We start from the raw sequence: 144,179 nt of genomic DNA, 5'->3' as shown, positions 1-144,179 counted from the left end.
GCCCTGGCTCCTGGTATGGTTTCTAGCTATGCAAGTGGAGTGAGCCATTGCTCATGACTGGCCCAAGAGAACAGGAAGTCTGGGGGCAGCGCTGCACTGCGGGAGCCTGACCCACAGCCTCAGAAGAAGGGCTGCCTATATGTCCCTCCTGTTCCAGATAGTGACTCAGCCAGTCCCCTATGAGGTCACTTGGTAGAGAGTAGCACTGATATAAGGCCAGAAACCTCACAGACATCTGAGAGGAAGCCGGAGGGATGTCCTTCGGGAGGAAGCTCTCACTTTGCATGAGTGAAGGTATGCCTTCAGGTTCTGTCCTTCTGGTACTGGGAATTGAACCTGGGGACTCAGGAATAATAGGCAGGTAACTGCATCACTTAGCCGTGCCCCTAGCCCAGATTCTCCTTGCTAACAGTCAGTGGAATAGCCTTGATTTGGGGAGAACTCTCAATACTGAATTCACCCTACAACCTTTGCAAAGTTGCCTAATTCTGAGTGGATTCACTTTACTAATGACATAAGAGTGTGCCACAGCCGTGGTGTCTTTACTAATGACATAGGAGTGTGCGACGGCCGTGATAACTCTAGTAATGACGTGGGAGTGTGCCACACGACCGTGGTGACTCTAGTAATGACATAGGAGTATACCACAGCCATGGTGACTTTACTTATGACATGAGAGTGTGCCACAGCCGTGGCAACTTTACTAATGACATAGGCATGTACCACGACCATGGTGACTCTAGTAATGACTTAGGAGTATACCACAGCCATGGTGACTTTACTACCTAGCACAGAAGTCTTTGACATAGCAAGCTCCATATAAAAATGTTCTATTTTTTATAAACCCAGCTATAAATATTTGATTAATAAAATATATCCACAGACTCCAAAAGGTTTATTAAATTGGTACTGGATTGGCACTAGAGAGTTTCTTTTGTTTTGATTTAATTACAAATTAGCTGTCTCCTCATAATTAAAGTCAGAAGTAGAAGAGGAGACTCTTACATTTGGTCCTTTTATTCTAAGGCTTCGACAGAATAAAAGCTGCTAGGATGAAAAGGAGGAAGCAAACTCACAGTGTGTCCCTGCTAAAAGTCTGTGGCAGCCCTGGGTGAGACCTGCCCATAGATTCTGTCGGTCTGTTTCCCAGTCACAGTACAGAAGCTGGGATGGATGGATGGTCTACCTCTGAGTCAGGAGTGAGCTACCTGCATTCCTTCCATTCCTGAGAACTTTATACAAGGTCCTCAGGCCTTGAGATCCTCAATTGCAAACTTCTTAAGCCTGAAGAACCAACCCAGCCTCAAGGAAGTTCCAAGGCAGGCCTTGCATGTGGACAGACAAAATCTTTAATTCCAAATGAAATCCCTCAACAGTGGTTGGGCAGAGCAGACAGGTTTTCCTGAGGCATCAGATAATTTGAAATGAACCAGAAGTGTCTTTAGCATGGGCATCTTGTTAAGGGTCCATCAAACCAGGGCTGATGGTTCTACCCAGTAATCCCAACACTTGGGAGGCTGAGGCTGGAGGATTGCTGTGAGTGCCTAAATATCAATAGCAAACAGAACCACCAATAATACTAAATCAACTGTGCTAAAACTACAGTGTCTTTTCTATCAGGAACAATGATCTTGAAGGTCTGGGGCATCTTTCTTTCTACAAAATAGAAGTTTCTTCAAACCACCCTTCTTCAAGACTTTTACTCCCTGTTGGAACGAGTCCTAGAAGTCACTGTATCAAAATGGACAGTGGGGAGAGTACTAACGGCATTAGAGCAAAGAAACCATCACAGGTTTTAAAAAGTCAACAGAAGATTTAGTGATGATTCTGCAGTATGCCTTGGATTCTTCATTTAGGGAGGGTCATTGGTGGGGGGTAGGGGGACTTTCTCACAGCACAGATGAACATAGTTGCTCTTCATTGTGCCCAGAACATTTAACTCAGCCAACTCTATCAATTAGAAATTTTTTTACTTATCCCAAGTGACAAATTGAATTTGGGTCCTGTTCCCTCTTGTGCATGATGCCATGTGCCTCCTGGTCATCTCATGGCCCATTTTCCACAATCCATTGAGTGATTTGTTTGTGTAGTCATCTAGGATCAAAGTCACAAAGCCATGTTTAGGAAGGTTATTGATGCCTCTGAAGTCTCCAAACGAAACTGAAGTCCTTGGTTGGTGATGTGTACAATGAGGGCAGGAGAATCATTTCATATTTAAAGTCTGCTCCAAGGCAGAACTTAGAGTCTATTGGCATCTCTCCCCTTGTCTCCAAAACACAAACACCAATGAAAAGCATACGATAAAAAACACTGCCATGTCCCTGTTGTTGGAAAAACTACAAACAAAAGGCTCACTGGGTCTCTTGGGGGGAATTTAGGGGTAGCCTGAGCATGGGTAGGGGTGGGGGTGATGTCACTGAGCATCCTGGAGGAATTTAGGGATAGCTTGGGCATGGGTGTGGGGTGGGGGTGATGTCACTGAGCATCCTGGAGGAATTTAGGGGTAGCCTGGGCAGGGTTGGGGGTGATGATGTCACTGAGCATCCTGGGGAAATCTGGGGTAGCCTGAGTGGGAGTGGGGGTGATGATGTCACTGAGCATCCTCGGGAAATTTAGGGGTAGCATGGACATGGGTGTGGGGTGGGGGTGATGATGTCACTGAGCATCCTGGGGAAATTTAGAGGTAGCCTGGGTGGGAGTGGGGGTGATGATGTCAGTGAGTATCCTAGGGAAATTTAGGGGTAGCCTAAGCAGGGTTGGGGTGATGAGGTCACTGAGCATCCTGGGGGAATTTAGAGGTAGCATGGGCATGGGTGTGGGGTAGGGGTGATATCACTAAGCATCCTGGGGAAATTTAGGGGTAGCCTGGGAAAGGTTGGGGGTGATGATGTCCCTGGGCATCCAACACAATAAACCATTCATTCAACATTGTGTTTGAAGCTGTCCCAAGGGTTGATGTTAGGTGTTACAAAAATAAAAATTTCAATTTTCGTCATGAGCGTAGCAATCTGAGTTCAATAATCACCGACCAAATCAAAGAAATATAAACACTGACTACCACTAGAGGACTTTTTGTTTGCAAATCCACACCCCCGAATGCCTTGCTGTCCCTAGCACAGAAAGTATTTCAGAACCAGTAAGTACAGAGTGTTAGGAAACAGACGGCTGCTAACTACACCACTGTGTTGTTCAGAAACAGCTCTGAGCATCACTTCACTGAGTTATCTAAGAATTGCTGATAAATAACCGTAAAGCTTCCTGAACAGTGTTAATCCGTTCAGTGGACCAATTCTCGTCCACTGGGAGAAGAGGATAAAAATGGTATTTGCATGGTCTTGCTGTTGTTTGTGTGTGTGCAGTTCTGGGGATTGAGCCAGGACCTCATATGTGCCTAGCAAGCATGTTGCCTCTGAGACACATCCTGAACCCGTGGGTAAAATTTTAATGGGCACTATATTGTCTCTTCCAGCTAATGTTATCCAAGATTAACAGACTAGCAAGCCAGACATAAAGAGTAAATTAAACCATGAGACCAGTAGGCTCTGAACTAGAGAAGTGGGGCTGAGTTAACTGTCCTTAATTACTGCTTGTCTCCAAAGGGAAACAAACAATGGGAATTATGAGCAGAGTCCAAGGCCAACCTCCACTGAGGGAGAACATTCTGGCCAGCTATGTATCTGATAAGGTTAGCTCCCTGTGCCTGAAGAACTCCTACAACCCCTATGATCAACTCAAAGAAACTAAAGAAACGATCAACTCAAAAAAGTCTAAGTCACCTGCAGCTAAGGTCGCCATTCAGAAGAGGTAGCTCTCCTACCATGCCCCCTCCGTTTGATCCCAGCATCACGAGAAGAAAGTGTTTTTAAAAAATATAAACGACCTTATTAAATCCCAGCAAAAGATGTAACAAACATTCCCCCCCACCCCAGAAGTTGTATGAAGACCAAAAGGAAGATGAACAGTACTCAGAACCATTATCGGGATTCAAACATTTCAGATCAGTCCCACAGGGACGTACAACCATGTGCCTGCCAGGAGGGACTGACCGGCTTTGTGTTTTAAGATTATGGATGTCAGTGAAGATGTGAAGAAACAGGAACTCTTTGTCTGTGGGACTGTCAACTGGTACAGCAGTTTTAGGAAACAATAGGAAATCTCTTCAGAAAATCAAACTGCTGCCACATGACTCAGCCATCCTACCACTGGAGACATCATGACTCAGCCATTCTCCACCACTGGAGACATCATGACTCAGCCATCCCACCACTGGAGACATCATGACTCAGCCATTCCCCACCATTGGAGACATCATGACTCAGCCATCCCACCACTGGAGACATCATGACTCAGCCATCCCACCACTGGAGACATCATGACTCAGCAATCCCACCACTGGAGACACCATGACTCAGCCATCCTACCACTGGCGACATCATGACTCAGCAATCTCACCACTGGAGACACCATGACTCAGCAATCTCACCAGTGGAGACATTCAGCCATCCCACCAGTGGAGACATCATGACTCAGCATTCCCACCACTGGAGATCATGACTCAGTAATCCCACCACTGGAGACATCATGACTCAGCAATCCCACCACTGGAGATATCATGACTCAGCAATCTCACCAGTGGAGACATAACCAAAAGAATTAGATTCAGTATCTTTTTTGGTGGGGGAGGGGTGTCTAGAGACAGGGTTTCTCTGTGTAGCCCTGGCTGTCCTGGCACTCACTCTGTGAGCCAGACTGGCCTCGAACTCACAGAGATCCATCTGCCTCTGCCTCCCTCATGCTGGGATGAAAGGCATGGGCTACCACTGCCTGGCCAAATCAGTATCTTAAAGAGATCTTGTGTTTATTGCAGCATTATTCCTGATGCTAAAAAGATAGCACCAACCAACCGTCTGTCAACAGATGAACTGATAATAAGTGTAGTCTGTAAAACAAATACTATTCTGCTTTATTTAAAAAAAGGCAAAAAGGAAATCTACCATTTGCTACATAGATAAAACTGGAGACATTACGCTTAGTGAAATAAGCTGGACACAGAAAGATAAATGTTTTGTGGTTCTACTCTCATGAGGCATCTCTGATAACCAAGCCCACAGAAGCGAAGTTGATACAGTAGTGTTTGCCAGAAGCTGGAATGCTGCCGGTGCTGAAGGTGGGTGGGGAGAGGACAGCTGTGCTTCAGTGGGTGTAAGGTTTCAGTTGTGTAAGATGGGTAAGTCGAGATCTGCAGAATAGCATAGCGCTTACATTAACAATATGATGTTGTGCTCTTCAAAAACCTGAGAGGGCAGATCTAAGGTCGAGTGTTCCCACCGCAGAAGCAAAACTACAAAGCCCAAGGAGCTTGGCAGGGACTTTGGGGGAGAAGATGCTAGAGGCATGCATTACCAGGTCGCAATGATGCTACATGGGCATTTATTTGTGGCTACACCTACCAAACTGCATGCTGCGTATGTACAGTTCTTTGTGTATTAGCTGTACCTTGGTAAACTTGGAAGGAAGAGGAAAAGGAGGAGGAGGTACTAGACCATGAACAAAAATGCTTACTCTTTTATCATTTAATGAAGGTGCACAATGAGACAGCTGAATTATTGAAATATGTTATATCAAAAATATTATTAGAGATACGGCAAAAGAAGAAAACAACAAATATGAAGCAACCAATATTTTTCTGACTTTGATATTAACTTCATACTACTAAGAAACAAGTTTGAGTAGGGGCTTGGTGCTAGGGAAACATATACTCCATCATTGGGCCACCTCCGAGAAAGTTGAGAGTTTTGTTATTTTTCAGGTCTTTGAGACAGGGTCTTACTATGAAGCCCCTTGAGTGGCCTAATGCTCACGTTTGTTATGGTTTAAGTAAAATGTCCCCCATAGACTTGCACGTTTGAACACTTGCTCCCCAGCTGGTGGTGCTGATCTAAAAAAAATTATTTATTTTACATATCAACCACAGTTCCCCCTCTGCACCCCCACACTGCCCATCCCCCAACTTACCACCATCCATTCCTATGAAAGGGTAAGGCCTCCCATGGGGATTCAACAAAGCCTGGCACATCAAGTTGAGGCAGGACCAAGCCCTTCCCCCCTGCATCAAGGCTGAACAAGGCATCCCACTATAGGGAATGGGCTCCAAAAAGCCAGCTAATGCACCAGGGATGGATCCTGGACCCACTGCCAGGGACCCTTCAGACATACCAAGTTACACAACTGTTGCCCATATGCAGAGAGCCTAGTTTGGTCCCATGCAGGATCCACAACTGACTGTCTAGAGTTTGTGAGTTCCCCACGAGCTTGGTTCATCTGTCTGTAGATTTCTCTGTCATGATCCTGACTACCCCCACATACACACACCTCATTCACATATTCCCTCCTCCCTCTCTTCAGCTGGATTCCCAGAGCTCAGCCTGGTGCTTGGCTGTGGATCTCAACCTCGGCGTCCCTCAGTTACTGGATGAAGGTTCTATGACGACAGCTAGGGTACTTGGTGGTGCTGTTTTTTAGGTTGTAAAACCTTTAGCAGGTTAAACCTTGTTTGAGGCAGGGAATTCATTGCTCTGAGGTAGGTTTTGAACTTTGATACCCTGGCTCTGTTGTTTTTCTCTCTGCTTCCTGTGTGTGTTTGCAATGTGATCTGCCAGTTTCCTGCTCCTGCTGTCATCTCCCTGTGGAACTGTAAAACAGAATAAACCCTCTGATCACAGCAACAGGAAAGAAACCGGAACACTCATAAAGCAGCTGGTTTTGAACTCATGGCAGGCCTCCTGCTTTAGCCTCCCAGGCTGTGGGGTTACAGCCCTATGCCACCATGTCTAGCTGTTTAAAGCATTGAGTTTCAATTTTATTTCACCTTCTAAAGTGATTCAGAATGGCCAACTCAGAAGAACATTCTTTGTTGCCCTTCTTATCCATTCATTTAGCCCTATAAAGTGGTCCGAACCAATGTGCAAAAGAGGGAGAGTCTGAGGGCACAGCCCTGCCACTGCAGCCCAATGGATGGGGTCCGCGTGTGCAGTGGCCAGAGCAGACAAGCACACACTACTCAGAACACTCGGGTGTCGTTTGAAACCACTGACAGTGATACATTGGTCATGAATATAGCCTTAGAATACAAACCTAAGGGAAGGAGTCCCTCTGAATGTGGCTGACAGCTGTATGGCTGGGGCAGACTGAGGGGCCACTGGCAGTGGCACTGGAATTTATGTCTACTGCATGTACTGGCTTTTTGGGATCCTATTCTCTTTGGATGGATACCTTGCTCAGCCTGGATGTAGTGGGGAGGACCCTGGGCTTTCCACAAAGCCAAGTGCCTTACCTTCTCTTAGGATTAGAAGGGGTTGGGGTGGGAGGGTGTGTGGAAGGAATGGGAGGAGAGGAGGGAGTGGGAATTTGGATTGGTAATTTTTTTTTTTAAAATCTAAGCCGGGTGGTGGCGGCGCACACCTTTAATCCCAGCACTCGGGAGGCAGAGGCAGGCAGATCTCTGTGAGTTCGAGGCCAGCCTGGTCTACAAGAGCTAGTTCCAGGACGGGCTCCAAAGCTACATAGAAACCCTGTCTCGAAAAAAAAAATCTAATAAAAAAAAGAATGCAGGCCTAAGAAAATTTTTTAAAAGGAGGCAGGTGGGGAGTGGGGCTCTCAAAGCTCTGGGAGACTCCAGGAATGCGCCTCAAGGAACTGCAGGGACAGGATGAGGGAGGAGTGGGGCTTGGTGTTGCCAGCAGCCAGCAGGTCAGACAAACTGAGGCTGTGGAGGGCTATTCTCAGCTGCCAGTCCTCCCTGGGTGTTTCTTGACCACTGGAATGGTGTCCTGTTCTAACCACTTGCCTGTGAATCAGCCTGACGGGACCTAGAAGAGGCATGGGCATGAAGGAAAGAACGGGTCACATCTTAAGGTCACCCCTAGTGCCTGTGACCCTGCCAGCCATGGGGCCTTAGACTGGGTCCTCCCTACAGGCCTGAACTCCCACTGCACTCCTTGAGGTCAGCGCCTCTCTCCCCCACGCCAGCTTCCTGTTGGTGAGGGTAATGGCTGCATTGCATAAGCAAGCATGGGGCAGATGTATATACAAGGGAAGTCGTTTTTCATGTCAGCTGTTTACACACTTGATTGGAAATTATACAGAGCTGAATTGTAGGAGCACCTTGGAGAGAAAGCTTCCAGAGACTTCCTTAATTTCCTTCTGTAGTCTTCTATTCTGAGGACACATTGTTGTTCTAAAATAAGGATCTGTCAGAATGGTCTGGCTTCTAAATGTGAAAGAGTTGTTTGGGAATATTTCACCTTCTCCCCAGGCCTCCCTTCATCCTGGGTGTGGGGAAAAGGGCAGAGGCTAGCCACGGGCTACAGTTTAGATGGTACTCGTCTCGTCTCTGTGAGTGGGCTTTTAAAAAATGGACCTTCACTTTTTGTTTGTTTGTTTTTTGTTTAGTTTTTTTTTCAAGACAAGGTTTCTCTGTAGCTTTGGTGCCTGTCATGGAACTAGTTCTTGTAGGCCAGGCTGACCTCGAACTCACAGAGATCCGTCTGCCTCTGCCTCCCGAGTGCTGGGGCTTTACTTTTAAGGTAAACACTTACATTTAAGTTTTTAAAGAGATTTTATTTTTGACTTCAAGTATGCAGCTATGGAGAGGGGTGTAAGCAACTGAGTGCAGGGGCCCTTGGAGACCACAAACATCAGAATCCCTGGAGTTGAAGTTATAGGAGCCACCTAACAGATGCTAAAGAGCACTAAGTGCTCTTAATCAAGGAGCCGTCCCTCCAGCACTTGCACTTTTAAGAGAAGGGAAAAAGAGTGAGGGGAGGGCCAGGAAGATGGCAGAGCCAGTAAGGGATGCCCGGGACATGAATGGCGCCAGGAGAGAACTAACTTATTCCTGTAGCTTGTTCTCCTACCTCCACGTGAATGCTGGGACGTACATGTGCTCCCTGAGACACTCATACATATGCAGGCATGCATACAATATATAAATGTAAGTTTTAAAACTTTTAAAAGCTGACATTCCAGCTACCCAGGAAACTGAAGCAGGAGGATCATTTAAACATAGTTTGAAGCCAGCTACAGCAACATAATTAAGACCCCATCTCAACTCATTAGCAAAAAAAAAAAGTCAGTGTATTTGTTTCTTAAACAAATCATCTTCCAGATCCAGATTCGGTTCCCAGTACCTACACAGTGGCTCACAGTGCCTATAACTCAAGTTCCAGGCAATCCAAAGCCCTCTTCTGACTATTTTGGCCACCAGACAGACACACATGTGATATATAGGCATATTTGCCGGCAAAGCACTCATACAATAAAATAAATAACTCTGAAAAACATGTCTCCTGTGAGCCAGGAGGGCAGACAGACTCATCTTTCATTATATGGGACAGCACTGTCCTTGGATCCTTCTGGGCTTCTCAGTGTGGCCGCTGTTAGCCACTTTGAGTATGAGTCATTTGAAATGTGGGGTTCATGTATCTTGACATAGAGAATTTTGACTGAATAGCTATTTCGGGTTCTTGGAGATGCCATCTCGCAGGGAAAATGATGACACTCTCCTTCTAATATTAGAAAGAGAACCGAATCACAAACTGGACACGGGGGAGAATTCGTGGACTTGAACATGGCATCTCCAGAGCAGTTAGTTAGCAGGGCTCGCCCAGCTGACTAGCTGCAGGAATTCAGACTGCAGAAAGGAAACCCAGAGAGCTGGCTGTAGTCCGTGGCAGTAGCCCACTGGTAAATGTCTTGCCTAGCATCCATTAGCTCAGGCTTGATCCCCCAGCACCCGACAACCAAACATGCCAATAGGCTCTTGGACTTTGGCTAGAAAGTCAACCAAAGGCTTGCTGTTCCCCTAATCTGTGGGTGCTCATCAGGGCTGCACTGAAGTATTTTGCTGGGACTCCCTGTGAGTGACCAGACTTGAATTTAGCAATCCTTACAGGAACTGCTGGGTGACTCATGGCTATGGGCCTGCACTTAAGATAAGACTGGGCCTACATTTAAGATTTAAAAAAAAATCCTCTCTAATAGGTTTCACCCGTTCATCAACCAGCTTTTTGCTTACTCCATGTTACTTTCCAAGGAGAATGGAAACCTAACACCTTTAAAAGATCATGTTAATTGGTATTATTGTTTCTTCTCTTAGCTCTATATTTACCCCAGTGACTTTGCTTTATGTATGTAAATTTATGTATGTAAATTTTTATTCAGTTTTAATTACCAACCTTTACATTGTGACATTTGTCAATCTTCACTGGAAGCATCAATGATTTCAATAGATGATGCAGTCTTACATCTGGAGAGATGGTTCAGCAGTTCAGAACATTGGCTACCGTCTCTGAGAGGAACTGGGTTCGCTTTCCAGCACACACCTGGTAGCTCACAACTGTCTGGGACTCCAGGCCTGCAAGCAAAACACCCATATATATACAGTTTTTAAAATTAAAAAGAAATAAATAAAGTAAGACTGATACAGCTATGCATTAAGTTTTGCTTAAAAGCCATTTTCTGTTTTGTGGAGAAATTAGATGTTTTTGTCTCAAAAGTTCACAGTAAAGCTTAGAGGCAGAAGTTAAACATTCTACCTTTATTTAACACCAGGTTTTGGTTCCTCACTTTTGCCCAGAAGTTTATCCGAATGGATTTGGATGGACTAAGCCTCTCTTTTCATTGCGGTGTGGGGGGGGGAGGCATTTTGTCAGCTCACAGAAGGTCAGAACCCAAACAACTTGCTGAGGTTTCTCCTGGTTCACAATGGGTGACTTCCTTTTTCAACCCAGGGCATTGTCTCTGACTCCTGCACGCAGAGGCTGGTCACGTGGTGGATGATGCCAGTCTCAATCACATCCTGGAACAGCAATCTGCTAATGTGCTGCTTTTGCCATCCCCTCTCCCTGCTGTGGGGACAGGCTCCTGTAATCCTGGTGACCGGCTCTGACAGTTCACAACAGGGACTCCCTCACTGTCACCCCATGGGGGCCTACTCTTCCCCAATACCTCCTCCTTAGAGAGAAAGGAAGCCATGACTCAGCTCCCCCTTTGCCCTGGATTAGACCCTGCCTTATTAGTGTGACCACGTGTCCTTTAGCATTGCCACCCCTATTGTGCCGATGACAGTTACCACCACTCAAAGGTCACAGGGTACTCATTGTCTTATCCTAAAAACCAAGTTGCGCAACAGAAGAACGGCCTGTACGTGGCATGTGTGGGGAGACAAGAAGAGATGGAGGAGAAGGGAATGGCTTTCCTATCCCCGTGTTTTAATTTAGATTTTTCAACCCCGTTGGGCAGGAGCTACATCTACTGTATCTGGTGCAGCATCTCACACACCTTGTCTCTTTGCAAAATGTTAACAAAAAAATGGTCTGTGGAGCTCATGGCAGAAGACTGTCTGGATTTGTGGGTAGGGAAATGCCTGTCTCTGCCTGTTTGTGTTGAAATGGTGAGAGGAGAGGCTGTACCTCAGACTCCACGGCTTGTTTGTGTCTTGCCTCTTCAGGCAGTTTCTGCATCTCCCACACAGAGGAGAGGAGATTGTGCCTCACAGCAACCAGATGAGAATATTCAAGCAGGAGACCCCAAAAGACTATTAAGCATATTGAAGTTTCCCTTGACTATAAGGCAAGAGTCCTCCATGCTTGCTTGCTTGCTCCCTGCCTTCCACCCCGAGACAGGGTTTCTGTGTGTAGTCCTAGCTGTCTTGGAACTCACTCTGTAGACCAGGCTGGAGGGAACTCAGAGATCCACCTGCCTCCCAAGTACTGGCACCAAAGGCGTGCACCACCACTGCCTGACTCCGGGTTAGCCTGGGCTACACAGTAAGTCCTTATCTCAAAAATCTGAAAAGGAAGTCCAAAGAAAGAATGCAGTTGACCGAGTGGTGGTGCCTACCTTTCATCCCAGTGCTCAGGAAACAGAGGCAGGGGGATCTCTGTGAGTTTGAAGTCAGCTGATTTTTAGTACAGCCAGGGATACAGAGTGAGACCTTATCTCAGAAATCCAAGGAGGCCAAAAAAAGAATGCAGTAGAAGGAAGGGAAGAAAGGAGAAAAGGGGAAGAGGAAAGATCAAGAGGGAGGGACAGAAAAGATCTCAAGATCCTGGGTCTCAGAGAGGGTAAAATGTCCCCAGTGTCCTTGGGTGTGTTAGAGAAGGGTCACCTGTGGAAGAACCAGGTTGAGACACCTGTGGGGACCGAGACAGAGCACCAGCTGTCTCCAGTATCTGAAGTATGTTTTCCTTGTGCTATCTTTGAACTGCGTTTTTGTTTGTTTTTCATTTTCTGTTCTAGTCTGGGCTTTCATCTTTGCTTTATATTTTGAAGTCTGAATTTGAGGCTCAAGGCTGAAATGAAATAAGTCTTAACTCTTAGGGGAGAGTTAAGTATCAAAGGAGTCTCCACATAATCTAGGATCTCACAATTCAATCTGTATTTATGCTCACGGTAAAAATACTTCTCTGACCCAAGAACATTCTAGACTTTGGAGGAAACAATAACAAACAACAGAGCTTTGGCCGGGAATGGTGTTTTGGATAGGAAAGGCAGTGTCACCATGGCTTCAGCCAGCTGACAGACACCTGGGGCCTGCCTATGGTTGCCATCCTGTGCTCTCGTGCCTACAAGGCTTCTCCCATGGCTAACCCCACCTGGCCCGCCTTCCTACAGCTGTGAGCTGTACACTCAAACCGCTCTCCTATGAAACCCTATAGAGAAGCAGTTCCACAGCCTTCCTCTCAAAGAAGGGTGCAAAGACCTCCTTGATAGCATCTCGACGTTTCTGGTGTACCTGCCAAGAGTCACATAGCAAGAAACCTGTCAGAACGCTCTCTCACAGTCTGACCAGCCAACCCTTCTGAATTGTATTCTGTTATTAGAAAGTTGATAGCTTATTTCTATTCTCTTTCTTGGTCCTGTGAGCAGATGGTGCCCAGTCAGGGTGTCTTGTGGGGTTGTGACTTGATGGTATGGGGACTGGACCCAAACGCATGCTCAGTGGGCATTCTAAGGTAGCTGCTTTGCGTCTGTGTGGAGGCTTCAGCTAGGGTGGCTGGGCCACCTAGGGCCTGTCTCTCCTGTGACCAGCACATACTGGCTCTCAAGAAGGCCTCCCAGGACAGTAGATTTATTCTCCTGCAAGTGTACCAAAGATGATCTGAACAAAGCTGCCAGGCATCATAGGGGAGAATAGCGAAGTCTACAGCTTCTTTTTCAGTACATCCAAGGGAAAGGGTGAGCAGAGGAGGTTTTGTCCACTGGAGCACATGGGGAAGATGAGAGGGGAGTGCTGTGGAGATGCACTGCCCAGCTAGAAAACCATATGCCCCACATAGTTGAGAATTCCATCTACATTTTTAGAATGTTCTAGTTCAACCATTGCTTTTGTGTTTGAGTTCTCTCTCTTGGCTCTTATTTCCTGTTGTGTGTACCTTTTTTTTAGAACCATTTGGGAAATATCCCAAAAGTTGGGTAAGTGAGCCTGGAGTGCTGACGGAGATTTCTGTTAGTGGCTCTAAATGAATGTCCTGTGTCCTTTTTAGAAGGGTATCTTTCCTTTATCCAGTAAAAATATGTAGGCACATCCAGGGCTTGCCTCTGAAAAATGAGCCCTCCTGCTACACAGCCAGCCCTGCGGAGGTGGCAGGAGACACGGTGGGACCGCAGCAGTTAGTTCCCGTCTGACCTTGGGCCAGTTAGCACACATTGGGACAGGGCTTCCGCTCTTTGTCTGAGCGCAAGTCAATCATCTTGTTAGTTGTATTAACTTCCCTATCCTTCTCTTTGCATTCTCCTTCACTGAAACTCTTTAGTCTTTGGTGGTGGAGCCATGGGCTCTGCTCTCCAGCGGGCTCTGGTCCACGGGGCGCTGGGCTCAGGCAGAAGCACTCCCGGCGGCTGCCAGCCCTGTGGGGAAAGCTTCTCCTGACAGGAATTGATAAGGGCACATTATGTAAAATCTGGAGGGCAGAGCTTTCCCTTTTAGGTCAGTTCTCAGCCTGCAGCTAAAAAGGCTAATCAACAGAAGCATTTCTGTGCTCATTCCAGAGACTTTCCCAGGGGCACAATAAATCTCGCAGGCTTGTTTACAGGAGCATTGTTATTTAACAAGCCAGGCTTCTGAGCTTAAGAGGGTTTGGTTTCATTAAATCTAACCCAACCTGCCACATTCACGATTCATTACCTGCTGCTCATACTGCGCTCTGTAACGTAATGGAATTTTGCATGCTTGAAAATAATCTTCATGCCCAAGCTGAACTGTCTGTGCATTAGAAGACTATATAGAAGCTGGGCATCTTTGTCCTCTTTTAGACCCTCACCTATTGTGAAAATGTCAGTCCCGGCTCTAATCTACCCACCAGCACCCCAACTAAGAGAGCTTCACACGTGCATTCCTTCAACATAGGCAGTTTAGTCCCATTTGCCCACCATTCATTCACTTGTTTTTTTCATTCAACAAATAACTCAAGCCTGGCTCTAGAAGATGCAAGCATCACATCCCACCCTAAGATGCTGTGGGTTCACATCATAGCGACCTGGGGTCCATAGGGCAAGGGTGGTCATTTGATCTGGGTGTGAGGGAATCTTCAGACCTCATAAAGAACAGTACCAGTTGCAGGGAAGGGGTGGGGGTGGGGGCACAGACCTGATTGAGTGTGAATGACAGGCAGGGCTTCTTCTTCAGCCTTGACCCTTGAGTGGAGCCTCGGGTCCTGGGAGTGTGGGGTAAGTCTCTGTGGCTGTGGTTGCAGAGATACATGGTTTCTACATTTTAATAAGCATTGCTAAATCCACCAGAAATGTTATAGCTCGTGGACAGTCCCCAGAACAGGGTCTTGTGAGCGTTTCCCAGGCCCTTTCCAGAATGTTCCCACAGAGGATAAAACACACAGCTTCTCTCTAGGGAAGGCAGCTCTTGGAATCTATTGCAAATATGTCTCATTTGTGGCTGGAGTCTGGTATTGTTTCCTGCATTCTTCAGGTATTTACTCTTTTTGTTGTTGTTTTTTGTTTGTCTGTCCTGGAACTAGCTCTGTAGACCAGGCTGGCCTCAAACTCACAGAGATCTGCCTACCTCTGCCTCCCCAGTGCTGGGATTAAAGGTGTGCACCACTACCACCACTGCCTGGCTTGCTCCTTATTCTTATGACTTCACTTTACATATAAAAAATCAAGATCCACTTGAAACTAATTTTGGTAAAAACAAGGAGCTAGGAATCCAACTTTCCTCATCTTTCCTAGAGTTACTGAGTTAACCACATTTAAGTAATCTTTTATTTTTGAAAGACTTGGCTGTATAGTTATGTATGTTTACTGTATGTCTTTGTAATAAACTACTGCCCCTTCCATATTTTCAAGTCTTTCTTTTGATCCATTGATAAATCTTGTTGATTTCTTCTCTGGCTTTATATTGTTTTTATACTGATGTATTATACCATGAAGGAAGCCATAAACTTTGCTAGCAAAATCTTTCATGTCCCCAGAACCAGCCTTTGAAGAAACCTTGAAGAAATTTAATCTTGACTTGGTTTGCTGAAAGGCTACATTGTCTTAAATATTAAGAACCTGGTGGGCACCAGAGTCGTGGCCTAGGCAGTTCCTTTATTGGCTTATTTTTTTCCCTTCTTTTTCTCTAAATCCATAAATGTTTATTGCATGTTGTCTGTGCTTGTGATTGCTTCTGGGGCCTGAGGGAGTAGTGACATCTTCATGACCCTCAGAGCTCACCTGTGGACTTTACACAAAGCTGCAGTGCCCAGAGGGGAAAAAAGTCTTCTCAGCCCCTATTTCTTTTGTTTTACACTAAGCCTTTGGCCAACCGACCAGAATGAGCCAACTCCCACCTAAACGGATGGTATTTCAGCAGAGAGATAACAAGGAACTGTGGTTGCAGTCCTCGGCTAATATTTCTAAGTGTTTGTAGAACAAAATTTTTATATCCTGAGACAGTTTTCAAGAGAATGTGCACACCCAACAAACCCGCGGAAAGAGAATGGAAAGCTACAAAAACTCCCACGAAGAGGCAAGGGGAAGAAATATTTTTCCACTGACCTGAGCCCACATGAGCCATGTGGGAGCTGAGGAGGCTAATTGAAAGCAGGGGATGTTTCCAGCCTCGACAGACGTGTAGCTTGGGCCTTTCCGATAAGGTCATAATCATAAAGTGTATGATTATGATGATGAATGTGACCTTATCAGAAGCATGAACAGTTTGTTTCTTTGATTTTTTTTTTTTTTTTTTTTTTTTTGCTCATCAGTTTTGTAGTTAAAGTGACTAGTTCTCCCATTGACCACAAACAGCAGGTGAGTTAAGGGTCTTGATCAGCTTTGATGGGTTGAACTTCCTGAGTCATTCCAACAGCTGTTAGCAGCTCTCCCTTCCTTCATTTTATATTGCACATAGTCCGTCTTATTTGTCTTAAATGAATGTCTCAAATCAACACGATGGAGATGGATTCAAAGAACTTGGAAGCAACTAGAAGCATGGCACCATATAGATGGGAAGATACCACCAGGAAAGATGTCCCCCCCCCCCATTTCCCTGAGTGCCCAGGGTCACTGCTGGTGACTCTCTGGGGTAGTGCAGTGACCTCCTCATCCCTCTGTCTTCCATTCCTGGTTGTCCCCATTGGGGCCCTGTCTCATGTGCCAGTGGCTCCTTCCACCGGCCTAGCAGCTTGGTCTCCAGCCGGAAGTCTGCGTTAATATCACATACACCTTGCCCTTGTTAACTTGTTGTGAGAAGCAAATTGTATTTTTCAGGGGATCCAGAAACCATGGAACGCTTTCCAGACATTCCAGAGTAATAGTTTCTGAAGCGACATTTGACTTACATAAAAGAGGCCTGTTTTCCCTCCTGCGTAAATACACACGAAGGACAGCTTTTGTAATATAGTAAATAAGATCCCACACAAATTCCACATGACAGACTGTGTGGGGAGCTCACATAATAAAATGAGGAATGCTGCCTGCTTACTTTCTGACCAGTGTAGAGTTTTCATAGTCCCCCGAATCTGTCAAAGCCACATCCACACACACAGGAGATGTATTTAAACGTACCCATCAAAAATGAACACTTTGTCTTCCTCAACGAAACACGCCCATTACTGCAGCTGTCCTTTATACTGGAGAAAGGATGAAGGAACTCTCTAAATATAGGTAGTGACTTAAGCTAATGCTAAATTTGTGAGGGGAAAATGTGTTGAAATTTGGGTGGGTGTTACCAGGAGGAACAGGAATGTGGGGGGCAGGACCAGGTGACACGGAGATAAAGTCACGCCAGACATAAACGCACATTTCAAGAGAAGGTTTAGCAGAGAATTAATACGCTGCTATTTCTGTCAAGGAGAAGGTGTCAGATCACTAAAAGAAGGAGGGGAAAGAAAAAAAAAAAAACAGTAAAAGCTGTATTTACATCAAAGTTCATGTCAGCCCCGTTTCCTTTCTCCTAAGTGCCCATGATGAAAGTATGCCTTTGAGATTGTTAATTGCAGATTTATTTCTGTCTTGTCGCCAATCAGGGACAGAAGGCTGCTCCTAAGCGGCTTGTGGCCATCAGTTTTCTAGCACAGTGCCTGCTGACGGGGACTGCTCGGAATCAGACTGGATGCCTGTTTCTCTCATTTCTCTCCGGGTCCTATCCTGTCTCTTTGGCACCTCTGCTTGCAACATCCACTCCTCCATAGAAGCTGCTTTCTCAGATGCTCTTAAGGCTCCTCAAGGGTCAGGGCCACTTACTGCTTGACGGTGGACTCAGAGCTTGCCTGCTGAGGCTTTGTGCCTATCTTTGCTCACCCTCCTGCTGCCTGGTGCCTCAGTAGATTAGCTCACACACCACAAGAAGACACAGGTGAACTGGGTACAAAGAAAAGAGAAGTTGTCTTAGAACTAGAGGCAACCTTTTTTTTTTTCATTCTGAAAATTACAAGTCTTTTGAGAACTTCACATCTAAGACAAATAAAGGTGATTTGGTACTATTGGCCGGTCCCAGAATCCTCCGGGGAACATGGAAGACTAATGTTAAAGCCTCCACTTTCTGGAGAACTGGACCATCTACTGGCACAGCATCATCAAGAAGGAAAACATGGTTCTGGAAGTATTTGCAGAGATGGTATACTTTTGTTATTTCATGAGAAGCCATAAGCCAGGAGAGCAAGACCGTGTGAACTAGCATGATCAACAGACAGGTCTTCATCCTGGGCCAGACACAATGAAGTCTAGAGGTTAATTCTAGTCTGCATTTTTCCACCTCTGAAGACCAGTGCATGCCCACAGTCTCTGAAGACCAGCCCCTGACCACAGTCTCTGAAGACCAGCGCATGCCCACGGTCTCAGAAGACCAGCTCCTGCCCACAGTCTCTGAAGACCAGCCCCTGACCATAATCTATGAAGACCAGCCCCTGCCCACGCTCTCTCCTATTTGTCCGGGGTGTACATGTTCTGTTTTCTCTCTCTATGTGCTTACTTTAGCATAGGGACAGCCCATAAACTGGAATAAGTGATTTCCAGGACCAGGTGGGGAACATGAATGGGTACTTCTGCCAGGGCAAGGCTGATGGCTGTGCTGGGGCTGGGGCACTCTAGGGAGAGCTTGTCTCAGCCTTCTCATCTGGTATTCTAGAGGAAGATTTAAAAAAAAAAAAAACAAAAACATAACAAACAACAACAACAAAAATAAGACACTCTTCTAGTTCAGAACATATCTACCAGTCAAGATCGAGAGTTCTAAGAACCGGTTGTGAACTGATTCTACTTTGTAGGCCCTTGTCATGAGATGTCGCAAGAATCTCCTAAGAACTTCTGGGCTCCTCCTCCTGTGACCCATCATCCATAAGCAGCTGACCACATTTCTAAAGCACAGATCTGCTGGTTGCCTCCCCAGGACCAGCACCCGAGCCTGATCTACAAGGAGTCTTTGCCTTGGCTGCAGCTCTGCCATGGCCGCCCCTCCTGTTCCCACTTGCGGTTTTCCCGCTCCCGGTAGCTCCTGCAGCTGCCCACGGCATTCCTGTTTAGAGGCATCTGTGACAGAGTCTCATTTCCTCAGGCATCCCGCTCTGCCCAGTGAGGCTCTGTGGTGAATCCTGGTTTGGATCACCCTATGTGACGTAGTCAGTCGCTTCTTGGTAATTACACTCTATACTTTTCTGTTCTTAGTCCTCGACAGTCTAATCTTTGAAATCCAAATAAGAGCAAAATTACCTTCTTTCAATCACTCTTTAAATACCAGATAGATTGCTTTTAAGATAATATTTCTCAGCATAATTTTTTTAATTCAGGAAGTGAATGCATTGGACGAGAATTTATTGGATTCCTAAATTAGGGGTGTGTTTTAAACACCTGGGAAGCCAGCTAGATTTCTTTAGTAAAAGCACTTAGGCCAAGCCCAGGAACTCTAGTTCCTGGGACCCACAAGCTAAAGGGAAAGAACCTAGTGTTTCCTCTGACCTCTCCTCCGACTCTCCACACAAATAAATATATAATTGTAAAATAACAATAATAATAATAATAGCGTTATTATTATTTTGAGACAAGGTCTCGCTCTGTAGCTCTGACTGTCCTGAAACTTGCACTGTAGACCAAGCTGACCTCGAACTCAGAGATCTGCCTGGCCCTACTTCCCAAGTGCTGGGATTAAAGGAGTGTGCTACCACCGCCCAGCTGGAATATCATTTATAAACCAGTTGAAATTCAACAGATTTTTGCTGCTGTTTAGCCACGTACAAAGGAATGAAGTTAGACCCTTACCTCATACCGAATATTATTAAATACTAACTCCAAATGGGTCATAGGCCCAAATTAAGAGCTAAAGCTATATGACTCTTAGGGAAAAACAGGAATAAATCTTCATGCCCTTGGGTTAAAGAATACCTTCTTAGTATGTGATACTAAGCATTAATGATAGAAGAAATAAATTATACTAAGGCCTGCTTCAAATGGTAGTAAAGTGAGATGGACTCACAGTGTTGAGGGAAACATTAGCAGATCTTGTATTTCATAAGGACTTAGCATCCGCAGTAGAGAATGTGTAAGGACCAGCAATAAGAGAACAGCCTAATTCAGACATCAAAGGCTCTTTCCAGAGAACACATACAAATGGCCTAGACACAGAAGAGATGCTCCCTGTCCCAGGCATCAGAGCGAAAGTGAAACACCACTTCCTAGCCATTAGGGCGGCTCTGACCGAAGAGACAGGCATCACAGGTGCTGGCAAGAGTGTGGAACAATCGCCAGTCTTCTGGGTGCTGGTGGGAGTGGAGACAAGATAGGGAAGCGGCCTTAGAAAGCAGCGTGCAGGCTTTTAGAAAAATGAAGTTGTCATGTGGCCTCGCAATATCTATGTTCCCGGGGTGGGGCATGCCAAAGATAACTGGAAGCGTGTGAATTTAAATTCTTAGTTGAATATTCATAGTAAAATCTTTCATAAGAATAAAGAAACGGAAACAAGCCAAATGTTGACCCACTGAAAACCGACAGACAAAATTTGGCATATCTATATGACAAAATAATGTTTAGAATAAGAACGGCCCCCATAGGTTCGTGTATTTGAATGCTTAGTCAGCAGGGAGTCGCGCTGTTTGAGAAAGATTGGGAGGTGTAGCGTGTTGGAGTGGATGTGGTTCTTGTTGGAAGAAGTGTGTCCCTGGGGGCGGACTCCATGCCACGCCCCTTTTTCTCTCTCTGCCTATGAACCCAGATGTAGCTCCAAACTACCCCTCCAGGACCATGCCCGCTGCCTGCCACCATGCTCCATACCATGGCGTCAATGGACTAAGCCTCTAAAACTGTAAGCAAGTCCCAGTTAAATGTTTTCTTTCCTAAGAGTTGCCTCGGTCATGGCGTCTCTTCACAGCAGTAGCACAGCAGCTAAGCCAGAATGAAAGGAGAGAGTCCTAATACGTGTGACACTGGGGACAATGCTGCATGAAAGGCGCCAGTCACCAAAGGCTACACATGTATCGCTCCATTTAAATGAAATGCTCAGAATCGGCAAATTCCTAGTACAGAAAATGGATTTGTGGTTTTCAGGGTCTGGGGAGTTGCTGGTGGCCGGTAGTGGTGACTGAATTTCTTTTTCTCCTTTCTTTCTTTTCCTTCCTCCCTCCTTCCCTCCCTCCCTCCCTCCCTCCCTCCCTCCCTCCCTTCCTTCTTTTCTTTTCTTTTTTTTTTTTTTTGGTTTTGTAGTTTGTTGTTTTTTTTTGTTTTGTTTTGTTTTTTTCCAGACCAAATGCAGGGTTTTTCTACATTAGCCCCGGCTGTCCTAGAACTAGTCTGTAGACCAGACTAGCGTCAAAGTCAAAGATCTCCCCACTTGGTTCTGCCTCCTGAGTGCTAGAATTAAAGGCACTTGCCACCACCGTTGTCCAGCATGAATTTCTTTCTTTCCATATTTCTTTCCTTTATTTGTTGTTTGTTTGTTTGTTTATTGTTTTTCTAAACAGTATATCTTTCTATCCTGTCTTGGCACTGTAGACCAGGCTTGCCTTGAGCTCATAGATTCACCTGCCTCTGCCTCCCAACTGCTAGAATTAAAGGCATGCACCGCTACTGCCCAATATCAGCATGAATTTCTTTATAGGGTCATAAAATGTAGAATTAAGTCATGGTAGCTGTACAGTTTTTATGACTATATGGAAAAATAAACTGTATACTTTAAATGGGTAACTATTTGATATGAACTTTAACTTAATAAAACCATTTTTTTAAAAAAAAATCCTTTTGAGAATCTCCCAAAAATGTGCCTGTGACACGGATGAGAGCCAGGAGGAGCAGCAGTTGTCTCGGGCTCTATGACTCTGAACTCGGCTCTGGCCTACAGCATTGTGGAATGGCTTTTCAAGGGTGGCTGCGCATATCCGAGGGTGCCTCTGGATAGGGGTGTCATAATTGCATCCTGGGATCCTCTGGGCAGTGGTTCCAGGCACAGTGTGTGAAAGCAGAGAAACTTGATAGAGACTAAGAAATGGGAGCCCTCTGCCGAGTCAGTGTTGAGGAGGTGGTAGGTCTGGGGCTGGCTTCACAGCAAGGATGCCAGCCCAGGTCTACAGCTGTCATGCCTTCATGTCTGGACTCTGGGAAGAGTTGAGACAGAGAACCGGCCTGCTGCCTGCAATCCCATGTCCCTGTGGCTCCATTCAGTTAGTGGCCAAAATATCTTTGGAGAAGTCCTGAATTGTTTTGTTCCCCTAAGTGGTTTTCTCATGGATCCATAAAAATTATTGAGCATAAACACAAGGATAAAAGCCAACAGTAAGAAGCCATTTGTTTCCCAACATGGGGAGAAATAAAAGTTTATTTTCTGGTTCAGACAGCCAACATAGAACAGGAGCAAATTCAGCAATCGCATATTCGCTTGGATGTGATTTTAGTAACAGGACTTCAGATAAATAGCAACTTTTTCCATTCTTAAAATTCTAACAGCTTGCCGGGTGACAGTGGTGGTGGTGGTGCATGCCTTTAATCCCAAAACTCAGTAAACAGAGGCAGGCAGATCTATGAGTTCGAGGCTAGCCTGGTCTACAAATTGAGTTCTTGGACAGCCAGGACTACACAGAGAAACCTTGCCTCAAGAAACAAAACTAAAACAAAACAAAACAAAAAATCTAACAGCCCATTCCATAGCCACTTAGGCTCCTTTCCCCATCCCAGGTACACTGGAATACATCTGATATACATTAACCTAAAACTTCAAGGGACATTCCAGATACACTGGAATACATCTGATATACATAAACCTAAAACTTCAAGGGACATTCAAGATACACTGGAATACATCTGATATACATAAACCTAAAACTTCAAGGGACATTCAAGATACACTGGAATACATCTGATATACATAAACCTAAAACTTCAAGTGTGGGAACTGAAAAGTCATGTCTGGGAAACCATTTGAATTTTATTTTATTTTATTTATGTATATGAGTGTTCCGTCTGTGTGTGTGTCTGTGCACTATGTGCATGCTTGGTATCTACAGGGGCCAGAAGAGGGTGTCAGGTCGCCTGGTACCGGAGTTGCAGATGGTTGTTCGCTGCCATGCGGATGCTGGGGATTAAACCCAGGTCCTCTGGAAGAACAGCTGTAGTGATATTTTATTTATGTTTTAACAAATAAAGCTTGCCTTCAGGAAGATCAGAGTGCAAAGCTAAGCCACTAGAAGTCAGGGAGTGGTGGCACACACCTTTAACCCCAGGATTTGGCAGACAGATCTCTCTTAGTTCAAGGTCACCCTCGGCTACACAAGATTGAATCTGTCTCAAAGAGAAGCAGAGCTCACACCTTTGATCCCAGCACTTGGAATCCCTTGTACCTTTAATCCCAGCCCTAGGGAGGTGGAGACAGGAGCGATATGGCTGGGCAGAGAGAGGAATGTAAGGCGGGAGGAGATGGGAACTCATTGCATTCTGAGGTTTGGTGAAGACAGTTGCAGTCTGAGGATGAAGGCCGAGGAGACAGTCTGAGGACAGGATCTCTCCCTGGGTCTGAGCATTGGTAGAGGTAAGAACTCTCTACTGACTGGCCACTTTGCTTCTCTGATCTTCTGCATTAACCTCTATATCTGACTGTGGGCTTTTATTATTAATACTAGTTAGAATTTGTGCTACACACAGCCAGTGCTCTTAACTCTCTGGCATCTCTCCAGCCCTATCATTTGAATTTTTATTGACTACCTTTTTGTCACTGCATAAACTGTCAGGGTGTCTCAGCCTTGAGGTTTGACCTTTTATACCTTTGTTATCAAACTTATGGGTCATAACCTATGCCTCAAGCCAATTCCAACCACCTGTCCTCAATAAGCCAATTAGAAGAGCCAAATTAAAAGCAGAAAACAGACAAAGGACATTTATTTTATTTTATTTTATTTTATTTGAGACAGGGTTTCTCTGTAGCTTTGGAGCCTGTCCTGGAACTAGCTCTTGTAGACCAGGCTGGTCTCGAACTCACAGAGATCCGCCTGCCTCTGCCTCCCGAGTGCTGGGATTAAAGGCGTGCGACACCACCACCCGGCTTAAAGGACATTTATAAATTGGGGACAGGTACCCCAACATTACTTGGCCTGGGTTATGAGCCCAGGTTCCCTAACATTTCCACGCTATTTTCTGCAGGCCTGGGGAGTCTTCCCAGAGGTCCTTATGGCGGTAAGGTGCATTGCTATTTGTGTATATTTATTTCCACCTGAAATGTTAGAATCGGGCTTTTCATATAAAAACACTGACAAAATCAAAATGAGCAGAACAACCAGAGACACAGACATGGGAAGTCGGAAGATGAAAACGGAACAGAACCATTGTGGTTAACAGAACACTCTAATCATAATAATAACCTCAGAAATGAAGGGATATTTGGTAAGAGCCAAATGAGAATACAGCCTGCTAGTGTGGGGCTTCGTTATTTATCCCTTGTTTCTGTTCTGTTTGGTTTTTTTGTTTGCTTTGGGCTGTACCAGAGGATTGATCCTAAAGCCTTTCATATATTCTAAACTAGCCCTCTACCAATGAGCTGTATGGTAGGTTTTCCCATTCTTAAATCTTACCAGGCCACTTAATATCCATCCAGACTCTCCTTAACCCCTTCACTTTGTTTGCTTTTTATTTCGAGACAGAGTGTCACTAAACTGCTGACCTTGGCCTTCCCTCTCCCTCTCAATTTTCAAGACAGGGTTTCTCTGTAATAGCTCTGGCTGTCTTGGAACTAGCTCTATAGACCAAGGTGGTCTCGAACTTACAGAGATGTGCCTGCCTTTGCTTCCCAAGTGGTAGGGTTAAAGGTATGTGCCACCACGACCAGTCAACTGGCCTTGAACTTTTGATCTTCCTGCTTCAACCTCCCAGGTCACTTGAGATTGAAGGCTGGTACCATCAGGCTGGACTTGTTTAGCTTGTAGTAGTGGACAAAGAATATCCATTATTTTATTTAATTTCCATCTTGGTATGAGCTTGCTACAGATCTTTAAATGATGATGTAACACAAAATAGTCCCGTACATTGTAGTTAGAAAACCCCATCTAGCCCAGTGGTGGTGATGCTTGTGGAGGCAGTGGTGGCGGTGCACACGTTAATCCCGGCACTTGGGAGGCAGAAGCAGGTGGATCTCTTAAGTTTGAGGTCATCCTGGTCTACAGAGTTAGTTTCAGGACAGTCAGGGCTACACAGAGAAACTGTCTTGAAAAGCAAAAAACAAACAAACAAACAAAAATACGCCATCTATAAAATGAGTGCAATATGTTTCTCTACTGTTGACTTGAATTTTTATCACATTAGATAGTTTAAGTAATACATACCTTATTGTAGTACAATAAAGTAGAAAATGTGTAATAGGTTATAGCCACATTGAACACATAGATGGCACCTGAGAAAACACCATTTTAGAATAGGATGCATGTTTTAATGATTAGGATGAGTCAAAATGACCTATCTCAGGTGAAAAATACATAAAATTAGAAATGATATTTGGGCGCATGGAATGGCATTGCAGTAGCATTATATTTTGATACCCACTACCACAAACCCTTGCCCATGTGTCAAGATCTGTACAGGGAAGTCAATCTAATTCGTTTGCTTTCCTTATTACTTGATTTTTCCTTATTTTTTTTGTGTGTGTTCGTCTGTCTGTCTGTCTGTCTGAGATTTGAATTCAAGACCTTGTGAATACTAAGCTTGCCTACTCCCCTCCCAGCCTAAGACGGAAGAACCAGATCCTTCAGATAACCTCAAATGCCTGAGTAGTTGGGGCACCATTTGCCAGTGGGGAACTGAGGCTGGCATTTGACTCCGTGTCTGCTGGGATCCGGGCCCTACACTGTTAGAACCAGACCCTGGCAGAAGGCAGAGCACTCTGGTTTCTAGTCTTGCCTTTCCCACTGGGACCTTGTATGCCTCTCATGACCTCTGGCTCCGCTTACTTGTAAAACAAAGGATGTGGATTTTCTGACGTCTGAATTCTTCTCCAGGCTCAGAAGCCTCTGCAGACAAAGGTATTTTGCAGGGAACTGCAACATCTTTTGCATCGTTTGTCTTTGTTGTTGTTGTTTTGTTTTGAGACAAAATTTCTCTTTGTTTCCTAGGCTGGCCTTGAACTCATGGTGTTCCTCCTTGGCCTGCCACGTATTAACATTATGGATTATTTGCACATCAGATCTGTGTCAAGGTTATTAGGAGATGACTATCAGTAGTCCTATTAATTGAAAAACTTATTGAACATTGTGACACTTTTAATTCATCAATTCCCATTCTTACTCGGTGTGTACCCAGTTCTCATGGTAAAGACTACATTTAATTTGTGTTTTCTCCAATATGTTGAGGTCTTGTCTCCAAGGTGATGGTAATTTGAAGTGTTGCCCCTGATTGGTGGACTATTGCTCTTAGGAAAAAGAGCCCCACTCTGCTCTCAGCTGTGAGATGACAGAGCAGGAAGAGAGCCAGAACTACATAGTTAAGATCTTGTCTCAAAAAAACAAAATAACACACACATACACACAGACAAACACACACACACACACACACACACACGTGATATCTACTCATACTCATTAAGGCAGCATCTTGACCTCTCTGGGCAGTGTGTTCTTTTGTGACATAGGATGTGGAAAGACATGGGGAGCATCCTGAACGCTATGATGGCTGGAGGTGCAGAGGCAGATGGGGAGACCATCTACCAATCAGCGGTGTGGTAGGTTTTCCCATTCTTAAATCTAACGGGCCACCCAAGATCCACTCAGGCTCTCCCTTCACTTTATTTGCCCCTAGGCATGGACTTTCTCCCATCATTATTTGCCCCACGCACCTTCCTTTAACGTAGAATAAAAACTGAGCACAAACATGTGGCTTTATATAAACCACATTGAAAGTGAGAGCTTCTTCCTGGGTGTTTCTTGCCCTTTAGAGAATTGTTTCTTGATGCTGTTAGTAGCACTTGACTGAAAGGCACCCTTTAGAACATCATTTCCAATTCCTGAATCACCTCCGTGAATTTCAGATACTATAGTAACAAGGACATTTTGCTCAGATGAAATGTCTTCTGTGTGCTCAGAATAAAAGGTGGAAGGATAAGAAGAAAAAACAAAGCTTACACTGCTGGGGATGGGAGGGCCAAGATGGGAAGATGGGAGAAGCTGAGCCCCTATTTACCTCCTGTACCAGCTCTGTTTGTCGCCTTTCCATTTCTGCGAGGAAATAAAATACCTGAAGACCAACTTTAAAGGAGGAAGCATTCATATGCTGGCTAGTTCTGTGTCAAATTGACACAAGCTAGAATCATCAGAGAGGAGGGAGTCTCAGTTAAGAAAATGCCTCCATGAGATCTGGCTGCCTACAAGCTTGTAGGGGCTTTCTTCATTAGTGATCAGTGGAGGAAGACTCATCCTATTGTAGATGTGCCATCCCTGGGCTGGTAGTCCTGAGTTCTAGAAGAAAAGCTGCTGAGTAAACCAGGAAGAGCAAGCCAGTAAGCAGCACTCCTCCATGATCTCTGCATTGGCTCCTGCCTCCAGGTTCCTGCCCTGCCTGAGTTCCTATCCTGGCTTCTTTAATGGTAGACTATGGTATGGAAGTGTAAGCCAAATAAACCCTTTCCTCTCCATGTTGTTTTGGTCATGGGGTTTATCACAGCAATGGAAACTCTAGTACAGTTCACTTGGTCTCATAGTTTCGGGGGTTGCAGCCCATGGGTGCTTGGTCTCGTTGCTTTTGGGCCAGCAGCAAGGCAGACATTAAAGTAGAAGTATGTGGTAGCAGGTACCTCTTACCTCTTTGAGTCTGGGAAACAGAAGACCGAAGAGAAAGATCTTGGGTCACAATGTTCCCTTCAAGGGCACACCCCTGATAACCTAACTTCCTCTAATTAGGCCCTACCTCCTGAAGGGCCACAGTCTTCCTTCCCATAGTGCCATGGGGTAGAGACCAAGACTTCAGCACATGAACCTTTGGCAGACATTTAAGATCCAAATCACAGCACACCCAAGAGAACATCAGTGTTGTTGAAGCACACAGTTGCAAAGCTTCAAGGAATGTAGGAATGAGGTGGAGCCTCCACACGATTGGGCTGTTTGTACTTGTAAAGCAGAAAGCACCATTCCTGCTTCTATGCCCCCTCTCCCTCACCCTCTCATCCTTCTCCCCTTCCCCCTCCCTCCCTCTCCTTTTCATCTTCTTCTTGAGAGAACTGCAGGCTGTTTTAGTTCATTGGTTGCTGTATCTCAGCCTTCTGAGCTAGGGCTGCTCTGCATTATCTGATGAGATTTCTCCACTTCTCTCTTTTGAGTCTACCTTTATCCCAAACTGCCTTATTGCCTCCCACTCCACTTTTGTTTCTACAGTTCTAAGTTCCCGAGTCTGCTTCTTTCTTTTTTTTTTATAGTTTCAAATGATGGTTTATATCTATGTATGCACACATATGCAGATAATTTTGAAGGTCAGAGAAGTTGAATCCAAACATTGGAGTCTTGTGGGCACTACAAATTATACTGGCTATCAAACCAGCGATTAAACCTGAATTGACAGCATCTGGAAGGTCACCTTAACATTGTGCCAGGGGAGGGGCAAGAATTTCCACTGTGAATAAAATCTTCGGTAGTGGTGTGAATGAGAATGGGCCCATAGACTCGTTTGCTTGAATTTTTGGTCCCCAGTTAGTGGAACTGTTTGGGAAGAATTAGGAGGTGTGGCCTTGTTGGAGGAGGTGTGTCACTGAGGGTTAGCTCTGAGGTTCCAAAAGCTCAGGCTAGGCCCTGTCTGTCTCTGTCTGTCTATCTGTCTCTCTCTCTCTCTCTCTCTCTCTCTCTCTCTCTCTCTCTCTCTCTCTCTCTCTCTCTCTCTCTCTCTCTCTCTCTCTCCCTGCTGTCTGTGGATCAGAATGTAAGCATTCAGCTACTGCTGCAGTACCATGCCTGTCTGTTTCTTGCCATAATGATCATGGGCTAACCCTCTAAATCTGTAAGTAAGCTCCAGTTAAATGCTTTCTTTAATGAGAGTTGCTTTGGTCATTGTGTGTCATCATAGCAATAGAGCAGGGACTAAGACATCCTCACATGTTGTATATCATAGCATAGTAGTGGCAAAACAAAAACACTTCTGGATTAAAGAAAATAAGATTGAGATAGGGGCATGATGGGAAAGAAATCTCTAGAATTCTGAGTCCAGTCCAGGTTTTACTGATCGTTACTACTGGTGGTAATTTCAGGGTCACCTGCCTCAGTTTGGTAGAGAAAAAATGACATACTGGAGCAGCCTTGCTGAACTTGGGAGTTTGCAAGCCTTGAAATGAGCTTCAGGTTAGTTCTTGGGATCCTTTCAGAAGGCCATGGTATCACAGCTGACCACTATCCTGTTCAGATACACTGTCATGGGGGTTAATAACTGTGTTCAGTTGAAATGTGTATCGGGGTCTAGTCTGCCCCTTACCTGCTGCTAGACTACAGAATATCACTTTCCCCACATCTAAGTCCGGGCAAGAACCTGCTTCTAAAACACGGAAGAAGGACAACTTTGGAGGACAAGACTTGAAGGCCGCCATCTTCCTCCTCAAGTGCCTCCCCTCGTCTATTTGCCCTCAACCCAGTCTTCCTCTGCCATTTTTCTTCCTTTTAGGGAACACTCCCTATTCAGGAAGTTTCTCATCTATAAATTTAGGTGATTTTTATATACTAAATCTACTCATTGCTTCAAACTTCTTCATTCCCTGTCATTTTTACAGTGACTGTCGTCTCTACTTCAAAATTATACAAGTATTCCCTATTATTAGTTTTAGATTTATTAAGAAGTGTTTAAGTCTGCAGAGGTGCAAATCTGGCATGGTTGCCTTGACCTTGGAGCCCCGATGGAGGATGTGTTCCCTGTCTGAGCTTCCCATGTGTTTCTCCATGGGTATCCTCTTCAGTTTTTCTATCTGTCCTATGTCAGCTTCTTTCTCTGACAGACCGCCATTTCACCCTGAAAAGAGCATTTGTCATCGGATTTAGGTCCCATCTCAAGAATCCAGGATGAGTCCACCACTCCTAGGTCCTAAATACATATACAAGCACACATTCTAATGGTTAGGACCTATCTTATTACAGAAGCCATCCTGCAGCATGTGGACCATCTCTCTTGTGAGATGGTCTTAGTTTTGTAATATATATATAAATAAAAGCATTACCTTTTACACATAAACCTTGAATTTGGCGAAATATATATTTTTACAAGTAGAAAATAACATGGCAAGAAAATGGCTTGGTTGCAAGAGAATGTTGCAATGCAAGTCAACAGTGGAAGCACAGTGACATATATGTCCTAGTGGTTCTCTCTCTCTCTCTCTCTCTCTCTCTCTCTCTCTTTCTCCTTTCCTCCCTCCCTTCCTTCCTTCCTTCTTTCCTTTCTTTCTTTTTTTTTTGTTTTTTTGAGACAGGGTTTCTCTGTAGCTTTGGAGCCTGTCCTTGTAGACGAGGCTGGCCTCGAACTCACAAAGATTACCCCTGCTTCCTGAGTGCTGGGATTAAAGGCATGCATCACCACCACCCGGCTTGGTTTTCTTTTTCTTGCTCTCTCCTTTTATTTTGTTTTCCAAGACAGGGTTTCTCAAGGGTGGGGGTTGGCTGGAGAGGTGACTCAGTAGTTAAGAGCACTAACTGTTCTTCCAGATGACCTGAGTTCAATTCCCAGTACCCACATGGCAGCTCCCAACTGCCTGTAACTGCACTTCCAAGGGGATCCAACACTCTCACATAGACATATGTGTAGGCAAAGCACAAATGCACATAAAATAAAAATAAATCATTTTTAAAAATTAAAATAAAGGCAAGGTTTCTATGTATAGCTGTAGTTGTCCTGGAACTCAGAGATCCTCCCCTGTCTGCTAGGATTAAAGGTGTGTCACCACTCCCGGCTTACATATTGGTTTTCTTTAAGCAAGCTTCGTGGAAGTCTGTGTGATGTTATGCAGTGCAGATTCATTGTTTCTACTTAAATGTAATCTCCCTTAAAGAGACACCAGTGACATTTCATCAGCATGGAATGCAGAATAGCACTGCAGAAGCCATTCCTAGCAAAGACGTTTTCCTATCAGAAAGTCTGAGTTTTGAGTGAGGAAATTGCTTTCAAGCTCCTGAAGACAAGCACATTTACAAGCCTTGTGAGACTGTGTTACAGAGCTTTGGCTTTTTTTTTTAATGTGCTTTCTTCCAGTACTCGGGAGGCAGAGGCAGGTGGATCTCTGTGAGTTCGAGACCAGCCTGGTCTACAAGAGCTAGTTCCAGGACAGGCTCCAAAGCCACAGAGAAACCCTGTCTCGAAAAACCAAAAAAAAAAAAAATGTGCTTTCTTTTACTCTTGATATGTTGATAAGCAACCACAGGACCTAAACTACTCTTACTCAGTTTTTTTTTTTTTTTTTTTTTTTTTTTTTTTTTTTTTTTGGTTTTTCGAGACAGGGTTTCTCACTCAGTTTTTATAGTAAGGCTAGTATGTTAAGAATGATGTCTAAGGAGGAGAAACAAAGCCACCTCCAAGAGTGTATCACTCTTAACGAGGGTGGTAGGGTACACCACCCAGAACTTGGGAGGTAGAGGCTGGTAGTTCTCTGACTTAGAGGCCAGCATGATCTACAGAGTGAGTTCCAAGACAGCCCGGGCTAAAAAGAGAAACCCTGTCTTTAAAACAAAACAAACAACCAAAAGAACCCAAACCAAAACAACAACAAAAACAAAAAAGGCACTCAGTATGCCACTCTTTATGCAGATTGTGTGTGTGTGTTTAAATTTATATGTCTGAGTGTATGTGGTATGTACCTGTGCACATGTATGTGAAGAGATCAGAGGTCAGCACTGGCGTCTTCCTCTGTTACTCCTCCCTTGGTTTTTGAGGCAAGGTCTATCACTGAACCTGGAGCTTAGTTCCAGAGAGCCTTTGTTGTGTAGCAGTTGTAATGGATTAATAAAAAAAAATGCTGCAGGATCCCTGCTGGCTGCAGGGGTAGAAACACTGCAGGTCCCCAAGTGGCTGCAGGCAACGGGCCATCTGGTGGCAGGCAAGGGGCAGCCAGTCCCAGTCTGGGACGGAGCACAAGACCACACCGCAGGCCCCTAAAAATGGCTGGTCAGGGGCAACGAGCCACAGGGCAGTGGCAGGCGAGAGACAGAGGGATAGGCACACATTGCAGAGTGGGGTTGGATATTTATTTAGTGGGTTATGGAAGGGAAGGGGGAGAAGGAGAAGAGCAGAGAGAGAGAAGATAGACAGAAAGAAAGAGGGAGAAGGGAGAGACAAAAGCTGCCTCTTGGGGAGGGAGATTGAAAAGGAAGAGACTCAGGCTGCAGGCAGGAAGGAAGATCTGCCTGCCTCAGCAGGCAGGGGAGGGAGTGGGTGTGGCTTGTCTCTTAAAGAGACAGAATAGATCATTACAGCAGTTTTCTCCAAGATTGAAACTGTCCCTAGAACACAAACACGGGAAGTAAACAACTCAAAGTAGCTTCAAGAAGTCAATGAAGCTAACGAGGTTGTTTTAGCTCCTCAAGATTCTATAAACAGTAAAGACCCTTGAATACCACTCTTGTTGTGGGGTATTGGAAGACTGCTTGGACATGAGTTTAATACAATAAAAAGTGTTGGCTGCAACTACACTGTGCTTTCAAGGTCCCGTGTGTAGCCCTGGGCCTTTTTCAGGGAGATCTTTTAAACATAAAAACCAAGTTCTGAGTTGACATACTTCAGTTAACAAGAACAGTTAGCTAGAAGCAGCACTACAGAAGCCCAAAAGCAAGATTAGTACATTCAGAGACTTTCCTAGAGCCGTGGACTTTGATGGATTTTGTTTTCATCTTTGGAAGGTGGTGCCATCTACATGCTGAGCTTTATAGCCTGAATGTCACTTCCATCTCAAAGTCAGTTGTGCTAATGTTGGGGGCGGGGCCTACTAAGACCTGCCGCCCTGTTACAACTCCCAGACAAGCCCATTATCCTGAAATAGAGAGCAGCTGAAGTGCTGGAAAAGCTGAGCTACATAGCCAGTTCTGGACCCACCAAGGCTGTCAAGCAAGGTCTCAAAGAACATTTCTTCAAAAAGAGGGTGATGGCTTTTACTCCTAGTATTTGGGAGGGAGACGTAGGTGGAGATATATGAGTTTGAGGCCAGCTTGGTATACATATTCAGTTCTAGGCTTACATATCTCAAAAAAATTGGAGAGAGACTATCACCACATTGGTATCCTGATGGTGGTGAAATATATATATATATATATATATATATATATATGATGTATATATATATGTATGTGTATATATATATGACACACTTCAGTTAATAAGAACAGTTAGCTAGAAGCTATATATATGTAGACATACACACACACACACACACACACACACCCCGTTACCACTGGGTGACACTGGACAAAATGAGTAAGACATTTCTTTATATTCAGCTCTTTCTCTCCCTCCCTTCCCCAATACTAAGTTATGTTCAACTGTATCCCCGTGTAGGTTCTTGGATCTACCATCTACCTCCATAGTAGAGATATTGCATATTTCTTATGGGATCCTTTTTCAACTCGTTCTTCCTTCCTTCCCCTTTCCTTTCTTCCTCCCTTCCTTCTTTTCTTTTTCTTTTTTTGGGGGGTGGGGTGGGGTGGGGTGGGCGGGGTTGGTGTTTTGAGACAAGGTTTCCCTGTGTAGCCCTGGCTGTTCTGGAATCTATCAGTAGACCTTAAACTTAAGAGAGCCACCAGGCAGTGGTGGCGCATGCCTTTAATCCCAGCACTAGGGAGGTAGAGGCAGGCAGATCTCTGTGAGTTCAAGACCAGCCTGGTCTACAAGAGTTAGTTTCAGGATATGCTCCAAAGCTACAGAGAAACCCTGTCTCGAAACAGCAACAACAACAACAAATAAGAAACTTAGAAGAGCCATCTGCCACTGCATTCTGAGTGCTGGGATTAAAGGCCTGGATGGGCCACCATGCCTGGCTGCTCCTCTCACCTTTTTACAACTGTGTTTGCTTATCTCTAGCTTCCCTCCTCCCGGCCAGCAAACCCCTACTCACTGGCCTTGGCAGATTCATCTTTCAGTCCTAAAAAACGCTATCATTTCAAAATGCTGTATAAGCAGAATCAAGCTCTCTCAGCAGGATGGAACTTTGGGGACTGGCATCCTTCAACATACTTTTCTGGTGACTGATCTACGTTACTGCAGACCTTAACTATCAGGAACACAGATGGTTAAAGAAACACCAGGTTAGTTCCACAGTGAAACCACCAGTTTTGAACCGCAGCGAAAGCTGCTGAGAACGTTTTGTGTGCGTATCTTTGTACAAACCTCAGTCTTCATTTCCCTAAGATAAATGCCCAATGGTGCAATTGCTGGGTCTGGTAATTGCATGTTTGGTTTATGAGACACGGCCAAACTATTTTCCTGAGTGGCTGTGGCACATTATGCCCCTCTTTACCCCCACCCCCTAGCAGTCTTTAGGTGATCTTTTTTTATATATATATCCTATATATTTGATGTCACCAAATAGGTATATTGCTTCTGGATACATTGTTTTAACTAGAGTTGCTCTGAGGGTTAGTGGTGGCTGGTGATACTGATCATTTTCCAAGAGCTGGCTAGATCTGACTGCCCCCTTCAATGAAATGCCTTTTACTGTTTCTTATTCGGATTGTTTTTCTACTCTTGAGTTTTAAGGATTCATTTTGTATTCTAGTCTTGTTAGATATGTGATTTACAAATATTCTCTCGTGGTTTGTAGATTGTATTTTCTTCCTCATGACCTTTAGCAGAGCAAAGAATTTTATATTTTGATGTTGTCCAGTTGTCTAGCTTTTTTTCTTATTTCCTTTTGTGTGCTTTCCTATTTGGTGTCTAATTTTTGTCGAGCTTTAGAGACCAAAGGTTTTCTCTTTTTTTCCACCCCCTAATGGCTTTTTGGTTTTGCTCTGAACCCTCTAGCCCATTTTCTGTAAGGTACAGAGTTCTTGTCCTGACTTAGGTTTTGTCTGGGTGTTCAGTTGCGCCAGCACCGGTTCTTCGCAGGACTTTCCTTCACCCACAGAACTGGCTTCGTACCTCTGTCAGACACGGAACTATTTCTGCAGGTTCATTCTGGAGTCCACTGATTTTTTTTTTCTATGTATTCTCTGTAGGGATGGTTGCAGCCTTGACTAGTATAGCTAAATGGTATGCCTTGAAGTTAGCTAGATTGATCCTTAATTTTTTCAAAATCATTTTAGCTATTCTAATTCCTTTGCATTTCGACTGACATTCTTGTTTAAATATTTGATAGAGAAGGGTTGGTCGTGGCACACACCCTTAATCCTAACACAGAGACAGGCGGTCTCTGAGTTCAAGGTCAGCCTGATTAGAGAGCTAACTCCAGGCCAGTAAGGGCTACAAGGAAACCCTCTCTCGAAAAACCATTATATATAATGTTTGATAGACTCTGTAATAATGCTTGGCTTGTGATGATTGTTTTGTTTCCCCATTTTATTTGTGTTAGTCTTGCGAAATAAATGTATAGGTTTTATCAGCACCCAGACCCAAGAAACAACCTTTCTTATTTCTCTTTGCCCTCTCTACTCTATCCTTTAGTGTCTAGTCCTAGCTTTTTTACTCTCTTTCTTTTTCTTGAATTTGGTTACTCATTTTCCTGCTTTTGTTTGTTTGCTTGGTTTTTTTTTTTTTTTTTTGGCTTATTTATTTATTTATTTATTTATTTATTTATTAATAAGGTTTCTCTGTGTAGCTCTGGCTATCCTGAAAATTGTTCTGTAGACCAGGCTGGCCTTGAACTCATTTTCTTGCTTTCTTGAGGTGTGGAATTAGATTATTAATCTGAGACCTCTGTGCTTCTTTTCCTTCTTTTTACAATGCTGGAGAAAGAACCCAAGGTCTGATACCCGCTGCACAAGCAGCCACTGCTAAACCACATCCCAGTTCCCTTCTGTTTTGACATGAGCTTTTTACAGTTAGAAACTCCCTTCTCAGCCGTTACTCTGATTGATTGTATCCCAGTGCTTTACACACACTCACACACACACACATGCACACGCGCGTAAGCGCCCACGTGCCCCCCCCCCCCACACACAGTTTTCCAAGGTAAGGTTTCTCTGTGTAACCCTGGCTCTACTGAAACTTGCTCTGTAGACCAGGCTGGCCTCAAATTCAGAGATCCTCCTGCCTCTGCCTCCTGAATGCTGGGATTAAAGGTACACACCACGACACCTGGCATTCAGTGTTTCATATTTTTTAAAAGATGTATTCATTTATTAGTATTAGTGTGCGTGTGTATGTGTGTGTGTGTGTGTGTGTGTGTGTGTACACACACACACACACCTTTGGGAGCATGATCTCTTGGAGATGAAGTTCCTGGAAGTTGTGGACTGGCAGTTACAGGCCTCCTGATGTGGATGCTGAGAACCACATGTGAGTCCTTAGGAAGAGCAGCAAGTGTGCCTAACTGCAGAGCCATAACTCCAGCTCCATTACAGATATTTTTAAAAATACATTTCCACTTTTAATAAATTATGTATGTTTTTGTGATTTCATTTGAAAATTCTTATTCAACCTATTTGTTATGTCCTTGTTGTGTTTGGGGTTTTGACACAGTGTTTCCTGAATTACAAGCTGGCCGCAGCCAAGGCTGGCCTTGGATTCTTGATCTTCCTGCATCTACCTCCAGTATACTGGGATTACAAATGCACACCCCACCTTTAGCTGACCCCTTGCCCCCCCCCAGCCCCGTGTTTGCTGTTGTGGTAGAGGATGCCACATGCATGATTATACTTATTTTAACTCTTTGAGGCATGTTTTATGGCCCCAAATATGACTTTTCTTGGTGACACTTCCACTGAGCACTTGAGAAAGTTGCCTTTGGTCAGGGTTGGGGTGGCAGTCTGTGCTGGCTTCTGCTAGGCAGTGCTGTCAGATCTCCTCTCTTCTTACTGAGTGTCTGAGAGAGGACTGGAGTCCCAGCCAGGACAGTAGACTGCGTCTATGCTTCTCTTCAACTTTATCAACTTGTGCTTCCTGCATTTCGAGGCTCTGGTATCTGGTGTACTTGTTTATTTTTTAAATTCATGTTGTATTTATTATTATTATCATCATTATTATTGGTTTTTTGAGACAGGGTTTCTCTGTGGCTTTGAGGCCTGTCCTGGAACTAGCTCGTGTAGACCAGACTGGCCTTGAACTCACAGAGATCCTCCTGCCTCTGCCTCCTAAGTGCTGGGATGAAAGGCGTGCGCCACCACCGCCCAGCAAGTTCATGTTGTATTAAGCATACCTTAAGATGTTGAAAATTCTAGTTCTAGGTATTACTAATTGTCTATATTGTTTGATACATTTTATAATAGTTGCTGGAGATAGATAGAAAGAAAAAATTTAACAAATTTAGCATTAGTAATATAAAGCTACTAAGCATTCCAGCTGAAGATTTTCCTCATATATGATGAGCCAATGGTGCTTTATTTTGCCTTTTTATTTTTGTGGGTTATAACTTTTTTAAAAAAATTATTATGTATAAAGTATTCTGAGATGTATGCCTACAAGCCAGAACAGGGCACCAAATCTTGTTATAAATGGTTGTGGACATCATGTGGTTGCTGGGAATTGAACTCTGAACCTCTGGAAGAGCAGCCAGTGATCTTAACCTCTGAGCCATCTCTCCAGCCCCTCAAACTTTTTTTATGCGCGTTGGTGTTTTGCCTCTGTGTATGTCTGTGTGAGCATGTCAGATCGTGGGGCTACAGACAGTTGTGAGCTGCCATGTGTTTGCTGGGAATTCAACCTAGTCCTCTACAAGAACAGTCAGTGCTCTTAACTGCTGAGCCATCTCTCCAGCCCTGGGTTCAAATTTTTTAAATTTAATTTTCTAATTAGTCTACAAAGCAGCTGGGTGGGTCTTTTGGGAAGGAATTAGTTTACCCCACTCCTGGGTTTTGACACCAGATAAATAAAGGAGAGGAAAAGAAAGGAAGGAGGGAGGGAAGACACAATGGCTCCTAAGGAGCTAAGGTTTTTATTATAGATGTAAGTGTGAGCATAGGCGGAGGGACATCTGGAGGAGTAGAGTGAGCATGGCCCACAGACTTACTGGGCCATGGGAGGAGACAAGGGAGGGGAGAGAACAGAGTCAGAAGCCAAGAGAGCAGGAGTTCAGGAACCAAGAGGCAAGAGGCCACCATAGCCAAAGAGACTGGGTTATATAGGGATCAGAGAAGCTAGGGGAAGGGAAACCCAGCCCTGTCTGGAGAATTTGGTATAGGGGACTGGGTATGCTAGCCAGGATGTCTCCGTAGCAGGTCCTGGGGGTGCTAAAGAGAGGCTGTTGGACAGTGCCTGCTTTGATATGTTAATAGGCACCTCGGCTAGCCATTTGTCCCAGCTTTCCTAGAGCTCTAACAGTGTTGAGCTTTCCTTTATTTATCTAGTTATTTATTGACTTCCCTCACCCAGATCTTCACGCCCTCCCCATATCTACAACTGGCGTAGTCATCCCTTCAGGGAGTGGAGCCCAGTTCTCTGCCCTGAATGGAAGATGGGTTTAGTGACTCACTTCTAACTGAATAAGGCAGAAGCGGTGGATTATGATATGGGCTGGCTATACGTAGAGTTGTGGTTTTCCCCTCTTGGATCAGTCTTGGGGCATTCACGTAGCTCCCAAAGTGGTCTGAGTGGTGAAGAACCGAGCCAACAGCTGTGCTCTAGAGCTATCTGGAAAGCCAAGCTAGCCCTCAGCTGATATGGCCCTGGTGCCTGTCACTACTGCAACCTTGTCAGAGCTCCAGGGCCACAACTCCATCCAACTAAACTGCTCCCAGGTTCATGTTTTCCTTACCTGTTTCCTGCTCAGTTGCAGGATTCTGAAGCCTAGGTTTATCATACAGGAAGAAATTTGTTTCTCTGAGCTTCTGAGGGCTGGAAGTCTGAGATCAAGACCTCGCGAGGGCCTTGCTGCTGCATAGTAACATGGCAGAAAGATCACATGGTGGGAGAGAGTGGGCTGCTTGCTCCAGCCTCCCTTCCTCTTCTCATGAAGCCTTCCATCCCATCATGGGCCCCACCCTTGTGACTCATGTGACCCTAATTGAATCTCAATGTTTCGACCTTCAAATACCAGGATTACATTTATCCCATGAACTCTAGGAAACCGTAGCAGCAACCTTTAGAAACTACATGAAATACTGTTGGTTTTTGTAAATCTAATCTTTCTATTTATTTTCCAAGTCCACATATATTTGCATATGTGTGTTCATTTATGTAAATGTACATGTGTGTAGGCGTGTGCAGTCATGACACATATGTGAGAGTCACAGGACAACTTGTAGACCTTCTGACCTTGTAGATTCCAGGGATGGGGCTTAGGTTGTAAGGCTTGGTGACAGGCACTTTTGTTTGCTGAGTCATTGAACAGGTCCTATTGTTTAAGCCACCAATTGGTTTTGGTGTTGTTGTATGCATGTGTGCATGCATGAATAGATAATCTTTCATAGTGTGTTACTTTGCAGGAAATGTCTGAGTTACTATTTCTTCCGGTTTTTCAAGACAGGGTTTCTCTGTGTAGCTTTGGAGCCTGTCCTGGTATTCGCCTTGTAGCCTAGGCTAGCCTCGAACTCACAGAGATCCTCCTGCCTCTGCCTCCTGTATGCTGAGATTAAAGTGTGCACCACTACTGCCTGGCTTCCTCCAGGCTTAGTTATATGTTCTCAGATGACAATCAGCCCTTTAAGATCCTGAGACTCCCAGTTCCCCTTCTCCTTAGCTATCTGGAATGAGTAAAAGAATAGGCCCTTTTACATGATCTGCTGCTGTTTCCCCTTTGTCCAGCTAGCTCTGTGTTTAGCTCCCTCACAGTTCCGATATCAGATCATTTGATGAGTAGAGGCGTTACTGACTGTTCTGACTGGGCCGTGCCCTGTCAAGCACTAGAGGAGGACCTGGCAAAGAAAGCGGCGGTGTTTGTGTGGGACTGAGTCTGGAAGCAGCAAGGAGGACCCTCCATGCCGAGTGGACTGGATGGGAAACCCAAGTCTAGCATGCCCAAGGCCCAGTTTCAGCCTTATGAAGACCACAATAAAAAAGAAGACAGAAGGGGTTTTGGCTAGGTGGTCATTAAACATCAGTAGAAGGTAATGTGGACACTGGATATCGGTGGAGGGTGATGTGGACACTGGATATCAGTGGGAGGTGATGTGGACGCTGGATATCAGTGGAGGGTGATGGAGACACTGGATATCAGTGGAGGGTGATGGAGACACTGGATATTAGTAGGAGGTGATGTGGACACTGGATATCAGTGGAGGGTGATGGAGACACTGGATATCAGTGGAGGGTGATGGAGACACTGGATATCAGTGGAGGGTGATGGAGACACTGGATATCAGTGGAGGGTGATGGAGACACTGGATATCAGTGGGAGGTGATGTGGACACTGGATATCAGTGGGAGGTGATGTGGACGCTGGATATCAGTGGAGGGTGATGGAGACACTGGATATCAGTGGGAGGTGATGTGGACACTGGATATCAGTGGAGGGTGATGGAGACACTGGATATCAGTGGGAGGTGATGTGGACACTGGATATCAGTGGAGGGTGATGGAGACACTGGATTGAAGATTGTGGGAGGCAAAGAAAGAAAGATGCCGAGATTGGAAAGAAGCTGCTGAGGTGCTGCGTTTCAAGGTGGTTGGCCTTTTGTGGTGACAAAAGCACCTTCTGTGTTCCAGGATGTGTGTGAAGTTGAGAGGGAGAGGACACAGGAAGGTTGGGGCACAGACAAGCTCTATATGGACGAGATGCTGCAGGCACATGGTGGCCAGTGATGTAACCCGCGTCTTCTGCTGCCTAACAGCAATAGAAGCATCTGAGAGACAGTAGTACTTTTCATTTTGTTTGTTTGTTTGTTCAAGACAAGGTTTCTCTGTACAACAACCCTAGCTGTCCTGGAACTAGCTCTGTAGACCAGGCTGGCCTCGAACTCAGCGATCCATCTACCTCTGCCTCCCAGGTGCTGGGATTAAAGGTTCGCGCCACCACCGCCTGGCTAGTATTTTTAAATCTTGATGTTTGCTGTTTAAATTTGGTCTTTGTCTCTGTTTCACTTAGAGTTTTTAACTTTTTAAGTTCATTTACTAGTTTGCTTTTGCGGCGATGGGGGTGGAGCCCAGACCTCACCCATGCTAGGCTAGCACTCAGCGGCTGAGCCCTATCCCCAGCCCTCTCAGGGCTTTTACAGTGCCTCTGGGGTGAAATCACTTTTCCAATCTCCTGGGAGATTTCTGTCTCTGGGGCTTTTGTTTGGACTTCCTGGGGCAACCAATTAACTGTGAACTCTGGCTTTGACCTCAGGATCTGCTGGGAGTTCAGGAGAGGGGGGGGAGGAGTCGTGGCCTTGCTTCTTGGTCCTTGTGCATTAGAACATCTCTGTGCATTAGTGACCTCTCTGGAGTCACTTCAGTGAGTTAACAGTGGATATACTCTCAGATATACACACACACATATATACATATATGTATATATATAGAGAGAGAGATCTGAGATTTATATATAAATCTCAGATTTATCATCAAATCATTAAATAGAGGTTTATCTTGCCCTCATAGGAGGTTCGCAAGTGTTTGCTTTGGCTCTGGCCAGTTTCCTGTTTTCTTTTTGAGCCCAGAGATGGTATGTGACATAGGTCTCAGATAATTGGTCTTCTCTGTCAAACATTTTCTGCACTTGGCTTTCAAAGCACAGTACTCCGTCTTCCTGGCTTATTCTTAGTCACCTTTGCCGTCTCTCCTGGACGTCTCACCACTGGCTCACCCAGAGCCTGGGCTTGGATCCTTTCTCCATGTCTGTGCTCAGAGCATTGTGAGCTCACTCCCTGACAACTTTAAATTATATGTTTACTTGACGGTTAGCTGTTTCTCCAACAGAGACCTCTTCCCTAAAGTCCGGCTTCATCTAGCCTGCAGGCAACCCACTAGGCAGCTGCAGCTGTCCAACACATGCCGTTCCCAGGTCCCATAACATCTGTGCAACTCGCTCCCGCAGCCTCCTGCACTCACCTTCCTTCCCCGCAGTCTTCCCCTCTTCGTGACAATGCTCTTCTTCCAGGTGCTAGTATCAAAACTGTCTTCCCAAGCTCCTGGCTCCTTCCTGTACACCGCAGCCACCTCTCACACCTGTGCATCTTACCTTGCGTCTGCAGTCCACAGGTGTGGACTTCCCAAAGGTCACCTAAAGTGCCTCATGGCTGACCCCTCTGTGGGTTCTCACTCTTGCGCTTCCTTCTCTGTTCAGTACCCGAGGCGTATTTTAGCAGACCTGTGTTCCTCGGACACTGAGAAGAGCATGGTGTGCACAGCCCAGCCCAGTTAGCTGGCTTCTTCCTTTCCTCCCTCTCCGCGTTCACTGGCCTGCTTGCCCTTCTCGGACTGCCCATACCCTCTTCTACCTTTGAGGACTGGTGGTAGTCGCTGCTCCTTCTGCCAGCTCATTTTTAGCTGTGCACAGATGTCTCCTTAGTAAGACTTTCCTGAATCTACAGAACGGGCTACCCCTCCCCCATTCCCTGTCATCTTCACCTTATTTTTCTCTCTAGAACTTTCTTCCAATCCAAAATCGCATATATTGTTCTTATTCATTTGGTCTCTGTCTTCCTCCACAACAGTGGAAAGTGGAGAGTTCTTTCTTTCTTTTTTTTTTTTGGTCTGCTCTTCACCCCTGAGGCCCAGCATGCAGCCTGCATTAGCTGCTCAGTCATGGAATTTAGGCGGGACAGGAACTTCTGTCCTCCTGGTAGCGGTTAACTTCTCTGACCTTATATTGATTGAATAATTGCAGCTAAGAGCACCAATAAAGAGCAGCCCTCAGCTAAACTGACAAGGGAGCAAAGGACAGTTTGCAAAGAGATGACCTATTTTGCTCATGCTTTTTGAACATTTCTGTGTCCTTTCTCCTCCACAAACCCACAGAATCCTCACAATGCCAGGGTTTGCACAGAGCAATAGTTTCCCTGAAAAGGCCCAGTTCTGAGAAGTCCGGGTTTGCTCACACACAGGGAGTAAAAAGCTGGCAGAGCCAAGGCTATTGTGGGATATTTCAGCACCCAGAGGCTCTTGTTTTCCTCTTACAGAATGGGTGACTTGGGCTGATGAAATGGGTCAGTGTGTGAAGTCAGTTCCTGCCAGGGCTGGCGACCTGAGCTTGATACCCAAGTCGCGCGTGGTACACAAGTTGTCCTCTGGCCTTATTACATGGTCAGTAACACACGAAGGGACACACACACACACTAAACAAACAAATAAATAAATATAATAAGAAGTCTAAAAACCAAAAAACACTTTTAGGGCTAGAGAGATGGCTGTCAGTCCTCATGAAGACTGCTGCTCCTCCAGAGGATGAAGGTTCAATTCCCAGCTCCCGCGTGGCAGTTCACAACCATCTGTAATGCTAGTTTCAGAGAGTTTGACATCCACTCTTGGCCTCGGCCCGGACCAGGCTCATATCTGGTACACAGACATACATACAGGCAAAATGCCCATGCATATAAAAAATAAGATGGTATGGTCGCACACATTTTCAATCCCAGCACTTAAGAGGCAGAGGCAGGACAATCTCTTAGTTCAAGGCCAGCCTGGGCTACAGAGTAAGCTCCAGGATAGACAGGGCTGTACAGAGAAACTTTGTATCAAAATAATATAATGATAATAATAATAATAATAACAACAACAGTTTTAAAAAACTGCAAAGAAATGGGCAACTTAAGTGGATTCTTACTGCCTGGTTAGGTGTGAGTATTCAGGCAATGGGAAGTGGTTCCTTCTGAGTTTGTCCTCAGAGATTTACATACCTGATGAGGAGTAGCTTCTCTGCTCTTGCTTGTTGGAGCAGCCCTGGCTCATATTTTCATCCCTGTCTTCAGAAAAGGCTAACTTAGAGGCTCCCAGTTAAGTGTATTCCAGATCAGAAAGCCTCACTTAGGAATTAAGGGAATCATTTTTTTTTTTTTTTAAAGACAAGGTTTCTCTGTAGATTTTTGGAGCCTGTCATGAAACTCGCTCTGTAGACCAGGCTGGCTTCAAACTCACAGAGATCTACCTGCCTCTGCCTACTGAATACTGGGATTAAAGGCTTGTGCCACCACAAGCACTAGGGAATTCTTAAGAAGTTTCTGGGGTTAGAAGCCCCAGGGATACCACTGGATCAGTTTATGATCTAGTTTAGTATCAATAAAATAAATATATAGTTATATTCTGGTGGTGGTGGGTGACACACGCCTTTAATCCCAGCACTCAGGAGGCAGAGGCAGGTGGATCTCTGTGAGTTCGAGACCAGCCTGATCTACAGAGCAAGTTCCAGTTCAGCTGGAACACAGAGAAACCCTGTCTCAAAACACTAGCCCAAAACAAACAAACAAAGATTTAATTATATTCTATTAGACACAGGTCACAGACTGTAATTTGATTCTCAACAGCATCTAAATTAGAGTTAAGAAGGATATTATTATTACTTTCTTATTGGATTTATTTATTTTAGGTGTGAATGTTTGCCTGCATGTTTATATGTGCACCACATGCATGCTTGTGCTCTCAGAGGTCAGCAGCAGGGTATGAGGGTATTGGATCCCCTGGAGCTGAAGTTACAGATGTGACCCGCTGTGTGGGTGCTGGAAATTGAACCCAGGTCCTCTGGAAGAGCATCACGCACTCTTAGCTTCAGAGTTGTCTCTTCAGCTCATATAAATTATATATATAATATATAAAAATAAATATATAAATAATATACAATATATATAATATATGTAAATAAATAAGGATTTATTTATTTATTATATATACAGTGTTCTGTCTGCATATATGTCTGCAGGCCAGAAGAGAGAACAGATGGCTGTGAGCCACCATGTGGTTGCTGGGAATTGAACTCAGGACCTCTGGAAAAGCAGGCCATGCTCTTAACCTCTGAGCCATCTCCCCAGCCCTATAAATTATATTTTTGAAGTTGCTGTTACTTTCTTCAAAAGAAAGGTTACAATCGCCACCTGCTTCAAATCCTGAGAGTCTATTAGTTTTGCTACCTCTGGGTAGCAATATAAAGAAAGCACCGAGTTAGGACGTCATGGCCGACGTGTGACAAAGCATCACTGAGTCAAGCTAATTGAGGACAGGGAAAGTTGAAATCAGTAGAAAAGTAAAATTACAGAGTGTAAAGAGACGCAACCTTTCTGTGTTGTACTTTGTACTTAACCCCAATTAAAGGGCAACTGAATCATGCAAAGTACAGGTCCTGGAGGGTGGGCCTCTTTTAATGAGTAGTCAGGAATCCTTAGTTAGCTGTTTGTTTGTAAATATCAATACGTATCAATTATTTTCAGCACGTTAAATATTTTTGCTGAAGTATCTCCCCCCCCACCCCCCCTTCATTTCTGCTGCGTAAGCTTTGGGACGCGAACGAGCTAAACTCTTAACAGTCCGATCCATATTACATGGCCCCTCCTTAGTGTCAAGTGGAGAGCAGCAACCCCTCTCCCCACGCTCTCCCCACCCCTACCTGGTACAGCCTGGTCACATCAGCTCCTTGGTGGTGGTTTTCATCGCTTGTGGGAAACCACTGAGAAGTCCTCAAGCTGACACCTTGGGAAATGGATGCCAAGGACTTGGCAGTGCAAGAATTTGCCTTCTGGGGTGCACAGCTGCTATTTCAGACTTCCCTTGTATCCTAGGGAGGCCAGCCCCAAGTCCCCAGCACAAGTTAAACTTGCCCTCTGGTCTGTGAGACCTTGCTTCTCTCCCCTCCCCCAGCCCAGGACATCCCAGGAATTCTATTAGGTGTGACGTGTGGTTTGCACTGACCCGATCCTGCCCCCTCCCCCACGCTCCCATCCCCACTCTTCCCAACCTACTTATTTACCATCTCCTTTCAGGCCTGCTTTTTCAGCATCCACATAGAGGAGATCATGTATGGAACCTGTCTTTCCAGACTGGCTTAGCTTTACTTAACACGGTACCCTCCGCCTCCATCCACTCTACTGCAAATGACAGGATGCCTTTTTCTTTTTTGGGGGGGTTCGGTGGGGTTTGTTTGTTTGTTCGTTTTGTTTTTGTTTTTTGGTTTTTATTTTCTTTTGTTTTGTTTTTTGGAAACAGGGTATCTCTGAGTAACCCTGGCTGTCCTGGGATTTGCTTTGTAGAAGATATCATATTTAATGGCTGAGTAAAATCCCATTGTGCATTTATGCCATATTTTCCTTTTCTGATCATTGATAGACTGCACTGAGGAGATCTGAGCTGTTAGATGTGCAGGCTTCTTGTTTAAGTTGATTGCATTTCCTTTGGCTGTATACCTAGAAAAAGTAGGATAGCTGAGTCATTTAGTGGTTTTATTTTTATTTCTTTAGTGAATGGCTATACTACTTTACATTCCCACCAGCAGGATATAGAAAGTTCCTTTGCCCCACCCCCATCCTCATCAGCATTTGTGATTTGACGGTGGGGTTGAGAGTAACCATTCTAACAGGGTTTTTTTTTTTTTTTTTTTTTTTTTTGGCTTGCATGTCCTTCGGGGCTAATGATATTGGGCATTTTTCACATGTACATTGGCCATTTGTTTTTCTTCTTTGGAGAAAACTTTATTCAGATTATCTGCCCATTTTTTAGCTTGAGTTATTGGTTTTTGTTATTTTGTTTTTGAGGTCCTTATACATTCTGGATATGAAACCTTGACTGACAAATGATTTCTCCGATTTGCTAGGCTGTTCATTCATCCCATTGATCATTTCCTTTCCTGGGTAGAAACTTTTTCATTTTACAGAATCTCATTTGTCAGTTTTCCTCCCTGTGCCTCCGGAGTCCTAAGACTGCCCCCATGTTTCAGAACATTTATTTCCTCTAGTAGCTTCAGAGTTTCAGCTCTTACCCCTAGTTCTTTGACCCATTTTTTAATTGGTTTTTACTTTATTTATTTATTTACTTTTAGTTCAGGGTAAGAAAACATTCAAGCCTACATCTTCTGCACGAGTCTATTCAGTTTCTTGAAGACAGTCTTTATTCCTGTGTGTGCTTTTGGTGTCTTTGGGGGAACATCTGCCGGCTGTAGAGGACTTGGTTTATTTCTGGAATCTCTATTTTGGTCATGAGTCCATTTTTATGACAATCTCATGGCATTGTGTTGACCAAAGCTCTGTAGTATGACTTGAAGTCAGGTCCTGTGATCTCTCCAGATTTATTATTTTTGATGAAGATTACTTTTGAGACTTGCAAGATGGCTCAGCAGATAGAGGCATCTGCCTCTAAGCCTGGAGACCTGAGTTTGGCACACACACACACACACACACACACACGCACACACACCAAACATTGTTTAAAACAGTCTGTGGATCTCTGTGAGTTCAAGGCTAGCCTGGTCTACAAAGTGAGTTCCAGGACATCCAGAGCTACACAGAGAAACCCTGTCTTGAAAAACAAAACAAAACAAAACAAAATGATTGCTTTGGTTCATTAGGTCATTTTGTGCTTGCGTATAGCTTTAAAATTTTTTTTTTAGTTCTTTGAAGAATATGATTGGTATTTTGGTAGTTCATACTGAATTAAAGCAAGTCTTTTGAGCCATTTTAGCAATATTAATTCTTCTGATTCATAAACATGGAAGATCATTCCATCTTTTCTGTGTACATCTTCTTTCATTTTTCTTCATTAGTGTTTTGTAATTTTCATTGTAAGGAACTTTTACTTCCTTAGTTAGGTTTATTCGTGAATATTTTAATCTACATAGCCATTGTGCCTGTAAATTTCTTCCATAGCCAATTTAGTACTGATCTATAGAAAATAAGTCTCCTGCTTCTCTTTGAAGACTGCGATCTTTTTGTTAGCCTTTCCTGTATCCCAATTGACTAGAAAGGAGGTGGCATCTAAGAAGGAGACAGTGACCGGAAACCTGAGGGCAAGGCCTCATGCTCACTGCTGAAGCTGCTGTGTGCTGCTTGACTCTCTGGCACCAGGCCAAAGCTATCTGGAGGGTGTATGATGTCAGATTCCTAGCTTTGAGTTTGTCCCTCTAATTTCTTCCTTTTCCTGCCTGGGACAAGGAGAAAGGAAGGAGACTGCGCTGCACACCGTTGCAATTTCAGAACCAAGAGGAGACGCGGAAATAGCAAAGGAGGGGACAGGACTGTTGACCTGTAGGTTTCTCTCCCTGGTCCCTTAGAGCTAACGCAGCAAGAAAAGAGACAACCGGAGGCATGGATAGGGGCTCTCCTACTCTAAGACCTTTCTAGAACGGCTCCTTTGTATATATAACCAGGGTGACCAGCTGTCCTCATTTGCCCAGGACTGTCCTGATTTTAACAGTGAGAATTGTGTTTCCCGGGAAACCATTCTCAGGAACCCAGAAAGCACAGGCTCTTGGCAATGGAAACCGAAGGTTGGGCAGAATGGGGGAGACAAAACCCTAAAGACAGCTGCAAAACACAAGCAGCATGGTCTGACATCACATGGAGGCCCCAGAGTCGGCCCCCGATTGGAGCTGTTAGCCCAGTAGTGTTATCGCTACGGCTGAAAACACTAGCAGTCTGTATCTCACTGCTGATGCTGGCAGTGGTGATTGGTGGTTCCTAGCAATGGACCATCCTCTGTGGCATCACTCAGAGCCGTGGGGCTTAAGTCGCAATTAAGGGCTTTGTAATTATGAGTGTTAAGAATCCAGCATTGACTTCAGTTTATTAGCTGTTATGCGTTGTGTCAAGAAAGTACTAGGGATGGGAGTGTAGCTGGGTGGGTAGGAGAGCATGAGTTTAGCCTGTGCAAGGGCCCGCACTCAGTCCCCAGTACACATACATATATGTATACACACACACACACACACACACACACGCACACACACACACACACACACACACACACACACACCAAGATTTTACCTGAAATGTTAGGTTTTAAGGAGGGAAAAGAGAGCTGGGCGGTGGTGGCGCACGCCTTTAATCCCAGCACTCGGGAGGCAGAGGCAGGTGGATCTCTGTGAGTTCGAGGCCAGCCTGGTCTACAAGAGCTAGTTCCAGGACAGGCTCTAAAAAAGCTGCAGAGAAACCCTGTCTCGAAAAACCAAACAAAGGAAAAAAAAAAAAAAAAAAAAGGAGGGAAAAGAGAGAAGGCAGAGAGAAGTGTGGGGCTGAATCATCCTTCAAGTAAGAGATTTATTACCCCTGTTAACAGCAGCAGTGCACTGTGGGTAGTGGGCACTTAAGGAAACTTTTGTTCGCTAAGACAAGGCAAGGCTTCTACTTTCCAAGGTTTCTGAGAGGAGGAGAGGTCTAGTGCCGTGAGGAAGAGGGCTTAGTTAACAGGTGACTATGCCGTGAGGCTGAGATAGAGAGCATGGGCATATGTGACTTAGGCTATAGTGGTTTGGAAAGTCGGGCTTGGTTAATGCCTCGCTCATACAATGTGATAGCAGGCAGGCTGGATGTGTTCTGGCTGTGCTTAAAGCCCTCTCTGCTTTGAGCCTGATTACTGAGTGGGCCTGGGTTCTCTGACCAGTTGGCATTCTGATCATGTTTTTAAGAGCTTAGGTAATTAAGGTGATGATCCTCATACCCAGGCCAACACAACCCAGACCTCAGCAAAGGCTAAATAAATAACTATGTTCTCGCGACAGATGTGAAGATGCACATACTGGATCAGGGAGGCGAAAGACTGACTTATGAGTGTAAGTTGGAATTGGATGGTTGCTCTTCCATCTCACACACCTTCAGCTATGGAGTTGAGGGGAATAACTTTTAATACGTCAGGGACTACAAAGAGTGCCCTAAGGGGCAGCACAGGAAGATCTCAGTGTTCATGTAGCTTGGCCACTGATGGCAGCCAGTTCTGTGGCACTCTCTAAGGACACCACTTGCTCCCGTGTCCAGCTGTGCATCACGTCATGACAACAGAAATACCCTGCCTTGGCTCTCAGGACGTTTGACTTGGCAGATGAAATGTCAAACTCTTCCCGTTTCAGTGCTGATTTTGATGAAATTTTGGAAAAGTTACAGGAAAGAGAAACTTATAGGAAAAAGGTTGATAAAATCTTGCCCGGATATACATGAACTCTGCTCATGCACCTGCAGATTCAGCAGATGATACAATTGTAAATTCAGAAATTCTATCTAATCTCTGTCTTTCAAGGAGCTGCAATGGCCTTAGCCACTGCATGCCTTGATTCTCTCAAATGTGGCATGCTTAAAAAGGGCTTAGTTTGCTTAAACTTAGCCATGAGTTTGCTCTGTGTAAGTTTGGACTCCCCAGTTTCCTGGAATTGTGCAGAAGCAGGAACTGAAATATTGCATTTCATAGCGAGGGAAGAAGATAGTTGCCATCTTCAGTTCCATGATTCTAAAATGTTGGTTTGCCATCAGATCATATCTTTAAAAGAAATGTTAGGCAATTTGGAAGCACATTTAGGGTGAGCGTGGAGGAATAACAATAAACAAGGCTGGTTGCTGTCTGAAGTGTCTGATGAGGAGCCAGAGAGGGACAAGGTGACTGCATCCGAAATGCTTGATGTCACATGTGTGATAAACATTCGTATGGACATTTGCATTTTGAGATAATACTTTTCCAGTTTTTTTTTAAAAAATAATTTATTTAACTTTATATTATTTGCATTGGTGTGAAGGTGTCGAATCCCCTGGAAAGAGAGTTACAGACAGTTGTGAGCTGCCATGTGGGTGCCAGGAATTAAACCCAGGTCCTCTAGAAGAGTAGCCAGGGCTCTTAACCACTGAGCAATCTCACCAGCCCCAACATTTCCAGATTTTTTTTTTCCCTTCGTAACAAAAAAACAGGAATCCCAGTTAAGTTGTACTGATTAGTATTCAGGCATCTGTACTGGCCTGTCCTTTGGGTCCTGACAGGATAAGTCCTCAACTGCAACCACAAAGAGCACCTCCTGTAAACATTTACTTACGTTCTCTTTCAAAAGGTGGGCCTAGCCAACCTCCTGTCTCTCTCTTTTCTCTTCCTGGCTTACCACCACTCTGTCCCCAGGGATTGATCTCTGTCCCTCCACCCCCTTCTCTCTCCTCTTCCAGTAAAACCTCCTATGTGAGCCTTGTTGCATGGGGTGATGTCTCTTCGCAGGGTTTTTTAAATTACAACAGTACTTTCTCAACCAAACTACAATATTGGGGCTATTTGTTTGTTTTCGCTTAATGTTGAGATTATATATACTTATAAACCACTCTCCCCAGGAAAGAGAGGTTTAACTTAAAATCTATTCAGAATGTTTTTAAGCTGACGGGAAAACTTCCATGTAAAATGCAAAGCTATAGCAAGCCGAGGGAAATGAGAAGTGGCAGTTAGAAGTGGGTTAGGAGTGCTCGAGGGTGATGCCAAAGACAAGATATCAGCGTTGATAGATAGGAGGCTGCCAGGAGGTTGCAAGTGCAGGCTAGATGGGAGAGACTATTTTCATGTTGCATAGACCCACTGTGTTTCAGGGATTCAAAATAAACAGGTCCAATAGAAGATGAACAAGACAGAGAGAGACAACACTGAAGGGGGTCTGCACTCAGCAGTGAACATATCAAAGACATGCAAAATGAACTGCTGGTATCACACTACATGCCTACCAGAAAACGGAACAACATTGGTTTCTTCCAAGGCTCACAAAGATGCTGTTCTGGTTTGCGTTCTGTTGCCGTGGTAAAATTCTGACCAAAAGCAACCTGGGAGAAGAAAGGGTTTATTTGGCTTACAGGTTAGAGCCCATCCTCAAGGGAAGCCAAGCTGGCACTTAAGACAGAACCTGGAGTTAGGAACTGAAGTAGAGACCATGGAAGAATACAGCTTATGCTTGCATCCTGACATCCTAGCTCAGGGTCATGTGCCTTTATTATGTATAGCCAAGGCCCACCTTTGTAGGCATGCTGCTACCCACGGTAGGCTGAGTCCTTCTGTATCAATCATCAATGATGAGAATGTCCCCCAGACATGCCCAAAGGCCATTTTGATGGAGGTAATTCCTCACATGAGGTTCCCTCTTCTCAGGCGCGTCAAATTAACAATCAAGATTAGCCCTCACAGATGCAGGGAAATTGGGCCACTTCCGCCTTGCTACTAGGAGCATGAAGTGGGACAGAGAGTCTAGATAGAATCTGGCAGTTCCTTTCAAAACTAACCGTGGATTTGTAAGATACCTTGGGATTGGAATTCTTGAGCATTCGCACAGTATAAAAGAAGTGTGGTTTTCCCGGTGGCTTTGGTGAGCACATTCATTGGTATTATTCGTAATAACAAAACTATGAAAACTGCTCGAATGTCTTTCCATGGGCAAATGCTTCATCTAACTCTGATACACCCGTATCATGGAGCCCTGCTATGATAAGAAGAAAGAAACCACCAGGGCATGCAACTACTTGTTCAAACCTCAAAGAAATTATGCTGAGTGAAAAAAGGCCAATTCCACAGGGTGACATACTACTATATGATTTCATTTACATAACATTTTTGAGTTACCATAATTACATACTATGAGAGCAGATTAGTAGTTCCCAAGGGTTAGGATGGGGTAAATTGATGGGTGTGGTTATAAGAGGCCACACAAAGGAGTCTGCTGATGGTTGAGTCTTGAGTCTCTTGTTGGCTGTTGTGGTAGTGGTTTCAGAAGACTGCATGTTATAAAGTTGCATAGATACATACATACTCACAGAGAAAGTTGTGTGGTAGAGAAATCTGAGTGCTGTGTTTGGATTGTACCAATGTCAGGTTTTTTTTTTTTTGTTTTTTTTTGTTTTATGTTTTTGGTGGTGGTGGTTTTTCGAGACAGGGTTTCTCTGTAGCTTTGGAGCCTGTCCTGGAACTAGCTCTTGTAGACCAGGCTGGCCTCGAACTCACAGAGATCTGCCTGCCTCTGCCTCCTGAGTGCTGGGATTAAAGGTGTGTGCCACCACTGCGCAGCCTCCAATGTCAGTTTCCTGAAGTATTTTTGTTGGTATTTGTAGTTTTGTTATTTAGAATTTTGGTTTATTTAGCCCAGGCTGGCCTTGAACTCTTAATCCTCCTATCTCTACCTCCCAAATGCTGGGTGGGATTAAAGGTGTGCTTCACTGTGCTCAATAAGTCTTAGTTTTGGTGGTGGTGCAGCATTGTTGAGATGTCCATGCTGGGGGAGGCTGAGAGCAAGGGCTGTGAGACTTCTTGTATATTTCTCTGCAACACTTTGTAATCTCTCGCTTCAGAAAGTTTCAGAAAGCGGTGGGGGTGGGGTGGTGCACACCTTTAATCCCAGCACTCGGGAGGCAGAGGAAGGCAGATCTCTGAGTTTGAGGCCAGCCTGGTCTACAGGGTCAGAGTGAGTTCCAGGACAGCCAGAGCTGCACAGGGAAATCCTGTCTCTAAAAACCAAACCAAACAACAGTGGATAGATGCAAACCAAAGAAAAGCTTGTGGGTCCAAAGTGAGCAGTTTTTTGTGGACAGAAAGCAAATTGTCAAGTTTGCAAATCTCCAAAGTAATAAGGAAATTAAAGGAGTTAGACACTCTGACTTTTTGAAAGTTTATTAACTTGATGCTATCACATTGGAGAGACACCAGTAGATCAGTGTCCCGTAGCCTTGAGAACAGCAGAGTTTCATGTCAAAGGGAGTAGTCTGGTTAACCGTGGTCAGTTTTACCTCCACAGAAATGAAGAAGAGGCCTTAATTACGGCAGGCAGCTCAGAAACTTGTATTAGGGGAAGGAAGCAGGGACCTGTGTCACCTTGATGTTGTTAAAAATAGACAGGATCTCGTTCATTATTCATGTGTTTGTTTTCCTTTTAAAGGTCTTAACATTTATGTAAATACAAAGTCAACGGAATTTAAATAGTCTATGCCATTGAAAAAAGAAGAGTTAAAATAAATTGCTGTATCAGAGAATCAGGTATATTTTAAACTATTGTTTTTCATGTATTATTTAATTAGTCCTGATTACCGTTACCTGCCTCCGGTTGCCAGTTCTGTTTCTGTTTTGTTTAAATAGTTACATCCAGAAAGGGACAGGATGGAAAATGATCAGTTGTTTCATGCGCTACTTTTTCGTTTGAGCAGAAGCATGCCCTTCACTTGTGTGTGTTTATATACAATGGAAGTTTATTTCTCACAGTTCTGTGTTCTGGGACACCCAAGATCAAGGTGCCTGGTAGGTTTGAGTAGCAGGTGTGGGTTGTTTTCTGCGTCCATGGTGGCACCTTGTGGCTGGATCCTCTGGAAGGGAAGGATGCCCTGTCCCAACCGGGCAGAAGAGACAGAAAGCAAAAGAGAGTTCACTCTGGTTGTCGGGTCCATAATTTTATTTGTGAGGGTTCCACCCTGATGGCTTAATCACCTCTTAGAGGTGGCCCTTCTTCAAACTGTCCCCTTGGTGACGTTACAGTGCTTGGGTTTTGAGGGCCATTCACAATAGCAATGCAATCTCACCATGTTTTTTTGCTTGTTGCGTACTGCACTGAATAGTGGCCAGGCCGCGCCTAGTTTAAGGACAGTGGCAGAATGAACCAAGTCACCCCAGCTGGCACTGGTTCTGATCCACCTCTGATCCAGCTCCGTCTTGTGGAGGCGAATTGTGAGGAAGCCAAGCAGCCCACTCATGCTATGGGGCTCTGACCTGAGGTGCTTGTGTCTTCCCTCATTCAGAGATCATTGCGTTTTGTGCCCCAATTTGCGTGTTCTTGAATAATGAGGATGCAGCATTGCAGTCAAAGACCGGAGAGGGAGAAGGAGGGGATGAAGTAAATCAGAGGAAGCCTGGAAAACTGAAGAAAACTTTTCTGGCGCATAATTAAAAGTACACATGGATCTGCCGAACAGATGAATGAATGAATGAATGAATGAATGAATGAATCGATCGATCGATCGATCGATCGATCGATTGATTGATGAGAGAGAATGAAAAGTATCCAGAGGGTTGCTACGGGTCTTGCTAGCTGTGGAAACCTATGAATTAGAGGATCTGGGTTGGAAATCTTTTAGGTGTTTGCCACATTTCTCAGTTGGCTGGAGCTGATTCTACGTATAGGAATAGCTTATTTTATGCTATTTTAGGAAAGTTGCTCCTGGTGTGTCCAGGATATCAGAGAAATGAATTTGGCTTTGTTAGAATGTTTCCAAACAGTCCAGAGCCAGGAAGCCACACCCTTTCAAAACACTCTCTTGCACACGAACTTCAATTCAGCTGGGTCTTTGTGTGTGTGTGTGTGTGTGTGTTTAAATTTCCCCAGCTTTCATCAAACTTTGTATTTTCAATGTAGTTTGCTCTCCATTATGGTGCAGATGAATCATACTTAAAATTAGATATTTTCTTGGCAACAAAATACACAGTTTTATAATACGCATCTTTGCAAAAGTGTTAAGGTTTATAAGTAACCTTAGAAATAACCTCACCCACGCTGGCTATGAAGTGTCAGGCTAAAAAGCCTTTGGTATTAACCACTCAGGGCCGCTCTGGGTGTTGGAGGTGGAAAGCTCCTGGTCTTCACACAGCCCACTCTGCCCTAGCTCCACAGCCCCCATCCCGCGCATCACACTCTGCTCTGCAGATGACGACGGTGTATTCCCCAAAGACCTCCCTGGCTTATTTCCACCGCGATCAGCTGATGGCTTCGCCGTGTGTCTCCACACTTTGTTAACCTAGAACATGATTTCAGTGGTCGGACCACAAGGAACCTGACAGCTTTTCCTTGGCTCTGTGTCCTCTCAGGAGCAGGAAGACAAAAGTGTCCCCACTCTTCCCCCCCACAAGACAAAGCCTTGGGGTGCCCTCCTTTCTGTTGCACCAGAAAGCCTCAAGCTTCATTTGTCTGTTGGAATTTGGTTTCACAGATAATGACTGGCTTCTGAAGTTCATGTCTCAAAATAGTCACTAAACTTGTAACCGTGTCGCCTGAAAAGGCATGTATGACCAGTGCAAATTAGTATAAAATATTCCCATTTGTTCATATGAGTCTTTTGTATTATAATGAAAATGATTCTGTACCTCTAAATATATAAAAGAAGAGATTGGGTAAATTAGCATTAAATGTGGGTGGCATTTGTACAAATAGTAATCTCATGTGTATAAAATAGCTATATTCATACTAAATTAAAGTACCAAACTGACTTGAGAATATTTTTCCAGAGTTAGCTGCTTTTATGGAAAACTTTGTGTGTGCCTACATGTTTGAGGCAGGGTTCTCTGTGTAACTGCCCTGGCCCTCTCAGAACTCCCTCTGTAGATCAGACTACCCACGAACTCAGAGAGATGCGTGGGCCTGCTTCTGTCTCCTGAGTGTGCACCAATACTGCTATGAAAAATATTTGAACTTCCTTGGCTTTTGTCTTTTATAAATCTGGTGTTCTGCGAACTAGATGAAGTGAGCACAACCGGTCGGTCATGTAAGGAGATTTTTTTTAAGATTGCTCAATTAGCTGAATTGGTCAGTTTTTTAAAAAAATAATTTATTTTTATTTTATGTGCATTGGTGTTTTGCCAGTATGGTGGGATTTTTTTTTTTTGTTTGTTTGTTTGTTTGTTTGGGTTGGGGTTTTTTGTTTGTTTAGTTGTTTGGTTTTTGAAGCAGGGTTTCTCTGTGTAGCTTTGGGGCCTGTCTTGGAACTAGCTCTTGTGGAACAGGCTGACCTCGAACTCCCAGAGATCTACCTGTCTCTACCTCCCGAGTACTGGGATTAGAGGTGTGTGCCACCACCACCCAGCACCAATATGGTATTTTTGTGTGAAGATCTAGGAATTAGAGACAGTTGTGAGCTGCCATGTGGATCCTGGGAATTGAACCTGGGTCCTCTGGAACAGTTGTTGCTCTTAACCATCTCTCCAGCCCTTTTGTGTGCGCGTGCGTGCATGTGTGTGTGTGTGCATGCGTGTGTGTGTGTGTTTGTGTGTGTGTGTGTTTTCAAGACAAGGTTTCTCTGTCTAGCCCTGGCTGTCCTGGAACTCATTCTATAGACCAGACTGGCGTTGAATTTAGAGATTTGCTTGCCCTTGCCCTTGCCTCCCAGTGCTGGGATTAAAGGCATGCTCCACCACTGTCCGGCTCATAGCAAAACTTTTTAACATTTTCTCTTAGTGAAATAGGCTTTGAGAACAGCAACCATGTGCATGCCAACGACTTTTGCACCTCTGGTTCTTCTCACCCTTTTCTAATTAAACTTTGCAGCTCGAGTGTATGTATATAGGTATGTATGTATGTACAGATGCATGCATGCAGAGGAAATGGGCTCTTTTGGAAGGTCTGCTGAGTATGTGCCTCTCACACTAGAGCAAGAAAGGTGAGTTACCTCTGGGAGGGTGCCCTCCATGCGCTGTATACTTGGGTTACAGAATGCTTTCAGGTTAGAAAGGCAATGCCAACTGCCAGCAACCACAAATACTGTTTCTCTAGCATCTGGTTGATGAGAGCTAGAGCCAGGCCATTGAGTACTCCAAGGGGAAAATGGTTTGAATTCTTTATGTCTGACCTGTCTGCCTTTATCAGTGAGTTAGAGCAAGTGTGCTGCTTGACTCAATAGCTCCTGCCATGTATAAAAAGCAGTTAACTCTCCTAAGCATTCTGTCGTCTTGAGAGAAGCTTTCCCCATACAGTTCTCCAGTGTCATGACATTTCATTCAGACACCCTTAGAGAATACATGCAGAACACGTCACAGTGCTAAGCAGCATGTATCTTGAATATCTGTATACTTGTGTATGTGTGTAGTCATGTGTATCAGCTAGTTGTTGCTGTGTAATAAAACACTTCAACGGTTGGCATCTTAAAAAGAAAAAGTAGCGATGATTCTGTAGGCTGGCAAACTGCTAAGAGCAGCTAAGTGGTTCTTTGGTTAGGTTTGCCTGGGCTCACTAATGCAGGTGCAGGTAGTTTGTGACTTAGCTGGAACTTGATAGTATAGCATTCCTTTACTTGAATTTCAAGAGTTTGGCAGATTATTAGCCAGGGCATCTCATTTCTTCTCTCTGTGATCTCTCCAGCAGGCTCCTATGGTAGGCTCAGAGTTCTCAGTGTGGCAGGCGTCGGGTTCTGTTTAAGCCTCTGCCTGTCATGTTTGCCCTTTCACCAAAGCAGACCACACCACACCCAAGTTCAAAGGCTAAAAGAAAAGACGGCCTTATGGCACATCCAGTCTCGGGTGGGAAGAGCTGGTGACAGTCATTTACAATCTCTTTATCTTCCCTTCTCTACTTTTACACCTTTGTTACTTTTCATGTTTAAAAAAAGGCAGATGTGGGCCGGGCAGCAGTGGTGCCACCTTTAATCCCAGCACTCGGGAGGCAGAGGCAGGTGGATCTCTGTGAGTTCTAGGCCAGCCTGGTCTACAAGAGCTAGTTCCAGGACAGGCTCCAAAGCTACAGAGTGTGTCTTGAAAATACACACACACACACACACACACACACACACAAAAGTCAGATGCTTCTCTTAGGGTTCTCCTTTTTACTTAGCTTCTCTAGGATCATGAACTTTAGGCTCAGTATCCTTTGTTTACAGCTAGCATTCACCTGTGAGTGGGTACATACCATGCTCATCTTTCTGTGTCTGGGTTACCTCACTCAGGATGATTTTTTTCTAGTTTCATCCATTTGCATGCAAATTTCATGATGTCATTGTTTTTTACTGTTGAGTAGTACTCCATTGTATAAATGTACCACTATTTTCTTTATCCATTCTTTACTCGAGCGGCATCTAGGTTGTTTCCAGGTTCTGGCTATTACAAATAATGTAATTATGGACATAGTTGAACAGATGTCCTTGCAGTATGACTGAGCATCCTTTGGGTATGTGCCCAAGAGTGGCATTGCTTTTGCATTAGGTTGATTCTCAATTACCTGAGAAACTGCCATACTGATTTCCAAAGTGGTTGTACAAGTTTGCATTCCTACCAGCAGTGGAGGAGTGTTCCCTTTACTTCACATCCCCTCCAGCATAACTCTAAGAGAAACATACATAGATCTCCCTGGGAAGGGGAAATAGACAAGATCTCCTGAGAAAATTGGGTGCATGGGGATTGGGAAAGAAGGGAAGGCAGAAATGGTGGAGGAGGGGAGAAGGGGAGGGGGAGGAGAACTAGAGGGAACCAGATGGTCGAGATGGGGGAAGGACAGAGACAGAGAACATGGAAAGAGATATTTTGATTGAGGGAGCCATTATGGGACTAACAAGAAACCTGGCACTAGAGAAATTCCCAGGAATCCACAAGGATGACCCCAGCTAAGACATTAAGCAGTAGTGGAGAGGGCGCATAAACTGGCCTTGCCCTGTAGTCAGAGTGATGACTATCTTAAATGTCATCATGGAACCTACCTCCAGCAACTGATGGAAGCAGATTCAGGGAACTACCAGCGGAGCATTGGGCTGAGCTCCCAAAGTCCAGTCGAAGAGAGGTCGGAGTGAGAATATACGCAAACAGGTCAAGACCATGATGGGGATACCCACTGAAACAGCTTACTTGAGCTAATGGAAGCCTTCTAACTCAGGCCTGACAGCAAGGGAACCAGCATAGTACCAAACTAGGCCTTCTGAATGTGGGTGGCAGTTCTATGGCTGGAGCAGACTGTAGGAGGCCACAGATTTATCCCTAGTGTTTGTTCTGGGATTTTGAAGCCCATTTTCTCCAGAGGAATACCTTGCTCAGCCTAGATATAGTAGGGAGGGCCTTAGTCCTACCTCAAATCAACGTGTTAGACTGTGTTGACTCCCCATGGGAAACCTTACCCTCTCTATTGAGTGGATGGTGGTGGAATGGTGGGGGGAGGTGGAAGGAGCAGGAGGAGGGGAGGGAGTGGGAAATGGATTTAACATGTAAAATGAGAAAATATATATTTTTAATAAATTTAAAAAGAAAAAGCCAGATGTGTACATTCAACGGACCATAGAGTAAAAGGAATACTAAAGCCCATTGAGCCTCTGATGCACCGTCACCCGGAGGAAGCTAGGACACCATCTCATTTGGCATCATCCAACCCATCCACCCCCAGCCATCTTTAAAACATCTGCTAAAAGTACATAGACTTGAAGTAGACCTTGCATAAGAGCTCCCCCTTTTTCCCTCTTACCATCTCCTCCTCCCCCACCCCCTTTCATTCTTTCTTTCACAGGATTTCCTGTAGCCCAGACTGGCCTCTAGTCCACAGTAGCCAAAGATGAGCTTGAACATGACTGTCCTGCTTCCACCCACCCTGGAATCACTGGTGTCTGCTGTGGCACCTGGTTGATGCAGTGCTGGGGATCAAACCCTCTGCTTCACGCTTGCTAGATAAGCATTCTCCCCACTCAGCCACATCCCTAGCCCTTTAAATGCCGTCTTTCCAAAGAACCTTCCACATTTGTTTGCTTACCATGCGTCCTTAACTAGCTCCTCCATCACCTTTATTTCTGTCAACACAGGATAGCCTTGTAGGCTACAGTCTATTCAGATTACAGTTTTGAGGGAATCGAGAATTCTTTATAAATAGCATTGGGTGCTTCCAGTTGTCTCACTTAGGGGGCTTAAAAGTTTGCCCTTGAAGCTGGGCTGTGGTGGCAAGTACCTTTAATCCCAGCACTTGGGAAGCAAAAGCAGGCAAATCTTCATGAGTTCAAGGCCAGCCTGGTCTACAGAGTTAGTTACAGGACAGGTTCCAAACTGCGGAGAAACCTTGTCTCGAAAAAAAAAAAATGATGCTTTGCGGTCACAATGTCACACAGGGCATGGTGAGCTTAAATAAAGCTCATGCACAAAGCGTCTCATGCCTTTCATCTGACAGCTTACAGAGTGAGAAATCCGGGTCCCATGTGCACAGGACTGTTTAGTGAGTTATGCCTGTTTGCAGAGCCTCTCTCTATTGCCCCCAATAATGAATTCATGACTTGTAGATATTTGATGTTATTATTCTTTCCTTGCATTCCTTTTTCTGCCTCTTCTGTTCCTCGTCCTTCTCACCCCGCACCCTTCCCCCCTCCTGCCTTTTTCCTCCTTTTTCTTTCTTCCTATCACAGGTATCATCTTTGGCCCCTGGAGCTGCTTCCTGGTTTCAGTCTCCTTTGACTTACTGTTACCTGAGAACGCACTTTCCTGTTTTCTGGAACTTGCATATTCCTTGACCTAGACTTCTAACTCCCTGCTCCTGGCTGGAGATTACAGGCTGGGTGCTGCGTGCTCATTGCTGCTGAGCTGTTGCTGTTTTTAGGCCTTTTCCAGTGGCCGGAGCCATTTTAAAATGGCTCCGTTGAAAAACTCAGTAGCTGAATTCCACCTGTAAAATGTTTTTTTTTAAAACTTTTTGGATTTTATACTTTTTTTTCCTTTTTCTGTTTATTAGTTAAAGTATCCAGTTCCTAACAGTGTTAGCATGCACTAATATGTATAAGTAGCAGATATAACATTGCCGTTATTAACTTACACAAAATATATAATCTTAGCATTATTAATTTGAAATCATTTTATATTTGCATTTAGCTTTGTGAGGATTGTGGACTGTAGCCATGTTAACATTATAAGCTTGCGTGAGTAGAGCGTGGTGGGTGGTTCACATCCGTAATGCCAGCACTTGGGAGGTTGAAGCAGAAGGATTACCGTATATTCAGGGCCATTCGAGGCTGTACAGTCAGCTGGAGACCAGCCTTGACTACAGAGTGAGACAATACTGGTCTATGTTAATAATGGTAATATGTATTAAATATATGCATATATGACAAATACAGTTATTAGAAATATACTGATGGATATGCAAGCGTATATTAATGCGCACGGTTGCCCAGTGGTTTCGACACAGGGCTGTTTCTGTTGTCCCCGTCAGACTACTGAGTGACTTTCATATTTCCTTTCCAGGGATGTTTTTCTTAGAATATGCTGTGGTCACTGGAAACCTCTTCCGTGCATGGCTAGGTCATCGAAGATATTAGATCTTCTTTCCAAATTTGGTTTTGGCAAGGACAGAAAAAGGCAGGGAGGCACCAAACCTAATAGTCCCTTCCGGGGCACGCCCCCTGACCTAACCTCTGCCAGTTAGTCCTCCACCCCTGGCAGCACCACAACAAGCTGACAGTATGTGGGCTTTTTGGGAGACATTGAGTAGCTTCCTGTTTTCCACTAATCAATGATTTGGATCCTCTCTGCCATCTTTGGATGAGACACTTAAGACCAGAGAAGTGTAGCTGCATTATTCTCAAATCCACTGGTGCGTGAGGCCCACAAAGTGTCTCGTGGCAGTTCTTTTGCAAAGATGAGACTGAGGGAAATGGTTCTTGAGCATAATAAGCAATGTGCTAAGCAAAGTTTGATGGCACAGGTCTGTAATCCCCGTACTTGAGCGGTAGAGGTGGGGCGCTCAGAAGTTCCACCACTACATAGAAAGTCCGAGTCTAGCCTGGCGGTGGTGCACGCCTTTAATCCCAGTACTCGGGAGGAAGAGGCAGGCAGATCTCTGTGAGTTCGAGGCCAGCCTGGTCTACAAGAGCTAGTTCCAGGACAGGCTCCAAAGCCACAGAGAAACCCTGTCTCGAAAAACCAAAAAAAAAGAAAGTTCTAGTCTAATCTTGACTATATGAGACCCCTAAAACGAGAGATACAGAGAGAGACAGAGAGAATGAGAATTTGTGGATATGAATGTATTCTTTGCCTTGTTCTCCTACTTTTGATACTATAATCTGCCTGACATGATGGTGTGTGTGTTAGTTACTATTGCAGTGACTAAACACCATGACTGAGGTAACTTACGGAAGAAAGAGTTCATGGGGGCTTACAGTTTCAAAGGATGAGTCATGATCATCATTTGGGGGCATGCAGCAGGTGGTTAGGCATGGCACTGGAGCAGTAGCCGAGAGATTACATCTTGGGAGAGAACCATGAGGCAGAGGGAGAGATCTAACTGGCAATTGTGTGGGCCTCTGAAGACCCAAAGCCTACCCCAGTGACCTATCTCCAACATGGCCACACCTTCTGATCCTTTGAAGTAGCTCCACTAGTTGGGGAGAAACGTTCAATTCTACGAGCCTGTGGCGGCCATTCTCCCTCAAACCACCCCATGATATATTCACACACAAACTTGAGCACATGGAAAGTATGGGAGTTAAAACTAATGTGTTCAAAACAGACGCCCTAGTCTTCTGGGAACAGGGGAAATGGACAGCCCTGAAAGAAGGCAAGTGAACTCTAAAGAGCCAGCCTTCATACCAGGCACGGTGGCTGACATCTGTGATCTCGGCAGTTGGGAGATGTGGGCAGAACGATCAGAACATCAGGGTCGTCTCCAGCTACATGGTGAGTTCAGGGCCGTCTTGGATACATGAAACTGTCTCAGAAAAGGAAGACAAAAAAAAAGAATTCAGTGATAGAATATTTGCCTAGCGTGTGTGAGGTCCTATGTTTAAGCCCTAGCCCTGTGGGATGGTGGGGGTTTTGACTAGCAGAACTTGTTATAGTTGAGTTAGTTGTACTCCTGTTTATCAGTAGACGTTCAATGTTTCAGGGACATAGGGACATGCGAGATGCTCACAGCAGAGGAAAACGGGCCCTCCTCCAAGGCGTCCAGGGACTCCCCATATTGTCCTGTCATGTTCTGCAGTATTTTTTTTTCTTAACACAGACACATACATGGATTAGATTGAGAGGTGACTCAGAGTGCATTCGGTACAAAACACATACAGAATATTATTTTGTATTCTTTTGTGTTGAACCAATAAAAGAAAGAGTCACATAAGACCAAGTAGGAAAAGTATATCAGGCAAATGATAGGACATTTTTACCAGATGAAGAAAAACATGAAGGATTAAACAGGAATTCATATGCTTGATTAGGGCAACAGGGTAAATTGTTAAGCTTTCCTTGGAGGACAAGTTGGCAATATCAGTTAAATGGTTTCTCTCTCTGTGTGTCTTTCTCTTCTTCCCTCCCCCCCCCCCCCTCTGTTTTTTGACTGAGGGTCCAGGCTGGCCAGGACTGAACCCTTCAGTTTTCCAGCTGCCTGGATTGAAAAAGTCCACTGCTTGTCCGACCCTACTCTTATTTATCTTCACATAAGCCCAAACTTCAACCCCCAGATGTGTTTCAACCTCTCTCCTGGAGAAATATTTTCACATGTCTCTGAATATCAAATATGAGAATTACAAGCGGGGTGGCATTGGCGCACGCCTTTAATCCTGGTACTCCAGAGGCAGAGGCAGGTGGATTTCTCAATTCAAGGACAGCCTGGTCTACTGACCTAGTTCCAGGATAGTCAAACCTGTACAGAGAAACCCTGTCTTGGAAAACCAGAGACCAAAAATAAAAAACCATCACAACATTATAATAACATAAATTGTCTTAGAGAAACTACACTAGGTCTGCAGTATAAATTATTGGTCAGACATTTGTTTATTTTATTAGTTAGTTTTTTAGACAGGATTTCTTTTTGTAGTCTTGACTGTTCTGGAGCTAGGTCTGTAGACCAGGCTGGCCTTGAACTCATGAGATTCTCCTGCCCCTGGGTGCTGGGATTAAAGGCATGTATCACCACCCACCCAGCTGTTAGTTTTTCTTTTTGAGATAAGGTCTCACCCACGTCTTGAATTTACAGTCCCATCTGCTTCAGTCTCCCTGAGTGCTGGGACCATAGGCACACGCCATTATGCCTAACTCTATAAACAGCCAATTTAAATGATAAAAGCCAATTGTTTAACATATTACCAAGACCAATATTAAATAAAAAGTATGTGCAATTCAGAGTAACCGTGACTGTAGTTTATTTAACAAATACAGACACATATATTCTCATTTGTTTCTCTGCCTCTATTTACACATACACAGGGACAGAAAGAGAGACAGAGACAAAGACATACGCACAGACACACACACACACGGGGACAGAAAGAGAGACAGAGACAGAGAGACATACACACAGACACAGACACACACACACACACACACACACACAAAAGTCAAAGCGCAGAAAGCAATCTGGAGACAAGCTTTGTATTTAGGTTTAAATGATAGCATTCATGGGAAAGTGGAATGTGAGCATGGTGGATTTTAAAACTGTATATTACTTGTGAAATCAAGGAGGAAGGTAGATCCAGGTGATTTGGGCATGCTGTAACACAGAGAAACAGTTCGTGGGCAGCTCTGGAGGAGCTTACTACCAATCGATCAGTATCTGTGGGAAGAGATGGGAGAAGCCCCACCGGTATCTGGAACCTACTGAAAATCAGATCCTGTTCCCAACGTAAGAAAAAGTACCGGAAAGCCACCAATTACAGTCCAACCCTGGTGTCTGTTTGTCCTTCGGTGGATGTCATCATGATTTGTCAATGTCATTCTTAGTAAAGAGAAATTTAAACTGTAAAATATTAGCACGGATTCTACCATCTGCTTTGTATAATGCTAACTTTAAATGTAAATCTCAGAAATTTTAGTTCCTATGAGGAGTCGATACAGTTTAGACTTTGTGGCTTGACACTGCAGGATGCTTCAGGCTGGCCAGAAGTGACCAGCACAGCCGGACTTAAGGAGGTTGGAAAGAGCCGGTAGGGATCCCACCTTGGCCTGGCAGGCGAGCGAGAAACACTGGCCTTTACAGGGACCAGGTCCCACCTTTATGTGTGCTTGGCCTACTGGCCTGCTGGGGTCCCCTCCCCCAAAGGCCTTAAAAGGCCTTACTGAGCAGTAGGTATAGAGACATTGAGTCAAGAGGAGATATGGAAGATGTTAACCCCTTCATTAGATGGCTTAGTTATTCAGTCTAGCCTGGGTCAGAGGTTCATCTCCAACCAAGATGGACCTCTCACCAGCTGCTCAGCAGATAGGAAGTGGTTCTGCCCGCCTGAGGCTTTTGTCCATACACCCAGTAGGACCTGCCCCTTGCTTAGATCCTTGCCAGATGCAGAAGCAGTGGCACACAGTTGGCAGAGGAACAATATAAACTTCCTGAAGTGTGGTGGTAGCAGGTAGCCCAGGTACTCTCCTGGGAAGTGACTGGAGGTAGGGATGACGTAATAGCAGAGGCCCACAGTTCAGAGGGAGACTTCCATTGCCTCAGAAACATTTATTTCCAAAATACGGATCCCAGATGAAACCTAAGGTTCAAAACCATACCCCGCTCCCAACATCTCCTCCCCAGTACAGGGCTCCTGTGTACTGGGTTCCTGTCTGTGTGCACTGTTGTGAGCCTATAGTCAGGGGGTATTAATGGGTATTTTGTTCCTGCTTTTCCTTCCTTTCTTCCTTCCTTTCTTCCTTCCTTCTTTCCTTTCCTTTCCTTTCCTTTCCTTTCCTTTCTTCTCTCTCTCTCTTTTTCTTTTCTTTTTTTGAGACAAGGTTTCTCTGTAGCTGGCAGGGGGTGGGGAGATAGGACACAAGGATTATCTGTGCACTGGAGAGTAGCTGGGGGGAGATAGGACACAAGGATTATCTGTGCATTGGAGAGTAGCTGGGGGGAGATGCGTGATCTGTGCATTTATGGAAATGTCACAGTGAAACCCATTAATATAAACAATTAATATTCACTTATGATAAAATCAAATATTGATCATTAACAATATTTATTATTGTAGTTATATATATAATGTAAAATTTTAGTTAACTTCAAGTATATAATTTATCATGCTTATTTTAAAATAAGAAGGGCTGGTAAAATGCCTCAACAGGCAAGTGCCATGCCTGATGCCTGATGACCTCAGTTTTATCCCTGTGACTTAATTGATGGGAGGAAAGAACTGACACCCCTCCCCTCCCCTCCCCGCAAATCATCTTCTGACTTTCATATATATGCTGTGGTATGTACATGAATGTGCTCGAGTGAACACATACCCACACTCACATGGGGGAAAAATAAGTGTAAACTAAAGTTCGGAGTTGATAGCTGTAGGGGTGTGTGTGTGTGTGTGTGTGTGTGTGTGTGTGAGTGCGTGATTGAGACAGGTCTCTCTATGTAGCTCTGGCTGTCCTGGAACTCACTAAGTGGACAAACTGGCCTCTGAATCACTGAGATCCTCCTGCCCCAGCCTCTGTCCTCTGCTGGGGTTGAAGGCATGCACCACCATGCCCAGCTTGTTTAAGAATTCTAGAAACTTGCCGAGTCAAAGAAAGTTTCTTCCCCATTTTTCTTTGCTCTGTGACATATGAAAGTCCTAAAGCCATTCACAGACTCTTTAGTGATGTGGTCTGTTCAAAACATTGAGTGGCAGTACCCAACTTTTAATAGTGTTTTTTACATACGCTCTCTTTTGTTGCGCTATCAAGACCGCCTTATGGTGCCCAACATTTCCTCTTTCCTTTCCAGGAGTCAACATACAGCTCTCACCAAAAGCAACTTAATAAGCTTTTTAAGAGATTGTTGTTGTTTCTTGTTTTGTTTTTACAAAGGAAACAAAAACAAACATGTAAAATATATGTGTAGATACAACTCACTGAGTCAAGGCTGTTTTACTAAGTAATTCTAAGATTTCTAAAGACTTTGCATTCTTCGGGCTTCTTGCATTCTGACCGCAGACACCAGAAACCCCACAGGAAGTTGTGCTTCTGAGTGTTGTGGTTTCTAGTTTCCTGTCCCTTTGCATTAGATCAGAAAGAAATCTGTGCACAACGAGCAATTCTTGGTTGGACTTTCTTGTAACTCTAAATGAGATTCTCTAACTTACTTGCATTTCTTCCCTTTTGATTTAAACCCAAGGCAATGTAGCCACATTTGTCTGTAATCATTAATGCCATGGTATTATTTGAAAACCTTTTTGGTGTTTAGTGAATAAACTCTTGTTAAATTTTCAGGTGTGTCTTTGCGAATATGCTATATGCTTTCCACGTCATATTGAACTACCTTCCCCAAGATAAACTTTAGGGCAGAGCTAGATTCCTGACAATAGTGTTTTTCTTTAAAATGATATTTTTATTAGCACACAAATTAATATGTGTCATTATGGCACCTTCATTTATATAAATGATGGGAACTTCCCCTGTTATTTTGAGAAGATACACAAATATAGTTTGGTTAGGTATGAATAATATCTTTTCAATTTACCTGGTATAACATACAGTTCAATTTAGATAATTTAACTCAGTTATTCAAAATACTATTGGAAATTTTTAAATTGTTATGCTAACTGGAAAATTTTAATTGAAACACTTTTTAAAAAAACCAAAGTAATATGAAAGTGAAATGTTTTAAATTGATTTCATTTTTTGTTTTTGTGTTTGTTTATTTGTTTGTTTGTTTTATGTTTTTTTGAGGCCAGGTTTCTCTGTAGCTTTGGGGCCTGTCCTGGAACTAGCTCTTGTAGATGAGGTTGGCCTCGAACTCACAGACTGCCTCGAACTCACAACTGCCTTCAGAGTACTGGGATTAAAGTCATGCCCAACCAGGCTCTTTTTTGTTTTGGATTTTATTTTTTTAAAGCCATGACGAAGATAAGATCTATCAGGTATGTTGGGTTTGAGACAAGTTGCAGGAGATCTAACATTTAATTTACATAGTGGGAGACTTGATACCGATTGGCCAATGAGGAAAGGGGAAGAGTATATGCATAAAGCACCCTACCTGCCTCCAGGCAGGTCCGTCTGCAGATTGCATATTATTAAACTGTGAAGGACCTTCAACAACCACTTTCTAAAATACAGCATACCTTAGGTTTTTATAATGCTGTTTTCTCATAGGAAAAATTTAATCACCCTAGAGAACACAGGGCACCTTGCCTTTGAAACAATCACATGCAATACGATCAAAACAAAAAACGAATTTTTAACTGTTTTCATGCATGGCAAGAAATAGCATTTGGTTGCACAATGTTCTAGTTCAACTAGCTTAGAGTTGGAAAATACGTGACTTTAAAACCTTAATTGGTGTTTTTGTGTCATATACGGATATTTCCTAGTTAGAATTAAGTTTGATTTTGTCTAAATTCTAAAAATTTAATTCTAAATTCTAAAAGCTATTGTTTAAAACCCGATATTTATGCTCCACCATCTTGCGTGGCTATTATAGCATTATAGTAGCTACTTAAAGATGTCATCTCATATTAGTAAGATTTTATGACATTTATGAAGAGCTTTGCAGTATGCAGGGTGTAAACTAATGAAGCTTGAAGTGGTTTTTCTACCTATTTTTCCTGTTCATCAAAGCAGTTGGCTTAAGTTTGCCCGGTGGTGGACAGAACTGGACGGTGAGTTCCGTGTGTATTCACATCCATTTCTGTCCAGCTTGAGCTGGAGGACGTGGTTTAGAAAGGCAGGCAGCCTCTTCTAGCTCTTCAGGGCCCAAGAATTTCAGCAATCTTGATAGCCAAAAATGTCTAGGGAGACAGAAGTGGCTGGGATTATCACTGGATGCTTGTTCCCCTCAGCGCCAGATCTGTAACTTGGTTTAAAGGCAGTTGGCTTGTTCTGAGCCTGCTAGAGCGCTTTTCGTGTGCTTTGAACAAAAACACATCTCTCTTCAATAGGGTAACAATGCCCAGACACGTGGTGACAGTTGTGACCATTGTTACTTGCGAGGTTGAGGAAATCACAGTCAGGTATTGGCCAGGCCCGCCTTTCCTGCCACACTCCTGCGTGGGGACTGACCCGGGGTGGCTGACTGAGGAGAGAGTAGACAGGTCTCCGTAGGGCGTCGAAAAGCTTTGGTACGCAGGGGTTTGGGGTTCTCGGGGGGCGAATTCTGCCGGATCATTGATTAAAAAAAAGAACCAAACAGGATGACTCGCGCGGCAGCGGAAACCGCCTAGCAAGTTACTTGGAGAGCAGAGCTTTTCCTTCCGCGCGGGGGTCGGACCCGGTCTGGCCCCGCCCCCCGCCGAGGCCCCGCCCCCGCCGGCCGGGCATGCTCAGTGGCCCTGTCCGGCAGGTTTTGCGTGGCTGCTTGAGTTGCCCGCGACGGCTCTGCCCGCCGACGGCACGTCTCTTGGCGGCCGCGCGTTCCGGGGAAGTTAGGTGCGGGAGCAGGCTTCTGAAGAGACGCCCGAGGGCGGAGGGGACAGCCGGGGGTCCCGGTGCTGCGGAGCGGCGAGCGGGCCGAGGGCGGCGGAGGCCGAGCCGGCGGCCGGGTGTGCCCCGCGGAGAAGCCCGGGCGGGGCGGACGCTTCCCGGACTTTTGTCCCACTTGAATCCCCTCCCCGTGGGCCGGGCTTTTCCGGCCGCCCCCGCCCCTGCCCCGCTCGTCCCCGGGAGATGTTTATGCGGACGGTGGCGTGAGGAGCGGGCGGGCCGGCCGGCGGCGCGGAGTTTCGGGTCCGAGGAGCCTCGCGCGGCGCCGAGAGAGACAAGATGTCCGCCAGGGCCGCGGCCGCTAAGGTGAGGGCTCACGGCCGGCAGGGGCTGCGGGCGGGGCGGTGGGGGACGGGGGAGACCGGCGGGGGACCTCGCCCCGCCCTCCCCGCGGGCGGCAGCCGGGGGCGACGGTGGCGGGGCGGGGAGGGAGGGGACAAGGGCGGGCTGGGGGCGCGCCTGCCGCCAGGGCAGGTGCACGGCTGCGGGTGCCTGGCTCCGGCTCGCGTCGGGAGGCGACGTGCAACAGGTCTCGCGCCTGGAAAGTCGCCCCGGGTGAGGATTCTCAGGTCCCCGAGAGCGTGTCCGCGGAGACCCGGGGTGTCACCTGCAGCGGGCGGGTGGGTAGCCGGGGCTTGTCTCCGGAGGAGTGGTTGGTACCCGGCGAAACCCTGTAGTTTCGATCTGATGTCACCCGCTGCGGTATGCGCAAAGGCAGCGATAAAGCTTTGAGACAGCAAAACACTCAGCTCGAGAGTAGCTAAGGTTTATTTTGAGGTTTATTATTTATGTGAGGCAACAGAGGAAGGATAGTTCTTAGCACTTTAATTTCAACTTCAAAAGTATCACAAAGTGCCCCTACACATGGACAGTAAGATGAACTCAAACGACGACAACAACTAAATATCCGGTGAATTCTGCAAAAAACAACTTTCCGATCCATCTTCCCGTGTGTTTTGAAGCGTGTTTCTTGACACAACATGTCTTATTATTAAGTGCTACATTAAGCTAAAAATTTTTAAAACATAGACTCCTCCCCTTTTTGTACACTTCAGTTCTTTTAAAGCATCCTAAAGTGCTTGCTTTCAGACAATGACAGGAGTACAGAATCTGACGAGTGAAAAAAATCTCCCTTTAAAAAAAATCTATTACTCCTACAGCTTAAAACAGGTGATGATTTTTGTGTATTTTTCTGTTTGAAATACTTAATCATAACCATTGGGAGCAGATGAAGGAAGTGTCTGAATTCTTAACAGGACCTTGTCTTTTGGCTGGCAGTAGTTAGCGGTTACATAGTAGTGACTAGATTGTTTTAAGGAATGGAGTATTCTTCCTTTAGGAATAATGTAGTCTGTATTTTTTTGAACGTACATTGGTGAACGATCTCAACCTAAGGCTGGGGCCACAAACTAGAATCCGTGCAACATTTTGTTACTTATAAGACGTAGAACATGTTATTTCCCGTGATGGGACTTCCTTTCCTGGGAAGAAAGGCTTTGTTGCCATTTTACCCAGAATGTCACTTTGTCTCGAAGTGTGAGCCCTGGTACTTGTTATTCAAGACAACACACTTGAAAAGTGTTATTACAAGAGAAGTGTTTCCAATCGCTTGCTATGGCAAGGTGATTTAGAAGGTGTGTTTTTACACGTAAGCTACAATATTGAGATTTTTATGGAACATAGCAAAACCTCTCTAGTTAGATATTTGCACACCTAACTGGGAGTTGAAGGGTTATTTTCTTGGTTGCTGTATTTGGTTTTTTTTTTTTTTTTTTTTTTTTTTTTTTTTTTGGTTGCTGTATTTGGGATGCACTTTGAAGTCTTTTAAAACTAGACCCACCATAAATAAGCAGGTAAATGCAGTGCTAATCAATTATTTCCTTAAGTCACATTTACTGTTCTCAGAGAATCAAAAATGCTTAAGAGCCCATCTCTGCCAGTGCTTTACATAGGGTGCTTTTGTTTCTCCAACCCCTGTTAGAAATTGTACAGACGCTAAGTTCGCAGCTTGCTCTTCTGTTTTTAGCACAACAGTTGTAGGACTTGTGTCTAAGCCAGTCCTTTTGATTCAGTATTTTTGTAATGGTTCAGTAGTTTTCATCTTGCTGCTCAGGTCATCATTGCCTTTTTGAGGAGATGTTTGGCTTGTTTCCAGGAGATTGTTGTTACAATGTTATTGCACTATATAATTGTACTTACATTTTTGTGTCTGTACACTTACTGCTATATGGCAGATTTTTAAAAACGAAAGTGCTGTGTCAAAGAGTTCACTTGAAATTACCATTAAAAATCTTCCTCCAAAGCCTCTACTTAAGAAGAAACACAACGATGCCAGGCATTGACGCCTTTACTTTTAGCCGAGGCAGGCGGATCTCTGTGAGTTAAAGGCCACCCTGGTCTACAGAGAGAGTTCCAGGACAGGCTCCAAGGCTACAGAGAAACCCTTTCTTGAAAACCAAAAAAAAGAATAAATACAACAAATAATGGGTTGTTACCCCAATCAGGGTGAAGGAAATCCAATCCAAGATAGTGCCTTCAAACTCTGGGTGAAGAGAGGCAGGACTTACCTGTGGTCCTTGAATTAATGTTTAAGTCCAGTGCATTTCCAAAGAGAGTTCCAGTGTGGTATTATAGGAACCATGATAGCTTGACAAGATGTTTATCTTAGCACATAAATGAATGAAGAAAATCCTTTCAGAAAAATCTAATTGCTTATGAATTCAGGGTAATTTAAAGTAGGTTATTATTTCAAGAATAGGAAAATGGAGCCACACAACCAGACATAAGTAAATAATTAATAAATAGATTAATAATAGTGATTGCGATCAACTTTCAATATGCGCAAGGATTGTTTTGTGTGGGTAATTCATTTAGTTCACACAGTAATGCTGTGAAGTGGAAATAGTTTGCCTAGGCACACGTGGCCCAGCAAAAGGGAAAACTATGACTAGTTGTCAAACTAAGTATAGATTATTGGGGAAGGATCCATTATTCAGTGAATAAAACCACAAAGACAGGTATCTTCTAAAAATGTTTCTTTTCTGCTTCATATATGCAACAAGAAAATGTAGGTGACTCTGTTGTAATTGTCCTCTTTTGTGGGTGTCTGATGGGAGTGCGCACATCCACCCAGTGAGTCGCAGGTGTCCTTACTATGCCATCCTTCCTTCTTTCCCTGCCCTCCTAAGTGACAAACACTAGGAAACAAGACTAGGGAGACACAAGCGTGTTCTTAATGCATGTATGCACACACATACACTACAAACATGAATGTTTGAAAAGGGATTCTCTGTGCATGGTATAAGTAAATAAAGGAAAAGGCTTCTTATGTGTATGGTGTGCATCTGATTTGCAATGAATTTTGCTTACTAGTGTACTTGATAACAGTTATTTGAAAGTTGAAAACAAATTTGGTGCTGGTTCCCTGCCTTATCAAATAATTGCTTAATTAGATAAGAAAATAGTATTAGTAATTATTAGGAACATTTTGTTGAATGACCCACAGAAAGCGACTAAAGGAAGTTGAATGGCTTCTGGAATTTCAAGTTGTATCACTTTGGAGGAAACAGTAAAAATTCTTGTGCCCTCCTTGGCTATCTTGTTCTGTGTAATGAAATGTTTGTGTCTGAGAAGCAGTTTTCTTTTTCCTGTGGCTGTGTCTGAAATAATGTAGATGGGTAGAAACCATCGCTCTGTTTATTGTGAGTTTTCTCAGGAATCTATATCAAGTGAGGCACAGTGAGGTTTTTCAATAGCTGAACATTTTTGAAACTTAACTGGAAAGCCACAGAGAAACCCTGTCTCGAAAAACAGAAAAAAAAAGCAAAAAGAAACTTAACTGCAGAAAATAACTAAGCTAATATGCAAAACTTATTACATCAGTCTTTATGGATAAGGATTGTTTGCTGAGGAACTATTAAATTTTAATTTGGTACTTAACTGATGAGTATTTGCTTCATATACTTCAGGAGTAAAGTAAAACCTCAGTTAAGGCTTAAGATTTTGATTTTATTGAGTCTGTTACCATTTATGTTCTTTGTTCTAGTGATTACTCCTTCCCCCTTATTCAGTTTGTACAATAGTGTTCACCAGACTTTTAAGTATGTAGGTGTTTCAGCATTTTAGATGCCATTCATTGAAGCTTTAATTCATGTAAATTGGCTGGTAGTCACTACATTATGTAGCTTCATAACTTATTAATACAGTACCACTTTCCCCAATACATGTTTTCATGGTAGGAGCTTGTAAAGTGAACTTTTATTTTGGATTTGAGGGAGACTTAATGCTGCCTGTTGCTTGCTGTGATGGTTAGTGTCGGCCTTACTCACAATACGGAGCATGAGCCAGTCTGTGACTTTTAGAGCTATGATGGGTATTTATAGTACTGTTTCTTGTTTGCTTAGAGGGGAATATTACAGTAGTTTCACTTTTTTTTTTTAATTCTACAATTGAGATTCTGCCTCTGACCTACCTGCTCTTTTTCCCTTTTCTTTTTTGAGACCTGATGTAAATTCAGTGCAATTGTTAGGAATAAGGAGTAAGATCACTGTTCTGTCATGGAAATGTATTTTTTAAATTGTATTTTAAATCTTTTTGGTTGGGTGTCTTTTTGGTTTTTCAAGACAGTTTCTCTGTAGCTTTGGGGCCTGTCCTGGACCTAGCTCTTGTAGACCAGGCTGGTCTCGAACTCACAGAGATCCGCCTGCCTCTGCCTCCCGAGTGCTGGGATTAAAGGCGTGCGCCACCCCCGCCCGGGGGTGTCTTTTAAAATCATAGTTTCAATGAACATTTAGGAGATATAGATTTTTTTCTTGATGTAGCTCTGATGTGTTAATAATTTATTCTTCTGAAAAGCAAGAATCCAGGTTTAAATTCAAAGCTTGCATTCACAGTCACTCCAGGTCCCCAATGAACAGCCTAATTATGGATGACAAGCTTGCAGTGAGGGAGGTGGGGGCAGCACTGCCAATAACTTGTTGTTATGCAGAGTTTTTATCAAATGTCAATTAAAATTAAAAGATGGCTTTTATTTAGAATGATATTCCTGAAATATTTGACTAGAATTTGTTTTCAATTCCAAGCTTTGAAAGACAATGTCAATAACAAAAACAAACACAAGACCATCTTGTAAGTTTGGCAACATTTAATCTGGTGGAAAGACCTTAGGAGAGTTTGCCAAGGTTCAGACTTAGTCTAAATTGCTCTGTTTCTGAGTAGCGTTTCCTTTGTAAGGCAACAATAAAAATAGACCTTTTGCTGTGTTTGACCTAGTGTGCTGCTTAATTTATTTATTACAGAGAAGAGTGGCTTCAGGTTGCTCCTTTATGGGCCAACTATTCCATTTCTTCTTAAGCAGATAAATTCTTAATAATGAGTGAGAAGCTTGGGTAAGTATGAAGGGCGTTTCATCTTATAACCCAAAAAATGGAAAAAATAATTGGATTCTGAATGATTGGCTGTACAGTTCACTATAAAGCTAGTGTGCCAAACTTTTTTTTTTTTACCATGGAATACACTATTGGTGGTATAAATAGGCCCTAAGCTGTTGTATTTGTAGTATGTCGTAGTAAATCTTAACTTTGGGGTATATTGAAAGATAACATGTTATTAGATTTTACCACAGGTGCATTTTAGTTATGTGTCAGAACAAGGTGTTTTTGTGCTGGCAGCATACGTCAGTTGGCTGACAGAAATTCATTCAGGTTTCCTGTACACACAAAGAAGATCAAAGTAAAAAATATTTTCTGTGGATAGTAATTAGGAACAAAAGTTTCAATGAATTTGTTTTAATTCTCTGAAATCTTTTGTTTTTTATTTTTTAAAATGGAGTACTTTCCCAAGATAAAAAATTCTATTTTCAGCCAGGTGCATATCTTTAATCCCAGCATGCAGGAGGTAGAGGCAGGTGGATCTTTGTGAGTTGAAGGCCGTCCTGGTCTACAGAGTGAGTTTGGGACAGCAAGAGCTACACAGAGAGACCCTGTTTCAGACAAAAATAAAATAAAAAACTCCATTTTCTTCTTTTAGGAGTTTTTTTTTTTAATATTGGTGCTAGTATAAAAAAAGTTTTTGTTATTATTACTGTTTTGAGGCGAATTTTCATCAAACTGGAATCGATCTCATTGTGTGGCTGAGATCAGCCCTGAATTTAGTTACTGGTGTTACTGGTGTGAGCTACCATATCAGCTTTTAGAACAATTTCAAATGACTGGAATATATATTAAATTTGTAATTAAATCTCTTCTCAAAATTTTTACTCATTCATTTAATTTTTATTTGCATTGATGTTTTGCCTACATGTATGTCTGTTAAAGGGTGTTGGATCCTCTGGATTTGTAGTTAGACAGTTGTGAGCTGACCTGCTGGTGCTGGGAATTGAACCCAGGTCCTCTGGAAGAGCAGCAGTGTTCTTAACAGCTGAGCCATCTCTCCAGGCCCTCTAATTAAATCTTTTTGTTCATTTGTAACCCTAAATGCCTTGGAACTAGCTCTGTAGACCAGGCTAGCCTCGAACTGAGAGACTTGCCTGCCTCTGCCTCCTGAGTGTTAGGATTAAAGGTGTGCACCTCTGCCACCAGGCTTCTGTTTTAAAACTTATAATTCATTGTGTAAAACCAAAGAATTTTGGGCTGGGTGCATCTCTCAGTTGTGCTTGTGTAGCACGCACAAGGCCCAGTGTCAGTCCCTAGTGATGCATAAAGTGTGTGTAGCTGTGCATGCCTCTAACCCCAACTCTGGGAAGGTGAAGGCCTTGAGGACTCAGGTCATCCTCATCTGTGTAAGTAGTTCCAGACTATCTTGGACTACTTGATCTGCCTAGGCTGACCTCAAACTTGTTATGTGGCCCAGACTGATTTTGAACTCATTTCTACCTCAGCCTCCTGAGTGCAGGGATTCCAAGACTATTTCACTCTAGCTAGCCTGCCTTCTTAGCCTTTTGTTGTAGGAAAACTTCTTGTCTTATTGACTTTGGAGGGAGAAAAGTAGGTTAAGTTGTAGTTTTATACTGGTTGAATATTGTGCAGAAAGAATTATCGGAACAAATTATTCAGCTATTAGAGTTCCAACAGTTGTGTGAAAGCTGCTTTGATTAGTTTTAATTTTGGGAATGTTTAATGATTAAATCCTAAATCCATAGTGGGATTTACTTGACTCTGGTAAGACCATTGAAATTTCCAATCAAGAGATAATATGTATTTTAGACAAAAAAACATGTAAAAACAGATCTGCCATTCAAAATGTAAATCTTTTCCAGTAGTATCAATTTGAAAAGAACTTTAGAAGACTTACTCAATAATTTGGGTTTTTTTGTTATACTGGACTATTTAATCAAACAAAAATGCACTGTACTATACTGATGCTATATTGCCTATAAAATTGGAAATGAGTGGGCATTGAAAATAGGTTCTGCATTTATATTGAGTGCTGACTCACAGATACTGAGCTTAGTGTTTCATAGCTATGCTATTTCATCTTTACAGTTCTATTAGATATTACTATTTTACGGGGAAGGATCCAAGGCTAATTTATTTGCTATACCTAGTCACACATCTGATTATAACTCAAATATGTGTCCATTTAAATGCTCCTGTGTTCTAAATGAGCATCAGACGAGCTTTAGTATGTGTCAGAGAGTCTTAGACTAGACAAGTAGCAGGAGTCGTAAAGCCGTAAGCATAGGTGCTTCTGTATTGGTTGGAAGCAAGCTGCAGTGAAGGAAGCTCCAGCCGGTTTCTTTCCTGGGTTCAGACAAGCCAGATCTTCCAGTTTTTCAGAACAGGCTATAAATCTGGATTTTGACATACATGCCTTGACTTAAAACTAGCCAACTAATTTTTATCTTCTTATTTTGAAAGAATACTAATGTATAAAAATGTGTTAAGCAAATTTACATAAATGAATTAGAAAGTGGATACCCATGTAAGCAGCAGGCCAGATTCTCTACAGCAAGAAGTCCAGGAAGATAAGGACTTAAAAAAATATGGTCATTGGATAAGCTTAAGGTTCTTTCACTTACTGAATTTAGGGTCTAGGTTTTGGATTTTGGGGGATCTATCTACCATTAGCTACTGTCTCATCTATTTAAAAGGAAGTAGGAGTAGAAAAGAGTCCCCAGCTCATGATAATTTTATACTCAACAGAGAACCTAACACATAATAAGTTACCAGGATTGACACATCTTTTTTAAAATATCAGAAGTGCATTTTAATATTGGAGAAAGGCACGTAGGTATTATGGTTGATCTTGTTTATGTATAAAGTTCATTCTGTATATAAGTAGGCTCAATTCAGTAAGTTATTTTTTTTTAGTGTCAGAGGAGGTGCTTGGGCTTTTAAGATACCTAGGAAAACTGTCTTATGTTAACGTTAAGAGCTACAGCCTAGCCGGGCGGTGGTGGTGCACACCTTTAATCCCAGCAGAAGCAGGCCAATCTCTGAGTTCAAGGTCAGCCTGGTCTATAAGAGCTAACTCCAGGACAGGCTCCAAAGCTACTGAGAAACCCTGTCTTGAAAAACAAAACAAAACAAAACAAAACAAAAAAAGAGCTACAGCCTAGTTTGGATTAGGCAGTAGAGGCTTTGAAGTACATTATAAATCCAGTGTATATGACTCAGTTTGGATATTCACTTAGTGGTGAGTGATTGATTAGCAAGTTTTTCAGTTTTTATCAACTGAGCACTTCTGATCTTGTCATGTAATTCTATCTGTATTTTCCACTATTTACTATCTCCCCCCTCACATATGTGACATACACACTAATTCTCTTTGGAGTATTATAGTAGCCTTCTAAAGAATACCTTAGCCCCAGTTTTCCCATCTCTTCCAGTCCCCTTTCAGTTCTGCTATGTATGCTTTCTGCCAGGTTTCTCTTTGTTCCTCTCGGGACACTGGTTTTCTTTCTTGGTAGTGCTTACTTAAACCTGTGGTTATAATCAAGGCAGGAAGTGTTTGGGTCATCTGTGTCTCCCACTAGCATGTAAGCTCTGGGAGAAGTGTGGTTATATTTGATTGTGCCTGGTTATTTGCAGAACTTAATACAGTCTCATAGTACATAATAAATTCAGATGTCCTGCCAGGGATTGGCTTTTGGTTAGACTGCTTCTTTTACCTGGGATATTTCCACATCCATCCCTCAGTCGTCTAGCATTGGTTTCTTTTTTTTCCTCAAGAGATTTGTCCTGAGCTCAGAAATGAGGTCAGAAGTCAGGAATGTCAAGATCCTATACATCTTTCCCCACTTAGAACTCAGACCTAATTATCTGCTATTTGATAAAGAGTTAACTGCTTTACACAGTTACATACTTGCTTGTATTAGATGATCTTTTAAAATGCTCTTGTAAGATGTTTGCTTATCTCTAAGATTCCCTATACTTTTTCTTTTCTGAAAAAGAAGGCAGCTGCTGAAGGAATTTTTCTTAGTGCAGCTGAGTCATGGTAGGGGCACTCTTGGTTTAGGTCTTCTCAGATTAATGATTTCCCGATTCAAGTTGTCTTTCTTTTTTTAAGTGAAAAATACTTCAAATGGAAATTATGATGAATCTTCCATGTTCTGATTTCAGTACAGATACCAATTAACAAACCCATTATCACATAACTTTTTTGTTTATTTGTTTTTATAAGATCTTTCCCTCCACACCCCCCACCTTCCACATGGTCTTTGGAACCCAGACTGGTCTTGAACTCTTGGTGTACCTGTAGTTGCCTTGTTCCTCATGCCTTCCCTTAATTAAGTGCTGAGATCATAAGCATAGATCACTACACCTGTCTTTATAATTGGTAAGTGCTTGATTGTCTAGAATTCTTTTTTATTTAATTAGTATTTTTTCATTTATTTTACATTCCCGTCCTCCTCCTGTCTCCCCAATTCATTCCTCCTGTCTCCATTTAGAAAGGGCCAGGCCTTCCATGGACTTGAACAAAAGCATTGCTTAGATTTCTTAATGCACTAGGTGTCGCCAGATGATGGTGTTTAAATTTTATTCTTTTGTGATTTATTAGCTGGAGTATCTAAGGAAAACTTCCTTTCATGTACTGTTCGGTTACCCAGTGGTACTGTTTGTATAAGGAAGACAGAATAAACATTTAGTCCCTTGCCAGTACCAGTTTCCAGAGTACCATAATTAATTAATTGTTCCAATGCTTACCTTTTTTTTAAAAAAAAAGACAAGTGGGCAAATTATAATATATATATATATTTATATATATATATGATTTACTTTTGTAATTCCATTATAACTTCTATCAAGATACTTTATTTTGAAGTATTTCTAGCAGTACATAAAGCTAAAAAGATCATGGTGTATGTAAGTTAGTTTTTAAATTGGATACACCTCTTTGCTTAGCTTCTAGAATAAGAAAGAATCTTAACCAATATCTAAGAGTTTTTTCCAACTTCTGTGCCCGTGTATAAGGGTAACTCTGTCCTGACTTCTAACTGGTAAACGACTTTTGTCTGCTTAAGTTAACACTTATGTTCTTTTGTGGGTTATAAGATTATATGTGTTTGTTCACTTTGGCAAATACAAAAATTTACACACATGATTCTAAAGCCAACCTTTCCCTGTGAATATATAAATATGCTTTCTTTTTATTTTTTTACAAAATTGGCACCTTTTTCATTTTTCTACATGATTTTTTAATTAAATTGTGAAATACTGCCACTGTCAGTATTTTCACACATTTCTGACATAGTTGTGTTCATTTGTTTAATTTCTATTGAAACTTTATCCTGTAGTCACTACATGCTTATTTCAATAACTACTTGAAGTCTTACATTTAATGAATTGCTTTTTTTTTTTTTTCATTGTATTTGTGAATTTTGTTGGATCCCTGATTGCTCTGGGAATCTTTTCAGGACTTCACTCCATTGAACTTTAGATTAATCTTCTTTTACTACCTCTTGAGAATTTAAACAATTTCCCTCAGATCATTACCAGGATATACCATCTGCTATCTTTTAACACATATTCTATTTCCTATCTTTGGACTGCAGCTGTAGAGCGGTGGTCAGAGCACGACACTTACTTGAGAATTCTCAGAGGGCCGGAATCTGTCCCTATACTTCTTAGTTCCTGACTCAATCTCACCCCAGGAACTTTTCTTATTTCTACTTTAGGTAGAGCACAAAGCTAACAACAAAAGTAAAACACAAAACAAAGCAGAAACAAACTTTAGAGCTCCAGTTCAGGTCAAAGAGTTGTTTCCAAAAAAGTAGGAGGATTGGGAGCAGAGACTGTTTAGGAAGCTTTAACACTGATCTTCTAGACAAATATTTAATATGAATAATATTAAATAGGATCTAACATTTCTAAAACTCAAGAAAATTTTTTCTTTTGTGATGTTAGATAATGAAGTATATTGATCTCAGATTGAGAGATCTTCAGTTCTTGTATTTTGGTGTGTTCTCTGGACAGTAAATAATGTTTTATATTAGCTCCATTGGTTTTCATTTATTTTCACTGGCAACTTCTCAAGTTCTCTTGATCCTTCCTTCCTTCCCCTAAAATGGTTATGGTCCATAGGGTCATCTTAATCCTTTGTAAACTAGATATTGGTTTCAGGACAACAGTCTTATAGATCGCTCTTAGATCCTGTCTACTCTAGATTTCAGTCTTGACTTCAAATATGTATACCTGGTTAATTCCTGTGTTTCTGCTCTGATGGTCCCCTGGGTACCTCAAATTAAGCCTGAGGCTGCATTTGTAATGGTTACCTGCCCTTTCAGAGCTGCTCCTTCCACCCCTCTGTGACACTTCCTAATGTTAATTCTCCTCTGACTGATCTTTCTGCCTTAAATCTGCTTTCCACTTACAGTCTTCAGAATGAACTCTGCTTGCACTGTTTAATTATCTAAAATTTATTAGTGTTTTCCTATTGATATTAAGGTTCTAAACATTACATCATAATGCATATGATGTGTCTGGAGATTTGCTGTTTCTCTGTTTAACCCTCTCCCTCTTTTGCAGCTAGATAAGTACACTCAGTAATAGGAAAATGAGCTTTCTTGTCAGCTCAGCTCTCCTGTCTTACTCCCATTTGTAATTGGCCTAAAGGATGATGAAACTGCCTAGAATTAGGATCTAGAGTTGGCAGGAAGCCCTTCAGATTTGGTGATCTGAGTAGTGTATTTGCCAGCTGGAGCTTAGAACAAAGAAGCCAAACAAACTCTTGGCAGATTCTGAAATACAGCTTTTTTTTTCTTTAGAAATTATGATTCTAGTCAGTTGATACCGACTTAGAAGTGTATTCAAAACTAATGCAGGAGCCATGAATTGCAGTCACTTTTGATGCTAATTATTGAATTTGTAACCTATTCTTTAGTATACTTTAATAGACTTTTGGAACTGAAAAGACCTTTTTCCTTGATATAATTCAGTATAATTCCCTGATCTTATAGGTGAGGAAAACTAGGATCTCATTTCAAATTTATAACAGATTTGGGTACTGCTCTTATTTTTAGCCTAGCTCATTTTCTGTGTATCGTGAATAGTTAATAGAGAATACTAGAAGAAGAATCGTCATTCTTAGTGGATTAATGTCCTGTTCTTTACAAGCTTAAACACTTTTAGAATAAGACTGGTGTGGATTAACAGAGGCCCTTATGTAGATTTTAAGATGATTCATTTTAAAAAGATTAATAAGTTTATAGCATGAAAATTAAGTTTGTACATAAGTTTATTTGCACAAGTAATAGATGATCATTATAAAACTGCACAAAAGGACTTAGAGTGAAAGGAAACCTCTCAGCTTGGCTTATGTTTCTTATCAGAAGCTGTTGTATTTTAGCTGTTTTTCCAGAAGTGTTTCTACCTATTCTAAAGGATCCAGTTATCAGTTGTTAAAATCCTTTTCTTTTTGGGGGGATGGTGGTATAGAGTTTATTTAGTGGGTTATGGAGGGGGGAACGGAAGGAGAGAAAAGGAAGGGAGAGAGGAGAGAGGCAGAAGCTGCCTATCCAGAAGGGCAGACAGACAGACAGACACACACACAGAGCAATAATCATTTTCATAATTTAACAAATGAAATCCTTAAAACAAAAGGTCCAACTATAGAAGCAACTGTTGGAAACCTCAAGTAGCATTGAAATGTGAATGTAGTTTTGAGTATGTTGCCAGTTTACTATGAGTGAGAAAAGAACAAAAAGACAAAACACCTAGTGAGAAATATATCCACAGCCTTTATTCCAAGCTGTTCATTGTGAACCTTTTTCATATCTTTTCAGCCTTCTCCCTCCTTAGACTTAAACAAAATTAGATCCGACAATACCCAAGCTATTTTGTAACCTGCTTTCCTTTGCTTTGCCTAACAATGTAAACTAAGTGATCATCACAGCCCTGTGGAGAACCACACACTTTTCCTAAGATAGTTATCAGATCACTTACAGTTTGGACTGATAGGGAAGGGATTAAAAAGTCATGGAAGCCCTGCTACTAGTAGTTAACAAAGTGGATCCAGAAAAACACAGTTTAGAGCTTTGCAAGCAGTTCTCATTGTTAATGTCAGCTGAGATTGACAGACTGGCAGCTACTGCAGACGATTTATTATGTGTGTTTTAGTGGAACTGTTGATGTTTAATGATCCACTTATCACTGTCAGTGATTCGCATCGATAGGGGAGAGTTTGGGAGGGTTTTTGTTGTTGTTGTTGTTGGTGGTGGTGTGTGTGTGTGTGTGTTTAAAAAATCTGGTCAGTTTTTGTTTAAAACAAAACAGCTTTGTGTCCAGGGGAGTATCATTAAAAGAAAGTTTTGCTGCTCATGGCTGGAAGATTGAAACAAAAGCTGGTAAGTTTGGCAGTTCTTATCTATGGGGATGAACAGAGAGCTCCTTTCTCTTTCCTCCCTTATTCACTTGGGAGGAAAGTCAATCTAGTTGCTTTGAATTTAGGGAAGCAGGCTTTCTTTATAGGGGTTCATTTTCTAAGGTGGCATTAATCTTCAATTAAAATTGCTGTGGGAGAAGAGAAATGGTCCCCTGGCACCTTGATGCACATAGTCTTGTGATGCTACTGATACCATGTAACAGAAACAACTCTCACTTGTGAAAGATGCATTTATTGCAATACCTGATGAGGGATGTTCTGAGAAGGCCGTGCATAGCACTGTCCCCTTTCACCTTACTTTGATAATTCTGAAAAATCTATTTTAGAAATAAATGCATATTAGTCATTTCAGTTTATTAAAAAGTAGTGCTAAGAGAGACTGTTTTACTTTAAACCACCAAAAGCAATTAGCCCAATTCAAAAGAAATTTGCTTTTCAATTTTTAATGTGCATTTTTTTAGATCACTTATTTTCTGCTCCATGGGAGACAAAACTCAGCTACTCTGTGGTCTGCCCACGATCTACTGAAACTTGGATTGATCCTATGGTTCTCGGGGGTGAGGGACTGTTTTGTAGATGCGTGTTTGTGATATGTGTAACATGAAAACCTTCTGTATGGTTGTAAATGAACTTAGAGGAAGTGAGTCTGGTATATAACTGAAACTGGATGGAGCAGTATTGCTTGTGGCTGTAAAACAATGTATCAGATGTTCTTAATCTGTTTTCCTGGAACATGTGTTTATAAATACCAGGTTCAGAGGGATTTTGCTTTCTTTTGCTTTATCCAACACAAAGAATGCTCTTAAATGTCCACTTAGATATTTTAAAACTGTTGTTTAGTCTAACCTGTCTGATGTTAAGCATAAAGTTGCTGATTTAGCTAGCTCAAACTTGCTTCCTGCCTGCATTAAATGTAGAGCGGCATCTGTCCAAATTAAGTTTAAACAAAGGAAGTTCCTGAGTCTGCTTTTCTATCTCTTAAAACAAAAACAAACAACCCTTTTATAGTTATTAAGTGTTTTCCAGAATATTTTTAATGTTAACAGTTTGAGTTTTGGTATTTTATTGTGCTAAGTTGTTTTCAGAATGCTTTTCTTTACTTTATTAAAAACTTTTTTCTTTTTTGAAAAAGTAAATGCTTTGTTTTCTTTTCCTTTATCAGAGCACAGCAATGGAGGAAACAGCTATATGGGAACAGCACACAGTGACGCTTCACAGGGTGAGTTTCTGCTGCAGCGAATAATCTGCCTTATAATTCAGGATACTGGCAGCTTTGAAAACAATAGAGGAAAGCCAGATGTCAGGAAGCCAAAAGAAAGGGGAAATTTTTTCTATATTCTTTTGTTTAAAATTAGATTTGTAATAAATTCTTCATTTAGGTCAGAAGTGAGCATGATTACTTTTTCACATATCCTTTGGTTATTGTATATTTGCTATTTTTAACTCCAATTTTAAGTGATTTGTTGTTTAGAATTTTGAATGAAAAGATAAAAGATTATATGTTTTTTTTTGGTTTTTTTTTTTTGGTTTTTTTTTGAGACAGGGTTTCTCTGTGGCTTTGGAGCCTATCCTGGAACTAGCTCTTGAAGACCAGTCTGGCCTCAAACTCACAGAGATGCACCTGCCTCTGCCTCCCAAGTGCTGGGATTAAAGGAGTGCACCACTACCTCCCGGCTTGTGTTAAATTATAAACTGGCTGTATATACATGTTTGTAGACTTGGGGTTTAGTTTTAAAGCAAGTTATTCTTCAAATAAAATCTTGAAAGATGGTTTAGTATATAGCTCAGTTGATAGTGTGCTTAGTTTTAGCACCCATGAAGCCCTGTGTTCTATCCCCATCTGAAATCGGCACTCGCAGATAGACACAGGCAGATCAGAAGTTCAAAGCCATCTTAAAAGGTGTGTGTGTGTGTGTGTGTGTGTGTATGCATGATGCATGTGTGTGGGGGGAACAGTTTTGAAAGGTAAGTATTCATTTGAAGTATGTACAACCTAAACATTTGCAGATGGCCCAGAAAAACTTACTGGTAAACACAGTAGAAATAAGAGCTTTGAAATCAGCCGGGCTGCGTTTTAATTTTACTTGTACTTTTCTTCTGCTTTAGAAATGGGGAGTGACCCAACCTGTCTTGTAAAACCTTGGTGTTTGCATGTTTAAGTTGAGGCTGGGAACTGGAGACATGGCTCAGTAGGAAATAGTGCCTGCTTTTCAAAAGGACTCAAGTTTAGTTCCTGAAACCAATGTTGGGTTTCTCACACCCGTGTCTGTAACTCTATCTCCAAAGGATCCAATATTCTCCTCTGGTCTCTGCAGGTATACACAGACAGACAGACAGACAGACAGACAGACAGAGAAACAGAAGACAGACACACACACACACTCAAAAAAACAAAACAAAACAAAAACTAAGCAAACTTAAAAATTAGCTGGGCATGGTGCCACGTGTTTTAATCTCAGCACTAGGAAGGCAGAGGCAGGTGGATCTCTAAGTTCAAGGCCAGCCTGGTCTAGACAGCAGATTCTAGGATGGACAGGGCTGCACACCTTATCTCCAAAAGGAAAAATGGAATAAAAATAAGATAAGGCTAATGGCACCAATTTATGCTTTGTTCAAATATGTCTTCCAAAATTCACTCCTTTTGTCTTTGAGCAGAGTTACTGATGACTTTCCTGCTTAGAGAATGTTTACATTTGTGTCATCTGCCTTACCCTTACTCCTGAGAAGTTGACAAGTTGGGGTGGGGAAATCATGTTCCTGCTCACTACTGTCACTGACCGTCTCAGGAGTATGGGAATCTGTGCTTAGTGATAAGGCATCAGTTAGTTTTCAAATGAAGTCTCACTAAATGAAGAAATCATTTTAGTAATATGTATCTTTAATTCATAAAGCTGAAATAGAGCTTTCTGTTGTTTGAATTGTGCTTAATAGGTTGCATGTTTAAATCAGATGTATGATACATAAAATAATTTTATACCTCTTGTGTTTCATTTGGTGGGGATATAATGGCTTGGTAGCATTCTAAGTATTACATTTATTTTTCCTAATACCTTTATCATTTTTGTTGGTATAATTTATATAACAGTAAATATGCTCACCTAGTATACATTTCTGAGTTTTGACATAGTCACATAACCAGTATCACAGTAAAAATGCAGAGTGACTCTATTATCTTAAAAACTCTCCTTAAGTCCCCTTTATAATCAACTCTGTCCCTTTACTCTTGGCCTTGAGCCACTGATTGTCTTAAAATTTGACCTTTTCTGGGATGTCATATAAATGGATTCATGGAACAAGTAGTCTTTTGAAACTGACTTTGTATGCTTAGATTAATTCATTTGAGACTTCTCTAAAATCTTGCTTGTGTTTGGTATCTTATTCCTGCTTATTACTAAATTCCACCTCATTATTTGATAGTTTACTCATCTACAATTGATGGTATGTTTAGGGTGTTTGCAGTTTTTGTTATTATGAATATATCTGCTTTAGGATGCAGACTTTTGTATGGACATAACTATTTTCTTGGGTAAATAGTTAGAAATGGAATGGCAGTTGTTTTATGCTAGCTGTTTATTTTATAGGAAGTTACCAGACTGAATAATTCTGTCTCACCAGCATTGGATGAGAGTCACTCAGTCATCTCATCAACTCTTGATATTGTCAGTTTTAACCACTGTGTTTAGCCATTCTAATAGCTATCTAGTTGATAGAGCTCTTATCATTGTAGCTTTTTTAGTTTGTATTTCTCTGTAGATTAATGCTAAGCACCTTGTAACGATCAGTTGAGTGGATTTGAAGTCATCTAGGAGACAAACAGGCATGTCTGAGAAGATGTTTCTAAACAGGTTTCACTGAGGAGGGAAGACCCACACTGAATATGGGTAGTATCATTCCTGGGGTCCTGGGACTTGGTCTCCCCACTTTCAGACTGAACAGACTGACCAGCTACCTTACGCTCCCACCACCATGCCGTCCCTACCATGCTAGACTGTATTCTACCATGAACTAAAATAATCCACTCCTCCTTCTCTCAAGCTGATTCTTGTCAGATATTTTGCCACAGTGATGGATAACTAATGCTTCATTCTCCATTCCTCCCTAAGTCCCCCAGTGATCCTGGGAATGGAGCCTAGGGCCCATATAGCAGGAAACTGTGATCACATGGCCTGATGTGCTTGTCACCCAGATTTTTTTTTTTTTTTTTGATTGAGTGTCATTGTACTTAGCTTTCTAGTTCTGTGATAAATGCCATGACCAAAATCAGCTTGGAAAGGAAAGAGTTTATTTACTTTCCTTACATGTCCTGACCACAGTTCATCACTGAGGGAAGTCAGGGCTAGCGCTCAAGGCAGGAGCCCAGAGCCAGGGACTGAAACAGAGGCCATGGAGAAGTCAGTGCTCTTACTGGCTTGCTCAACTTGCTTTTTTATACAATCCAGGTCATGAGCTTGAGAGGGATGGGAGAGTCACAGGGGGAAGAGAGAAGAATAGAAATGATATAAAAGCAGTACTCATGTATGAGACTCTCTAAAAAACTTAAATATTTCAGTTAAAATGAAAGTGCCTAAATATGGAAAAATATACACAAAATGATTAGTTGTACAAATTCAATTACTGGTTTTGTAGGAAGCTAGATTTTATAGGATATGGGAAGTTTAAAAATTTTTTAATGTGATTAATAAAAGTTTAAGATAGCTAGCTATTCATTGAAATGTTTATTTGATTATAAATTATATAATTAAAAACCAAACTATGGGTCTGCAAATCAGAAAATGTCAAGTTAATTGCTATCTCTAACATTTTTACATTTTAACTCAAAATCTATAAATTTTAGTAATTTCAATTTTCTAAGTTAATTTTCTAAATCTCACTTAATTCTTTACTGAAAATGCCCTATTTAATCAAGTAGAAAACTTCCGAATTTAAACACAGTAAAGTTTCAGGATATAAAATCAATATTTAAGAAACGAGCAGCCTGACTGGACAATGGTGGCAGGCGGATCTCTGTGAGTTCAAAGCCAGCCTGGTCTATAAAGTGAGTTCCCGGAGAACTAGGATGGTTACACAGAGAAACCCTGTCTTGAAAAGATCAAAAAAAGAAACAAAACAAACAAACAAACAAAAAACCCATACGCATCAGCTTTCCTTTATATTAACAGTCCAGTCTCTGAGAAAGAAGTTAGAAAACTGTTCCACTCAAATATCCACAACCCCCACTTAAGTATTTAGGAATATATCTAACCAAGGAAATGGAAGATGTCTAAAAGGAAAATTTCATAGTATTAAAAAGGAAATCACAGAAGATTCTAGTTGATGGAGAAATAGTCTGTTCTTATAATTAATATTATGAAAATAATAGTAAAATTACTAAATAGTACCCAAATTAATTTATAGAATATTGTAATATTTGTCAAAATTCCCATGTCACAGGCTTAGTTCATATGTAACCACAAATATCACAGATAGCTAAAGCAATCCCAAGAAGTGAGAATGATGCTGGGAGTATTACAGTACATGACTTCAAATTATACTATACAGCTGCAATGACAAAGAGCCTGATACTGGCATAAAAACAGACAGAAAGATTAGTGGAATAAAACAGGACCCAGAAGTAAAACAGCAAAAATGTGGCCACTTAATTTTTGACAAAGGAGGCAATAAAAAGATAGCTTATTCAACAAATGGTATTGGTAAAACTTGGATTCTACCCACAGAAGAATGAAATTAGATTTGTATCTTCCTGTACAAAAACTAATTCAAAATAGATAAAAAAATTAAAACCCCAAACACAAAGTTTCAGAAGAAAACACAGGTGATTCATTTCAAGATGTTGGAATAAGGAAGAAGAACAGCACAGGTCTAACCCCAAGTGTCAACAGATGGGACTGCATACAACTAAAGCTTCTGTGCAGAAAGGGAACAGCCAGCAGAGTGAGCAGACAGCCCAAAGAATCGAAGAAAACCCTTACCAGCTACGCTGCAGATATGCAGAATTTACTAGCAGCTGCAGAAATTAAATAATAAGGAAATGCCATTGCCAATCGACAAGTGGGCAAATGAGTTGGTTAGATAGTTTAAAAAAAAGAAACACAGATGGCAGTGACTTTTTTTGTTTTTTGTTTTTTGTTTTTTTGAGGCAGGGTTTCCCTGTAGTTTCTAGAGCCTGTCCTGGAACTAGCTCTTGTAGACCAGGCTGGCCTCGAACTCAGAGATCCGCCTGCCTCTGCCTCCTGAGTGCTGGGATTAAAGGCGTGCGCCACCACCGCCCGGCGGCAGTGACTATTTTAAAGGTGTTCAATATCTCTAGCCATCAGGGAAATACAAATTAAAACCCTTTGAAATACCCCTCATGCTAATCACAACGACTGTCATCAGTAAATCTAAAAACAAGTCTTAGAGAGGATGTGGCGAGAAAGGAAACTTCACTGTTGCTGGGGGTGCAAACTCATACAGCCTTTGTGGAATCAGTTAGGCCTACCTTAAGCAAAAGGACTCAGAATCTTTGGTCAGAAGGGACAGCCTAGCTGATCTTCTTTCTCTGCAATAAACCTAGAAAGCTACTGCTCTAGGACAGTGTCAGCAAGCTGTGATCCAAAGATTAGATTTGTCCAGGTAGTAACTGAGTGCTTTTATTGTGTGTGTGTACACAGGAGCATGTGTTTCATATGGAGGGCAGATCCAACCGCAGTGTCATTTCTGTGTCTATTTGAGACAGGGCTACACATGCCAGCTCACCCAGCTTTTTTACTTGGCGCTGTCAAACTCAGGCCTACAGGCTTTTACGTCAGCACGGTACTAAGTGAACTGTTTGTTCAGCCCTTCCAATTGTCTGCCTTTATAAATATGGCTTTATTGGAACATAGCCACCTTCATTTACCTACTGTGACTGCTTTTGCAGTATACAGAGTTGTGGATAGCCATAACAAGGATTTATAGGCTGCAAAGCTCCATGTATTAATTAGTATCTGGATTTTTACAGAAAACTTGCAGGCCTGCTCTAGACACTACATTTTATTCTGGAGCACTTTAGACCATCAGAGGATATGAGTATCTGAAAACACTGTTCTGCAGCATTAGAGAAGTCAACTTAGTTCATCTTTGGCAAAGCTGAACTTACTTTGGAAGAGCTGTCTTTTCAGAACCTTTCAGAGGGCCTGGAGAGATGGCTCAGTGGGTAAGAGCTAGGAGACTCAAGTTCAGTCATATTTAATTGGCTTACAATTGCCTGTGACTCTAGACTCCAGCTCTAGGGGATCTGACACCCTCTTCTGGACTCCACAGGTACCTACACTCACACTTACACGGATGTACATACACATATCAAAAAGAGATTAAAAAACTCATCAAAGAAACACCAGCTTCTTCTAAGAAAACTATTCCTTCATGTTAACTACTCTCATATGTACATTTGTTTACATAGATTCTGTGCAAGAGGAAGCATGCGGGTTTTGGTTTCTTTGAGATTGTGACCTCACTTAACATTATACATCCTAAGTCTGTTGACTTTTTTCCTCCAGTTTTTGTTAACTTCATTTTTCTTTAGAGTTGAAGAGTAGTATTCAATTTTATAGAAAAATATACCAAATTTTCATTATCCATTCATCTCTTGATGAACAGCTAGGTTGATTCCAGTTTTTTGCTGTAGTGAAAAACAGCAATAGACAAGGGGCACAAACATCTCTGTGGTAGGGTGTGATGTAGAGTTCCCTAGATATAGGACAGGAATGAAATAGCTGGTCTCTGCGCTCAGTGGTCCTCAGTGACAGCTCAGTATTCTCCTCAGCAGCCCGCCCCATCATGGTGCATTATACTCTTCAAGGTTTGAAATTCTGCTCAGTTTTGTATCTCCTTAGTTACACACAAAAAAATGTATTGTGCATGTGAGATCAGTAATGGTTCACAAAGCCTCTCCTAAGAGATCAGCAGCGCTGTCCAATTACTCTGTAGTACAATTCACATATGGGTTAAAAGAATTTAATTTTTATATTAAAAATGGCTGAAAATTTTTATGACATTCTATTTAACTCAGTATTCTCAGTACCATTTAAACATGTAATTCGTATTTTAAAATCATTTCCTGTCCTTGTGCTGTTAGAAAATGTGCGCACACTTTACAGTTGGAGCGTATTCCGGGCAAGACCGAGCACATTTAAAGACTTGGAGTCACAGAAAGACCATCATAGTTTTAGATGCCGTCTATAGTTTAAGGTGCTGTACCTTAACTACATGTGGGGGGTTGGATTCTGTGATGTACTTCTTCTAGCATAACACCCCACTTTATTTTCAGACTTACTTCCTTAGAAATTACATGTATTTTAATAATACTTTGAGAAATAAAGTGAATGCTCAAAATGAGTTAGGCATTTCTATTTTCATGTTCAAGTATTATGGTAACATTTTAGAGGGAGAAATTACTTAAGCAAGGAAATTAGGAGGGAATCTGTAGGCAAGCTGCTAAGTCTTTTCTATAAGGAAACAATCGGATAAGAGAAGAACTTGGGGTGAGAGTGCCAGTGCAGCGCGGGGCCGTGGGCTCGGTTAGGCTCCCAGGAGAGCGGCCGACTCACGGCCAAGTGAGGAACTTGCCCTCCGTGTGCAAAATTAACTTAAGATGAATCAGGCCCAAGTGTCACTAGAATCATAGACCCTCAGGAGAAAATATAAGAATAAATGCTGACCTTAGATTAGGAAATACTTTATTGTGTATGTTGTCAGAAGCCCAAAACAAGAGAAAACAATTCAAATTGGGCCTAGTCAAAATTGGAAATGTTGGTGTTTGAAGGACACCATCAAGACATGATAACAGAACAAGAGAACAAATGATGTATTAGTAAGGACTTTATTTGAAGTCTGTTCCCTGCACTCTTCCAACTCAGTAATACAAAGACATAACTCAGATGGGAAATGAGCAAAAGGTCTGACATTTTTCAGAGATATGTAAAAGTAAGCAAGTAAGCACATGAAGAGATGCTCAGCATCAGTAGTCAGCAAAGACCCGTTGTGACTGTTAGTGTGGCTATAAGAATAGACAGTAGAAAGTTCAACAAGAATGGAAAAGATTGACACTTTCATACATTGTTGATATTAATGTAAAATGAAGCTGCCATTATAGAATACAATTTAGGAATGCCTCAGAAGTTAATCATATAGCTATCACATGACCCAACTATTGCACTTTTAGGATTTGACCTAAAAGAAATGAAATAAGACATCCACTCAATAAGTAACATGTGAATATTCACAGCAACCTTATTTATAATGGCCAGAAGTAAAAACACAAATACGCAATATGGAACTTGATAAGGACAGTTGTTATAATTATTATAAAGACAGCCTTGTCCCCACATAAATATAATTCCATAAAGACATATGCCATGGAAGCCAAATTGATATTTTGGGAAACCCATTGCAATTGCAGATTCATTAATAGTTATAGAGTTATTTTTATCATTTAAATAACTTTCTATTTGTGTGTATATGCATAAATGTGGCAGATGCCAATACTAGGAGTCGTCTCTAACTTCTGTCCATTTGGATTTCTGTACTAATTCCTAACCAGAACTCACTGGGCAGTTTCTTATGAAATTCAAGTAATCAACTCAGTGATTTCTTGGTTTTGTTCTTTAAAGAAAAGGCCTCTATTTCTTAGGTTGCTTTGAATTTAACAAGGTGACCTTGAACTTCTGACTCACCAGCCTCCACCTCCCAATTGCTGGGCTCACATACATGTACAGCTATATCTGGTTCAAACAACAAGTTTTAACATCAAATATCTAATATAGCACAGTCCAAGGGCATACAGATGTGATTCCCAGGTGCTGACAAACAATGGGAAAGTGTGTGTCTTCCATGTTGAGATAGGGTCGGTAAGAGCAGAAAGTTTATGTAGAGTAAAAATACTTTTATAGGTGTTGTCATTGCCTGGGCACAGTGACACCCACAGTTCAAAGGCACATGTTGTTTGTTCAGAAGCAAGGCTGAGGTGCATTCCTGACACTTAAGAATATTTGGATTTTTTTTCTGTATTGAGCCATTGAGTTGCTGTCATAGAAATTTTAGTTCTTTCAAAAGTTTGTATCTTATAATTTATTTAGTTAAAATATAAATAAAAATGGCTGATAAAAACTGGAGTGCCTTTTCTATTATATGCAGTGTATGTGGGACATTAGTGTGTTATTTGTGAAGAGATTTCCTTCTGGAATTTTTAGAACAATTGAAGGAAGTTGAAATACCTAATACTTGATTTTTAAGGCAACTGTGTGAAATGACAGATGGTGAATGTATGGGTTAAGTCTGTCATTTCTGAACCAGGTGTCAGTGTTCATGATGATCACACTGAGCACTGCCTGTCCCTTCAGGATCCTATCAATAATCAAAAATCACTCAGGGTCTTACTTTTCAGAATTTTAAAATTACTTTAGTGCTTATGGAATATTTATGCAATTGACATTTTTAATACTGTTATAGCTGGTATATAATTTATTGGAACATGAATTCTCGTAGAATGGACTGATGATTGTAATGTATAATCATGCAAGTGACTATAAATCATAGATGCCATAAGATTATAATTTAGTTATATATGCTATAATGAGCAATTTTGTTGCCCTTAATAGAGCTATTTTACTGCAATTACTATTTTAGGCTCCTGGGTTTGGATTTGGAATTGCAATATCTGGTGGAAGAGATAATCCTCATTTTCAGAGTGGGGAAACCTCCATAGTGATTTCAGATGTGCTAAAGGGAGGGCCAGCTGAAGGACAGCTACAGTAAGTGTGTGGGGTTTTGTTCTTTACTTCATTAATTCAGATCTCCCTCCCCTACCTCCCTACTCCCCTCCCTCCTTCTCCTCTTCTTCCCCTCTGCATTGGTCCTGTACCCCCAGTCATAGATCTGTTTTGTTAATGATTTAGAATTTTTTACATCCAACTTGTGCTGTACTTACTTAATATTTTTCCTTAAGTGAATGCACACTTATCCTTAAGAAATCTTTATTAGTGGTGTAAATGGACAGCTAAGTATTACTTACTTTAAATAGAGAGTAACCATAACAGAAAAGAGAGTGAAAGCAAACTGGTAACTAGTTTTGGTGGTCACCTCTCACATGAAGTCTTCCCTTTCTGTTTGTTAAGGAGATAAATACAATACAGGTAATAACAAGGGTAGGAAGGAAAAATTGAAACTATAATCAGGAGTCAAAGACATTTAAAAGGAGAAAGACTTAATATTTAATGATGGTGTCTGCTAGCTGGGTGACTTAGTTTCATCTAATGCTCTAACTCAGCTACAGTTATCTTTTTATTTGTTGTAGTGCCTGCTATTCAGGCTTTTGGGGAAACACTGCGCTGCTACATCAGAAGAAAAAAACTGATGTCCTGTGGTTACTTATTTACTAAATGCTCTTGTGAAAGGCCTGCCAGTAAATTTTGATGCTGTTTTTTATCATTGCTTTAAAGACAAGCACATTAATTAACCTGTCATTCAAAGAACATTTTAGTAAGGTCTCACATGCTTTTCTTTAACGTGTTTTTCTGGTGTTCTCCCCACTCCCCTTTAGGGAAAATGACCGAGTTGCGATGGTTAATGGAGTTTCAATGGACAATGTTGAACATGCTTTTGCTGTTCAGCAGCTAAGGAAAAGTGGGAAAAATGCAAAAATTGTGAGTATCTATTTTGTTGAATATTAATTAGTAGAACTATCAACTACTTGTGATACTTGTTTGGTATTTGAATCTCCCCTACTCCCACCCCCCACTTTTCTTTTTCAAACAGGGTCTCTCTGTGTAGTTCTGGCTGTTTTGGCACTCTATGGAGACCAGGCTGGTTTCAGATGCACAGAGATCTTTCTGCCTTTGCCTCCCAAGTGATGGAATTAAGGTGTTGCACACCCAGCTACTTCCTGTCCCTTAAGAAATAAGGTAGTTCCAAAGTTAGTTGTTGACGGGTATGAGTGCTCCTACGTCTTCTGTATCTTCTGTACTATGTATTTAAGTTCAGATGGAAATTTTCTTTTCATTTATAAAGGGAGAGGAGGCTGCAGTCTTCTGTGGCTTAATGCTATTATCTCTTTTATGTACTTAGTCTGGATCTTGGCAAGTATTGAGAAAGTGTGTGTAGCCCTCCTTCTGGATATGAGCTTTGCTGGGAAAGCTTTACCTTCTTCTTCTGAACCTACATCATTACCACCTCATTTAAGTGTGACTTGTTGAGGAGAGAAAAAGCCAGGTTTATCTATGAAAAATTGTTCAAGGTGCAGTTCAAATTACTGTCTTAAAGCCAAAGTTTGCGATTGCAGGATGCACTAGTATGCTCAGTTTATGCAGTACAGGATATGACTTCTAGTACAACTCGCTGGAGATTGAAGTAGGGATGAAACCAGCGTGGGGGGCGGGGGTTGTTAAGGAACTCTCCTTTCTTTCTTTCTTAGTAGCACATTGCTTGTCTTTCCCACATGCTAGCTTGTTTTGCTACTTGTCCTCCAACTTCAAACAGACACATTCTGGTTAATCTGGGAAGTACGAAGTAGCAGTGTTTAGTGTCAACTCAGCCTTAGAAGAAATTTAGCCACAAAAGAAATAGAACATAATTCGGAAGGGAATAGCAAGACAAGATTATTAGGCACTTCTCAGGCAGATCTGAGGTAAATTGGGAGAGATGAAAGCTGTAAGTCACATAGGATGGTAACTGATGAGGAAACCTCTTGGAAGTACGTGTTGATAAGAACAAGCCCAAATAGCAAGGTTTTTCTCATAGACAGAATGATCCACTTAATCTCTGAGAGCACAAGAAAGAAGCATCAGATAATAAGCAAGACACATTGAAGGGCTTTTAGAAGAGGGCAGTAAAGGAACACAGACTCCCTAGAGCAGGCTGAGGAACTGAGGCCTTCATGAGTGATTGAAAGAAACCTGTGTTAGGCAATTGCATGTAGAGGGAACACGATGCAGATGAAAAGATTGTTGAGCACCACCGAGACTTCTGCTAGTAGAATGAGTTTATAGATGGCCTAATCAATAAAAAAAATTTTTATTATGTCAAAATACATTTGGTGTTTATCATGGCAGACGAGGGGCAGAAAGCAGTAGAAAGTCATTTAAATGTGGCTGCAGTGAAGCTGTGAGAGGATTGGTGAGGAGGAAGCAGAAGAGGACTGAGCAGTCAGAAATAACCCACGGGTGCCAAAAGAAGACTGTGTTCCCCAAGAAGCTCTTGCAGGTCCCTGGGGACAGACAGTGTACCAGTGTCAGGGAACCAAGTGGCTTCAAGGATTAAGAAGTGCATATTCAGAAGATGCACATAGATCTTGAACTTAGAAACAAAGAAATGAGCGGTCAGGGAACACTGAGAAGGAATGCCATAATGAACGTGCACTCAGGTCAGACACAGAAGACAGTTTGTATTGGGAAAGTATGCCAAGCTCATGAGTTCCTGCGGAGTAAGTTGTTATTAGTTTTTGACAAATGTATCCTTCAGCAGTCTGGCAGGACAACTGTAGACTTTGATAAGGATGCACTATCAAATGGTGATTAAGTTAGGTGAGTTTGTTGTGGTTTTGGGCTACAAAGTGTCCATAAGGTATGTGATATGCTTAGAGTATAGTTCTAATCCTTCATTCCACAATTCCCTGTAAGCTTGTGATTCTTATCACCTAGAAAATGTTTACAAATTCTGGAAGGATTTCATAAATTTATTATTCCTAATCTGTTGCTTAGCCTTATCTATTAAAAGAATAGAGAGCAGCCATTGTGGAAATGGATTGGTGTGATTACTATATTATCTCCTTTGTATTTAAATTAGTTAATGTAGGTCAAGAGAAATGTATGTTTCTTTCTCTTATGAATGGAGAGTAAATGAGTATCCTGGAGTTTATAATCTCTTCTTATTTGTAGACCATTCGGAGGAAGAAGAAAGTTCAGATCCCTGTAAGTCGTCCAGATCCTGAACCAGTATCTGATAATGAGGATGATAGTTACGACGAGGAAGTACATGATCCCAGAAGTAGCCGTGGCACTTTAGTCAACAGAAGGAGCGAGAAGAACTGGGCAAGAGATAGAAGTGCGAGTAGAGAGAGGAGCCTGTCCCCTCGCTCAGACAGGCGGTCGGTGGCCTCCAGTCAGCCTGCCAAACCAACCAAGGTCACATTGGTGAAATCTCGGAAAAATGAAGGTATTCTCCATTGACTCTTACTGTTTTCACAAGACAGTTTAAAGCTGGTTTGAATGAAAAATACGATGACCATGTTTTCCTATCCTTGTTTTATTCCATTTCTCTTTGTCATTGTTCTCTTGTTAGGAGTCAAATCCTGGTAAGGCAGACAGACATTGGGGCATTTTGGCACATTTTCTTAAATCATTTTGTTGGCAGCAAATTGTAGTTGAAATAAAGTGTATACTAGTTGAATTTTGGTTTTATTGTGACAGGAACAGCCAAAATCAAATTATGCTCACAAGAAATGTCACACTATCACTGAACTGAAATTCTGTGTTTAAATCAATAGTAGTATGATTATGGGAAGAAATTTAAGGACTTGTTTAGAGGGCAAAGATGAGTTATTTGTGAATGGAAGGATTAACATTTTTAAACTGAAGTCCAACTACTGTGTATCACTTCATCAAATTACAAGCTTTTTAAATGGCTCTTTGATCACTCTTGCTTTTAGTTATATATGGTTGATCACTTTGGTTTCAGAGTTGTTGAAGAGTATTATAAAGTATTATGACACATCTTGTTGTGGTTATTCTTCCCACCCCGCAGCGGCCTAGCCAACAAGTGAGGCTGCACTTGCACTCCGGCTCTCTCTGATCTAGTGCCTGCTCCCCAGCTAGTCTAGTTTGTAGAGTAGTGTCGTCTTTGGACTTCTGTGAGACCCATCTTCCCGAGGTTTCGTTTTTATCACCCTGTCCTTTAATGCTCTAGCTTTCTGTCCAAGAATCTTTCTTCCACTTACTGTAGTTTCTTTTGTAGGACTCTCATTGTCTCCACTACCTCAGTGCACCGCTAATGTCACCATTTCCTTCTCTAGTTCACATCAGTGCACCTGTGTGCTCCCAGCTGTCCGGAGGGATTCCTCAGAATCAGCCACATCTCAAGGGAATCAGATTTTATTCTTAAACTTTTTTCTTCATGTTTCTAACGAAGTATTCCTTGGACTGTATTCCTGTCAATCCAGTTTCTCAGTCAGCTAGGCACAGATGATATGTAGTACTTACCCTTAACATTTCTTCTGTGTATAATGAACATGTCCTGACTTCATAATACCCCTTCCTGTCCCACTCTGCCTTTCTCCACTGCTGATTTTCTTTTCCAGGCGGCTGCTATCTCTCCCAATATGCTTTGCCAGTTCTGTGGCTGGTCTCTGGGCCTGTTCCAGGGACCTCTGTAGACTCTTTGGTGAAGGTGCCATCTGACTTGCTTCTCCTTGTATTTGTATCGGTGTCAGTTGTCCTAGTTTAGAACTCTGTCACACCTGCATGTTCTTTCCTTCGTACGTTGGTTGGTGTATTTGTTTTGAACACTCTAGCCTTCTGCCCACAACACACTTGAGGGTTAGATTTAGTGTTTCTTAGGGGGAAGTTTTAACTTTGATATTTTCTTTCTCAGAGAGGCCTTCTCTGACCCTGATAGATATGCATATTTAGTCGCATTCTTTTTGAATACTTTGTTGTACTGTTAAATTACCATGGTAATGTCTTTTGCTCTGCTGCCTAAGTTGCCAAGGTGCAGGGACTATCTGATCTGTTGCTTTAATTTATAGTGCCTGCACATAGTTACTATGTACCCAAAGAAATACCTAGAATAAAGGAGTAAATTGATACACAAGGACTATTATGTCTCCATCTATATAATGATCATTTGTAGTCTTTTTTCTTTGTTTTGTTTTGTTTTGAGACAGGGTTTCATTGTGTAGCTATGGCTGGCCTGGAATTCATTTTGAAACCAGATTGGCCTTGAACTCACATAGTTCTGCCTGCCTCTGTCTTCACGTCCTGGGATTAAAGGTGTGTGCCATGTCTAGCCATTAGTAACCTTTTAATTGTGAATTAGAATGTTTCCTTAGTCCTGTGTGTTTCTCTGATGAAATGACTGTTTTCAAAGCACTTAACATTGCCTGCCTGGATCTTCAGTCACTACCCACCCCCCCACCCCCCTTTTTTAACCTGGGTACTAGCCCTGCTTCTGTATATATACTCTTTGGATAAACTGTAACTGTGATAGAACATTTAGACTTTTGCACGACAGGCTTCATAATTTATTGCAGATTACTTTTTGTTTTTCATCTTGACTTTTTAGTTTGGGTTTTTGTTTCTTTTAAAATGCAGTGAATCTTAGAGTCCTCCTCTCTCCTTTTACTGACCAAGAGCATTTCTTACTAACACAGGACTGGTATTTAAAGCTTTTGTTTTATTTGTCTCTCTGAGATAGAATCTTAAAATGTGGTCCACACAGTTCTGTCCTGTCTCAACCACTGAGTGTGGGTGTCACATGTGTACTCTACCACACCTGGCTTGGGTGCTTGTTTTACAATACATTTTTTGTAATTTCCTTAACTCTGACCACATAGCCACCCACAGCTGAAATCACCATTTCCTGGGTCCTTGGAGGCACTGTGTGTGTATTAACTCCTATTCACATCTGCTTGACTAATGGTGAACTGTCGCACGAATTAGTAGAATGCGTTCAAGTTCTTGAGTTTCTCTTGGTTTGCACACACCTAAGAGCTAAGGAAAACGAAGCTAGTATTTGATTTATAACAGTCATCATAAGTATTATTGGAGTACAAAGTTTTTTAAGTCTCAAGCAGGTCATGCTAAAGAATTGTGTTCTTTAAACACTATAAGACAATGTCATCACACAGTCAGACAAAAAAATGGCTACTATCTTTTAGGGCTTCTTTTCAGTAAGATAGGGAGGGACACATAATGTTCTGTTTAAACCATGTTTTACTTTGCCTTTTCATGACACTGCAGACTTTTGATGATTTAAAGATAATGGTCTTAGGTGCAGCGTAGGTCATAAAGCCAGTAATTTTAATCTTACAATTTAAACTGTACTTAATTGTTTTAGGATTTTGAACTAAAGATATTTAAATGTTTTCTTCCAGAATATGGTCTTCGATTGGCCAGCCATATATTCGTAAAGGAAATTTCACAAGATAGTTTGGCAGCAAGAGATGGTAACATTCAAGAAGGGGATGTTGTCTTAAAGGTATAGTCACATTATATATTACAATGAACTAAAACAAAAAAACAAATTTTAGAGTTATTGTGTAACCTCTGCTTGTGTTTGAAGCAGTTTTGCCAGAGAGAGTAATCAGTATTTGCCATGCCTATTGTGAGATTGTGTTAATGTGAGAGAATTAAATCCTGAAAATATATATATATATATATATATATATATATATATATATATTCACCAGGATCATTTTGGTAATTGTTCTAGATACTGTTGAAATGCTTTCTAGTTTGCTTCTAGGATGCTCTTGGTGATTTAGAAAGTATAAAGGTGGTATTAGGTCTTGCAGTGATCTGAGGAGCGTGTTTCTCCCTGTAGTAGATTAGACTTTTTGTACTTTGTTGTTTACTTTTTAACTTATCCTTTCTTTTCTGTTGTAGATAAATGGTACTGTGACAGAAAATATGTCTTTGACAGATGCAAAAACATTGATAGAAAGGTCTAAAGGCAAGTTAAAAATGGTGGTTCAACGAGATGAACGGGCCACCTTATTGAATGTCCCTGATCTTTCTGACAGCATCCATTCTGCTAATGCCTCTGAAAGAGACGGTGAGTGCCCTTCTGCTGGAGGGTCGCAATTGACTGGTTAAAGTACTAGAGGGTTGGTATGTTTGAGTGAAATGGTAGTTTCCGGAATCTAAAGCCTACATGTACATGTGTGTGTGTGCTTTGTCTGTCTTCGTCACTTCACACAAATGCTTTGTGTGTTGTTCACTAGGTTTTGGTTTTATAACTGGAGATATTAATGCTTAAATCACTTTGTGAAATATAATTCTGGTTTATATCATTTGAATGCCTTATACTTTATTATAATTATTTCATGGGAAAATACCCTTCTTTTAACAGATATTTCAGAAATTCAGTCACTAGCATCAGACCATTCAGGTCGCTCCCACGACAGGCCTCCCCGCCGCAGCCAGTCACGGTCTCCTGACCAGCGCTCAGAGCCCTCTGATCATTCCAGACAGTCTCCACAGCAGCCCAGCAATGGCAGGTACTAACAGTCTTATTTACAACACAATGCATTAGAGCTATTTATACAGAAAATAAGAAGGTAGATTTTTCTTTTATTATTTAAGATTAGGTCTGTTTCTTTTCCTCAGTTTAAGCACTAAATAGAACACATTCAAGGTGCTGCGTGGTACATTTAATAAGTAGGCAAGTCAGGAAGTATTTGTTACTGCGTCAGCTCTGCCTTGTAGCACAGAGGCAGCTCTAGGCAGTACATAAAAAAAGGACATGACTGTTCTAGTTTATGGCCTTTAGGAAAGACAGCTTGTTTAGTTTGGAGGTTTCTTTCAAAATGAAGAATAGAACCCCTGTATGACCCTCCTGAATGTCTATCCAGCAGAGAGAAAGTGACTTTCCTTAAGTATCTGCAACCCTACATTGGGGTAGATCTTTATTTATAGTAACTGCAGTAAAGAGACAACTCATCCATCATGGATAAAATCACATGGACAGGCATATATAATGGAGTAATTATTCAGTGTTGAAGGAGGCGCTCCATCGCTGTCGGTAACATGGACATACCCTGATAGTGCTGTGGCACAGAGAAACACATCGTGTGATCTCATCACTGGAAGCAAAGACAGTTGACCTCACAGAAAGAGGAAAGAAGGTTGGGCAATGAAAGAAGTGGAGGAGATATTGGTCACAAGAGTACAGGTTTTGAAAACCTAATGTACATTATAATAACTAAACCTAATAATATATACTTGAATTTTAGTAAAAATCTTAAGTATTCTCATCCATATACTAATATTTGAGGTGTCTTAATTGTAATTCCCAATGATACACATATCTAAGTAGTCACATTGAACACCTTAAATGTAATTTTGTTGATTATATCACAGTAAAGTTAGGAAGAGAAAAAAATTGTCTCATAGCTGAAGAGACAGATTATAACCAGAAAGTGTTGCCTTTAGATTTATCCACATGCAGATGTTACCCAAAACCTTAGAAGTCACAGAAATTTTTAAGAGAAACTGTTTGAAGAAGGGCCAGGATCTGGACTACAGCGAGTGTGTGTCTTTAGAAAAGTGAGCAGGCAAGAGAAAACTGAGAGCTTTCAGTGCTTATTAATCATAGTACTATCTGGGATAGGGTATAATTCAGTTGGTAGAGTGCTTGTCTAGCATGCATAAGTCCTGGGTTTCATTTCCCCCAGTACCACATAAAACTAGACACGGAGCTACTTACTGCCTTACTCTTTGGCCTGCTCGACCTGCTTTTTTTTTTTTTTTTTTTTTTTAAATCTTATTGATTCTTTGTGAATTTCACATGATGCATCCTGATCCCACTTATTTTCCCATCTCCTCGAATCTACCCTCTGCCCTTGAATTCCCCCCTCCACAAAAGAAAATTTAAAAAAAAAAAAAGGAAGAAGAATCTCACTGTGGAAGCTGTGTGTGACCCATTGAGTTACACAGTTTACCCTTTAATCTATTCATCTTCACTTGTAAGTGTTCATTGCTTTGAGTCGTTGGTCCTGGTTCTGGGCCTCTGGCTCCTGCTACAGTATTGTAATGGACCCTCACTGGGACTCTTGGATATCCTGTTGTTGTTCCTGTCATGGAGATCCTGTTACTTTGAAGGGGATTCAGCCACAAATGGACATGGAGATGGCTCTCTGATGGGATATCATGGGGACAGCCGTATTAGCACATCCCTTCACCTGCAAACTGCTGACACCTGATGGATTCCACGGGGTTTTCCTTTAAGAAAAGGAAGAGTAGTAATTAGAGTCAACAATTTAACCACTTTTGAGTGAAGATAGATTCTAAATCTTAGGAATTTTCTTTTTTTAAATTGTGTTGTTTGGTTTGTTACTTTTATTAGCATATATTGTCCAAAGTACTAGGCTTTACTCCATTGTTTCCTTTCCCCTTCCAACTCCATAGTACTTCTCTTCTTTTTCAAGTCTTTTTAAAACTAAATTCCATGTGTGACTGAAAACAAGAGATGCTGTCTGTGAGGCTGTTTTATGTGTCACTTAACATGATGGTGTACACTCCTGCCTATTTTCCTGGAGGTGATGGGGTTTTGTTCTTTGTGCCTGAATAAAATTTGTGGTGGTGGGGGGCTGGAGAGATGACTCAGAGGTTAAGAGCATTGCCTGCTCTTCCAAAGGTTCTGAGTTGAATTCCCAGCAACCACATGGTGGCTCACAACTACCAGTAATGGGGTCTGGTGCCCTCTTCTGGACTGCAGGCATACACACAGACTGAATATTGTATACATAATAAATAAATAAATATTTAAAAAAATTTGTGGTGGGTGGTGGGGGAACTTTATCCTCTCATCTGTTAGTAGACAGGTAGGCTAATTCTGTAACTTGTCTTTTGGGAATAATGCTGTCATAGGTAGGAAGCTGTTTGAGTACTTGAATTTATATCTGAAAGGGATATAGCTGGGTCGTATAGAAGTTCTGTTTTTAACTTATTGAGAAATCTCTGTGCTGATTCCATAGTGACTGATAGGGTTTGTCTTTTGTTTTTTTGCAGTATTTTTGGTAACTGTTACACACTTTTTGAGTGTGAACTTTGTAGATGACGTTATGTTGCAGTGTCAAAGGCTGAGTACCCTGGGTTCTGTCTTCCTCTGGATCATGGTCATCTGTTGCTACTTTCCTTCTTGACACAAGGTCACACCTTGTAGTTCTGGCTTCCTGGAACTCACTCTGCAGACCAGGCTGGTCTGGAACTCACAGAGATCCATCTGCCTGTCTCCCGAGTGCTGGGATTAAAGGTGTGCCGTACTACTACTTCTGCTGTTGTTACTTTCTTAATGGGTAGGCAGTCATCAAGGGTGAATCAGTCTCATCATAGTATTAATTTGAAAGAGAGTTCTTTCTGTTATTGGTTTGTATCTAGAATAACAACTGGGCACATATAACTTGTTTTGAAAACTCAGGAAATATTGTTGACATTGTTTATCTTCCAGTCATGTCGTCATGTCCGCTCCCTTTCAGGAGCCTTCAGTGTTTTAGACGCAGCTTCAGCTCTTTGCCTTTTTAAGATTGTAGCATCCCAGTTCGTCTGACCAGTCATGCTTGTCTTTTCTGTCTGAAGTGACTCCCACAATCACCTGTACGCAGGAACAGTAATGAAAACACATGCTACAGTAAAAGCTCTGACTAATAGAACAGGATTGAATTGTCCAGATGTACATTTTGTACTATACTCATTTATTCCACAAACTTGACAGCTCACCTGAGACCCAAGCCATTTATATATAACACAATCATATTTATGTACCTTTTTATTGAAAATAGATGCTTCTACGATAGTTGAAAGTACTACTTTCAGAAAATTGAGCTTGTAACAGTCTTAAATATTCTCATTATTACAGTTTGTTCCTCCTGAAAGACATGGGTACATCAAACCTGAGTGCAGTGGCAGCTTTGCTGACAGTGCATGACCTAACCACATGTTTGGTGGTAATACTACACACACATATGAGCAAGACATTGCCAACCTAAACTCAGGTGTTATGCCAGGATTCAGCCCTCATAGCTGTTATAGTCTGCACACAGCATTAGAATTCTGAGAGCCTTAGCTTTAAATGACAAGATGTTTTGTTGTGGTGGTAATTAGTAGTTAATTAGTAGGAGTAGTAGTTTCTAAGCGTCTTCTGTATTGGGCTCAGAAGATGGCTCAGTGCGTAAAATTCTCGCTGTGTAAGGGGGATCTGAGTTCACCCAGGAAGCCATGTAGAATCCAGGCCTAGTTCTATAACCAGGTGAGAGGTGGAGACTGGAGTCCCAGAAGCGTGCAGGCAAGCAAACGTGGCATACACGTGGCAAGACAATAAAAAGACCCGTCTCAAACAAACTGGGAGAAGTGACACCTAATCCTCCCCAAACATTTTCATCAATTGGAGACTCAAGTATTCAAATACATGAGCCTTTGGGAGCCATTCTCATTCAGACCACCACAGTAAATAAATAAGAATTTCATTAGTCTGAAGTTACTATACAAAGTGGAGATGTTTTCATGGTATAATGAAGCATCCCGTGTAGTTTGTCATATCCGCACTGTTGCCCTGCCTTTTCACCACTTCTCTCGTACTGGTCCTTTTCCCCTTCCCAAGTGGTCTCCTTCTACTTTGATGTCACATATATTACCAGTTTAGGTTCCATGTGTAAATGGAAGCAGAGGGTATTTTCCTCTATGAGTTTAGCTTGGCATAACAATCTTTAGTGCCCTCCGCTTTTCTGCAGATGAGTCATCTCACTGTTCCTTACGACTGGGTGTGTGTTGAGGTTGGTTTTCTTGTTGGCACCTTCTGCAAACTGTGATAGTTTTCTTTAGGAAAGACTTATTACAGAGCCGTAAGCACCCCTGTTTGTTTGTTTGTTTGTTTGTTTGCTTGTTTGCTTTTCAAGACTGGGTTTCTCTGTAGCTTTGGAGCCTGTCCTGGAACTCACTCTATAGACCAGGCTGGCCTCGAACTCACAGAAATCCGCCTGCTTCTGCCTCCCGATTGCCAGTATTAAAGGCACGCACCCCCACCGCCCAGAACCATAAGTATTCCTTAATTGCATTATATGTAATTTTTTTCAGATATTGTACTTGTTTTCTTTAGTGTTAGTTACTGAAACATAATAATTTGTCATTATAGAATGTTTTCTACTATTTCATAATTGCAGTGGTGATTTTACTTATTAAAATAATTTTTCTATTTTCTTTGTTTTGCGTGCACACATGTGTGTATGTGTGTTGCGGCAGGGGGGAGTAAGAATGTATGTGGTCAGGCATGTGCCCACAGTGCATGTTTGAAGGACAGAGAACAACTTGTGGCATCCACGTCTCTCCGTATGTGGATCCTAAGACTTATACAGACTATCAGGCTTGGCAGCAGACACCTTTACCCACTGATCCATTCTTTCAGCCCTATGGACTGAGTTTTAGAAGTTTTAATCTTTTATTAAAAAAGGTTTCATATTTCCATTTTATATTTGTGTCTTATTCTAAACAAAAATTGCATATTTTATTGTTTGTAATGCCACATTTTCTTTTTCATACACACTTTGTTTCTGGCTCTGCTCTCACGTCATTCTCCTGTAGTTCCAACATGCAGGAAAAGGCAGGTAACAAGTTGTGATTCCTAAGTATTCAGTGCAGTTCATAACTGATGGCTTTTCCCCATGGCTTTTTACAACTTGATGGATATAATTGTTTTTGAGTGGGATAGATTTTTATTGATGTTCATTTGTATTATTAGCAATGCCTTACTGTAATTGCCTGGAACAGACCAGGCAAATCTGAGTTGCTTGAGTTTTCATACAAATGAATAGAGCAGATAAATTTAAGTAATTTTTGCTATTGCTTAGCAGTACAAAGACTATCGGGTGATAAAAGTCTGTGGTAGAGTGCTTAGGAAGGGAGCCTTCTCTAGTTCTGTCAGCTTCAATGATAAGAAGAAACCCAGCAGCATCGAGATCATTCCAGAATAAGACATAATGTGCTGCTCCCGAAATGGAAACACTTGACTTGTTGGACGAACAGCAAAAGGAGCCACGTGGCCAGCTCTCAAGAACCTTAGAGTGATTAGACATTCAAAGATCACTTTGTTTTAGAAAATTTGGTTAGTGATAGTGTAACAATGCTTTAAAAAAAAAGCCCACTAAAGGACCACTAAGTGCTTCTTTTTCATCAGGATGTTCTACAGAATGTTTATTATATTTACCATTTCAGAGTGAGTGGATATTGATGGTAGTGATGAACTCGGTGAGGCAGCTGCTCCTCTTAGTCCTCAGTGGTAACTGCAGTGATGTTAGGCTTTGTGCAAGGTGGTCTGGAGTAAGGCGTAGGTACACTTTCCTGCTAAGTCAGAGCCAAGACATGACGATGCTGAAGAAAAAATAGACGTTTAAAGTAAGCAGTTCTTGTATAGATGTAAAAGGTAAGCACTGTATGAACAAACTTATTTACAAATGAAGAACTGTAGAAAAGTCTTGTTGCCCTTGAGAGAAAGTAAAATCACTGTGATATTGTTCTCTGGCTGTAAAACCCACAGAACATAGCAAACTGTTTGCTCTAGATAGTATCAAAGTGCATGATAATTGTACCACCAACAAAAGCCTAATGCATCAGTCAGGAAAAGGATCTCTAAAATTTAAGTCTTTCAATTGTTTCTTATTAAAATTAAGTGTTTGGGGCTGTCTTGTTATTAAAATTGTCTGTTTTGGGCTATCATGATGGTTTATGGATATATACACTTACCATCGAATCCTAACAGTCTTTGTTGAATACCTAGAACCCACATGCTGAGAGGAGAAAACCACTCATAAAAGTTGTCCTCAGATCTTCACATGCATTTTGTGGCATTGAACCCCCCTCAAAACCCCACAAAATAATAGGTGTAATTTTTTTCTTTTATTCCCATAGAATTTACATTTTTGAACAGCAAAGATTCTGTTCCCCTTTGAATTTGGGTGGACTAATCTGTTGTGATCGAGGACTACTAACACAGAAAACTCTACTGTGCTTGTTACAGAAGTGGAAGGCCCTGAGTGTGGATCCTTAGCACCCATGGAAAAATTCTCTGGTGTAGTGACTTTGGGGACACAGGCAGCCAGAACACTGGGGCTCACCAGCCAGCCAGTCTAGCCAAATGTCTGAATTCCAAGCTCAATGAGACACTATCTCAAAAAAAAAAAAAAAAGTAGAGAGTGATTGTAGATATCAACCTCTGACCTCTGCTTGCACACATGCCAGCATGCACACAGGGACAAGGGGTCTCTCTCCCCCTCAGCTTTATGCAAAGCAGTGCCATCAGATACATATCCAAATTGTTCCCTGAAGCTCTCTTTCATTCAGAATGAGTTATACTTCATATAGCTAACTCCCCATCCAACACACACGCACTCACACATGGCCAGGTCTGGTGGTTTAGGCCTCTGATTTCAGCTACTTGAGATACCGGACAAAAGAATCCATCACAAGTTCAAGGCCTGGCTACATCACTACAGAGCAAGCTCAAGGCAAGCCTGCATAACTTATTGATGTCTTTAGTATAGGTCTGTTGAGGATACAGTGCTAGAAGTATGAGGGGAAGCTTCATTAGTGGGCAGCTTGGCATAGCACAGCACTTAGGGTATGATCAGCGGAGTGAATGCAGTTCATGGGAACAATTTAAAGAACCAAAAAAAATTAAAAAGGAGAACTATAAAGCATTGGCTACTAAGAAGTAAAGATAAGTCTAAATATAAAAACTACAGACACAGAGCACTGTTTCTTCACCAGGCTCTGAGATGGAGTGCCAACAGAAGAGGCAGCACCTTGTGTCCCAGGCCTAGGGTGGTGCACTGTATCTTTCTTGGATAGGGCCCAGCCTCTGTTCACTGAACTGTCAGAGAATTTATAGTGTATTCGTTGGTAAACTTGCAGGGTTTTTGCTACCTAGAGTGTCTGGGAAGGACATTTGTGGGAGGCATCTCATTTGGAAGCCGTGTACTACACAGCTATTTGAGAGTAACTTGGATAAGCCACTCACTACCAGGTCCAATGCTCACTGTGTAGAACCATTCCAGGGGGATGCAAGCCAAGACCTGAAGGGTCTTCAGGCCCTTCTGCCTGCAGATTTTCACTTATTTTTCACTTATTTTTACTCTTTGCTGATTTGATTGATGTATGTGTTAATTTGCTACTTTGTCTATATAGTTGATAGGATAAAGAACTTATTCCCAATGAGTACATTTATGTGGAGTGTAAAAATTTCTTCAGACTCTTATTTTATACCTAGTTTTTAACAACCATTTTATAGGGCTTTTAGCCAACCCTAAATCCCTCACTCAGTGGGACCGTGCTATATACAAGTTAAAAAAACAACAAAGCAAAAACAGGTCAGCAAGATGGTTCAGTGAACCAGTACTTACCAGGGAAGCCTGGTTGACCAACATTTAATCCTTGGACCCCCTTATGAAGGGCGTAGGGAAATCACTCCACAAAGTTATCCTCTCATCTCCACATGTACACCATGGTGTTGGTGATAACTCACACACAATGTGCATATGCACTCACAAATTCACACAAATACATACTTATCTATACCCTTCTGAGGAAGAATGGAAAGCCTTTAGACGGGTCTTGCTAGCTCTTTGGATCCTGATGTTTGCTTCAGGGCAATGAAGAATGTGGTAGATAAATATGGCTCAAAGCCTACACTAAGTTGTACATGCATTCATGTGTGAATGTCTGCATGAGCTATAACATACAACTTGTAGGTGTTGGTTCTCTTTCTGCCATGTGGGTCTAGCAATAAAGCTCGGGTCATCAAGTTTGGTTGCAAGTATCTTGACCCACCAAGTCATGTTGCCTGCCCCATCCTAGTTTTAATTACTAACTTTGGTAACTGAAAACATCCCTTTCCCCTGGTTTAGAAGTTGCTTTGTTTACTCTGTTTTCATGAAGTGTTTTCCAAAATCACCCTTACTCTCCTCATGTTCTTACTGTAATAATTAGTCTCCGGAGCAGAGAGGAAGAGAGAATTTCTAAACCTGGGGCTGTCTCAACTCCTGTAAAGCATATAGATGACCATACAGCCAAAGCAGTGGAGGAAGTGACAGTTGAAAAAAACGAGAAGCAAACACCTACTCTTCCAGGTGAGCATAACCAAAAACACCTTTGCTGTCAGCAGCAGCTGTCAGCTGTTTGTAGACAATTTGAAAGATGCAATTATTGTTACCAATGTGAATTTTCTGTATATACCTTCCAGCTTTTTTCTTATTAGGGTAAGAATTAGTATAGATAGTAACCTTCATGAATGTTTTTACTTTCTAAATATAAATTATTTGTGTGTTACAGCTGCTTGCAGAAAGTAAGGCTATTCCAGCACTACTCATTAAAGATAAATGTCAGAGTGCTTGCCAATTGTTGCTAGGCCTGGGTTCATCACACTGTACAGCAGGATGGAATGGGGGAATATTAGATTGCCTTCAAAACTTTAAAAACAAAATTATTTAATTCTCTTGTGTCTGCCTTACTCTAGTTGGCTAGTGGCAGGAATGTGGATATTAGGAAAGAAGTTTTTGCAGAATGAAGAATGATATTGCAGAGAAATGTATGGACGCTTTGATAATTATCTCTGTTACTCTTCTTCCTGCCCTTATCTTGTGAGGCTTAAGTAAGTCCTGTACAATTTAAACTTTCTTTCTCTTAGAACCAAAGCCTGTGTATGCCCAAGTTGGACAACCAGATGTGGATTTGCCCGTCAGTCCTTCTGATGGTGTTCTTCCTAATTCAACTCACGAAGATGGGATACTTCGGTAATGGAATTTTCAAGCCACACTGTCCTTTGTGTTTGTTAGACATTTCTCAGCATAAGAATTGAAAGTCTTGTTCATATAGCATTGTGTAGTGCTTGTACAAAGCAACCTTTTGTTTTTTTAATTCCCACATTCTCTTACCTATATTCTTAGATCAGTAGTTAAAGAGTAAGATAGCAGAATATCCACAAGCTTTCTATGCCCTAGCATTCCCTAGCATTCTTAGAAGAGAGAGACCTGTTGACCATACCGGCATCTCAGGCTGCTGTCTGTTCCTGTGGACCTCCTGTGGTGTGACATGCTATGTACAGAGTCCTGGCACAGTACCTAGTAGCACATCTTCAGTTGTACCTGCCTGGAGGAAAGTGATTTCTGGTTGAAAAAGCTGTCCCAGGATTAGCTTGAGAGTCCATACCATTTGTTTATTAATGTATAAGTAGACTTAATATAAATGTTGCGAGCAAATTTTAAGCCTTCATAGTCTTTAAATTTGTTCCTTCTGTAACAAAAAGGATATGATGTATGAATACCTGAAATGAGCACATTCACTAAGGTGCAGTAGACCAGGAACTCTCTCCACCCCTAGTATTTTCCATACAGAAAATAATGCACGGGTGGATAGCTTCAGAAGTAGGTGAGTAGCGTACAAATCTAAAACAGTAGATTTTTTAGTATTAGTAATGGATGATTGAAACACACACACAATGAAAAGGCCTAGTCTTTTTTTTCCCCCCTTGGGATTGCTTGAAATTGTAGAAGATAGCAAAGAGCTGCATCTCTGGAAATGCAAAAGAAGACTTGAGGATGTCCATAGTATTAGTAGCTGAGCCGTGAAAGTCTTTGATTTAAATATAGTTAGTGAATTTGAAGGAAAAAAATAGATAGGTTTTGTTACTACATATAGTTGATACAGTGCAGAAAGGGCAGAGTATAAAACTTGTCATTTTCCTGAAACTGTCATCTAGCATTGCTTTTCAAAAGCCCGATTTTATCTGAGCTCAGATCCAGTCAGCCACTTTATGACATTCTGAACTAGTCAGGATTAGAGGAGGAGGAGGCTTTTCAAGAAAATATTTAAAAGATCTGTGTATCTGTTCTTTTGGGTGAGGAATCCAGGAGATAACTTTGACTTGGTTAGTAAGTAGAACACCAACACAACCAAAGGACTCAGACCATTTACAAACATAGCTGATAAATACTTTCAGGGATGGGCCAAGAGTGTCAGAAATCCTGACTGAGTGTGACCTGTCCAACCTATGGCCTTTTGACTTTTATGCCTAACTGGTTTATTCCAGGTTTAAAAAAAAAAAAAAAAAAACAAAAAAGCCAAACAAACAAAAAGCAGATAACCAGGCATAGTGGCAAGTCTTTAATCCCAGCAGCTGGGAACCAAAGGCAGGCAGATTTTTGTGATTTGGAGGTCAGTCTACAGAGTGAGTTCCAAGACAGCCAGGGCTACACAGTGAGATTCCGTTTTGTTTTGTTTTGTTTACGTTAAAAAAAAAAAAGAAAAAGAAAAGGAACAAAACCAGATCAGATCAATAATGAGTATTATAAAAGCTATTGCAGCTTTTGACTAGTTGGTTCAAAAGGACCAGGATTCTTCCTCAATTCGTTTGTTTGTGTATGTGACTGTAGTTTATTTTGTGTTAGATTTTAATAATTAGGTAATTGGTTAACATATTAAGAGGAAAGACCTCTTTTGTGTGCACTTTATATTGAGAATAATGAGAGTGAGGTAGGATAGTTGTTGAGGAACTATAGACGACGACGAGAACTCACAGCAGCGTGGCACACATTCCCTAGTGTCTTTCTGCTGGCTGTTCTTTGTCTTAAGTGCTTGCTCCCTCCTGCGTAATAGAGGGAAAGAGGGGCAGAGATGGATGTAGGTCTAATTGAAAAATACAGAATAATCTAATGTTCTTATTACTTCAAAGTTAAAAGAGCTACAGGTTAATGGAACTAACAGCAACCCACCAATGAGCAAATTTTAATCCACTGCCTATTGGTTGTAGGGATTGTAACAGATTCTGCTTGTACATTTTGTCATATTAAGAAAAGTACTGAATTTTATGCATCAGTTTCTTTTACTTATATTAAATGAGACTTTCATTTATCTACTGGTAGAAAAGTGCTTTTTTGTTTTTTAGCTATTGGGAATTTGTCATATATATCTTCTCAAGAATAGGGAAAATATTTTTGCAAGGAAATTATAAAGTAGTCATAAAAAGTATTATTTCTCCATCAAATTTAGATATTTCAAAACTTACTTTCTAATAGGAAATTAGTAAGTTTATTAAATCTGGTTTGGGATTCTAATACTAGGTTTTATCCAATAAATGAGTGCTATGTAGGGGACTTTAGAAATGATGGTCCTTTATTCCTTTCTGAATGTAGTTGTTGCTGTAGCAGCCTGCTGTGACTTTTAACTGTTTGAAATGAAATATCTGTTTTAACAGGCCCAGCATGAAACTGGTAAAATTCAGAAAAGGAGATAGTGTGGGTTTGCGACTAGCTGGTGGAAATGATGTCGGAATATTTGTAGCTGGCGTTCTAGAAGATAGCCCTGCAGCCAAAGAAGGCTTAGAGGAAGGTGATCAAATTCTCAGGGTATGTCAGTATGTCATCTTACGTGGATTCAAAAGTCTTAGATCACCAGATGCCAGGCATAACAGACTGACCGTTGTGATTAGATTATAATTTATGTACAGTCTCTTGAACCACTTAAGTTTCACATTACGAACTGATTGGCTGTAGCTTGTGTTAGACTGGTCACCTGCCATTCTGCCATTTTCTCTTGTTTGCTGCTTCATTAGTTGTTAGTGATTTTTTTATTGGTCATTGGTATTCACAGAACCTATAAGGAAACCAAGTTTTAGATCCCTCTACTGTCTACTAAATAGTCTTTTAAAAGTTAAGTTAAACATTTTAGCTGTCAAGACTGCCGGAGACCACAACTTGGCGACCAGTAATTTTGGTATTATTTTCCATGGGAGTGTGTGGTTTTCATTGTGGTTCTGGCCTCTCGGGTCATCCATATTTCAGATCATGGCTTAGATCCAGGAGGATGGGATATATTGGGCAGATCTGTAACTTGCTTGGCTTTGAACTTTCAAACCCCACATGGAAGGTGGTCATTGACAACGGTCAGGAGAACAGGGGCTAGATGTAATTTCCAATGTGCTTTTCTCCTCTTCTCTCCCTTTCCTTTCCCTTGGCTGTGTTCCTAGTAATGATAGTGTCTTCATCTGTCTCTCACTTCTGTATTTAGAGGATCCAAATATTTTTATGTATTCGATCTGGTTGGTAAACTCTTCCAGGTTTTAAATCAGAACATCATCCTATCTGGTGTGGGTTGTACATTTCCTGTTTCCGCATCTCCTCTCTTTGCTGCCTCCAGTCTGGTCTCTCTTTGCTTTCAGCCTCCTCCTCCTCCTCCCTGTGCTGAATTGAGTCTCCCATCTGCTCTACAGTCTTGCAGCTTTGTCCATCTTTTCTCTTTCCCTCTTCTGATTCTGTCTGGTTCTTCAGTGTCTATTTCTCTCTTTTGCTGTTGACTCATTCAAGGGGTGGTTGAGTTCCTTCCTTGCCTTTGTTTTTCTTTGTTTTTGTTTTTTAAATCACTGGGGCCCTACAGTATGACTTTAGCCACTACCCAGTCTGAGTTTTCCTGGTCATCACTGACCAGTGTCAACTTTGCCTCATGTTTTCTATCGTTTCTTAGACGCATTTGCCTGTCGATCCTCAAAAGCATTCTCCCTGAGATTCTGTCATGTCACTGAAGCTCCTGGTGCCTTGACTTGTGTGACTTGGGACTATATCAGTGTTGCCTGCACCTCTATTGCTTGGCCTTCATCTCAAGTGAGCAGCCCACAGCCAGAACCTTTTCCCCTGGTGCAGTTTCCTATACTGTGGCCTGTCCCCGTGGCTGCATTCGTCTAGTCCTCTTCCTTCCAGAGTCTTGTCCTCATCTCTGACTTAGCACTCTCTTCTGACACTGTATTAGGTTCCTCCTGGTAATGTAGCTCTTGTCCTCCTTGCACTTAATCACATTTGAATGCAGCATGATGATAATGCTGACTGACTATATTAGAAATTCCAGCACTTATTTTCTTACTATCCCATGATCCTGTTTTGAGGTAAATGGGGAATAAATACATCATCTAAGGGCAGCTTCTTAATAGCTCACTTTGGGTTTTACATGAAAGTAAGTAGTGCATTTTGACTATTTGCCTTTTGGCCTTTTTGTTATTATTGTTGTTGCTATTATTAGTGGAGAAGAAATTCCCAAAGGTAGTAGGAGAAAGTTTCTCCTGTTTCTAATCCTGCACAGTTACTGGCGAAAATTGTATAGATTTCATTTCAACTTCATTTTGGAATGGAGGAATTTACTAATCTTAAGTAAATATCGACTTGAGATTCAGAGCCACCCCTACAATGCTACTGTTACAAGGACACCATAATACATACACTGTCTTTCTGATTGTTTTGTGGGTATGTCATTTCCTTTTCAGCAATTAGTAAAAAAAGAAAAAAAGTTATATGCAGAATGAATATAGAATTTTAAATCTAGAGATTTTAAGTGCTAAATACACATTATCATTTTGGGTCTAAATTACTTAGATTTGTAACAGATTATTTTAAACGTCAGGTTATATTATAAATGCTCTGAATTTAAATTTTTACTCGCCTTCTTATTACTTTGTGTCTGTTTATTTTAAATTAGAGAATATTATACTCTCCAAAGTTAAAAAAAAACTGCCCTGTTAAATATATATAGTATTGTCAAATTAGATAGACTTTGAAAATACTTTCCTGAGTAAATAAACACATTTATATTCCTAAAAACAGCTAGCTTAAATTTGTAAAATTTTTATTTTAATAGGTGAACAATGTAGATTTCACAAATATTATAAGAGAAGAGGCCGTACTTTTCCTTCTCGACCTCCCTAAAGGTGAAGAAGTGACCATATTGGCGCAGAAGAAGAAGGATGGTGAGATACTGTCTGAAATGGAGAGGATTAGCCTATAGAAGTTGGGGGCCTTTCAGAGGGATTGACTCGTTCAAAGTAAATAAGTTGTTCAAAGTAAATAAGGCCAGGTGTGGTAGCACACCTATAATCCCAGCACTCAGGAGCCTGGCACAAGAGGATCACTAGTTCAAAGCCAGGCATGATGGTTTCCCCCCAAAATTCAACCTGGTATGATCATTTAGGCATTTTATCTCAGTACTTGATTGGCAAAGGTATGTGGATATCTGTGATTCAAGCCAGGCTGGTCTACATAGTAAGTTCCAGGACAGACAAGACCACATGCTGAGACCTTATCTCAAACAAGACAAACCATTAAAAAATATAGTTCAGAATAAATCATTCCTAGTAATGATTGAGTTTGTTAATCTCAGGAAGTTAATTTTATTTATTTAAGGTTCTACAGTCTACACTATACTCATTAACAGAGCAAAATAAATAGGGTTAGGGTTAGGGTTAGGGTTATCTTCTATAAGTCATAGAGGAATATTTGTTTTATTAGTTATTAGAATTAAAGAAAAGTGTATGTGGATAACATCTAAGTTTTGTACTAGTGTTTTTTCTAAGCAATATACAGACTTATTAATAACCATTTTAAACTTTCTCTGATATTTTTTCATTGAAAATTGAGGGGTTTTGTTTTTGTTTTAGTTACTCATGTTTTGGGGGCTACCCTGTTTGTTGTTCGATATTTCAGACTATGTCTTGTATCCATACAGTAGATGAGAAGCTGTAGTACATTCCCCTGCCTGCTCCAACACACTCCATTTTTGGGGTAGGGTGTTTCATGTGCCCACTTAGCCTGGAACTTACTGTGTTGAAGGAGTTGGTTGATCTTGAGCACCTGATCCTCCAGTCTACCTCCCCGAGTGCTGGTTTTATAGGCATGAACCACCACACACAGCCTAGCATTGTTCAGTTGGAACAAACAAAGTCTCCTGGCAGAGTTGAGGAATAAATTGCTCTTTGGAACATTTACAGATAATTAGACGCTATAACAGGAGCAGAAATGGAACATATTTATCTTTTTCTGTATTATCTTATCATGTGCAGAACGGAGGGAGCATTTTATGAGGTAATGTTAAACAACAATGAGGTGAAGTAGTTCCAGACACAGTGAGAATTGAGCACTGATTGGGTATTGTATGTTGACATGGGCATTAGCAGGAGCATCTTCACATAATGTCTTCTCTGCAAATTAAATGTTTTATCCCAGTAAGTATTGATTAATGTGTTTCTTTTGATTTCTTAGTTTATCGTCGCATTGTAGAATCAGATGTAGGAGATTCATTCTATATTAGAACTCATTTTGAATATGAAAAGGAGTCTCCCTATGGACTTAGTTTTAACAAAGGAGAAGTGTTCCGTGTCGTGGATACCTTGTACAATGGAAAACTGGGCTCTTGGCTTGCCATTCGAATTGGCAAAAATCATAAGGAGGTAGAACGAGGCATCATTCCCAATAAAAACAGGTATGAACACTTGGAAATTCTTATACTGTGAATTAAATAAGTGGTGATATATGCTTTCAGTCTCATTGAGGAATTTGGGGAATACAAATTCATATGTTTCATTATGTTTGCTCACTATAGTCATAACTAACTTAATCAGTTTATGTAAACTATTTTGTTAAAACTGTTGAGATATGAATTACATGTGATGTTCTATCCCAAATTTTGATATTCCTTTTCATTTCATTGTGGCTTTTTTTCCTTACTGCATTTTAAATACTTTTGTTTATGTTTCTTTTTTCTTTATTAGAGCTGAGCAGTTAGCCAGTGTACAATACACACTTCCAAAAACAGCAGGTGGAGACCGAGCTGACTTCTGGAGATTTCGAGGGCTTCGTAGCTCCAAGAGAAATCTTCGAAAAAGCAGAGAGGACTTGTCAGCTCAGCCAGTTCAGACCAAGTTCCCAGCTTATGAAAGGGTTGTTCTTCGAGAAGGTAGTTCATTCCTCTACCGTGATGTCTATCTTTTCATGACAGTATGTTTCAGTAAGTGAAAATTATAAACCATGTCATCATTTTTTTTTTAATTTTTCACCTAATTTCTCTCCAGCTGGATTCCTGAGACCTGTAACCATCTTTGGACCAATTGCTGACGTTGCCAGAGAAAAATTGGCGAGAGAAGAACCAGATATTTATCAGATTGCAAGTGAGTAGATGTGGGCTAGCCCCGACCTTCCAACAGCACTGACCTTTGATAGGCTGCAGGGTGTTTCTTTTGTTTGTCTAAAAATTCCTTCAAAAGGGAACATCTGAACAGTCTCACAAAAATACAACTTTTTTGAGAATTTTGCACTTTATGTTGTTCTTTTAATTTGGAGGAAAGGCAGAAGGGGTCTTTGTTCTCCAGTTCCCTGTAAGAAGGAGGATCACTGTTTTTGAAACTGTTTCTTCCTGTGAAAACTGCCTAGCCCATGATCTTGTTGAACCTTCGCAGCGATGCTATGAGCAAAGGGTCCAAATACCTATTTGTGAAGTTGAGCCGTCTGGTTAGTGTGCCTTAGTGGGGATGTGCTAAGCATTGCTGCGTGTCTGTTAAGTTTGAATTTCCCTTTGATGATCGCTAGTGAATGGCAAAGCATGACCTTCATCCCAGCCTTTGTGACCGAATGCAGTGATTTTTAGTCACTGCTACAGAAATGTGTAGGCAGGGTGACGTGTGCCAGTAGACCCACCTGACAGGGAGGCGGCACCTGAATGGAGGCGCTAGTGTGCCACTCCATTCTCTGAGGATCAGTCATGGTGGCTGAAATAGACAAACTTGGTCACAACCTTTGGCTTGCTTTAAATTACATGTGAGAACTGAAACTGCGGTCTCCTCACATCTTCACTTATTGTGAAAGTTAAAAAATAATTTTGACATATGCTACCACCACCCCAATTCCACCTCATTATAATTCCTTCTATCCTTTATATTTTCAAAGTTTAATTTTGTGGTATTTTAAAAATTTTCTTTTTCTCTTTAATAAATAATAAAATATTTTCTTTTTATTGTTTTTCTTGCACCTTATGACTTGACTACTTTTTTAAATAATCTTTTTATTTTACATACCAATCCTAATTCTCCCTCCCTTCTGTCCTCCCACTCCCCCCTCCATCCACTCCTCAGAGAGTGAGTCAGCAAATACTTTGACTACTTTTTTGTGTATAGTTTCTGTCGTGTTTCTCAGTGATTTATTTATGTGGGGATATGGCTTCTCCCATACTTATTTCAGATTTTCTATAGAAAGGAAGAAACCATAGAATATGAACATTATGTCTGTTGATTGTGGGTACTACTGTTTTCCAGAGGATTGTGCCCACTGTCTTTTGTTATGAGATTCTCATTAACATTTTAAAGTTTACAACATTAGACAATAAGCACATTACATTTTTTTATTGCTTTTAATTTGTTTTGATGATTGGGGTCAGGGGGCGGAGATTAGAGACAGGGTTTCTGTGCATCTCCACCTTTCCTAAAACTCGCTCTCTAGACCAGGCTTGGCCTCCAACTCACAGAGATCCACCTGCCTCTGCCTTCCGAGTGCTGGGATTAAAGGTGCGTGCCACCACCGCCCAGTGCTTTTGATGAAATTTAGTGAAGATACTTATTTCCTAAGTTAAGACAAGTGATAATAACATTTGAGCAGATTAAAAAAATATTTTCCCACTCACTTTTTTCGGAAGTCTTTTGGTTAAGAACCAAGTTTGTGGGTTTTATTTAAATTGAGGGAAAGCGAGTGTGAAGGATTCCAGAACTTGGCTTTAGTGTATTTCTATATTAAATAATTAGTATGTTTAGGATAATACATTAATCTACGCACATGCCATCGCACACACATACACACGAAGGTTCAGATAGCCTGATTAGAAATGCTCTCTCTTCTTTGGTTTTTCGGGTCCTGGTTTCCTCTGTAGCTTTGGAGCCTGTCCTAGAACTAGCTCTTGTAGACCAGGCTGACCTCGAACTCGCGTCTAGTTGGTCTTGTCTTGCCCTGCCCCGGTGAAGCTCCTTCTGACATTACTTGTTCCTTGGAGCCTGTGGTCCTTCCAGACCTCTGCCTTTTCTACTCTGAGAGCCTCTTCCCTCCCCTTCCCGTTTCCCTCTGTGCAGAGTCACATGTGTCGCTGTAGACCTCTGTGGTGGCTGTTAGGAAACTGATCCCAGCGTGTGAGACATACTGTTATGAGGAAGGGGAGAGGGCTGCCAGGATGACGCTTAGGCTGCCTCTCAGCCATTTGCTGCTGCAGCATTACTGCTGGTCTCAGCCCCTTAGGTAGCTTCCCCATGTCAGGGTGCCACACAGATGAGACCATAATTTTTGTGTCACTGCGGAAGATGGTGGGAAACTAAGCCTTATACAATAAGGGGGACAAAAGCATCCTTAAGCCCATAAGCTCAGGAATTTTTAGGACCTATTTTTTCCCCCCAGAATATTAATGGAATAGAAGGAACACTGAAGAAAAAGTAAGCATTTTAAAACCCAGATTAAAAAAATGTTTACATATTTTGTTTGTAGCAAGTTTATTACAATTTCGCTCTCCTGGCTTTAAAAGCAAAGTAATCAATATAATTTTTAAAATCATCATCTCTGGTGAGGTATTTATTTATTAAATAACTTTTTACTTATATTCTACTTACTTATTGTTTAGCTTATGATTTTGTGATGTTACCCTTTTTTTTTAAGTACCACGTCAAAGTATTTATCTTGATTACTAAAGTTCTTGGGGGATGCCTCCTTAGTTTTTCTAGCAAAGCAAGTGCATCATCTTTCTTCTATTAATCCTGGTTCTGTTAGGAAACATTGTCTGACCTGGTATAGGGGGTACCTCTTAGCAGTTTCCACCCTTTGTGATGGAAGCATTTTTGCTTTTTACAGTAGATGAATGGGGCTTTCCCTGATGACTTGCTACTGACCTCTAGTGGATAGAATGCACACTGCTAAACATGCTACAATGTACAGCACAGCCCACAACCGGTGTTATTCTAGCAAGTCTGTATGCCCAGTTCTTGAGAGATTCTGATATGATGTTTTTTTCCTGTCTTCATGAATAGAAAGTGAACCGCGAGATGCTGGAACTGATCATCGTAGCTCTGGCATTATTCGCCTTCATACAATAAAGCAAATCATAGATCAAGTAAGTTATTACAAGTCAACCCATTCTTTATAAACAGTAAAGCTTATGTTTTTGATGAGATTTAGTTTTTAATAAAGAGGAATTTTCCAAACTGGTGTAGTCTAAGAAAATTAAGCCCTTTCTGTAGAGAAGCATTAATTCTTTCAAGAACATAGTCCTGATCAACATCAGTAGAGCCTTTGTTACTATAAGAATGGTGGTGTTCGGATGCAGTTGGCAGTCTGTTGTAGCAGTGCAGCTCAGAGTGTTTGTGTATGGAAGGAGATGCCAGGAACATTAAGTTGTTTGTTTTTTTAGTTGGACTGGATATTACTAAATTAACTTCATATTACAATTTTTTAATGAGTGCTCCTGAGTCATAGCAATCACAGGGTTCAGCTAATACTGAAGTATAGTAGAGTCTGTGGCTTTTTCAGAAGAGAATGTTTTTTAATGGTGTTTTGTATCTTCATGTGTATTTTCCTTCCTGTCTCTAGGACAAACATGCTTTATTAGATGTAACACCAAATGCAGTTGATCGTCTTAATTATGCCCAGTGGTATCCAATTGTTGTGTTCCTTAACCCTGACTCTAAGCAAGGCGTGAAAACAATGAGGATGAGGTTGTGTCCAGAGTCTCGGAAAAGTGCCAGGAAACTATATGAACGATCTCATAAACTTCGTAAAAATAATCACCATCTTTTTACAAGTGAGTATGTTATTCAAATGCTGATGCTTTTATGATCTCTGCTTAGAGAGCTTACTGTTAATTTGAAAACCTAAAAATGTTTGGTTGAAAGGAAAAGTGTAATGAATGCCTAACTAAAAACTTGAAATAGTTGTATTCCTCAGACTGCTGATAGACAGGGCTGAGTGATCTCTCCTCCCTGTGGCCATGTTCTAACCATAAAACTACATTGTTCATTCATTTGCAGCTACAATTAACTTAAATTCCATGAATGATGGTTGGTACGGTGCCCTGAAAGAAGCCATTCAGCAGCAGCAGAATCAGCTGGTGTGGGTCTCTGAGGGGAAGGTATGGAGCCTCCTATTACTTTTTATACTTGTTAAATTTCACAACTAAGGTAAATGCCTTTGAGTTGCCACTCTTTTCTTACTAGCTAAATAGTTGTAAATAATTTTGGAAAAGCTAGCCTTTATAATGCTTTTTATCATTCCTGTGTAGCAGTTATAAAGTGGAAAGCTTGTTCTAGTCCCTGTTTAACCAAATGACTAATCTAGTGCGGCTCTCTGTTAAACACTTATCTGACTCTGTCCCTGTCTGGCTGGGGGGAGACAGCTTTGAACCTGGCTTCAGTTTCTTCCCCTGAAGGGAAAGGGATTTATAACCTGAGTGAGGAGGGCTTTCTGTAAAGACAGGCAGTGTGTGGGAAACACCGCCCCCCGAAGGCTGTCAGGAGTGTTGTAGGAGCCACCAGCCCATTAAATTTCTAGGAAACATTGAAAATAAACACTGTGCCCTCACATTTTACCATAGGAATTCTCTCCACCTCTCCCAGTGGCACCTACATTTAACATCCGTACTACAACCAACTGGGAAATAGTAAAATTCGTGATCTTTTTCTGGCTTTGAATTTTGTTTTTACATATACCCAATGGCTAGTTAAAGTAGCTGCTTTCTGTTGTTAGCCTGGTATATAGCAGTCTTGGGTGGGAAAGTTCTATTTATTTGTTTGGAGAGACAGTTGCTTCCTCAAGGTACACTGTTAAAGGAGTCTTTGTTTTTAAAGTCTTCTGCCTTTGTCAGATTCATGTGATTGTTAGGGGATATTAAGAGTCCTCTGGGTTTTTGGCTTGTTTTCAGTTAAGTTTTTCTATTGCCTTGTTAGTTTGAGTTCCATGTTTTGCTCCTGCATGCCCCCTCCCTCCTTTTCTCTGCCTGGCTACTGTGCAGATGCTCTGGCCATGCATGCTGCATGCTTAGTGAGTCCCTATCCAGAAACATGTGACCTCTGCGAGAAAAATTGCTAAACGTTTACAGCTAGAGGTAACATGATTGTTCTCACCTATAATAAAGCATCAGAATCATAATTGCTCTCATTGTGCACCAGCTTGGGAGATGGACTGTGCAGATGATGTAATAGGCCACATGAGTAACTCAGTGTCAGCTTGGACACTGATAGGAAAGTCACAGTGGACAACCTCACTGTGCCACTTCACAACAACACACCAGGGCTTCCTTGGTGGCAGCTGATGGAGGGATTGAGTCTCTGTGCTAATCATCTGCGGCTGCACAGCTCTCCTAGCAGCCTGTGCCAAGTAGAGTGCTGGTGCCCTTCACTCTTGAGCTGAGTTCTTAAAGTTAGTCTGTGCATTTGGTATTCCCCGGATGCACAAAGTTAGACACACCTGCCTGTCCGGTGAGTTAAGTCACAAAACCTTATTTTCAATAGTTTCTCTTTGTAATACTTTTGTATATTTAACTTGATTTTAAAATAAAAGAATACCCCAACTTTTTATATAAGAAAAGATACAACATTTAATACTACCTGGTTTGATGCATTTCATAAATCAGAGAAGTCATTCCAACTCAAATCAGACTTGATTTCTCTTCTGCCCCTTCCATCCAAAATACATTTTATCAGAATGGACAGATTATTGAAGAAAATAAATTTTTCATTTTCACCAACTTTCCTGAATTAACAATTTTGACTTAATTGCCACAGAGTTACTTTTTTGTAAGATCTGACACACTCTTTTTTTTTTCCCTGTGAAATCAAGAAACATCATCCTGAGATTTTCTTAATATTAAGATACAACATTTCCTACTTCAGAATAGCCATGGCTTTTGCTCACTTCTGTATTTCAAGAAGCTAGATAGATCAATGGATTCAGTGCTTCTTCTGCAAGCTTTAAATCCTTCCCAGCAGGTTAATGATTAGAGTAGATGACAAGAACACTTCTCTTCAACAGTAGCCATTCTGGGCGTTGGAGATCAGTGGGAGAGAGTCTCCTGTAACTGAGCACAGCCCAGGGTGCTCTGCCCTTAGCCTGACACAGAGCCTTCCCTCGTCTTGCCACCAGGGCAGTGTTTGAGGTCAGTCTCTCACCGAAGCAAGTGAGGGTGTGAAAAGCACTGAGGAGACCTGGCTCCCAAGGTCATGATCTTGGCACAGCTGGTTCACAGAGGTGCACCACACCTGACAGTTACTCTTAGTGCATCTGCCTAGAGAATGAGTCTCAACACTTCTCACAGAGTAGTCCGTGCTGTAATGGAAGAAATCCTTGTGATTTCAGGATTCTAATTGCATCACTTCTCATGCAAGATCTTCCGAGACTGCTGTTTAATCCTAGTACTGTTTCAAACTGGTATCCTGTGAGTCTGCTGATTGCAACCAGTAGTTCCCTTTCCCTCGCGTACTTCTCATGTTCTCTCTGATCTGCTCTGAAGCTCATTCCCCCCACCCCACCTGTCAGGAATTAACTCGAGTCTTAGTCCCTTGCAGAAGGGAAGTGTGCCAGCTTTCCTTTCTCATCCGTCGCTAGCTACTTCTGTGAAAAGAGAGTCTTCTTAACCGAGACGGCCGTCCTGCAGGTGATGGCTTTCTGCTATTTCATAGAAGCTTTAGAGGCTACATGCCAATTCAGAAACAAAATCTGCTTCCTAACTATAAATACAGTATTTCTTACTCAGCTTACTGTGGGTTTATTTTCATGGTTGTTCTCACAAGTACTGTTCCGTCAGTGTGCCCTTGTTTGTGTGAGCTTGGTTTAATAGCATTCTCTTTCTTCGCCTTGCTTTTGGATGAGAAGCTAGTGACTAGGTTTATAACTATGTGTCATGGCAGAGTTCCTTCCTGTTCTCTGTGGCTATGCGCTAGATTTGTCCTAGCTAGTCAGCCACTGTTTGATCACCCAGGCCCTTCTGATCTCGGGACGCTATGTGTATCTGCATGTGTGCTTGTACAATCTTCTTGACTTTCCTCATCAGAAATTTCAAGAAATAGATAACGATTTCTCCAAAGAAAAATATTCTTTTCAATCTCTCTCGTAAAATAAAGGCCATCTCTTAAAGAACTACTGAATAAAATTTTTGATTTACTTTTATTTGACCCAGGCGGATGGTGCTACAAGTGATGACCTTGATTTGCATGATGATCGTCTGTCCTACCTGTCAGCCCCAGGTAGTGAGTACTCAATGTATAGCACGGACAGTAGACACACTTCTGACTATGAAGATACAGATACAGAAGGCGGGGCCTACACTGATCAAGAACTAGATGAAACTCTTAATGATGAGGTGGGGACTCCACCGGAGTCTGCCATTACACGGTCCTCTGAGCCTGTAAGAGAGGATTCCTCTGGAATGCATCATGAAAACCAAACATATCCTCCTTATTCACCACAAGCGCAGCCACAACCTATTCATAGAATAGACTCCCCTGGACTTAAGACAGCCTCTCAACAGGTAAGCAGCAAGCATTCGGCGCTTTTAGTTAGAGGTGCATTATGAGGTTTAAGAATGTGGTCATAAGTTAAAGAATATTCCTTTCTTCCTCAGATTACAACTTAATCTTGAATTTCAGATCGAGAGTACCAAGGGCTTTTGTTTTTCTGAGTTTTCTGCGTTCATCTTACACAACATTTTATTGAAATTTTCATCAAAACTATAGCACATGACGTCATAATGAACATTGTTAATTAGCACACTTAATGTCTACCAGTCATTATTAATTGTGCAGCAAGTTAGTAATAGCCAGAAACACTATATTTAAAACATTTTAAACACTTCACAGAAAGCAGAAGCCTCATCTCCAGTCCCTTACCTTTCGCCTGAAACGAACCCAGCACCACCAGCCTCTGCAGCTAACCCTAATGTAAAGTTAGCTAATGCCAGTGTCAGACGGGAGGAGCTCACTCCAGCCCCTCCTACCTCGCACGCATCATCACAGGCTGCTTCTTTCGGAGCACCAAGTGCTGAGACAGCTGACATGGTGCTCAGAGATGAAGGACCATCATTGTCGCCGCATGTAGAGCCGACAGAGGTACCCGTGCTGCAGCGCTGCACCGATTTGTTGCTCTCCATCCACCTGGCACATGATTAGTACTGCTTCGCCCTTTAAGTTTTCCTTCTGCCTTTTTCTTTTTCTTTTTTTTTTTTTAAAACTGGGCTTTATACACTTTAATGCTTTCCAACAAGACAAATCATTTCAGTGTTGTAGTTTGCATGGCTTCGAATGGTATATTGATTATTTGAGACCAAGCCTTTTAAGATTTGTGCTTCAATATTTATTACTTTTAATTTTGATTTTAGTGTCTTCTAGAATTCTTTACTACATAGTTGAGACTCAACATTTCTATGTTTATATAAATTATGGTGGCCATAAATTTTCTTTGTGATTTTTATCTTCAGTATCAAAATCAAATAGAATCAGTCATTCAGTAAATTAGTTTTCTGCTAAATGAATATCTTTCCCTACTTTTTGGTGGTACAAGCTAAAGCATAAGCACTCTTCCCTGCAGTGTAAGTTGTCAGCTTCCACTTGAACTATGTCTCTCCTAATCTGTCCCGATCAGAAATGGTAGGGTATACCATTTTACAATTTAAAGTCATAACTTAATACTTGTCGTTGCCTAATAAAATAGAACAGAAGTATAAAGAATCCTTTGTCCTCAAATGTGGGTTTTTTTATGCAGGTGTTTAGGAAGGAGCCATATCCTGAAGAAATGATGAGACAAAACCATATTTTAAAACAACCTGCTCTTGGTCACCCAGGGCAGAGGCCAGATAAAGAGCCAAATCTGGCCTATGAACCCCAACTTCCATACATAGAAAAACAAGCCAGCAGAGACCTTGAGCAGCCTGCATACAGGTATGATTCCTCAGGCTACACAGACCAGTTTTCTCGAAACTATGACCATCGCCTACGATATGAAGATCGAATCCCTACCTATGAAGACCAGTGGTCGTATTATGATGACAAACAGCCCTACCAGCCTCGGCCTTCTTTTGATAATCAGCATTCTCGAGACCTGGACTCCAGACAGCATCCTGAAGAGCCTTCAGAAAGAGGTTATTTCCCACGTTTTGAAGAACCAGCCTCTCTGTCATATGACAATAGACCACGCTATGAACAGTTGCCTCGAACCTCTACTCTCCGACACGAAGAACAGTCAACTTCTGGATATGAGGTGCACAACAGATACAGGCCAGAAGCTCAACCCTATTCTATATCAGGTCCTAAGTCATCTGAGCCCAAGCAGTACTTTGACCAGTACTCACGAAGTTATGAGCAAGTACCGCCACAGGGATTTACCTCCAAAACAGGCCACTATGAGCCTCTCCATGGTGCTGCAGTTGTTCCTCCTATAATACCTTCCTCGCAACAGAAGCCAGAAATTCTGGCCTCAACTACCAAACCACAGCCTCCACCCCCAACACTAACTGAAGAAGAGGAGGATCCAGCAATGAAACCACAGTCTGTGCTCACCAGAGTCAAGATGTTTGAAAACAAAAGATCTGCATCTTTGGAGAACAAGAAAGATGTGAATGACACTGCCAGCTTTAAGGTAAAAAGTCCTTGTGTCTTTAGCCTGAGTCTGTAGATACAGTAGTAGAGTTCAGATAGTTCATAGCTGTCTGCTTTCTTTTAATGACACTTTCTTGTTAACTATCTCTTTCTTGTTCTCTGCAGCCTCCAGAAGTAGCATCTAAACCTCCAAGTGCTTCCCTCGCTGGCCCTAAGCCTGTTCCTCAGAGTCAGTTTAGTGAGCATGACAAAACGCTTTACAGGTGGGTGTGCTCAGGCGTGAGTCTGACGGAGGGGAAGAGGAGCTTACTCCCCAAGCTAAAGAGCCAGCTTTCCTGATGAACCCTGACCAGCCAGGGAGAGGCTCGAAAGCTCTCGTGCGCTCCTGTGACAAAGCTTAAGTGGGAAAAAATTTTTAGGAAAAAAAAATCTGTGGAAAAGTTGTTTGTGTTTTTAAAGCAAATTATTGAAACAAAAGTTTTAAAATTGTAAAATCATATTGTTTTCTCCATTTTAAGTACATTCAGGGTGTGAACTGTTTGCAGGAGTGAAAACAAACCCAAACTGGTTTAAATCACTAAAATCATTCATTTAGGGATCATGCATAAAAAGTTCTGTGTTAATCACACCAATGGAACCCCTTCACAGATAATCATTGAGTTTACTAAGTTGTCCTAAGGTACTCCAAGGCAAAAGGAGCCTGTATTTGCATATGCAGCATGAATATGTTATTTTAGAATATAAATGCTGATTGTTGACAAAACCATTAAAACCCAAATAGTCACAACTGTGTAAAAAGATGAAAGTACAAAAACAAAACAAGGTAGACCACTACTGAAGAACAACTCCTGAGGTTGACCCCATCCTGTACACACAAACAAAGGTGGGGGGGGGGATCCAAATTTTTATTTTCCATTGTCTTTATAAAATAAATATCTAACAGTTTGTTTTGCTCGTTTCTCATTATCAGGCTCCCAGAGCCTCAGAAACCTCAAGTTAAGCCACCTGAAGATATTGTTCGATCAAATCACTATGACCCTGAAGAGGATGAGGAATATTACCGGAAACAGCTCTCCTATTTTGACCGAAGAAGTTTTGAGACCAAGCCTCCTGCACATATTCCTGCCAGCCATCACCCAGAGCCTGCTAAGCCAGTCCATTCTCAGAGTCAGCCAAATTTTTCTAGCTATTCCTCAAAGTAAGTTGTTTGACCCAAGATTTACCTGTAAAACTAAGATAAAGCAGAAAGTTCTAGTTGCATAATGTAGAGTTAACCGGATAGAGTTCAGGGTGCTCAGGAAGTTGGCATATGCCTTGCTCCATGCTCTTCCACTTCCTAGAGGCTCTGGTATGTGGTTTTGCTCATAGCCCTGACATCAGACATACAGAGTTTGACATAAGGAAAGTTGCTAAAGTTCAGAGTTTTGGTGAAAAGAGTGAACTGAAGACCTGAAGTCGAGCTGAACCCTACGTTTGATGGTGATCCTTTTCTTGTTTCTGTTTTTGTCTTTAAGACATAAAAGTAGGTAGGTAAGGGGTCACAGAGAGGAAATACTCAGACGGTTTTTTGGTTTTGGTTTTGTTTTCATGAAGATAAGGAAGAACTTGTCTTTTTTCTTAATTTTGGAGCTTGGGGTGTTGTTAGAGACTTGTAGTTCAGCTTTACAGAAATCAGGTGAGATGAAATGACAAGTTCTTAGTCTTTTTCTCTGTCTGCTTCTCTCTTCTCTCTCTTGCCTTCTGTGTTGGTGGATTTGTGCTTCCTGCTGTTGGTACATCTCTGGACCCTGACAGACTTTGTTCCTGAGAGTTTGGTACGGCCCCACACAGGCACCAGTGGACTCTTGCCTCCACAAAACCACACCCATAGAAACAAAAACAGTTGGGTTTTGTCACAAAGGAATTTGTTTATAAAATTATGGAAGCTGCCCAAGCAATCCTAAGTCAAAAGGCAGATAGTCTTGAAGGCCAGGTCCAAGAAATGCTTGGGAGTGTCTAAACTCAGGGAAGGACTATGCGCTTTACCTGATAAACTTTACTGCAGGAAGTGACAGGCATTCCATTTTGGCTGAAAACAAATTTCTAGTGGACCCAGCTTAGTCTTCTTTTTTTTTTTTAAAAAAAGTTTTTATTTTATGTGTACTTGTGTGAGGGTGTCAGTGTGTCAGATTCCCGGGAACAGAGTTATAGACAGGTGTGAGCTATCATGTGGCTGCTGGGAATTGAACCCAAGTCCTCTGGCAGGACAGCCAGTGCTCTTAACCACAGAGTCATCTCTCCAACCCCCTAGCTTAGTCTTTTTTAAATAAATGAAACTGTGGTTCAGACAAGCCATCACACAAGAGTTTTGTGCCCAGGATTATAGGTATGCACATTTTCAGTGAGCTCACAAGTGGGGTTACTTGAAATTGCTTTATATATAGTGCTAAGGGAAGTTGTTTTAAAATGTATTTTGAGCCAGGCGGTGGTGGTGCACACCTCTAATCCCAGCACTTGGGAGGCAGAGGCAGGCAGATCTCTGTGAGTTCGAAGCCAGCCTGGTCTACAAGAGCTAGTTCCAGGACAGGCTTCAAAGTTCAGGGCCTCAGAGAAACCCTGTCTCGAAAAACAAAAACAAAACAAAACAATAATGTATTTTAAAACTTGTAACAGTGAAGGCCTAATTTAGTTACTCAGGTTTCCCGAGGCATCCTTAGTAAAGATTTAGAATATTGTGAACTCTTTAAATCCTTGTTTCTATTGAAGAAAGCAGTTTGTGAGAAATACATTTACACATTGCGGCAGAGTGCATCAAATGATCTAGATTCCCAGCATAGCACCACATGGAGCCTGCTAGGAGCTAGACAGGATCCAGTCTAGTAAGCTCAGGTCTTGGTAAGGCAAAGGGGGGTATTCTATAGTTGTATTTTATAAAAAATATGTATGGGTCTTTTGCTTGTATGTATGTATACCATACATGTGCACGTGTGCACCTGGTGCTCACAGAAATCAGAAGGGAGCATGAGATACCTTGGGATTGAAGTTATATGGTTATGAACCACTCTATGGCTGCTAGGAGCTGAACCCAGGGTCTTCTGCGGGACCAGCAAGTGCTCATAACTGCTGAGCCATTTCTCTAGCCCCAAGTAGTATTAATTTTAAGCGTGTCTTAAAAAAAAAAAAAAAAAAACAAAATAAGCCAGGTTCCAAAGCTACAGAGAAGCCTTGCCTCAAAAAACAAACAAACAAAAAAAAAAAACCCTGCATTTATTTTTTTTTGAGAGGTGGGTGCACAACAATGTACATATGAAGACCATAGAACAGTTTTTGAGTGTTGGTTCTTTTTGTGTGGGGCTAGGTGGAGGGGGATGGGAGGATTGACCTCAGGTTGTCTGGCTTTGCAGCAAGTGCCTTCTTGGACCAGAAGTGATAATTTTTTAAGTGTCCTGCTCATCTCTTAATTCCTGTTAGAAGAAGGCCAAGTGATAGAAAGAGTTACTGTACCCTTTTACATTCCTGATAAATAAATAGGATATAGCCTTGAAAAATACATCTAGGTCTAAATTTGCCAGTGAATCAGATGAAAAGCTGTTTTTTAGCTTTTTGTTATTGCTGTTGTTGCTGCTTTGTGTTTTGAGACAGGGTCTTATTGTGTATCTCTGGAACTTACTGTGTAGAACAGGCTGGCTTCGAACTCATGTGACTGCCTTTGCTTCCCAAGTGCTGGGATCAAAGATGTATACCATTAGGTCTGGCTTGAAAAGTATTTTTGACTTTATGTCAGTTTGATTTTTTTTTAAGAGTGAAAATTTAGTTACCTGTATTATATAACTTTTAGACAGGGTCTAAAACGCTACCTAGAATCCAGTATTTATTGAACTGATGAAGCTCAGTGAAAGGTACAGTGTGCATCAGTCATCCACCCCACAGACTGGGAGGAGCCAGTGTTGTTAATGTTTTCACAGGCAAATTTTGCCATTGAATGAAATAGATAGTGACTATTTTACCATCTTACTTTCTGAGAACTAAGTGTAGGCGATAGATTGGTGGCAGGTAGTGCTTTTTAGTTGTTGTTGAAGTGACGTTAGAAGAGAGAAGCTGTGAGCATTGTTACACAGCGGTTTAACAAACAAGCATCTACTCAACACAGTAGCTTACTGCTGAGAATGGATGAGGGCTTGCTAGAAAGAAAAAGAACATAGTTGATCATAGCCATGTTTGAAAGGTCCATGTGTTTGCAAATTTGCCAGTTCGTCTTTAGTAGGGTGTACCTGTTGTGCTGTGTCCCTTCTCTTTACTTACGCCATTTCTTTTATACAGCTTTTCTTTTAATTGTGATTTGTTTATTCCAGAATCTATTAATTATGACACAATTATTGCTCATTCTCTCTCTCTCTCTCTCTCTCTCTCTCTCTCTCTCTCTCTCTCTCTCTCTCTCTCTCTCTCTCTCTCTCTCTCTCCTCCCCTCCCCCCCTCTGGTTTTTTGAGACAAGGTTTCTCTGTGTACTGTCCTAGAACTCTGTAGATCAGGCCAGGCTGACCTCAAACTCAGAGATTTACCTGCCTCTACTGGGATTACAGTTGTACGTCACCACTGACTAGCAGCTTTTCCCTTTCATTATTGCATGGTGTTTGGTGTTGAGCCCAGCCTAGGACCTCAGGTGTGATAGGCAGATACCCTCCAGAGCTACACCCTGTCCTGGCTCATTTCTTTGCTCACCATTAGCTGCCGTGTCGTAGATGCGAAGCTGCAGTTGTGTGGAACAGAGATGCATTGTCTGTGGTGCCAGCAGCTAAAATATGTGGGGTGGGTGGTCAGGTAGGGCATAACTAAGTTAAATATGTGTTAATATATTGCTGATTCCTTTGGCTAAATGAGAGTTAGTCGTATGTTCTTTTATGAAACAAATTATGTTAAGATTGTGGATGTTGGTTAATATTTTAAAATGACATTTGAGTGCTATTTGCTGTGAATCTTAGTTAGATTGACCGTTTTCTTTCGTTTTTCTATTGCGCTTGCTTTGCCATCACCTAGATTTCTTGGCTCTTACACTAGCTATGACTACTTGAAAAGGAACATCAAGTGGTAAGATTGGCATTGATGTGAGGCTGTTCCATGAGATGTCCCTCACTGTGTCATTGGCATTATGTGCACTTTAAGATCTCAATGTCTTCTTTCAATATTTAAGTCTAATATGTGTAAGCAGGGTACCAACTAATTTTAAAGCTAATCATAAAACTAGATTTCTTCAACAAAAATATTATATGAAAACCAATATACCTTTCAGATCCATGTTATTGTCTGTGCACATAATGCCAGTGCAGCTTGGCACTCTGCAGTAAGGCTCAGATGGCAGTGTTGAATTATGGGTCTATTTAGATTTTTTTGTTTACATTTTATGTGTTACTTATTAACAATTGGCAATTTAAAAAAATAAGAATACATGGCACACTTTTACTAGACAAGCCTTGTAAAGTAGAGCAGTGTCTGATACTCTAGCAATCACTTAACAGAGCAAAGAGCAGGAAACTGGGGCAGATTTAAAGCTATCCTGTTTTTTTTTTTTGCAGCCTTACTGGAGCACAGCTCTGCTCATCTATTGATTGATGGTATCTAATTTGCCTGATAACAGCTAAGTTGGATAGCTGTGTCAGAGGCCCCATTGCTCAAAAAGGCAAGGCCATTTATCTGGCTCTTCACTGGAAAAGCTTGCCAAACTTGGGTCTGTGGCATCATGTATTATAGCACTTTGAGTATGCCTGACACCAAGAAGTTGTACCTAACACTAAATAGAAGTGAGTTTAAGGAAGGTTTGTGCCAAAATAACATTTCTCAAAATATTTGCAAAACTTTATTAAATCTACTATTTTTATAAATATCACATATTAAAAAGTATACCCAAAATTTCATCCGCCTTTTAATTGATATCCTCTGGGTGTTTTACTAATATTCTCAAGTATCTGTGCTGTCTTGACTTTCGTGTGCTGATGAATTTGTTTGTATATTTGGTAGAGTAGCTACCTATACTCATGAAAATGAACTGTGACATTTCTAGATACTTTTTTAAAGGATATTTTAGAAATGGCATCTTGTTTTGTAATTGAGTTCATTTTCCAATATTGGAATTTCTTCTTCTTCTTTTTTAAACAGGGGAAAACCTGAAACTGATGCTGTGGATAGATCGTTCGGTGAGAAACGCTATGATCCAATCCAAGCCACACCTCCTCCTCCTCCATTGCCCTCACAGTACACCCAGCCAGCTCCATCAATGTCCAGCTCTTCTCTCCACATACATTCCAAGGGCGCTCAGGGGGAAGGTAGGGAGTTAAGACCTTGACATATTTCTGTAAGAGTAATGTTTATGAAGTTAAATTCTTACAGTTTTGAAGCTTAGATCATTTTAATGTTTTAAGAAAAATGCCCAAAATATGTTTGGGGTGGTAACAGTGAAAACTAAAGATTTTGTTGAAAATAACTCTCATCAGGGCATGGTAGTTCATGTCTTTAATTCTTGCACTCTGTGGGCAGAGGCGGATGAATCTGAGTTTAAGGCCACCATGGTCTACAGAGTAAGTTCCAAGCCAGCCAGGACTACATAGTAAGTCTCACAGAAAATAAAAGAAAATGTTTTGTGTATATTATCTACTGTTTATATAAATGACCACTATATTGGATAAGCATTGTAGCTAAATGGATTTTTGTCCTTGTTTTAGGTTTTTTGTTTTGTTTGTTTTGGGGGGTTTTTTGTTTGTTTGTTTTTGAGCGGGGACGGGTTTCTCTGTGTAGCTTTGGAGCCTGTCCTGGACTCACTCTGTAGACCAGACTAGCTTCAAATTCACAGAAAGCTTCCTGCCTCTGCCTTCTAAGTGTATCTTATCTTTTCTTTTTTTTAAACATAGCTTAATTTTTTGCCTATCTCCAAATTGTTTTGAAAGCAGTACCTGTTGACTTGGTGCTTCAGTTTCAATTCTTGAGGGTCAGGGAGGTGGCTCAGCAGATAAGGTGCTTCAGGGAGCCTGACTATAAACTTGAACCCTGGAACCCATACAAGAGAAGGAAAGATCTGATTCCAGCCAGTTCTCTGCTGACAGTGGTCTGTGCATGCCAGCACACACACATAAACACACACAAATAAGATAGAATTTGAAATATTTGTATATTGCTTTGTAAAATTTGTTATGCTCCATCTTAAAATATGGACATAAAGCCATATATTTGGACACAGAAAATATCTTTATGTTTTCATCCTTCAGTAAAATCTCAGCAAATCTACCCATTTGAATAACCAGATAGTAATGTAATGTATCCGTTCTGTTCTTGACATTTGTTAGTACTTCTCTATTAGATGGGAGTCAGATCGGAGGGTTTCAGTCTTGAAGCGAAACAGTCACTGTAAACGTAGGTGATACTTGGAGGTTCTCAGCTACGTGAGGTGCGTGCCTCTGGTTCATGCCTCTAAAGGCCAGCCTGAGCTACACAATCCTGTGCACAGTTGAGAGATTTTCTCAAGGAAAAAGAAACAAATGGTAAAGGCAGACATCTTTTGCTGGTTCCTCTTAAGGCAGAAAAGTTCATTTTCCCTTGAGTGATGCTAGCTATAGGGTATTGTTAGTATTGGTTTGTTTTACTAGGTGCCTTTTATCACAGTTTCTTCTTAGTTTGCTAAAAGCATTTTTTTGAGTATTTTACTATCGTGAGCTGGAAAGATGGCTCAGTGTTTAAGGGCATTTTCTGCTCTTACTGCTGACCTTGGTTTGACGCCCAGCATCACATCAGGCAACCCTCAACTACCTGTAACTTCATTTTCAAAGTCTCCAACATACCTTGCCTCCTCGGGCACCAGTTACATAGCTGGTGAACGTACATACATGCAGTCACACACATACTATCAGCCGCCAGACGATGGTAGAACACACCTTTAATCCCAGCACTCGGGGAACAGAGCTCTCTGTGTGTTTGAGGCCAGCCTGATCTACAGACTCAGTTCCAGGGCAGCTAGGGCTACACAGAGAGACCCTGTCTGGGGCGCGGGGGACGGGAGGTTTAAAATTAAAAACATTTTTTCTCAAATTATCACAATGATCTGATTTTTTTTACCTTATTATCTTAATGTGGTTACATTATCCATATTCGTGAATAATTTGGTTTAATAGTTTTCCTGAAATGACTTGGTCTGGTTTTGTTATGAAACTTTGTCTGGTGCTGCACTAGTCTCATCAAAGAGAGTAGGGCCGTTCCCATCTTTCCAACAGAACCAAAGACCTGGCGTTTTTAGAGCAGCATTTCTTTTCCTAAGATTCCATAGGACTTGTGTGTTTCTGTCTTGTGCTGCTCCAGCAGCTTTGCCGTTTTCCCCTTTGTGGTCTTTGATGATTAGTTTATTTTTGTTTTATTTCACATTTCCCTGATGGCTAGGCCAGGATCTTACTGCACAGTACCTGGAGTTTTACTCTTGTTCTTACAGAGAGATGGATACTCTGCATGTCTGCCCAGAATATTACTCCTGAGGACCACTTACACATTTTCTAAGTTCTTTTCCCAGTTGTGTGGCTGTTGGACCTTTGTTTTTCTTAACACTTTGTTTAAGGATGTGTTTTCAATACTTACGTGTTTTCTATAACCAAACTGGTCATTCTGTTTCTAATTTTTGATGGATAGTAGGACAGAGTTACTCAAGGCATCTTTCTCGGGTGGTGAGTGCTTTCATAGCCTCACACTGAATCTGAAGCATCAGGATATGTATACCACAACCTGTGACTGCCATCATCAGACAGGACCCAGACTTCACTTCAGTACCAGAACACATTATGCCAAGAAAGGAAGGGTTGTTAAAATGAATTCCAGAACGTTTTTTAAACATGGGTTTGTTTGTTTTTTAGGCAATTCAGTATCACTGGATTTTCAGAACTCATACATGTCCAAGCCAGAGCCACCCCCATCTCAGAGTAAGCCAACGACGTTCAGACCGCCAGCCCGGGAAGACTCTGCTCAGACTTTCTATCCCCAGAAGAGTTTCCCAGAGAAGGCTCCAGTTAATGGAGCTGAACAGACTCAGAAAACCATCACTCCAGCCTACAACCGATTCACACCAAAGCCGTACACAAGTTCTGCCCGGCCATTTGAACGCAAATTTGAAAGTCCCAAATTCAACCATAATCTTTTGCCAAGTGAAACTGTACATAAACCTGAATTGTCTTCAAAAGCTCCCACTTCCCCAAAGACTCTTATGAAAGCCCATAGTTCAGCCCAGCCTCCTGAGTTTGACAGTGGAGTTGAAACTTTCTCTATCCATGCAGATAAACCTAAATATCAAATGAATAATGTCAGTACCATGCCTAAGGCCGTTCCCGTGAGGTAAGGTATTTATTTGCCTTTGTTTAAAGTGTTGCCTGATTGACATATAAAATGAGAAGGGAGAGTGGTCAGAGATAAGGTCTTGCTATGAAGTAATAGCCAGGATGGCCTTGAATTCCACAGTGATTCTCCTGCCTCAGTCTCCCAAATGATGGGATTACAGATATGCAGATATAGTTAGAAGTAGTTTATATGATGAAACTAGAAATGATAATTTGAATTATAACCTGTAAACTAAACTGTTGTTATAGTGATTGCCATTTTGTAAAGGTTCTCCAAGAGGTATAAGATGCTAATCAAATTGGAAAGCTAATGGGCATGTAGCATCTGTATGTATTGTCATTATCCCTATATCACCAGTAACAAAGATTGGGGGATTAAGTTTGCCTGACCAGCGTCACATGGTGGGGGATGGGGTGGTAAGCCATTTAGCTCCTGGTCATCTAATTTCAGATTTCATATCTTTAGCTAGCTGGGACTTCTATAGCCATCTAAATTATCTTCTACCAGTGGGGGTACATTTGAAGAATAATGAGCAAATATATCTATTCCTGATTTACTGTTTATCCAGCTAGGGTACAGGGAAGAATAGAAGCATAGTGAACTCAGAATGACTATTGAAAACCGCAGTAAGATGGTTGAGTCTACCTCGAGCCTCCCCTGGGGAGCTTCTCTGTCAGCTTGTTAAATAGAGATGGTCGGCCCCATCTGATCACATACTGACTCAGCTCAGCCTCCTTAGATGTTTTCATGTCATCTATGAAAGAAGGATTCACAGGGAGAACCAAGGACCAGGAATGCCACCTGAAGTCTGCTTTCAAGATGCTTTTGTCAGTCTAACTTCCTGTAGTCGATCCAGCAGGGCTTTGCTCTGCAGGGGCTACATGGTGTTAGCACATCAGGTGATGGGCTCTGTTTCCTCTCCATTTGCTTTAGGAGTCTATTCCCTGACCCTGTCATGCTGGAGAGAAACTGCAGCTTTCCTTCATGGACTTCATGTTTTCAGTCCTTCTCTTTGTCACCTTAAAGTTCTGGCTTTACAAAGTCTTGATAGCCTAGCTTCCAGTTTTAAAACATTGATTGATACTATGTCCTCTGCCTTTGGTAACATTTTGTAGTAAGTCACATTGCTCTGTCCTTCTTGGGTCTCTGAGGTACACCATACCAGAGCTTCTTACCTTTTGGAACCTTAGAGGCTTTACCTTTGGCAGCCTGGGCATCTGGGATTCAGGATGTACTAATAAGGGCAGTGAGTGTACACACTGAAATCGTGAAGTCTACCAAAGTCTGCATTACAAAGTGCTCTTTTCTGTTTGGACAGTGCTGGGCAAGTGCTGTGCTAATGAGCTCCACTCCCAGCCCATATCTTCTTCTGTGTTACCAGCTGAAGTGTGACTCAGCATGACTTAGAACACCCGTTTCATGGATGTTCGCTGTGTTGCCTAAGACCCATGGTAGATATGAGAACAAGAATCATGTTTAGTATATTGAAATTACACTGGTAATTATAGTAACCTGACTCTTTACCTTCAGAAGGGCAGTTTGAATTTTTCCAGAAAGGGTATATTCTTAGTTTTCTTTAAGTAAGACCTTTCACTAAAAACTAGCCTTATTTGATTAAAGAAGAAACCTCTAAATTTCTTGGAGAAATAAAGTTAAACACTTAGTTAACAATAATAAAAGGAAAGCCTGTGTGCATTATTAGGATTTTCACTTGCCATTTCTGACCCCTCAGCCCTTCAGCTGTGGAAGAGGATGAAGATGAGGATGGTCATACCGTGGTGGCTACAGCCCGTGGCATATTTAACAGTAATGGTGGTGTGTTGAGTTCTATAGAAACTGGTGTTAGTATAATTATCCCACAAGGAGCCATTCCTGAAGGAATCGAGCAAGAAATCTACTTCAAAGTCTGCAGAGACAATAGCATCCTCCCACCTTTAGATAAAGAGAAAGGTACGTGTGCTTATTGTCCGTGCTGCTGTAATAACTCCAATGCTGTCCTAAGTGTGCCTCGCTGCTTACCGTGGCCGCTACAGGGATAAGCTGGAAGCCTCCAAATGTTTTAGGGCAAGTGCAGCATTTTCTGTGGACAACACAGGGCCTCTCATATGAGCTTTCTGCAGAGAAATGGTCACTGCCATATGGCAGGTGGGGCCCAAAGGAGGCACAGTGGCCTTCTACACAGAATACTTTCTGTGTGAAATAAAAAATTATGTCACATGACCCCCAGGCTCTTTGTCTGGCCTAACCAAATTTGTCAGCTCTTCTATCTCAAGATAGTTAGGTATCATCCACTCTAGAAGGCTTTGCCCTACCTGTAGCTGTTACTTCAGGAACCAGCAGTCAGACACTCAGCTAGTGAATGAAATGTCCTTAGAAGGTGGTATAGCAACCAGGAGTGCTATGGTTTTCACAACCTTCCTAGATTCATTGGTACACTATAATGATGCACTGTGCTATGATTCCTTTTAGCAGTTTTGATTTCACTAAACGTGGTTGGTCCCGTAACCACTTTCTTGGGATACTCTGTCTTAAAAACAGTAGGATCGACATCGTTGTCCCTGCTTGAATCCCTGAATGCATGTGTAGCATGAAAAGCAGAGGCTAGCAAGATGGTTCAGTGGGCAAAGGTGTTCACTACTAAGCTTGAAGACCCGAGTTCGGTTCCTAGGGCCCATGTAATCAAAGGGGAGAGCTGCCTCCTGCAAGTTGCAGTCTGACATCCACCAACACAACTTGTCGTGTGTGTGTGCATGCACACACATACACATCACAGATAAGTCGTGTGTCGTCTTATGTAACATTTGCAAAAAGTACACTTGAAGGTTTTATGCTCTAGACCTTCATTCATGGTGGAATGCAGTAGCTACTGGTTACATGGGATCACTTAGTACCAGAAATGTGAACTAAAGACTTCAGAAACTGAGTGCACTGGTTATATGTCAAAATACTGTTTCAGCCACGTTGTTAGATAAAATGTTAAAATGAATGTCACATATCTTTTTCCTCTAATATCTATTAAAATCTTACAAATTACAATTGTAGTTCTACTCTATTTTTCTTAGCACTGTTATGAAGAACTACCTTCATTTGGCTTTAGCTAGCGTGCACAGGAAGTGGGGACTGTCTAGAGGGAAGACCTTATCTCTCTTGCCCTTCTCCCTCCTTGACTCCAGGTGAAACTCTGCTGAGCCCCCTAGTGATGTGTGGGCCCCATGGCCTCAAGTTCCTGAAGCCTGTGGAGCTGCGCTTACCACACTGTGCGTCCATGACTCCTGACGGTTGGTCTTTTGCTCTAAAATCATCCGACTCCTCGTCGGGTATGCTTTCTTCTCTGTCCTCCGGGGCTTTGGGTACTGTCATTGATTAATGCCTGAACTCTTGGTGCTCCCCATGCTCTGTGAATAGGTCTTCACTCTGTTCCTGTGGCCTTGTAAGCACTGCTGGTATTTTAAACTTATTTGTGGTACCTTGTCATACATGCATGTGGAACCATGGAAACTTTCTCCCTTTTCATGATCGATGATTTGGCTAACAATTGGATGTCCTTGGGGTTCAAAAATTTTATGCTCTGTCAGAAGTTTTAAGATGCGGAATATTTACACTAACCCTAGAGAAAGTTCCCGCAGTGGCCTTGTCTGGCCATGGGTTTATTGTTTTCTCAGTGTGACCCTCTATGTAGCTTCTGTTATGCACTGTTTGAAGTGACTTTTGCTCATTCGCATGTGAGCGAGGCTTCCATTGTATTTTCATATTTCTCACCTGAATAACTTAAAAGTCAGTCTTTATTACCAATATTGTCCACCCTAACAGGAGAGATAGGAAAACAAAAATTTAAAGTTTTGCCCCTAAAGTTGTATAAATCAGTGAGCATTAGTAAGTTACAATTTGGTCCAGTATGAAATAAAGATTATGATAGATACAGTAGGATCAAATTTAAATGTTCCCTGGGAGAAAAGCCTTATAGGTTGGCTTTAGGGAGTAAACTAGAAATTAAGCAGTATTTAAAATGGACATTCAGATGAAGGGAAAATGTTGCAGGTTGAGGCCAGCTTCATCTAAACAGCATGCTGTACTCACTTGTGCTGTAGTGACCTTACTGTGGTGTGCACATGAGCTGCACGTTTGTCACTTCAGTGTTTATATGGTACTGTTTGACTGTACTGAGACCATATACCTGTTCTGTGAGCACCGGAGTGTGTTCACCCAGAAAAGAAATAGACCTTTGTGTAATCCAGTGCAGCAGGAGGCTGCATTGCTACTGCTAACCTGTTCAGTAGATTCAGGGTTGGTAAGTGCTGACTGAATTTCCGCAAAGACTGGTATGTTGAAAAGAAACCTCAAACTTAATGATGATATCATCTTTATTTCCAGAGCTGTCACAATTTTCTCTGAATAATTTGTCCTCTGTAGTAATACATAAGACCACCTGTATCTGAAATTCAATAACTTTTTATTAAACTATTTATTATTGAATATAATGTATATACACAACTGGCATAGTTGACAGCCAACCGTTTGTTGTCGGTCTGCCTGATGCATTGCAAGAGGGCTGCTGGTTTCTCTGGCCTCAAGTCTGTGGGTGCCACTTGTGACAGAAGCAGCTGCACACATTGCCCCACAGGCACAGAAACACTCTTGGCCAAGGACTCTTGTAAGGGAAGGAAGAGTCAGCAGTTGACTACCACAGACACAAGAGTTTCCCCATCAGGCACAGTTCATACCCACTGCCAGGTTGTCATGCAAGATACAAATCTGAAAATACCCAGACCTACTCAGGCTGTGTGTGTTTGAATTCCCACAAAGGGTTATATTGCACACCCAGAGTGTGGGAAGCTCTAGTACAGTCTTGCTGTTTTGGCTTAGTAAGGGGAAGAGTCCTGAGGAATTAGGTTCTACGGACCTCAGCAGAACGAATATCCACTGTGTGCAGTAACTGAGAGTGAGCGGTGCTTTCTCACATTCACTGGAAGGGGTTACTGTACAGTGTTACACAGAAGGAAGGTGTTGTTAATAGTTATGCACACCGAGGAGCAGCTCAACTGTCTCCTAAATCTTTATGACTTTTATTCCTATATTAAAAAGTCCAGTGAATTTAATAACGTAAGAGACATCTAAAACAACTTTTAAATGCTTGCAACCAGCAGACATAGAGTACCAAAGTTGGATATAAGTATAGTACTTGGGGAAAAAGAAGAAAATTCTATCTGATATGTGTGTTTATATTTGTCCCATAATAGCAAAACATTGTGAGTAGCAGTCCAGACAACCATAAGTGACATCAAAATCTTTTTCTCTCATAGGTGACCCTAAAACCTGGCAAAACAAGTGTCTTCCTGGAGATCCAAATTACCTTGTTGGAGCCAACTGTGTTTCTGTTCTGATTGACCACTTCTAGTTCTTAGAGTGTAGAAACCGGACTAAGCAATGTGAACGTGGACTGAACTTACTAAATCTAAATGGAACCACTTGACTGAGTATTATATTTTCTTAGAATTTATACTGCAATTATTAGTATTAAGCATTTGTTGGAACTGATGAAGATTAGTGAGCATGCCCTGAACCACGGTCAGAAAACATGCTACAAGCTACATGTCATTGAGTGAAGAACTGTCCGGCATTGGCTAGAGGTTCAAAGATATTTTGCTTTGTAATAATTTTTGTACTTTTTTATGGTCACTGCTTAACTTCACATACTGATTTCCGTTAAAAATACCAGCCAGTAAATGGGGGTGCATTTGAGTTCTGTTCTTTCCAAAGTACACTCAAACTTTATTACGGCCTTGGCCTAGCATACACATTTTATTTTATTATGCATGAGGTAATGTGCACACATTTTTTACAAATGCACCTGGAATATATAACCAGTTTAGTGGATTTAACAGAAATGTACAGCAGGGGGATTTATAACTTGGGGGGGGGGGTCAATGAAGACAATTACTTATTGTATATGAAAACACATTTCTCTTAGGGAAGGACACCAAAGCATGTGAGCCTGGTTCCATGGCCTCTGAATCTATAAATTAACATATCACCACAGACATCTAACCAGCAGGAATGCCTTACCCTCATGTTTTTAATTCTTAGATCATTTCGCTGTGTACTACTAAGTTTTTATGAGTTTTGTGCATATCTAGATACTGTATCATGAAAAAGATTGAGTAATTGTGGACGTGATGGTTTCAGGAATGTGTAATCACCTGAAAGAAAATAATGGTGTGACTTAATTTTTTTTGGCAAGGGGGCGTGGTGGTCTTCTGTTTTTGGGCTATGCATCTGAAGTGTTTGATGTTTTCAGGACGCATGTACATAATGCGTGCATTCCACTTTTGTTCTTGGTTTGTAAATTAACTTTTATAAACTCTATCTTTTTATACAGAAACAGAACCAAGTTTCTAAGGCTACCTTTGTATTCTCTCCTGTACCTCTTGAGCCTTGAACTTTGACCTCTGCAGCAATAAAGCAGCATTTCTACACATACAAGGTCATTTTTTTAAGAAAAAGAATGCACAGAGTTGTTACATTTTTAAGTGCTGCATTTAAAAGATACAGTTATTCTAGTTTGATTAAATTCTTGCAAAGTATCCCTTCTGTAAAATTTGTGATACAATGCTGTGCCCTAAAGTGTATTTTTTTACTAATAGACGGTTTATTATGGCACATCAGCACGAGTTCTGTTTAGATAATACACCACTACATTCTGTTAATAATCATTAGGTGTGAAAGAATTTCTTTTGTGGTTATTAAAAAATCTCAAATTTCTAAATCTGCAAGAATAAAACTTTTTAAAATACAGTACTAGTTTGCTTTATTTGCCCTGTTTCCTGTTCCAAGCCAACTTTTTAATTTATTCTATGTGTGGTGTGTGCACATACAGGCCAGAGATGAACACCAGCCGCACTCCTTTGTTATTTTCTGCCTTAGTTTTTGAGGCAGGCTCTTACATTGAACACGGAACTCTCAAGACTCATTTAGTCTGGCTGGCCAGCAGCTCCAAGGATCCACCTCCCCACTTGCCAGT

General features: G+C 41.8%; 1 protein-coding gene across 5 annotated transcripts; it reads left to right on the top strand.

Annotated features, from left to right (window-relative positions):
- The first annotated feature begins 69,735 nt into the window (after nt 1-69,735).
- Nucleotides 69,736-143,953, top strand: Tjp1 (tight junction protein 1). 5 transcript variants are annotated; one of them, XM_038313534.1, is made up of 28 exons: nt 69,736-70,179; nt 84,857-84,913; nt 94,339-94,463; nt 95,252-95,354; nt 97,584-97,860; nt 100,796-100,899; nt 101,307-101,475; nt 101,773-101,920; nt 110,397-110,536; nt 111,094-111,199; nt 113,659-113,809; nt 116,085-116,193; nt 117,482-117,701; nt 117,991-118,175; nt 118,291-118,386; nt 121,273-121,355; nt 121,832-122,042; nt 122,269-122,369; nt 125,412-125,762; nt 126,091-126,339; nt 126,992-127,864; nt 127,990-128,087; nt 128,795-129,022; nt 133,955-134,121; nt 136,684-137,158; nt 138,894-139,111; nt 140,335-140,418; nt 142,462-143,953. In XM_038313534.1, exons 1-28 carry the CDS (start codon nt 70,153-70,155, stop codon nt 142,554-142,556), a joined length of 5,250 nt encoding a protein of 1,749 aa, XP_038169462.1. In that variant the 5' UTR covers nt 69,736-70,152; the 3' UTR covers nt 142,557-143,953. The 5 variants fall into 5 exon arrangements, with proteins under 5 accessions (XP_038169462.1, XP_038169460.1, XP_038169459.1 ...); XM_038313532.1 differs by having other exon boundaries at nt 140,335-140,439; XM_038313531.1 differs by having other exon boundaries at nt 140,335-140,478.
- The last annotated feature ends 226 nt before the right edge of the window (nt 143,954-144,179 follow it).

The sequence above is a fragment of the Arvicola amphibius genome, chromosome 12, assembly GCF_903992535.2.
Source record: "Arvicola amphibius chromosome 12, mArvAmp1.2, whole genome shotgun sequence".
Taxonomy (NCBI): Eukaryota; Metazoa; Chordata; class Mammalia; order Rodentia; family Cricetidae; genus Arvicola; species Arvicola amphibius.
The sequence above is the reverse complement of the archived record's forward strand: the minus strand, read 5'-3'. Positions and strand labels throughout refer to the sequence as shown.

Coding starts and splice junctions, on each gene's coding strand:
- Tjp1 (XM_038313531.1), top strand. CDS start 70,153: ATGTCCGCCAGGGCCGCGGCCGCTAAG. Junction 97,861..100,795: donor GAAATCTCGGAAAAATGAAG/GTATTCTCCATT, acceptor GTTTTCTTCCAG/AATATGGTCTTCGATTGGCC. Junction 128,088..128,794: donor CATGACAAAACGCTTTACAG/GTGGGTGTGCTC, acceptor TCTCATTATCAG/GCTCCCAGAGCCTCAGAAAC.